This window comes from Pogona vitticeps, chromosome 3, assembly GCF_051106095.1.
Source record: "Pogona vitticeps strain Pit_001003342236 chromosome 3, PviZW2.1, whole genome shotgun sequence".
NCBI classification, from domain to species: Eukaryota; Metazoa; Chordata; class Lepidosauria; order Squamata; family Agamidae; genus Pogona; species Pogona vitticeps.
Genome location: NC_135785.1, coordinates 107,494,545 through 107,600,699, shown reverse-complemented (window position 1 = coordinate 107,600,699; position 106,155 = coordinate 107,494,545). Strand labels below are relative to the sequence as shown.

Sequence of the window (106,155 nt, the reverse complement as noted above, 5' to 3'; positions counted from 1 at the left end):
GTGTATTTAGAATTCAGATACTCAATTTAAAAAAACAAAAAACAAAAAACAAACACCCAAACATTGTGACACCTTAGAGACTCATTGCTACATCTGTATTTCAATGTGAGTTTTCGTAGATAAGTCTGCTCTTACAGACATCAATTTTTTTAAAAAAAATCTAAATGCTAAAAGCTGCCCTTTATTAAGTGAGGAAGCCTCTGTTATATGTGCAGAGAAGTCAATGCAATGGGCAGGCTGGATTTTATGTAAGAAGCTATTATGTTTTGTTACTTAATTTAAAAAAAAATTTACAATGTATGTATTCCCTCCTTCCCTGGGAACAGCTTAATTAAAACACATGTGTAGAGGTGGGCATGAACTGAACCATCAGACAAAACTGACAAATTCTGCTGGTTTGTGGTTTGCAAACTAGTTCAGGGATCCTGTTTTGCCCAAATGAAATAAAGTGTCGAACTTCTTTCCCCTCAGTGCTTCATTTTTTTGGCAAAAGCAGGTGCCCACCCATCTCCTCCCCACTGCCCCGTCCCCTCCCCAACTGAACCTGCCACTGCCACCTCCACCACCACCATCATCATCCTCTGAGGCAGCGGGCTGGACCTCCCTTCCCAGAGCCAGGCCTCTTGCTTCTGCACATGCACCTGCCTTTCAGCTGGGTTAGTCTCAAACCGGCCTAATTTGTCATTTTTATGGTTTGTGCCCATCTCTACACATGTACCATTATTTCAGGTCACATTGTAGTAGGAAATAATCACATGTCCCTTGCATGTTTAATTGACGGCTCCAGAACCAGGGATATTCAAATACCATCTGGTTTAATTTGCATCCATCACATTTGGAGGTGTGGAGGACCTTCAACCTATAAGCAAAACTCCTATCAGCTTGTTTCCTTCCCTCATTCTTCCTTCTCCCTCACCCTGAGGCAAACAAGCCCAGCAAAAACATATTGTGGGTGCACAATTCAGTAGCCTGTCTTCCTGAAGTATTCCCATTCACTGCCTAGCCTCGGCTGCTGCATATCTGGCACTCAACCATCTGGAAGCTACACAGGTACCCACAGCAAGAGAAAAAAGGACCTCCCACCTTTCTATCAGTAACACAGGAGAGGCTGTCCTGTACTGAAGAGAGACACAATAGGCAGGTAAGTTCGGGTACAAGTTTCTTCCGTGGCACTCTTGCAGTGCACCAACCAGTAAAAGTATTGAGAAGAATGAAATAAAGCTTATTGTGGGTGTCCCCAAGTGTCTCCAGGCCATCCCCTGGCTTGACAAGTGTGCCTAGCCAAAAATAAGAGTCCTGTACATTTGGTACCTATAGATTCTGGAATATACACAGAGACACACAGCAGGGGGAGATGATTCTGCAAATAAAGACCAGCAGAAGGCTTTAAAAATCAAACAAACTAGAAAACAGCACAGTAGGGGATAAAGTTGGTCCCTAGTGCAACTTTGAGCTATCTGATTAAATCCTACAATGTGGCTAGTCTGATAAGCAACATACTACTCCCCCCTTGCCATACCTTTGAAGTGAAATGGCTGCTCAGTTAAATGAATGAATGAATAAATAGAGTAAATGGAATAAATAAATCTGACCTCTCCTCAGAGCTCATAATTTAGAGTTTCCAGAAAAGAATTAGTTTTTCCTTGTCCTTTGATTTCACAGAATAATAGAACAGAATAATAGAATAATGAAGTTGGAAGGGGCCTGTAAGGCCATGAAGTCCATTCCCTTAGTCATTGCTCAGGTGCCAGTCTTTCACCTTGGTACTTTCCTCTTTTACTATGGCACCTGATGGTTTCAGGCGAACTTGGGGATTTGTAGAGGTGTATTGACATGAGCACAACTGGAGACTTCTTGGAAACCCCTGTATCTAATGTGGTAAGGAATAATTCTCCCTGCTTCACCTTGTTGGACAGTTTTCTGAAGTCAGTAAACATCCTTATTCATAATCGTGAGGCATTTGGGTCATTTCTTGGCCTCCTTCATCTCTCTCCAGTGCACATTTGCCTTATGGACAAGAGAAAAAGAAAGGGTGAGAATTTTCTACTGTTGGTTTAAAGATCTTTCGGTGAGACTAATTAGCTAATGCCTGTAAATCCAATCTCGAGCAATTATCAGGTGAACCACTTGGCAAAGGAAAACAGTTAAGTCCTTATGAGTAAGAGTTATATTTGGCTCTACAATGAAAGGCAGCAGGCCTTGTTCTGGAGTCATTTCAGGGATTTTTGTTTGTTTTTGGTTTTTTGGTAACAATTTCAGTCTCATGGAAAACCTAAAGGCGAAACCTTTGCACCTGTCAACAAAACTGCCACGTCTACATCTTTATTTCAGAATACAGCCTGTATTTCAGAAAAGAGCAAGCAGAGGCATATATGGGGTGGCGTGTTGTGCTGTGCAGTTCTCCTGTTCACACAGAAGCAGAAGTCTCCATGCTGGGGAGAAGCAGAGTTTGCAATAGCAGTCTATTAGTCTGGGTTTGGAAATAGAATAAGGCAGACATGCTGGGATTGCCTCACAATATGTACACAAATGAGCAATTCTGTGGCTGGTAGCAACAGAGATATGGGCCATTGCCAGGCAGTAACATACTTATGGTTGCAGCAGAAGATCTGCATAACTGGTTGCAAGCAATCCTCTTCCGTCAAAAGAGAAAAGAACGATAGTTCACATCATATGTCACATTTCTATGACATATTTGTTGAAAGCAGCCACTTCAGGTGGAAGCCCAAGAAGGACAGAGATCAAACCACAATGTTAGGATTATGCTCTAGGGCCCAGAGCATCATTCTAGCAATGAACAGCTTCAACACATCCATTTCATTATGTTCACTCATCCATCTTAAAAATAATCTGAAAGTTGAGTCAACTGGACTTCTTTCTTATTAGGCTGAAACGTTTCACTATTCATCCAAGTAGCTTCTTCAGTCTGAGGAGAGTTGGTAGGAGACCCCTGATATATCCTCCATGTTGGTTTCACTTCCCCCTGGTCTGAATAGGTTTGTTAGATGGACAAAGGATGGGGGGGGGGTTAGTGAAAATGCCACTTCTGCAGTCCTTCTCCACCCATTGCCATGGGTTGTTAAGAGTCGTTAACAGTTGTCTTTCTGGTGTATGGTCCTGATCTCTCTGGGGACAGATGAAAGGGCTGCAGGTTTTATTTTTATTGTTCTATAAAGTTCTACTGCAAAATTGACTTTAACTGTGAGTTGGTCTAAAGTGGAATTTGTGCACTTACTTTGGGGGCAGGGGGGCAGAATGCCTCCATTCTTTCTTGACAATTTGTTTGGCTTATTAAAATTGCATCAATCACTTCTTGTAAACATATTTCACTGTGTTTTGCCTCACACAATAAGGTATGATAAAAAAAAGTTTAGCCTACTCTCTGGGCAGGATAGAACACTGGAATAGATAGGATTGAGCTTTGCCCCTAGAGTTCTCATCAGTAAACAAAGTGGGTGGAACACAAAAAAGGAAAGCTTATTCACATTCAGAAGCAGTGAAAGTAGAGAGTCAGGCACATTTGAGTCTTTCCAATAGGGAAGCTAAATCTGTGCTTGAAGGTAAGTGAAATTCTGAATCTATGAAATGTTCATGGGATTGTGGCGTAATACAGGCAAGTAGGAGACAAAATGTTCTTAATTTTAAAAGAACGTCTTATGTAATATTGCTGTTGTGGCCAAATTCTCCCCTGAAAATGAAAGCCTGTTGTATATTAACTAGGGAAACATAGACATGTATATCATAATATATGTAAGTGTGACTGTTCATAGTACAATTATGGACACATGTTTATTCAGGAGTAAATCATATTAATCTCAATAGGCTTTACTCCCACATAAGAGAACAGCCCTGTGTCCCTCTACAGGGCAGAAGGTGGATATTAAATAAATAAATAAATAAATAAATAAATAAATAAATAAATAAATAAATAAATAAATAAATAAATAAATAAATGTAGGTATTGAATTGCAAATTAATGAGTCAGTTGACACAGATTAATCTATTTCAAAATAATGTGGAAAATAACTTGTAACAACAGTGACAGCAAAGCACCATTTTTGAATCTTGATGTTTGTCACAGGAGGGAAGCCACCTCTCCTATGAGAAGTTCCTTTGTATATGGAATGAATTAATTATTTTCCCCTCCATTAAAACTAACCTTTATTTCATTGCATGATGGTCCTGAATAATTTAAAAAAATAAATTCCAGTTTTTCAGTCTGCAGCTTCCTTGTTTTTGGGGAAGGAGGGGGTTAATTCTTCATTAAAAAGGTCCAGATTTTCTTATGCCTGATCTGAAGAAAAATTACACAACCCTAGGTTTGATATTCTGACTTTAGTTATGTAATCATCCTATATCAGAATCCACTTTTGTTAGAGCCTTTATTTATTTATTTTTTATTATTATTTTTATTATTATTATTATTATTATTATTATTATTATTATTATTATTATTATTAGTAGTAGTAGTAGTAGTAGTAGTAGTAGTAGTAGTAGTAGTAGTAGTAGTAGTAGTAGTAGTAGTACCTCTTTGTTTTAAACAAAAATTGCATTGAGTTATGGATACAGGCATAATCTTTTACACACACAGTTACAAGTCAGCTTTAGTTTGTTACTCTAAAGAAAATACACATGGACACAATCCCATTTGGGACCGCTGAGTGTAAGGGAGGCTTAATCTTCCATCCTATAGCCTTTTGTGTCTTCTTATATTCCCTACGTCTTCCTACATGGTGGATTATTGATACCAGTGTAGGAGTCCCAACTACCTCTGCCATTTTCTATTCCCTGCAAGGATAGTTCTCTTCATAGAAATATGCATAAGGCCTGAGCTGTAAATACTACATAGAGGATACACTTATCAAGCAGGAAAACCTGAAACGTCTGTGGGCTGCTCATAATGTCCACCATCTTGTGGTTAAGTAGCCATAGGGATGTGCAGGAAAAAAACCTTTCAGTTTTGAATCATTCTGGGCTCTTTTGTGGGGATGCCTCATTCATTTTTTGTTCTTTCAGGGTAATCTCAAGATTAGACCACTGTAATGTGCTCTATGTGGGGCTGCCTTTGAAGCTGTTGCGGAAATTCCAGGTGGTGCAGAATGCAGCGGCCAGACTACTTAGTGGAGTGAAAAAATACCAACACATTTCACCCACTCTGGCCGCATTGCATTGGCTGCCCATCCGGTTCTGCATCGACTTCAAAGTGTTGATGCTTACGTACAAAGCCCTAAACAGTTTAGGGCTTCGATACTTGGTGGAACACCTACTCCCACCAAGAGCTACCTGTGTCACTCGTGCAAGCCAGGAGGTGAGGCTGAACGCTGAGGGAGGCCCGGAAGGAAAAGACAAGAAATCAGGCCTTCTTGGTGGTGGCTCCTCGCCTCTGGAATAACCTACCTCCTGAGATTCGTGTGACTCCCTCGCTGGGTATCTTTAAAAATCAACTAAAAACATGGATGTTTCAGCAGGCCTTCCCTCCAGTCAATTCCTGATGTCCCCTTTTTCTCCTCCCCCCCATTGTTTGCCCCCATCTTGTTGAAATGTCTTCTATTATGTAAAAACTGTTTTATATATATTAGTGGTCTTAACCAACCAGATAGGCGGGATATAAATAAAACAAAACAAAACAAAACAAACAAACAAACAAACAAACAAATAAATAAAATACCTGTGCTTTCACTGAATACAAAAATCTGTCAGCTCATTCTTGTTCTTTCACTTAGTTTCCCCCCATTCATATTAATATTCTCACACTAGTCCAAAAGAACCCCTAAAATACTATAAAAAAGCAGGGGAAAGTCAAATAATAGAATCAACTTAAAATTTCTAATAAACTCTTTAAAACTACTTCAAACAAGCAAGGGAAAGTAGGCAGTTGATAGTAAACTAGCCAAAATAACATAATTTTTAACAATCAGTCTAATAGGGAAAGAAATCCTGATATTCACACATGTGGGTAAAGAGACAGTATGACATACAGACACACAGTTCCCCCTCCCAAGAAACAAGAAACGCAAGGAAGCAAACAAAGGCAATAATGTTGCCAGCTCTGACTAGAATATGGGTATCGGGCAGATTTTTCTCCCTACTACCATTAGTACACAGTGGCAGGCTGCAAAATAATGCAGGGAAGGAGACAGAGGAGAAGGTGAACATCATTTTTAAAAAATCCAAATAATAATCCCAAGGAGGTGTGTTGGCACCATATGTAGGCTGTTTGGCAGTAGCAGCAAACATAATCTCAAGAAAAGGGGAAGGCCAAAAAAAAAAAAAAAAGGCAAAAAGAATCTGCAGGCTCAGATGGACAGCACAATCAAGATAGATGGCACTATGCAGCTTAGGAGCAGATTGATCCCACCCAGAAGGAACGGGTTGAAGCAAAGAACAATCTTCAATGGGTTCCAACCAATCCAGATCCTTCTGCAACTGAAAATCCCAACTCCCCTCCTCCTGGATATTCTGATTGGCTGCTAACAGCAGGCCTTGTGGAGCTGCTTGACTGAACCTTTTCTGAGCAATTTGACATACAAAAGGTGAAGGAAAGAGCAAATGTAAGGGAAACAAAAGTATTTGAAACTTTCATTAAAATGAAGTATTCAGATTTCAGAGGCTCTCTTTGAGAAACTAACAAAAGAATCTGAAAACAAAAGAGCCTCTTCCATGTTTTTCATCCTATTCATTTTAACCCAGAAGTCTCATCCTGGAAGCCATATCGAAATGGAGAAGTGTGAAATCTCTTGTTCAAGCTGTCAAGCTGCGCTCACTCTTAAAGCCTTCATTAGAACACGCTCATCAGTCTTTATGCCCATTCTCCATTTACCTCACATTTACCCCAAATTGTCTAGTTACTTCATATCACACTGGTTACCCTAATTCAGTAACACAAAGGTGGCTGTATTATACAGGGATTCAAGCCACACTTAAAAAGTCAACATGATTTGCTTGGGTCTACAAATTCAGTCTCTCACACACTGAAGAACCTACCTTTCATCTCAAGTTCTTCATTTCAAATTTATGAGGAAATGTAAGTTATTTGTGGGGTTAAAACAAATCAAACAAAATCTTTACCCATCCCTTATATGTTCATCATTATTTTGTACACATGTTTCAATGGGCTAACTTTAAAATTGCTCATTGAGTGAATGATTACTATCTGTTTCTATCCATTGATCAATCCAATGTTTTTCAGGATACATGAAAAGTCTTCCAAAACCACTTTTCTAGGAATGAATTCTCTTTGGGCTTTGGGTTGTCTTATCTTGGGAGTGACCTGGTCACAAAGCACAAACCCCGATAATAGCTGCAGATGTGAAGATAAAGCAAACAGATGTCCTTTCATTGCTGGGATTCCTGGCAACAGTGGTTTACCAGGCCCTCCTGGCCAGAAGGGCGATCAAGGTATGTTTAGAGAGAAAGTGCTTCTTAAAACTTGGTCAAGTGATTATTATGTGGGTACATTCTTTTCTCAAACCAGGTTTACTGGAAGGTCATTCTGAGCAAGGAGTGAAAAGGTATCATGGGAATTCAGCCATACATTCCGCACCACCACTGGAATCCAGCCATCTTTGTCCAATATCCATCTTTTCAATCCCTCTTCGTTCGTAACTGAACAGCCAGAAGTATTTGTCCCAAGGACCAATGGCTGATTATTACGATAAGATGATGCTAATCATGCTTTGAGGCACAGCATGAAATCAGTTATTGTTCTCCATTTAGAACAACTTGGAATTAATTGGCCTAATTATATGTGAGATGCAACTGGAGTAAACATCTCTCTATCCATTTTATTTATTACTTACGACCCATATTGACATCACTGCCACATAATAAATAATATGAGCAGCATACAAAACCAATGAAGCATCAGAGTGTAATATAAAACAATGAAAGTAACTGAAAAAGCAAAACACAATTAAAAACACAGATTTTCAAACTGTGTACCCACACTGAAATATGATAGAGGCTGACGATGAAAACATTGTTACAATGATAAGTAAACCTTGCTGAGATGTCTGATCCATAAGTAGGGTGCCATACTGAAAAGATCTCACCTTCCATGTTAGTAACTCAGGTAACATGATTAGCTGGGAAGGAGGATTGGAGGGGGTTCGTACAGACAGTTATCCTGGTTCGAAGCTGTTCAGTGTTTTCAGTACTGTATTAAAATCAGCATTTTAAATTGGATCCCAAAATCCAGCCTGGGAAAGCTGGAACTAAGTCCATTAAAAGAATGTTGAAATCTTGGAGCCTTGATCATATGTCTGTAACAGCGTGGGATGGAATGCAAAAAGGGACAACTTTTTTAAAAAGTCACATGGTTCTTCTGTGCAATCTGAAGGCACGAGTGGTGATCCCTTTATCAGACTGCAAAAAAAAAAAGAGTTTCAAAATGGGGGGAGTGGAGGCTCAAATCAGAGATGCATGTTTCAGATTCCACCTCTGCTGGTGTGGACTTAAATGTCTCTCCCAATCTTGTTAGATAAACGGGCGCTGAAGCCAATTCAGATCTTAACAAGAGCCTATGGAAATCTGGCAATGAGCAGTGTGTTTGAGGCATGTAAGTCCTGCCCCTACTTCTGGCTCTAGATGCAAGCAGTTGAACATCTACATAGACAGACAGACAGACAGACAGACAGACAGACAGACAGACAGATAGATAGATAGATAGATAGATAGATAGATAGATAGATAGATAGATAGATAGATAGATAGATAGATAGATAGATAGATAGATAGATAGATAGATAGATAGATAGATAGATAGATAGATAGATAGATAGATAGATAGATAGACAGACAGACAGACAGACAGACAGACAGACAGATAGACAGACAGACAGACAGACAGACAGACAGACAGACAGACAGACATTAAATTAGCTCTTTTAAATCACAAACATCTGATAGTTATGAAGTAAATTTATTTAAAATTACTTTGCCTAGCCCATGCATGCCAATTTGTATTTCTTATTATTTGTTGCATGTTTCTTATTGTCCCTGTGATTTGTTATGATCTCAAGGAACACAGGGACCTCCAGGAAAAGCTGGCCCTCCTGGCCCTAAAGGGGACTGGGGACCTCCAGGTGAAAGAGGACCAAAGGGAGACCATGGGGGAAAAGGTACTGAACTTCTTCAACCAAACCTTCACTAGCAGACAAAATGGTAAACCACTAGGTATCAATGATGCAAAGGTTATGTCCAGATTTCTGGGAAACATCTGTAAGATAGAAGGCAACATTTCAGTGCTCTCTCTCTCTTTCTCTCTCTCTCTCTCTCACACACACACACACACACACAAATCCTGTAATAATTAAGTAAGAGCCATCTGAAATCCAAATATTGGAGAACATTTGGTTCTTTTGATGGTGGACTGCAACTAGTCAGCACAGCCAGTAGCAAAGGACAGTGGGAACCGTCAATCTGAAAATACCAAGAAATCCATGCATTTCACACCCTTGGTCTCTAACTCAACTGACTGGGCATAGACCAAGTGAGACTATACATGGATAACCCTTTAAAGAAAGCTGGAAACTTGCCAATTGACAATTTAGTGGAGAAACGAGAATGGACCAAATGAATCTGGGCTCAAGTTCTCTCTCCAGAACAACCAATAGGCAAGAATACAGCTTTTTAAAAAGTGCTATGCCCATCAAGCCCATAGCTAAATCTGAACAATAGGTTTTTGTTTGAAAATGAGGATCATCAGCCCTTTTTTTAGTCTGTAGTTTTGACTTCTCTGCACATTACAAGGACTGTTAAAGCATTTTGCCATAATTCTGAAATGGGGGCTAGTGTTTTTGAGGTCAGACTGGCAGCATGTTAGGTTTCCAGTTGGTGTGCTTTTTCAGGGATTTTTTAAAAAAATGTTTTGAGGCAGGTTTCTTAATAGTTGACTTGATATTTCACAATTTAGAACTCCAGCGCCTTCAATCTGAGGTGGCCCTTTTGAGAGATCTACTGGAGGAGTTGAGAAGCAGCATCCTCAGAAACCAAAATGGTGAGAAAAATTGCATGAGTTAGCTATGATCCTGTATTGTATATCATTTCTACCAAATTCTATCAGTTTTGTCTCTTGAATATAAAGGTTTGAGGGTTAATTTACCCAGAAGACTTATTTATGACAAAGCTTTTCTCATGGTTATGCTACTTTATACTATCGGCATAGGACAGAATCCATATTTTTTTAAAAAAAATCCTCCCTGCACATAGAAAGCCAACATGTCACAGAAGAAGCTCTGGTAAATCTACCAATTTTATAATTGGTTCTGAACCTTGAGAGCTACTGGAAAAAAAATGTCCCTGGTTCTGAGTGGCCATGTTACCTGGTTAGATGTGCTTCACCTGATTCTGGGCCCTGTTATCCAGATATCTTTCATGGCCCTTCTTGAACACACCTGATCCAGAAGGAGTTTTGAAAGAGTTTTGTCCCCTTTCAGTCTTTACCTGCCCACCCCTGTGACATCCAAAATCTCCAAATCTATCACATTGCAAAGTCCCACCCTCTTTTTCATGTTTTGGCCCAGAAATCTAACGGACTAGGATGCTGCTGACATGCAACCCTAGCTATGTGGCCACTCAAAATTTGTTCTTAACTGCTGGCGTGTTCTGAACTTGTGTTCCTTTCCCTTATTTTAAAGTCAAAAGCCTTGCATGAGGGTCGTTGCTACTGCATGAAAGTATGTTAGTTTTACACAGACTGAAGAAAACAGTACTTTTTAATATAGCAAATAGCTTTATTTTGTTGTCTTTGGGTTTGTGGTAAAGGAATGTCTCTACAGTTTCACTGAAGACAGAAACAGCTTGTTTCTAAATAGCTCTGTGAGTTGGGTACCTGGCTCCAGAAGCAAAGACTGGGGGGTTTAATTCCCCGTTTTGCCTCCTGGTGGAAGAGCCACCTTTGTAGCCTTGAGAAATATAAACAGTCCCAGAGTGCCTCCAGAGGAAGACAATGGCAAACAACTTCTGAGTACTCTATACCACAATTCAGACTCAACTTGATGGTATGCAATTAATTAATGTGGGACAAGCAAGAGAAGCCTGAAGCTTCTAAAACAGTCAAAACACACAACAACAAAGTGTTCTGCTTCCTGAGCTGTCTTTGGAAGGCCCATCCACCCCACACCCACACAATTTTAAGTCTTAAAATTCTCCACTGCATAATATTGCAAAGTTACACAAAATTCAGGCAAATAATTGACTACAGGCTTGGTGAGGAAGAGAAAAGTTTTGAGAGTTGGCAAAGCGATATGAGATTCATTAAGAGTACAACATATGACACATTTGGCATTTCCCTTTAACTTCTGAAATGCAGCAAACCTTCTGTAAACTCATAGCAAACCGTGCAGCTGTTTCAATAGTTGGGATTTCCATTCCTCTTCTTATGGGCCATCAGTTTGTTTCTGACCTAAGGCAAGCCTAATAGGGTTTTCAAAGTATGTGAGATGTGAAAGTCAGGCACAAGAAATTGAAGCAGGAACTCTTGAACTAGTGGGTGGAAATCTGCTACTACTAGTTACCTTCCTCCCTTTTTGCCAGAAAAGCTGTACAACAGGGTTTGGGTTGTTAATTAACCAACTCATCATTAAGTCAATAATAATGAAGTGGACTATGCCATTCACTGAGTATCTAAGTCTTTATCCCAAAGCGTAGACCTTTTGCTGAGTCTAATTATTCTTTGCTCAGGAAGAGTAGACTGAGAGTTGGAACGAGAGAAGGATATGCTTAGTTCTTTTTTCATGGGTAAAGGGGAGGGGCCATAGATCAAAGGTAGACCACATATTTTGCTTGTAGAAAGCCACTGGTTCAATCTCCAGTGTCTCCACTTAAAGGAATTAGGGAAGAAGCAGAGGTAGTGACCCCATATGAGATTGTGGGGCGCCTAGTGGCCTGAGTGAACAGTGGTAAGTTAGATGGCCTGGTTATCTTAGTTACCCAAATAAGCGTTCTGCTTGTATACTTTCCCAGAGCTCTTGAAGCACTCTCTGACTGGTTTTACAATTTAATTAGGGAGGATACACATTGCCCTCCTCCTCCTCGGTGAGCTGAGTACTCTAGTTACCAATCTCAGAAAGGTAGAAGGTTGACTTAATCTTGAGCCAGCTACCTGAGCCTGGGATTGAACTCATGTCATGAGCAAAGTCTTCACTGCAGCACAACAGTTTAACCACTGCACCATGAGGCTCTCTAGACAGTTTCCTATTCTCTCTTTGCCCCATTTAAAGCCACTTTCCTTTGGTTGTTTTGTAACACATTTGGGGGTATAAAGGTCAGAATTTGTGACACTGGCTTTTTGAACTACAACCCTTGGATTTTCTAAGCCAGGAAGTATCCTGGGAATTTTAGTCCAAGAAATAATTTTTCTATATTCTAGGAAACAAATGAAATTTCTAAACCTTCATTCAGACACATCACCTTCCAGGCTGCTTTGGTTTAAAAAAATAGTTACAATAATGGTGTCAGTCAATTGTGAATTCCGTGTGATGGGGCATTTGATGGAGTCAAAACTTAATAGAGTCATTACTGCTGTGATGTTCCTTCAGCTCACTTGTTCCCAAGCGGCAGAAGCGTTGGTGGAAAGCTCTTCAAGACGGACGGCTCCCAAGGCAACTACGAGGCTTCCAAAGCCACCTGCTTCCAGGCTGGTGGACAACTTGCTTCCCCAAGGAGTTCCGCTGAGAATGCAGCTGTCCAGCAAATAGTTGCAAGGCATAACAAGGCGGCATATTTGGGCATGAATGACATGCAATCCGAAGGCATGTTTACATATATAAATGGGAGTGAAGTAAGATACACAAACTGGGCAAATGAAGAACCAAATAATGCTGGTGGGAAAGAGGACTGCATTGAAATTTACCTGGATGGCAAGTGGAATGATAGGTCCTGCACAGAAAGGCGGTTAATTGTATGTGAATTCTAATCTCTCTCCTGGTGGCTCTGATCATCCTTTGCATAGTTACAGTATTTGTAAGATCTCAAAATCAGTCCCATTTAGAAATATTTCTAGGAAATGAAGCCTACGCTTAACTTCTGATGACCAATCGCAAAACAAGCACTCTGGAATTCGGGATACAGAGATGGAAAACATTTGTGTAATGACAGGTGGATATCTTCAACAATTCAAGGGAGCTTCACTTTTAAACTGGAACTGAATATCTCACCTAGTTTCACTCTGAATATCTTCCTGCTTTTATTATTATTATTTTTTTCGTCTTCCTCTCTTATAAGTAGCAGCAGAGTCTTTGACATAGTAGTGTTTCTGAAGTGCCCAGGAAGAAATGTCAGCTGAAAAGTGTTCCTGAAATTAATAATAAATTTGGAAGGAAGAAGATCCTTTTGTCTGCATCTTGTGTAGGTGTGAGTCAATGTGCAAGGTTAATCTTGCTGGCTTATCAATGCTCCATTCAGTGTGGGCCACTATTATAAAGGGGGGAGAGGGGTTGTATAGCACAACAAAATACCATCACCAGTATTTAGGATTTGATCAGCAGCATTAGTTCACCTTGTATGATTGTACACTATTTACCATCTTGCATCCAGTGAACCTTGGCCTAAATCAAATTGCTAGTCTCAACTAGAGTAGATCCACTAGATTAATAGAGCTTCCATAAGAGATGGTTGCCTATTCAGAAACTGCTTCAGTGGGTCTGCTCTAGGTCTGTCAGTACGAGTGTTCTTTCACAGCTCTGTTCATGACACAAAGTTACATGCAGACTTTATCCATATCTAAAGTAAACCTGTAGAAATGGCTGTGACACAACTCATTTAAGTCCCATTGATTTCAGTGGCTCTACCTACTACATGAAAGGAGTGAGGGTTAGCACAGGTACAAAAAGCGCAAGCCTTGTTGCTTCATACCTGTCTGGCGAGCTGGCTATGTGCTTATGAGCCCTGCTTGCTGCTGCTAGAGAAGCCTCTGGCACTCCTTTTGTCAATTTCTTCACCAGCATTGCAGCTGATTGGGGGTAGCCCCCCACCTGATCCACATTGATGAAATTATTCCTGAGGCTTCAGCCATAACTTAGGTGGTGGGGCATACTGGAGTTCATCTAGCGTAGTGGTCCCCAACCTTGGGCCTCCAGATGTTCTTGGACTTCAACTCCCAGAAATCCTGGCCAGCAGAGGTGGTGCTGAAGGCTTCTGGGAATTGTAGTCCAAGAACATCTGGAGGCCCAAGGTTGGGGGCCACTGATCAGGGCATGTGGGACTCAACTAGCACGTGGTCTGGGGATCCTCTCAGTATATGCACTCCCAGCTGTCCTCTAGCTTCAGAGTCTCCTCTATATTGTATGCCTCTGACACCTCCTCCCAAGCATTGCTCCATGCCCCTTCTTTGCCCACATCAGAGAATATTTCCTCTGCTCCATCACCTCCCATCTACCTTCTCTAGGTCCCCTTTTATATTTCCCAAGTCAAAAATCCCTCCCACTTCCCTGCTCTCTTCCAGGGGTCCTTCTTTCCCCTGCTCGTCCCCTTCCTGGTGTTGTACTCCTTTCCCACCTTCCTCTAGAGAGCCTTCCTTCACCTGTCCTCCCCTCTCCTGGGGTTGTGCAACCTGGCCCATACTCTTCTCAATCCCAGTGATGGCTGATGCCTCAGTCACACCTTGCATCTCTGGGAATGGGTTTGGAGCAGACGGTCCACTAGGGGTGCATGCAGCAGTGCCCCCCTCTCACAGTAGCCTTCCCATATTTTCCCAGCACTTTGTCTACCATTTTGTCCTTAACTTAACTACATAAAACATGTTTTAATAGGTGTCACTGTGATCTCTTTTTCTCTGGAAGCACTCTTAAGTTTGTATCCCAACCATTAATAGCAGCGTGTGTGGAGATTTTTTTATACCTGATTATGTCCAACCTAACTTAAGCAAGGGATTGGACTCAATGGCCTTATAGGCTCTTTCCAACTCAATTATTCTATGAATGTCAGCAAAAAACCAAAAGCAAAATAAAACAGTATCTGATTTTCATAACTTGAGATACACATTTTGAAATATATATAGATACAAAGAAAATATTTGAAGGGTTTGACCTCTTAGCTCATCTATTTCTCCCTCAGCACCTTCACATATCTTTCAAACTCACAGAATTCCCTTCATACTTTCCTGTCTGAATTCTTTCTTTCTTTCTTTCTTTCTTTCTTTCTTTCTTTCTTTCTTTCTTTCTTTCTTTCTTTCTTTCTTTCTTTCTTTCTTTCTTTCTTTCTTTCTTCCCTTCCTTTCCTTTCCTTTCCTTTCCTTTCCTTTCCTTTCCTTTCCTTTCCTTTCCTTTCCTTTTCTTTTCTTTTCTTTTCTTTTCTTTTCTTTTCTTTTCTTTTCTTTCCTTTCCTTTCCTTTCCTTTTCTTTTCTTTTCTTTTCTTTTCTTTTCTTTTCTTTTCTTTTCTTTTCTTTTCTTTCCTTTCCTTTCCTTTCCTTTCCTTTCCTTTCCTTTCCTTTCCTTTCCTTTCCTTTCCTTTTCTTTTCTTTTCTTTTCTTTTCTTTTCTTTTCTTTCAAGGGATGCCGCTAAAGTGCTCTGTGTAACCTTGTGATTTAAGACTATTTTGCAATCCATTGAAATAAAAATGTTGGTTTGCTTTAGCAAATAACAGGTTTGTGTTCTTCAGTTCTTGCTTCATCTGACTCATTGCTTCATATCTAAGGAAGGGACTTAGTGTTGGGAGTTGCCTGCCACTGGAATTCAAACTGACAGGGAGTAAAGCTCTCTTTCACAGTTAAGTAAAAGTGAGTGAATCTGATCCAGCTGAATTGTACAGAGAGAGAGAACGTGAAGAAGGTAAGCTGGTAACTTTTCTTTCAGTGCTGCATACATAGTGACTTTTGTGTATATAGTGTGCTTATGTTAGAAGAGACAGCACAGTTGTACCCAGTCAATCCTTCCTGTGTTGCTGCTGTGCCAAATTCTTAAAGATTTTTGACAGAGTTAAATGAGGGGCATTGGAAGAACAAAACATTCATGCAAAACAAGGATTTAAGTCCTGCCGCAACAAAACATGCATGGAACATACCTGCCAAAATGGCAACCCTGAGATCAAGTTTACATTTAGATGCTATAAAGGTTTTGATTGACTGTGCATATGGAATATCGGTGATAAGTGCTCCTAAATGGAATCCATCAGTATCAGTTCCCACATACATGTGACAGCATTCTGGCAACACAGCCAGGAAGAGTTTATATAGCTGCCAAAATCCCATGGTGTTAGTGGAAAGTCTGCATAACTTGTAGCTAATTGATGAGCTAACAAGACACATTTCAGTTGCACAAGCAGGCATATGACCAGTCTTGTAACAAAGGCATGTCCTACCACCTCATCAATTAGCTGTAATTACTCTTGGCTAGTTATGTAAGGGACATGGTGGTGGTGCTGGTTAAACCACAGAAGCCTCTGTGCTTGCAAGGGCGGAAGACCAGCAGTTGTAAGATTGAATCCATGCGACTGAGTAAGCTCCCATCACTTGTCCCAGCTCCTGCCAAACCAGCAGTTTGAAAGCATGTAAAAATGTGAGTAAATAAATAGGTACCACCACAGCGTTCCGTGTCTAGTCACGCTGGCCACGTGACCATGGAAACAGTCTATGGACAAACGCTGACTCAATGGCTTGAAAACGGGGATGAGCACCATGCCCTAGAGTTGGACATGACTGGACTAAATGTCAAGGGGAACCGTTACCTTTACCATTAGTTATGTAAATGTTACACAAATGGCAGTAGGATTCTGCCCATCATTAGCAGCATTTATTGCTTATGTTTGTTACCTGTCTTTTACCTCTCTATTAGAATTGCCTAATAACAACCTATTCTGCTTCTGCATGAAACTAATGGCATGAAAGCATGTAAGCACTGTATTACTACTACTACTACTACTACTACTACTACTACTACTACTACTACTACTAAGAATAAGAATAAGAATAAGAATAAGAATAAAAATAAGAATAAGAATAAGAATGTACTGCCAAGTCAAATCTGATTTATGGTGACCCTTTTTCAGAGTTTTCCAGGTAGAGAATACTCAGAAGTGGTTTAATATTTCCTTCTTCGAGGGCCACCTGGGACTGTGTAGCTTGCCCTTGGCCACACAGGCTGGCTCTTCTGGAATGTTCAGTGGGGAATTTAACTCCCAACCTCTGGCTTCACAACCAGATACCTAAACAACTGAGATAAGCTACAGTCAAATTTTCAAAGCTGACACTAAGACACTGTACCAACATCCAGTATAACCTACACAGTATAATTGGGCATAGCACAACTTAGCAATAAATAAATTGTAAGTCTGAACTAACAGAAAATAATAAAGTTTAAAAATTAAAAGAATGCTGTGCAGCAAGTGAGCATTAGGATGAGAAACTATTTCAATATCTTGGTTTCTGTTCTGCTAACCTCTTAACAACCCCTGAATAGAATAAACAAGGAAGAATTCACTCTGACGTAATTGGACCAGTCCAGTGATCTCTATCTAGAAAAGCAAATTCCCAACATCATGCTACTCTCTAAGATCAGAGGTGATACAAAAAGGTCACCATAAATGGATAAGTGGGGGGGGGGGGCAGATGAGGACAAAAATGGCTCCACAGGTCAGGTTGCAAAGTCTCAGGGCATCTCTTAAAGCCTTAAGAAAATGCTGTGCTTCTCTGGGTCACGAAACAGGGAGACAAATCTCAGGGCAAGCAGCAGTAGAATAAGCAAATTCGTAGTTTTTGTGTGTGTGTGTGTGTGTGTGTGTGCGTGCGTGCGTGCATTTATTTATTTATTTATTTATTTATTTATTTATTTATTTATTTATTTATTTATTATCCAGCCCATCTAGTGGACAAGCTACTACTCTGGGTGGCTTGCAATGAAATGATGTAGACATAAAATAAAATTAAATAATAGCCATCAATTAAATCATCAAACAAAGAAAAAGTGACCCTAAATTAATTATATATAAAATCTGACTAATACAGAAGGTGGTGGCAAAACAGAGATACAGTAGTTAACAGAAAAATAACATCGCATCAGTAATTAAAGAGACAAAATTAGCAAGCGGTAAGACTGCGGAAGGTCTGAGTGAACAGCTAGATCATACTAATGCCACCAAATCACCACCACTGCTACCAATCCCAGTAGGAGAACTGGCAGTGACCATTTTTAGACATTACAATATGGGGGGGGGGACACCATATAAATGTTGGGAGATTGACCACCAAGCATGGTATCATAAGGAAAGGGGGGGGTGGAAATCCCAAAGTCTGGAGCGAAATCCCAGGAGGGCTCAGTTCTGACCCAAGACCTGAAGTTTCCCATAACTGGATTTCATTGACCTTAAAAAGATTCAGCTAGGGATTCCCTATGTCCTTTTGTGTAATTACAAGGCAACTGAGTCAGATAAGCGGGTGACTTTGGCAGGTGCCAGCAGAGCATTTGATTTCCCAGAACATGCCCCACCCAAATTGCTCAATGTCCTTCTGCCAACCACTTCCTTCTGTCAAATGAAGGGACTTCTTTGTGTGCCTTCCATTCCCCTTGTATTTACCAGATTAGCCAGCCTATTCCAAATATATAAATGTCAAATTAAACTTTAGGCAACAGAGACAGTCACTACCTGCCAAACTGTTCTGTCAATCAAGGAATCAAATTCAACCCCACCTGCTTGATTGTGACATAATCTCCAGGAGCCATTCCTTTTGCTGTGGGTAACAAAAACATTCGAAATCAAGTGTCTGCACATTGCTTACCATTAAGGATTCATTTGAAACATGAGCCATCCTCCCCTAAAGGATATTAGCAGTGGATGAGCATAGTTGCCCAATTAGAGGCTTGATTTAAGGTCCTTGCTTTCTCTCTCAATCCTACAACTGCTCACCACATTCCTGTATTTTTACTAGGGGTATACTTCAGACCCCACCAGATCCTGAAATAAATCAGCCAGGCTTGATCAACCTGGAATCCAAACTAAACTTGTAGATCAGGCACACTGATGTTCATGAAGCTGTGTAACAGGCCTTCACTACCCACTCAAAATGTAAGCCCCACATTTCTTATGCCTTCTTGTCAACTTAATTAAAATTAAAAAGAAGGAGGCTGTTTAGGTCGACAATTCCATTGCAGGATTAATGGAGTTGACTCCACAAAATATCCTAGGTAGCTAAGGGTATTTCCTGCAAATAAATTCAGTCTCACACTTTTTTCATTCTTCCCTATGATTCTGAGGTGTGTAGTCAATTCACATTTTATTCAAATGCAAACAGCTTTTTCTAGGGTGTGGTTACACTTTCTTTTCTCAGGAGATTGGCCATCAAAAACATCCCTAAACAGGGTAAATTCTGTCCTTTAAATTCTCTAGACCAGGAAGGGGAAACATGTGACAAATGTTGTTGGGCTCTGATCCCCATCAATGTTTGCCATCCTGGTCAATTGTGAGGATTGATGGGAGTTATAATTCATCAATATCTAGAGGGCCATATGTTCCCCCGCCTTGCTATAAATAGTGAAGATGGCATATGTTAAGCCCCTCAACATAGTCCAATGATCGTTCAGTGACATTTATCTGAAGATGTGCTGCTGTAAAGTTATGGAGTTTTCCTTCCAGTTGTTTGGTGTTAACAAATAGTCATGCTTCTTGTCTTACCATTACAGATGCCTATAGGATTTAAAGGAAAACATGTAGAATGATACTGTGTTATTCTTCCTTCTTACTATTCTTGTTCTTTTCAAATAGAATTAACTGATCGGCTGGATAACATTTTTCCATATTAAACAATTTAGCAAATGCATTAGTGTTCATAAATATTGTTATCAATATTAAAACACATGTCCTAGGCCTGCAGTGATATACAACCTTGCTATTGGAAAGCCATTTCAAAACTATTTCTTAGGATGTAATTGATCATTAATCTGTTTAGCCAATGTTGACTTGGTTTGCTATTTATAAATGCAATTGCCTCTTTCTCTTTCCCTCTCCGTCTCTCCCTCTGTCTGTCTGTCTGTCTGTCTGTCTGTCTGTCTGTCTGTCTGTCTCTCTCTCTCTCTCTCTCTCTCTGTAAAATCTAAACATTTATTAAGAGAAAGGGGGGAGGGAATCCTGTCTTTTGCTAGTAGAAAATGTAAGTCCTCATCAATTTCTGTGCACAGAGAGTGAAGGCATGTTTCTGTGGTGAGTGTCCACACTCCTGACTTCCATGTGTTCAACCAAACTATGGACCAAATCACCTGTTAAGAGAAATGCCTATTTCCTGCTCTTGCAACATTTTCCCTCCAAAGACTCAGATCCTTCAAAGGCTCTTGCCTGCGCAACTGACACTTCCAAACAAAGCCTGTATTTACATTCTGAAGAACAACACTGTGTGCTACACACAGACATTTTTCACCTCTTAAGGGAGCATCACTTAAGTGCGTGCTTGCTGCATCCGGTAATTGAATCTGTGTGTATAACTCTTTTTAAAAAGCACATAGGAAAATGAATTCAACCAGAAGCAGCAGTTTCTGCCCCTGTTTCATATATTCCTCTTGAAAATGTGTATATATACGTACATTGAGTGCATCAGCCTAGAACCTGTTTTATCTCAAGCAGTCTTATAGGAGGAAAGGAAAAATCAGTCTTATAACTCTCAGTATGACAGGATAAAGTCCAGACACTGGCTTACCACCTAACATAATGGATTTTGACATTTGTTTTACCCTCAGATCTCACCCTGGAGATATGCAGTTTTGTTCTTTCTTCATCCTCATGCTGGGAGTGTCATTGGTGAAAACACTGGACCCTGAGCCATGCAGATGTGAAGAAAAAGTCAACACCTGCACTGTTGTTGCTGGGAGTAATGGATTGCCAGGCATTCCTGGGAGTCCTGGATTACCAGGAAGAGATGGGAAGGAAGGTCGTCAGGGTGAAAAGGGGGAGCCAGGTACAAAACGAAGACTTGCCAGTGGAGCAGTTGAAAACTGCAGGAAGTCCCTTTGGGCACAAATTGCCACACAAATTGCTCAGTGGTGAATTGTTATGTCTGGCACACAACGAAGGATGTTTAGGAAGTTGTGATTCAAAAAAGTAACTTTCCTGAGTTCTGAAAAGGTCCCACGTTTAAACCCAAACACCTGCACTCGGAATGGCAGATGGGCTAAGAGAGGGGGGGAACTGTCAATCACATCCCCTGAAGAGATAAGAAATGTGACAATTGGTGGACAACAATTCAGAGAGGTTATTTATTTGCTCAATAGTCTCCAGAGTGTACACTATCCTCCATAAATGTTCACATAAATACAAAAAGGGTCATTGGTTATATTTTCTCACCTGTTTTGCCTTATGTTTTCATCAAACCGTTTGGCAGGATTACGAGGGACACAGGGTCTCCCAGGAAAAGCTGGACCTCCTGGATCTAAAGGAGACGAAGGGAGAAAAGGTGAAAAAGGTGACAGCGGGGCCACAGGTAAAGTATGGTGGTGAATACAGTGAGGGAGGGTGGAACAGAGAGAGGCAGGCACAGAGAGTGAAATTTTGTTGAATTCTGTCTGGTTTTCATGCAATAGCTAAATAGAATATAATGAAATCTTCAGTGTTTCCATGTGGTGAGATAACATTCTTAATCCTAGGGTGGTAGTGATATCTAGCTGTCCCTTCAAGTATAAAAACATTACAAATTGAGTGAGTTATCCATTTTTTCAGCAAGTATGATATCACCTACTTCAGTCTAGACAAACTAGTACTATGTTTGCTAACAATTTGCATTTAATGGTTAAATTATTCCATTAATTTTCACTCCTCCATCTGAATCTACTTCAGCCGTATACAAATTAAACAAAGAGATAAAATGCACCCTTGTCTGACAGTTTGCCAGATATAAAATTTTCTATTTCTCCCTATTCTGTCCTAACACTATTTTGTTGTCCAAAATACTGGGTATACATAAGGACAATAACTTGTTTCTGGAACACTCATGTCTTTCAGAACAACCCATAAATTTATATGAGCTGCACAGACAAGGTCTTTGCTATCATCTATAAAGCACAAACCAACTGCATTCTGAAACTCTTTAGTACACTCCAGTAAGCAATGCATTTCCAGTGTGTCCTCCTGTTCGGAATTGAGCTAAATATCAGGAATTTCTCACTCTAAATATAGCAGAGGTCTTTGGTGCAAAATCTTGAACATCAATGTGCTTGCATGGGAAACTAATGAAATGGACCTATAGTTACTACCCTATCTGGCATCTCATTCCTTGGAAATTAAACATATATAGAATAGAGATGGGCACAAATTAAAAATGAATCACCAAATTCATTCAAAATCACTTAATTCATGATTCATATCATCAATGCCCCTGACGAATCATTAATCAATGAATTCACTGATTCGTTTGGCTGCAAAATATCCCCAGGGCACCTAGAGACACTAAATTGCAGGTAAGCTCCCTCTCCTCTACAATCCACCCACGTTTGCTGAAGACTGGGTTTCCCCAAGCCAGCTGCTAAAGGGCACTTTAGCAGGGGGGTGCACTTTGTTGAAGTATAACTTGGATGCCTGAAACCCAATCTTCACCAAACCTGGAGATAATTATAGAGAACAATCAGTAGAAGCTTTTTTTGTGTGTGATTTTAGTATCTCCAAGTGCCTGGAGGAACTTTTTTGGGAGTGAGCAAACTGTGGTTGTATAATTTGGACATCTGAAACCCAAACTTCACCAACCTTACAAAGTTTATAGAGACAAGTCAGGAGAAGTTTCCCTGAAAATTTGGTGTCGCTTGGTGCTTTGGGGGCTGTTTTATAAGGTTTTAAAGTAAAAGAAAAAATGAATTGACAAATCAATTCATCAGTTTGTCAGAAAAAAATCATAAATTCATAATTCATGATTTAGTGACCTCGACAAATCACAAATCAAAATGAATCACAATTTTTCTGATTTGTGCCCATCTCTAATATAGAACACATCCAGTCTATGTGCCCTCATTTTGTTTTTCATATTTGTTGGCATATTCTTTTCAGGATTCAACGTCTACAGCCTGAAAAGCTCTGTTGGTGATTTAGTTGTCCCTAGCAATTGATCTGTCAGGTTTAGCATTATAGCCCATGATTACTTAAGTCGTATCAGACCTCACTGTTAGATTCACCTTATTTCTTCTGCATTGAAAATTTACAAATGTTGCTGTTGCTGCTGTTTAGTCCTTAAGTCATGTCTGACTCTTCGTGAGCCCATGGACCAGAGCATGCCAGGCCCTCCTGTCTCCCATTGCCTCCCATAGTTGGGTCAAATTCATGTTGGTAGCTTCAATGACACTGTCCTCGTCCTCTCTCGTCCCCTTCTCCTCTTGCCTTCACATTTTCCCAACATCAGGGTCTTTTCCAGGGAGTCTTCTCTTCTCATGAGATGGCCAGAGTATTGGAGCCTCAGCTTCAGGATCTGTCCTTCTAGTGAGCACTCAGGTTTGATTTTCTTCAGAAAGGATAGGTATGTTCTCCTTGCAGTCCAGGGGACTCTCAAGAGTCTCCTCCAGCACCACAATTCAAAAGCATCAATTCTTCAGCAGCCAGCCTTCTTTCTGGTCCAGCTCTCACTTCCATACATCACTACTGGAAAAACCGTTGCTTTGACTATGTGGACCTTTATCAGCAAGATGATATCTCTGCTTTTTAAGATGCTGTCTAGGTGTATCATCACTTTCCTCCCAATAAGCAGGCATCTTTTAATTTCATGGCTGCTGTCACCATCTGCAGTGATCATGGAGCCCAAGAAAGTAAAATCTGCCACTGCCTCCATATCTTCCCCTTCTGTTTGCCACGAGTTGATGGGACCAGTGGCCATGACCTTCATTTAGTGTAGAACTGTGTTTGAAACCAAAACAAAATACCACCTTCATTTCAAGACAAGTGAGGTATAACTTTCACTGGAAAAAAACTCCATGGACAGAATTTACAAATTACTCTGTAATAATTGAACACATCTTATACCAGTGCATTTTAGCTCACTCATACCTAGTATTGTGATGTTTATATGTTCTAATTTTTGCTTTACAGTTTCAAGCTGGTCTCAAGGCCATATTATTCATAAAATTGACTAGGCCATATCATTAATAAGGCTGACTGGGGGGCCTTTTTTTTCCTGGGGCACCCTAGAGTTTTTAGCTGTGGAGTGAAAAATTGAATTGTCAGAGGGAGTCCAAATACCTGAAAGCCTAAGTGCCCATCAGTGGGTTAATACACCCCTAGCTGACCTTGATCCATGCTTCTAACATTTTAGTTTCCACTCTCATATATCATGCAGCTCTGGACTTTCTTTTCAGGTCAGCAGCTGAGTATCTTTTCAAATTTAGTCCAGTTACTTCATTAAAGATAGTTTACTTCTACTTATTGTTAGCTTTTCTCTAGTAGTTGATTGAGTACCCTCTAACATGGGAATATTATTTTTCCAGTATTGTTTCTTATTTATCTCATCATTTGGTTTTCAAGTTATAAATCATTCTGAAATTGATTACTTGCCTCCTGCTATGCAGTACTAACAAGAATTTGCTTGAGTGTCACTGTCAATGTTTGTGAAATGTCTTACAACAGAGTCACTTTGCTTAGTGTTGTTGCTTAGTAGCAGCTCTTCAAGAACTTTTCTGCTCTCATCAGTATTAAAACTAACATTTCTCTTTTACTGATTTGACAATTAAGTCCTCAAAAGTGTGGATGCATGCTAGTCTGATACCTTAGCTTTGACCATTCTGCCTTGAGTGACCCTGCTAGAAGTCTAGTCTCTTAACTGAACTTATCTTCCTGACAATATTGCCCTCAGCTTCCCTGATACATTTAAGCCCTATCACCTCAATGATGTGTGCATTCAAGAGGTTCTGACTTGGAGTTCCAAAATCTGACACCACGTCGCTAAGCTTGGAAACACTTTGTGACACATACTATATGGTTATATCAAATAAAATAGAATAGATTATATGACTGAAATACATATATATCAGTTCATCCACTGTTTACTCAATCTGCTTCATGCATCTGATGAAATGGTCTCTGGCCAAATATTTGATTTGTTTCTCTTTGTTGACTGCACAGGAGAAAGAATGAGAAATGTCATAGTTGAGATCTGTCAAGAACTAAAAAGACGCTTCCTCATACCTGTGGCTTTTTGTTGTTGTTAATACTTTAACGCAAGCAGAACATGACATTGTGTTTTTGCCTTTCAGAACTTGAGCTCCTTAAAACACATATTAGTGCTTTACAAGCAGAAGTTAACTCATTGAAAGTAACTGCAAAGAAAACCCAGCAAGGTAAGATAGAGATGAACTTCTTTGAGAACAAGTGAACCAGCTTCCATTCAGTGGAAAGTTATAGCTCCAGTGCAACAGTGAAGGTGATCTGAGATCAGTCCAAACTTAACATCAAAGGTGAATCCTTTCCCAGTCAAATAGGTTCAGCATTTTGGACAGCTCCTGGGAAGTTCTGACCAAAACCCAGAGCAGATTTGCAGCTGAGTTTATGTTAGATCCCTCAGCCTCCATTGCTTCCATTAATAATCTTTAAAGATGGGCACTTACCATGGTTCAGTGGTTTAGTGCAGTTTACTGGGTCAGGCTTACAGGTCTTGTGGAGGCACCCTGGATTCCACACCCTGCCTCCTCTTGTGGACTCCCCATCAGAAGCAGTGCCATGGGTTTCGCTCCCCTTCCTCCTCCTCTAAGTAGGTACCTGTGGGAGAAGGTGGGATGCAGAATCCAGGGTGCCTGCACAACACTTGTGGGCCTAATCCAGAGAGCCACTCCAATCATCCAAACCACAGTAAGTGCCCTTCTCTAGTAAACTTCTTTGATATCACATGGTACTCCTGTGACTAAAGTAATCCAATGAGCTTATAAATTAATGCCTGGATCAGATCCAGGTCCTTATCTTCAGTTTTTTATGACAAAGCTAAGTTTCAAATAATTAACTCATCTTGTATTGTTTGCCAGGCATCCTACGTTATATTTTCCCAAACATTACAAGAGCTGGAGCAAAAATATATGTATCCAACGGAGCTGAAGGTGATTTTGAGACTTCAAAAGAAATGTGTTACCAGTTTGGTGGCCAGATGGCTTCCCCAAGAAATGAAGAGGAGAACAATGCTGTACTGCAACTTGCTAGAAACTATGGAAAAAGTGTGTTTTTTGGCATGAATGACCAAGAAACTGAAGGAGTTTTTAAGCACCTAAATGGTGACCAAATGGAATACTCAAACTGGGCAAAAGGTGAACCTAATGGGGTTCATGAAGACTGCATAGAGATTTATTTGGATGGCAAATGGAATGACAATAGTTGTAAAAAGTCTCAGCTAATAGTTTGTGAATTTTAATTTGACTTAATTTTTGTCCAATTGTCTTACTTAGGTAGTTGATCTATGAACTTTCTTAAGCTCAAATATCAACTTTGAATACACAATGTAGTTTTGTGAGAAAGATCCCTTCTACACTGAGATCTGAGGAATAACATTTTTCAGTGTCTGCTGACTGAATAGAGTGCAAAGATCTGATCATGTGCTGGACCAAATTCACAGGATTTAATTCCACATGGTTCACTTCAAGTGGTATTTGCAATATCAGCAAGTATATTCTCTCTCTCTCTCTCTCTCTCTCTCTCTCTCTCTCACACACACACACACACACACACACACACACACACACACACACACACACACACGTTTGTGTGCATTTGTCTGCAATATTACTACTGAAATCATGGTGTTATCAATATGCTACATTTTAAAGAATTTATTAAACCACCAATGCTATAAACACATATAGTAGTGCCTCAACTTACGACCATAATCCATTCCAGAAGATGGGCGTAACTTGAAATGGCCGTAAGTCGAAGCACCATTGCCCATAGGAATACAATGAAACCCTATTAATCCGTTCCGGCTGAAAAAAAATGCAATAATTAAATAAAAACAAAACACTGCAAGTCCCATAGGAACGCGCTGGGGCCGAAAAACAAACACACCAAAACAAAACAAAAAAACACAGCCAGCCCCAGCGGAAAGCTATGGGGCTGGGTAAAAACACTCAACCCACACACACACAGCCAGCCCCAGTGGAACGCCATGGGGCTGGGGAAAAAAAACACAACCCCCTCCCACACACAGCCAGCTCCAGCAGAATGCTATGGGGCGGGGGGGAACACAAAAACACCCCGACACATGCACAGCCAAACCCACCCTGCAAAACAAAGTAACTGTACTTACTCAGGAGCAGAAAGCAGTTCCAGGCAGTTCCAAGCCTCCTCTGATGCACTCACTCTAACTGTTGGGGTGAAGGAGCTACAACAAAGCAGCCTCTTCGCTTACCAACAGTTAGCAAGTTTGAATTTCCTGCCTTTTTCCCTTGCCTTTTTCCTGGCGCAAGCTGAAGCTCTGGCCACAAGATGAAGCAAAATTTTGCAGCCGGAGCTGGTCACAACTCAAAATGGTCATAAGTCGGGATATTCGTAAGTCGAGGCACCACTGTAATGCCTGTTCTTGTAAATATTAAAGACCTGTTTTTGATACAACAATAAAGCAACACCTAGTTCATGATGCAAAGTTAATGATATGAAGTCGCCTTTGATAGCTATTGAATCAGTTTATACTCTCAAGATTTAGTAACACTTAATTGCCTATTCACAATCTGGGGATCTTCCTGACCTTCTTTGTTAGCACTGCTTTTTGATATATATATATCACACAATCATTCCTAGAAACTAGTCTTGCTATGACTTGAGGGGTGGGGAGCATTTTTTTAAATTCTAAAGAAGCTTTTTGAAGAGGTTTAATAGCAAAAAATATAACACTCTTGCAGATGCCATTGGCACTGATAAGAAAAGTGGCCATATGGAAAAGGTATCCTGCACTTCTGATCGTTGTGAAGGAGGAGGGGCTGTAACCTGTGGACTTCTTATTCCTACATGTCTCTTGCAGGTGTAGGAGCCCACTCTTACGTGTGGCCAGCCTCAAAACGAGAGGCAAGAAAACAACAGCTGAACTTCCGCGGTCGAGCCTCCTTCTCCAATGTCACATAAAGTTTCTTTTCCTTACGGAAAAGGAACCTATGATGTTCTCCAACCTAAGATAATCAGATGAATCCTACAGGCTCTGCTTGAAAGCTAAGCTTCAAATGGATGAAGCTGGGGGGCTTAGTCTCTCCCAGTTTTGCCCACCTGGGTTCTCTGTGCAGCAGCAACAGACGAGACCTGGAGGGGAGGTGGAGTGGCAGTTGTCTATTGCGATTCCATCCCCCACCTGGTCCCGCAGTTTTCTGGGTCCGAGGGTGTATACTTAAAGGTGGGCGCTCGGGATAGAATAGGGATTCTGTTGGTGTGCCGTCCACCCTGCTGCTCAACAGTCTCCCTTCCTGAGTTGACTCAGTTGGTATCGGAGGTGGTGTTGGAGTCCTCTAGGCTGATAGTCCTGGGTGACTTCTATGTCCACGCTGAGACCAATTTATTAGGAGCATCTCAGGACTTCATGTCCTCCATGACAACCCTGGGTCTGTCTCAAGTGGTTTCTGGCCCCACACATATAGCAGGGCACCCTCTGGACCTTGTTTTTTCATGCTGGGCAGGATGATGGTGATCTGGGTGTGGAGGAGCTCTTTGTAGTTCTGTTGTCATGGGCAGATCACTGCCTGGTGAGGTTTAGATTTAATGGAACTCTTAATCTCTGCAGGGGTGGAGGACCTATTAAGATGGTCTGCCCCAGGAGACTGATGGATCCAAGTGGTTTCCTGACAGCTCTTGGGGAGTTTCCTGTTGCTTTGGCAGATGATTCTGTCAAAGCTCTGGATGATCTCTGGAATGGGGAAATGGCCAGGGTGGTGGACACAATCACTTCAAAGTGTCCTCTCCCATGAAGTAGAGCCAGGCAAGACCCCAGTTCACCAGGGAGCTGGCAGAGACTATATGAGCAGGACAGAAACTAAAGTGATGATGACAGAAAACTCAGAGTGAATCTGACCAAACACAGGTGAGAGCCCATTTGAAGGCTTATTCCGTGGCAGTGGCTTTGTTGCTGCCATTGCATCTGCACAAAGTCATCCAGTGGAGTTGTTTCAAGTGGTCAGGGGTTTAATACTTGCCCCACCAAATGAACAAAATATTGAGCACTACACAACATGCTGTGAGGAATTTGCACCACACTTTGCAGATAAAGTCGCTCGGATCCGCTCTGATTTGGATGCTGTAATTGATACAGACCCAGTGGATGTAACTTTGGCCCCGGCTTGTCCTGTTTTAATGGATACTTTTCAGTTGGTGCAGCCTGATGATGTGGAAATGATTCTTGGAGAGGTGAATGCCACCACATGTGCGCTGGACCCTTGCCCTTCCTGGCTCATAAAAGCAGCCAGAGGAGGAATGGCTGATTGGATACAGGGAGTGGTAAAAGCCTCCTTGCAGCAGGGTAGGATCCCTGCTTGCTTAAAAGAGGCAGTAATAATAATAATAATAATAATAATAATAATAATAATAATAATAATAATAATAATAATAATAATAATAATAATAATAATAATAATAATAATAATAATAATAATATAATTTATTGTCATTGTATGTAAGTATATACACAGTATACCATACAACGAAATTCACAGACACCCAGAGACCAGACACATGCACACACATAACATTCCCCAAACACTCCCCACCCACTAGAAGTCCCCCACTAAAAATACAAACATGTACACCTCAGGCCAAGTAACACAGTCCAACTAATTATTCACTACTGGTGGTCTTTAAGCTCATTATTAATTGCAATTATAGCTCTAGGATAAAAACTATTTAGAAAACGTGTGGTCCGAGTCTTAATTGTTCTATATCTTCTGCCAGACGGTAACAGTTCAAAAAAGTTATAAGCAGGATGGGAAGAGTCTCTCAGGATGCTGTGTGACTTCCTCAGACAGCGGGATGTGAAGATGTCATCCAGGGTTGGTAGCTGGAGCCCGATGATATTCTGGGCAATTTTAATGGTTCTCTGTAGAGCTTTTTTGTCCGCTACAGAGCTACTCCCAAACCATGCCAGAATGCCATAAGTTAGGACACTCTCAATGGTGCTACGGTAGACTGCTACTGAAGAAGCCCTCCCTGAATCCCAGTGTATTTGGATAACTACCGGCCAGTCTGAAACATCCCATTCCTGGGCAAGGTACTGGAACATGTGGTCGTTTCTCAGCTCCAGGGATTCCTGGAGGAAGCGGATTATCTAGAGCCATTTCAATCTGGTTTCAGGGCTGGCTATGGGACAGAGACAGCTTTGGCTGCCTTGTTGGATCACCTACGCTGGGAAATGGACATGCAGAGTGTGTCCCTGTTGGTTCTGCTGGACCTCTCAGCAGCTTTTGATACCATTGACCATGGTATCCTCCTGGGCTGTCTCTCTAGGATGGGACTCAGAGGCAGTGTTTTACAGTGGCTCCAGTCCTTTCTGGAGGGGAGAACTCAGAAGGTGGTGCTGGGTGACTCCTGCTCAGTGCCTTAGCCACTGGCCTGTGGCATTCCTCAGGGTTCTGCTTTGTCACCCATGTTTTTTAACATTTATATGAAACTGCTGGAAGAGGTTGTTCAGAATTTTGATGTTTGGTATCACCAGTATGCGGATGACACCCAATTCTATCTCTCCTTTCCACCTAATTCCAGGGAAGCTGTCTTGACTCTAAACCAGTGCTTGGCATCAGTAATGGGCTGGATGAAGACAAACAAACTCAAACTTAATCCATACAAGACAGAGATGCTCCTGATTATTCAGAAGGCAGATAAGGGAATAGGAATACTACCTGTGCTGGATGGGGATACACTTTCCCTGAAAACCCAGGTCCACAGCTTGGGTGTACTCCTGGATTCATCCCTAAGCTTGGATATCCAGGTCTCCGCAGTGGCCAGGGGTGCATTTGCATCAGTTCCTTGAGATGTTGGATCTGGCTACAGTGACACATGCCTTAGTTACATCCTGTATGGATTACTGTAATGTGCTCTATGTGGGGCTGCCTTTGAAGACAGTTTGGAAACATCAGCTGGAGCAAAATTCTGCAGCCAGACTACTGACTGGAGCCAGCTACAGGGAGCATATAACGCACCTGTTACAAAAACTGCACTGGCTACCAGTCCATTTCCGGGCCCAATTCCAAGTGCTGGTCATTACCTATAAAGCCCTATACAGCTTGGGTCCAAGGCTACCTGAAGGACCGTATCTCCCTATAGGCACCTTTTTTTGTGATTAAGATCAGCAGAGGAGACTCTCCTCTTGGTCCCTGGGCTCTGGCTCATTCTCACTTCTTGATTACATTTTTTCCAGTATAAAGAATGTAATAATCCCTTCTCTGAAATCTTGTGCATAGATCATGATTTGTCTCATCAAACTCAGTGGGTCCTATTTCTTTGAAAACATTTTTAGGATTGGCCATTAGGATAAAATAGGATGTCACTGGAGATGGGCATGACTTGCTTTGTGCAGCAGCAGCATCGTTAAGTCATTGCCTTCCCCCACCCCATCCCAGCCAATTTTCCCCACTCACCAGCCAGCGTGCACTGCTCATCTCCTGCTCTTCACATGAATGTTCAGTTGCAGAAGGAGCAGTGCTGCAGGAATCTCTGCCTCGCCTCATCATCTGAGTGGACAGTTACTGGAGGAGACGGAGAAGGGAAGTCCATGATCCTGCTGCAACTGGATGGTTCTGTGAAGAGCAGGAGATGAATCACATGCACCAGCTGGTGAGTGGGGGAGCCGGGTGGGGATGCAGGTGGGGGAAAGGAACACACAGTTCCTGTGGTACCACACTGATGACCTGTAACAACACAGCACAATGTGAGTTGTGCCCATCTCTAGCCACTAACATTTACATAGTTCATCAATCAAGCTGACCTCTAAAGAGATGAGTTAAACTATTAATTCAGGAGAACATGAATGAGAACATTTTGATTTATATTCCTGCATGGAGCAGAGGGTTGGACTTGATGGCCTTATGGGCCCCTTCCAACTTTATGGTTCTAGTGAGTCTATGGTTCTATGTTAATCTATAACAGGGAGAAAACTGGCTGATCTTATGGGGCCTATCTTCAGTCATCCTCAATCTACCAGTTTTCTTGCCACTGGCTATTTCCAGGACTGCAAATTCCAGGTTCAAGGGCACTTCTTCTGTGAAAACCAACAGTAGAGAAGAACAAACAATGCCCCAACAAATCATTGTTAAGGTTTTAATTTTTAAAAAATGCCAGCAGAAACCTAAAACTTGGTTCAACTTCTTGATTGCTGAACCACAGCCAATACATAATTTGGTTTTCTATATGAAATTCCATTCCAGCCAGTACATAACATTTACAGCCTTTACTCAAACTATAACCAATTCCCTATTAGGATAGTTTTCTATTCAGCATTTTGCAGTTCTGCCATGTATGCATTTGATGATTTTGGCCTATTATAATAAATTCTTCCTGACAGAAGAAACCATATATCCACCTTTAATCATTTAATTGTATAATATTTACTTAGCTTATGTACTCATCATATGTCAATGTTTAATCCTGTTTTAGTTTGCTGCATTTAGTCCTTCAATTTTCTTTTTATAAGTATATTCCAAATATATGAGTGCAAACACAATCCAGGAAGAAGCTGTGGCTGAATTCAGTTGGTAACCTCATCTAGAATAGTGGCACTGAATCAATGGGATTCAGAAATATTGGCTCACCATTCATTCAGCAGGTCTCCTATAGCTGGCACTTAGATTTAGATTAGCCATCCTTCAGTCTCAAGAGACGATGGTAACGTGCTCTGAACAGAGGACTTTGAACAGCGTCTAGTGTGGCTGAGGAGGCCAATTCAAAACTGACAATTCCTTCCACACTGAAGACAAATACAATCTGTCCCCTGTACAGCTCCCTGATTTTGCTGATTTCATGACTGCCTCTTTGCCTCGGCCTGCTGGACAAGTGTCTCTTCAAAATCCGAGAGGCCATGATACGCCATCTGTCTCCAGGTTGAATGCTCAGATGTCAAGGTTTCCCATCTGTTGAGGTCCAATCCTAAGGCCTTCAGATCCTGCTTGCAGATATCCTTGTATCACAGCTGTGGTCTCCCTCTGGGGCAATTTCTCTGAACTAATTCTCCATACAGGAGATCTTTTGGAATCCAACCATCAGCCATTCTCATGACATGCATGAGCCAATGTAGATGTCGCTGTTTCGATAATGTATACATGCTAAATATTCTAGCCTGTTCTAGGACTACTCTATTGGAACTTTGTCCTGCCAGGTGATACCAAAAATGTGTCAGAGGCAACGCATATAGAACGTGTTCAGCTTCCTCTCTTTCCATGCACAAAGGGTCCAGGACTCACTTCAGTACAGGAATGTACTCAGGACACAGGCTCTCTAGATCTGGATCTTGGTATATGCCATCAGCTTCTTATTAAGCCATACTCTTTTTGTGAGTCTAGAGAACATGGTAGCTGCTTTGCCAATGTGTTTATTCAGCTTGACATCTAGGGAGAGAGTGTCAGGGATCGTCGGGCCAAGGTACACAAAGTCATGAACAACCTCCAATTCTTGTGTGGAAATGGTAATAGAGGGGAGTGAGTCCATGCCTGGGCAATGACTTGTGTTTTCTTCAGGCTGACTGTTAATCCAAAGTCTTTGTAGGCCTTGCTAAAATGATTCATGAGTTGTTGGAGGTCTTCAGCAGAATAGGCAATAACAGCCGCATCATCGGTGAAGAGGAAGTCCCATATCCATTTCAGGTGGACGTTGGTCTTTGCTCTCAATCTAAAGAGATTAAATAACTTCTGGTAGTAGCTGCCAGATCATTGTAGAATTTGTCTTTTTCTGTTGCGGATGACAGTGTTGGTGCATATGCACTAATGAGGGTGACTGGTCCCGCTGATGAGTGGAGCTGCAGAGGAAGTATTTTTTCACCCCACAGTAGGTGGAACAATGGATCTCAGCAGAGTATTTCTGATCGCAAAGCTAGCACCATATTCCCTGGTCTCATTCAATGGTTTTCTCTGTCAGAAGAATAAGAATTGTTTTTCTTTGACTGATCCCATGTCTGGCAATCTCATCTTTTGCAGGGCAACAATGTCCATCTGCAGCCTACTCAGTTCCATGTCAATGACAGCTGTCTTGCACACATCGTATAATTCCTGCAGGTTGTCAGAAAAGCTAGGGGTCAATGTCCGAAAATTCCAGGTGCCCAATTTTAGGGCAGAAGTTTTCTTATGATTGTTGCATGGTGCAGGGTTAGCAATCTGCTTGTCAGCTTTCACCCTAAAACCCACACAACCCATGAGGTTAACAGATTGTGGTGAGGTAGCACCTTACTGGCTGGGGACTGCCCAGCTTAAGGCAGGCGGTAGCTACCTAGTGCTCACTGGAAGGACAGAGCCTGAAAATGAGGCTCCAATACTTTGACCTTCTGATGAGAGGACTCCCTGGAAAAGACCCTGATGTTGGGAAAGTGTGAAGGCAAGAGGAGAAGGGGACAACAGAGGACGAGATGGTTGGACAGTGTCACTGAATTTGACCCAACATGAATTTGACCCAATTCCGGGAGGCAATGGAAGACAGGCGTGCTCTGGTCAATGGAATTACAAAGAGTCGGACACAACTTAACAACAAGAAGCTACCTAGTGAGGTGCAATGACCTCTCTCACCGTCAGAAATAGCCTCTGGCGTCATGTTCTATACCAATCGAGCAAAGACATATAACCGGTAACTGCTACTTCCCATGTTATTGCAACACTGTATACAATGCAGGTGTATGCTCTCCAGAGCACAAAGCCTGGGTAAAATAATATGGAGGATAGGCTGTTACCCAAGCATCAGATCCCCCCTCTCCACGTCACTGAAATAGTCCAATGGAAAGGCAAGAGCCAATACAACTGGTTCCAGCGACATCACAGGAGTTGTCAGAATGGCACCAACTGCCTCCAGGACTCTGGCTCCGGATTTTGCCTTGAGGTTAACTCCTGAAGCCTTTTCCATCAGTGGATATACCCACAAGGCAGTGGAGGTTTGAAATCAGAGTTTTCCTTCTCCTAGATGGGCTGCCTTCCAAGGCTAACGATCCCCACTTACCCGGGCTACTCCCTAACCAGTCGTTAGCTGGCACTAACAACTTGATTTAGGCCATAATGTTAATTTTATGAATTCTTAAGTAGATGTCTAAGTTTCCAAGGTTGTGAACTTTAACAGAAAACTTGTAACTTATGCAGTTCCTAAATTCTGAAACTGGGACATCTGATTTTGCATTCTTGTACATCCCTCGTCTCCGGAACTATTTGGAAGTAAGTGGGTCAGAAATCCTATTAGATACAACCTTGGTGCCTGAAATGCTTTTCCCTTGCCCCCCCCTCCCCAAAACTTCCATGTGCTTTTACCTACACTGTATGTGATCAGAAACCATGTGGTTGACCTCCCTACCAACTCTGATGCAATTCCAAACAAGTGGCATACCCAGTAGACTCAGCTGTAGAGGTTTCCCAAACATTCTGCACAGGTACAGGAGAGGCCAGTAGTGTGGGTTCAGAAAGACCACAAAGAAAATATGTTTTTTTTTTCCTGGAACATAGGAGCCAGTGAGTATAGGACCTCTAGGACCTGGATCCAAAACCATGCTTGGCTGTGAGTATTCACAGGAGGTTGGCCATGGTAAAACCACTTCTTAAATACCTCATGTACCTTGAAAACCTTTAACAGTGAGGTGTGACTTAACAGCACATAGCACACACATTTTTGTCCCAAGGTTCCACCATCAGTAACATAATATATGAAGTAATTTCAATTTTAAGTTAGTGCATTTAATATGTTGGGGTAAAGTTAAATATAGTTCCAAGAGCAATCTGTATGTGCACTGCCAAAGACAAGAAGCATGTTTCTTTTCAATCGGAGTTGGAAAAGACTGTGTCTTGAGAACCAAGACAGTGTAATAGTTAAGACTGTTGGAGCAGAAATTGGGAGATGCAGGTTATAGCATCCATTGTGCCAGGAAATGCAGTGGGTAACCTGGGCCAGTCACTGCCTCCCAGTCTAACTGACCTCACAGGGCTCTTGTATGTACAATAGGAATATAAATGGTCCTAATAAATAGTAATATTGAATGCTTGGGAACAATTAACAGCAGTCAACTTGGCAACTGTTTCCTCATGTGGATTTCCGTGTTCTATTGTGAGCGCTGACAACTTTTAAAGGAAGCAAAGGGAAATTACACAGGCAATAATTGCTGACACTTTGAGTAAATATAATCAAGAGAAAGGATTACAGTCTTACTTTACAGTGAATGTTCAAATATTTTAGAGGAGGTCAGAAAGAGAAGGTACAACAATTGTTGACTTTCTATGATAAAAACGTTAACATCTTCCAGTTTGCAAAAGTGCCAAGAGTTAAGGGTTAGTGTAGAAAAAAGATGCATATACCTCGAAAACCATATTACAATCACCTGCACAGAGAACCTTAGAAACTTCTAGAGCTTTTACACTTGTCTATTAGGACCTCCCTCCCATTGGGCTTGGCCCCGCCCACAAAGCACAGCATGCCTCAGTTCCTTTTTTGTCACCACTGCAGCAGTATCTCGATTACAGAGCTCTGTTTGTTTCTGAAAGAAATAAAGAAATAAAAATAGTTAAAATCCCTCAGAACTTTCCTCCATTTTCCCCTTCATTTTTCCTTCTTTTTGTGAGAAAAAAGGGGGGTTGGAGAAGAGAGAAAGAGGCAGAGAGAGACGACTCTCTTTTCCTGCCCTTTTTCCTGCCTAGGCCCTCAGCTGTTTTATGGCCTCTACAGGGTTTTTCAGTCAGTGCGAGTATTGCCTGAACAAAATCACTTTATTTGATGGGCATTCTCAGTGCCTCCTCTGTTTAGGTAAGGCTCACCAAACTGACTCCTGTCAGGCCTTACTTGTTGATCAACTTTGCAGAGATCAAACAAAGAGAGAGATAAATGTCACCCTCTATATTCTGAGAAATCTTTTGATCATCCATTGGTATCGTCCCTGAGGATCCTTTCTCCATCCTCGGAGCAGCCTCCAGTCTTTTTTGATACCGATACAGAGAAATCTGATGTCGAAACCAAACTTGATTCATGGCCTAATATTCCTATCCCAGACTCTAATGTTGTAGAAAGTCACCACTCCATCTCTCTCGGAGGACTACACATCTTATGCTCAACTAATCCTCTGTATCACTAAAGTCATGGACATGTGATTTGACAATACATAGCGCATACATTTTTATTTCAAGGTTACACCATCAGTAACATATGAACCGGTTTCTGAAATACTTAGTTGCATATTGTTGTTATTTGCCATCAAGTGACATCCCGTCTATGGCAACCCTAATACGTTTTTGAGGCATGTGAGATGTTCCAGTAGAGCCACTCCCAGTGAGTTTCCATGGCCAACGAGGGGTTTGAATCTAGGTTTCCTCAGTATTAGTCTGACAGTTTCTCCACTACACCACACAGTCTTCCCTGAAGTAAGATAAGGTGATTGACTTCTGAGGGGATGTGTGTGAAACTACATTGTAAGGCTGTGATCCCAACCATACTCACAAAGGAACAAGGCCCATTAAACTCAGTAGGAGTTTCATCCAAGTAAACAAACATAGGATGGAACTATGAAGTGCTCAGCTCTGCTAGAATTCAAAACTGAAAACAACTTTTACAGATGTACACACTGAACCTTCTGTTGAACTTTCCCGAAATCTTCCATCAAATCCAGGACATGTACAGCCAAACTGCACATTATACTAGAACATCACAATATCATTGGTGACTGCATATCAATCCTCTGTGAGTTCCTACTCAATCCAAAAAGTACAGAGAAACTCTGTTTCTACAAAGAGTTAATAATAGGTAATGAACTGTTTGCTTTCACTAGGAAATGAAAAGGTTGATTGCTCTTTGCTTATATTTTCCCACTACTGGACAATAGTTTCTTTGTGTTTTGAACACACATTGTTATTTTATCATCTGTGAACAAGGCAGGAACCCGGACACCAAAACCTCGTTGGGCAACCTTACTGGAAAGCAACCGATTTGCTAATAGGAAGATAGCTTCATGATCATGACCCACAATTTTTCTTGTTAAAATCAGTAAATAACTATAAAATCCTGTCACATAATCCAGTCTATATATGGAGACCTGAATGATTTTTTAAAAAACGACTCATGTGAAACAGTGGAAACCACGAAGCAAATGAACAGACATTTGGACATTTGGGAAGAATCTTAACAGGTATAAATAATATATATATTTCTTTATTTGGAGAAAGAAATAAAGAGGAATAAAATGGATGAATGAATGAATATGATATGTGGAATGATTGTGATTTCTATGGAACCAAAATTCTTTCAAATCAAGAGTAGCTTTTTTGAGTAATCAGAATGCCTGTCATAATGATTGATGTAGAAAAGAAGACAGAAGGCAATTCTGTGTACTATGGAAACATGAGTGGGGATTTCTTGTTTTTATGTGCTCTTTCATCACTCTCCTAGTGCATAATCCTGTGTATACTGTCATGCATATTTAGTAGGTCTAACTGTATTCAGTGGGCATTACATTCCTGTAAAACTTCATAGGATTGCAAATCAGCCCTGGGAGAGTGGTGGCATTTCCCTGATCAATTGATTGTTTGGAAGAGGTATAGAATATGTACATTTTGCTATGGGACTCAATATCCCCCATTCACTCACATTGCAGGAAGCATACCTATGTACTCTAAGACCTCACAGGGAAAATAATTGAATGCATTCTTTATGCTACATAATCTTAGTTTCTTGCTGGACAGCATGTTTTTCTCTTCTCCTTGTGTTCACTCTTATGCAGGCTGCATTCGAAACTATAGCTTAGTGCAAACCACTGAAGAACAATTTAAAACACAAAATATTGCCATCGCCACTGATTAAAGCAACAATACATGCCAGGCATGAGTGACAACTTTTTTCGGTTTAAGTTTCTTTCCTGTACTTCGAAATTTCCTCGTAATTGTCTTATAAAGATCAATAGAAAGAATTTGAGTTTTGAAAAATTCTGACATGAAGAAAAGTGAAACTGACAAATTTGATCTAGGCATGCTTGCCACCACTTCTCTTTCTAGGTGACTTAAACCACTATCCTGATATCCCAATGTTCATGTTTGTTCTGGGTCTATGTCACAATCCCACTATTTCTGTTCATAAAGTCAGGACTTGCCAAAAAAAGATGGGATATAAGTGGGATTTTTCAACAAGCAACATATGTGCAGGAGAAATCTCCCTAGTCTGACAACCTGCCTAGCAGAGGTTTGTTTGTGCTCTTATCTTTTCTCCAGACTCAAACAATGCTCCTACTTCTAGTACTTTCACCATTGTTCCTGGGTGTATCTATGCAGAGAACCACCACTCTGGCTACAAGAGGTGTCCTACGAGGATGGTTTCCAAATGCGTGTACCCTAGTTATATGTGCACCTCCTGAGACAGAAGAAAGAGATCAAGGTATCAACATTTTCAGGAGAAAATTTTCTCTCTATGCACTATAACAGAGATGGCAAGTGCCTGAAATATCTTGGGCCACTCTATTTTTGCATCAGGTTCTAGAGCCAACAGAACATAACTTCCTTGTGGATCAATGATCTATGAGAACATTGGGACCATTTAGGGCTGGAATAGGCAACTTGTGGCCAATCAGCTGTTGTTAGGCAGCAGTTTTCCTAATCTCTCACCATTGGCCCTGCTGGTTAGGTCTGGTGGAAGTGGTTGCCCTAAAATGTCAAACCTGGAGCCACGGGTTGCCCACCCCTGATCTGAACAAAGGGTTTCACAAATATGGAGCACACAGGATTGAATGGTTTGATCTAGGGGATGTGCATCAACTTCAGAAAAAAGGGTACAAATGGGGAAGATTAGGGATACTTCTGCATTCCTGTTCAGATGCAGGGTGGTTCAAGAAGCTTCCAGTCGCCATGGTTTGCCCCTACAAATCACTCACGTTTGCTCAAACATTTGATGGATTAGAAGTCTCAAACTTTGTTGTGGGGGGAGAGGGGGGCTTTGATGCCACTTGCTATAGGAAAAGGAGGAAGCTCAAAAGCAGGAAGTAATTGCAAACTGAAACCTCCAAGAAAGTGGAAATATGGTTGTTGTGGGTTTTTCGGTCTCTTTGGTCATGTTCTGAAGATTGTTCTTCCTAACATTTCGCCAGTCTATGTAGCCAGCATCTTCAGAGGACAGGAGTAGCACTCTGGTGAGCACCGAGTGGAAATATCTTCTGGCCAATCTAATTACTGTGCCCCTGGGGAATACTCCAACCCAGTAAAGCAGGCATTCTGCATCTGGGAATGACAAAGGGAGGGTGCTGCATTGATTTATAGACTGGATGAATTCTTGAATACACACACAGAGAGAGAGAGAGAGAGAGAGAGAGAGAGAGAGAGAGAGACCTTTTTTTTAAAGATAGCTATGCTGTATCTTGATTACACTTAAGACTGAGTTTGTATGTATGTGTGAATGTCAGATGAATGACCAACTCTCTTTTGTGAGATGTGATTGGCAAGGTCAAAGTAGTGCTAGGGACTATTGTTTCTGTCCGTCATTTTCTATATTCTTTTATTTTCCTAATGCCTGATGCTGGCTGAGGAGGGTGAATTCATGGAATGGTAAAATGTGGGCAAGGAGTAGAGGGCATGGCTTCCTGGGTCTGGCATGGAAGGAGGTGTGGCAGTTGATAGGAGCATTGCCTACACACTGGAGATCACATTTTATTTTAATAGCAGCTATTTATGTACTTCTCTTTGATTGGTACTTTAATGAATTATTTTGATTAGAAAGTATCTTTGATTTGACTCTCTCACTTAGACTGACTTCATTCACCTGCTGGCCCCTTCCTTCCTATCTTTCTGCCAACAGCTGAAGACCTATTTTTTTACACAGGTTTTTAACAATCATGATTGAATCTCTAAATGCCTTCTTAGGGTAAAAACAGTTTTTAATGTTTTCTTGCTTTTAATGGTTTGATTGTATTTTAATTAGCACACAGCTTAATTGGTTTTTTAAAAAATATTTAAGTTAGTATGTTTTTAATTCTATTCTTTTTAATATTGTGAGCCACCTTAGGTCTCCTTATTGGGGGAAAGGAAGCCTATAAGTAAAAGAAAAGAAAAGAAAAGAAAGAAAGCCACTTTTCCAAGAAGTGTATGACCCTGGCTCCTTACATAGGCAAGACATAAGATTTCTTTTTAAAGAAGTGGCAACAGACTATAGTCAAAGGAAAGCATGGCATCCGGTCTCAACTAGTAGAGTTGAAACTGCAGACAAACTTGTCGGACAAGGTGCCAAAGATCTCTTAACTACAATTCCCAGAAAAAGTCAACGATGACGAGAACAATCATTTCATGAAAGAGTTTGAAGTATTCTTGAGTAAGACACCTCAAGTGGCAACTGGGGTATGAAGACACTTTGCTTCTTTGCCGTGTCTGTTCACTAACATGCACTACCATTACAGGATTACCAGCAGTTCAAGAACTACAGGGAGTGAAGGAGGACATTAATAATTCAGGTATGTATGTTATTACTGTTAACACTCCTAGGCATTGCACAAAAATTCAAGTAGCACAGGTGCCGCCACTGCTGTACAGTCTAAAGAAAAGCACCTGCCATGTTTTTCGTGCTCTGCAAACCTTCAAGATCTAAATGATAACTATATGCATATTTATTCTAGGTGTGTGTGTTTTTTCAGTATACCAAGTGCTCTGTAATATTTTGCTCACTTATTTTTGGAACAGCTCCTTGAGGTAGGCGAGGATGTGAGTTGGTGATCTGTAAAACAATGTTCCCTGATGAGCTTCACGGATATAAAGGGAGTTGAACCCATGCCCAATTCCAGCTGCCACTTACTATCCATTGCATTTTTTTCTTAAATATTTATATGGTTAAAGCAAAGAATCACTAGAATTGTCAAATCAAAGCACTGGTACAGATGTTTAAAATTAGTAAAGTTCAGCAGTAATAAATAGATGGGAAGAAAGCAGTATTTTGCTCGATCTAACCCCGTTAAATATAAGATTTTGAAAACAAGTCTCTAACTAAAAACAATACATTAAAGGAAAATTACGTATGGCTGCTGTTCAAAGACCCCTACCCACAAGAGGTCTACCGATTTCCACTTCCCATTACAGTTTCAGTGCCTCTTAATCTGCCAGACTTGATGGGAAAGAGTCTATTGGAGGACCTAAGAGGCACTTCGCAGGAGCAACCTCTGCTGTGGGTGGGCGGAGAGGCTGACACTGAAGTGGTTGGTGCTGGTTGGTATCACCCTACTCGAGCCACAGGTTGCTGGTAGCCCTTTCTCAAGATTTTCATCAATGGGCACTAAATGTGACTTGGGGAATTGAAAATCCAAAGGTATACTCAGTTGTTTGGATTCTGGCTAACTGGTACAGATTGCCTGGAATCCTGCTCCTGACGTAGTTTTCAGCCACCTGGAGAGTTCTGTGGGTTGGTCACCTGGCTGCAGAGCTGAAACTCAGAGATTCAATTCCCAACTGTGAACCCCTGGAGAAGAGCCAGATTGTATACCCTTGGTTAAGTCGTACAGTCCCAGAGTGTCACAAGAAGAAGGGTCTGGAAAACCACTTCTGAGTACTTTATATCTTGAAAACCTTGGAGTGGATTCCCATAACTTAGAATCAGCTTGGCAGCATATAATTCTTATTAAGGGGGGTTGTATAAGGCCTGGTAATTAGTTCCCAAGTGCAATTTTACAAGTGCAACACAAGCCCAGCCCTTGTAGGTAAAAGTTGTTGGAACAAGAGCAAAATTGGTGTGTTCCCTTAGCTACAGAATCACAGAATTATAGAATCATACAAAAGTGGTGTTGGAAGGGGCCTACAAGGCCATCAAGTCCAACTCCCTGCTCAATGAAGGAATACAATCAAAGCATATCTGCAAGGTGATTATCCAAGTTGTTCTTGAATGCCTCCAGTGTTGGAGCACTTACCAACTCCTGAGGTAACTGGTTCCACTGTCGCACTGCTCTAACAGTTAGGAAGCTTTTCCTGAGACTCAACCAAAATCTGGCTTCCTTTAACTTGAGCTCATTGTGTCCTGCACTCTGGCATGATGGAGAACAGATTTTGCCCCTCCTCTGTATGACAGCCTTTTAAATATTTAACAAGTGCTATCATATCACCCCTTAGTCTTATTTTCTCAAGGCTAAACATGCCCAGTTCTTTCAGCCTTTCCTCATAAGGCTTGGTTTCCATCCCACTTGTTCCAGTTTGTTAGCATCCTTTGAAGTGTGGTGTCCAGAATTGGACCCAATACTCAAGGTGGGGCCTAACCAATGCTACACAGAGGGGGAATAGCATCTCATGGGATCTCTGTAGAGATTTATGTTTGTACAGATGTTTTTGTTTTAATGTTTATGGAAGTTAATGTCATTAGGGATGTATAACAAAACTGTTTTCTCTTAGAGTTTGAACGTCTTGAAACACAAATAAGGGACTTACAAACACAGTTGGACATTTTAAAAGCTTCCGTCATCAAAACTCAACAAGGTAAGCATCATAAAATGTGGTTTTGTGGAGGAAATGGTTACACTTCAGCTCAGTTTCATGTTTACTTCTCATCAGCATAATTAGATTTTGTGACATAATAAAAAGAACATTGAGACTAAACAGATTAAATATAAATGCGAAAATTCTGAACTTGAAAAACATGAAACATTTGCATTCCTCATCACAAGGACAAGAAAGGGCATGGATTTGAAGAAATTGGTTTTAATGTTACCAGAAAACCTGCAAACATTGCTCATTATTTGGAGCAGAATACAGTGGTGCCTCGACTTATGAACATCCCAACATACGACCATTTCGAGTTATGACCAGCTCCGGGCACAAAATTATGCTTCGACGTGTGGTCAGAACTTCAAGTTACAACAAGAAAAAGGCAGGGGAAAATGGCAGGGAATTCAAATTGCTAATCATTGATAGGTGAAAAGGCTGCTTCTTTGTAGCTCATTCACCCCAGCAGTTAGTGTTTGATTGGAGGATGCTTCGGACTGCCTGGTAAGATAAGGTGCTGCTTTCTACTTTTTAAAAACTCTTCTGGATGGGTTTTGCAGTGTGGTTTTGGGATGGGTGGTGGGATTATGTTTCTATGCTGTGATGGGTCTTGCAGGGTTTGTTTGATGTTTGGGAGTTTTTCCCCCCATTTCTGATGGGTCTTGCGGGGTTTGTTTGCTTGTTGGGTTTTTTTCCCATTTCCAATGGGTCTTATGGTGTTTGTTTGCTTTTTGGGGGTTTCCCCCCCATTTCCAATGGGTCTTGCGGGGTTTGTTTGCTTTTTGGGTGGTTCCCCCCATTTCCGATGGGTCTTGCAGGGTTTGTGTTCTTTCTGCTTTGCTTTGCTTTGCATTTCTGAAGGGTCTTGCACGGTTTGTTTGCTTTCTGCTTTGTTTTGTTTATATTTCCGATGGGTCTTGCACGGTTTGTTTGCTTTCTGCTTTGCTCTTTTTGCATTTCCGAAGGGTCTTGCATGGTTTGTTTTCTTTTCTTTTTCTTTTTCCCTTTTGGCCGGAACAGATAAATCGCGTTACCGATGGGTCTTGCAATTTTTTAATGATTTTTTTCTTCAGCCGGAATAGATTAATTGCATTTCAATGCATTCCTATGGGAAATGGTGCTTCAACTTATGACCATTTCGAGCTACAACCGGAGTTCCAGAACCAATTAAGTTTGTAAGTCAAGGCACCACTGTAATAAGGTCTTGGAAGGGTTGCTTTTTTTAGATTAAAGTTCCTGGAACCCTCAGTCCTATGGCTATGCTGGCAGGAGGCTCTGGAAGCTACAGTGCAAAAATGTAGGATTTCCAAGAATAATCACTCCCATTAAACAAAAATATAAGTTTCTTCTGAACTGGCCAGACTCTTACTCAAGAAATTATTCCATTAACTCATTTCTGATGCCATTTTTTCTGTAGTGTACTGAAATGTGAAGCACATGACAGTCACATACCCAATGCAGTAAGAATTATATACTCCCAGATGAATTTACCAGCTGTCCTTTAGTATCTGACTACATGGGCATTTATCCTGCTGTGTGGTCTGCTCTGGGGACAGGGTGGTTCACTCTTTTTGCTGGCAACCAGACAATGTAATTGCCAGTGCAAATCAGCTAAAGTGTTCTTATCCACACCTTTCTGGCTCCCTAAAAGAGCTACTGTATGTTAATTGAGGGTAGGATCACTCTGTTTTGGTTGCATTCCAGTGTGTGTGGTTGCAGGGATCAAACCAAAGCAGCTGACTAGTTCTCTCTTTGGAGAAGTCTCTTAACCCTCTTAACAACATTACCTCTTAACAATTTTGAAAAATGGAAAACTTCTGTTCAGCTCTAATTTGAAGGGGAGGGGAGAGACCATTTTGCACTTCTTTTAATTGCTACTAACAAATCAGCAATGCTTTCAAGGGTTTTTTTGAATATGCCATGCCAGTTAGCAAATATTAAAAAAGAAATGGAAAGTTTTAACTCTCTTCCTCTCCAAAGGAGACTTGAGTGGATGTTTTCCCTTTCTTAAAATCATTAAGAAGCAATATTGCTAAGAGGCAAAATCATTATGATAATTAAGAAGCATCTCTAAAGAGCCAGCCAGCCACTTAGCGATCTTGAGAAATCTTTCATTTTAAAGGGAAGGACGATATTGATCATACTAAACAGGGTCCCTTGCAGTGCGGTGTGGTTTCCTGACCTGAAATCAAATGATTCTTGCATGTCGATATAAGAAACCCACCACAGATCTCCATGCAACCTGATCCAACCTTAAGTAACTCTATTTAGCCCCATCCAATACATTCCACATCCACAGTTTGTCCATATAGCCAAACCTTTACGAAGAGAACATGTCTCCTGTTGTGGAAAGCTTCATGGCCACAACAGAAAAGAAGAGAAGAACTTTGTTGTTAATCCCAGACAATAATAGGACAGCAACAGAAAACTATTACCTCCAGTCAAATAAAACTAGGACCTGTAACACTGAGTGATTGAACCATAGCACAGTATTGTAAATATTTATGCATACTTTCACAAATTGTCTCATCCTTTACAAAAAATACGCAAAGGTGTCTCAACAGAAGACATTCCTCTGAAGAAATTATCAATTGCAGTGAGATTTTTCATTCCTAAACAAGGACATATAGAATAGGCTTTTTTTCAGCATCAACATGAGTAGAACTATTTTTAAAATATAAGATTTTGTGTAAACAAATGTTGTGCATAGTGTGAAATACAAGCTGTTTACACAACTATCACCTTTGCATTTTTTCTGAAAAAAGTGCAAAAATGCTTTAAAAAGAAGCACCCAGAAACTTTCAAATCTCACCTAAGGGAAGAAAAATATTTTTAAAAATATTTTATTATTTTTATAGCATACATACCTACAGCAAACAACAACAGAAATACCTACAAAACAATAACACATAAAACTAACAAAACATACAAGACTAACAAGACAAACATATAGATGGGGAGGTATTTCTCATACCAGCTTATCTATTATAGAAGTTCTGACTACAGAAATAATATATCCGTGTGCATCTGCACATGTTATATTCCACATCACTATTTTATATACCTAATTAAGTATCTAAACATCCTAAATTTGTAATAAATGATTTAAATTCTTTCATCTGCATTTCCATCCATCTGTCTCTTGTCATACACATTCCTCATTTCCTCTTTAAAATTTCTTATCCACCATAATGTCCACACAGGCCTGTTCATTCCTTAATGATCTCCATTCTTATATACCATAAACTATGTATCTAATCTTTTCAGCATAATCCTTCTTATAGTTCATACATATTTGATATTTCCATATACATGCCTTAAAACAAAACATCCAATATTATTATTTATCATAATTTCTAAAATTTATAAATCACATACCCATGTCTAACCTTAGGTTTCATGTCTGGCCAAATGTGCTTATAGTATATTAGTCATATTGCTTTATATGTTAATTATATCTATCTTAAACTAATTGACTTCTATTATTCATTCAGCAAGTACCTTCCCCCTCTGATTTTTATTTATCAGCTCCTGTGTCATCAAACTGGGATTGGCCTCTTAATCTTATTAACATTGTCACTATTATGATCATGCATATTTAATATCTCAGTATACATGCCTCACGATCAAAGTATTTTCCAGTTTTAAAATGCCATCTGTAATATTTCTTTAAAACATTTTCTATGTGATTAACTAATTTGATCCCAATGTAGTCAATGTTTGAATTTTGGAGCAACATAGTATACAATCTCTGATCATAAATTCCTTCTCCTTTTCTATAATTTGGGCAAAAATAAAGCAGGAGGAAAGAGAAAGTGAAAAATATTGCAGCAATTTAAAGATGAACAGATTAATTTCAGAGTGAGCTTTCATAATTCACATGTACTTCTTCACAAGGAGTCCCAACAAATATTCCCTATATTTGTCTCCTTGTGGAGGGTGAGAGTTAGATAAAGTGACAATGGTTTGTAATGTGAGAACTGGATTATCATGCTGTTAATTAGCAGATCTACTTAACCCCATAATAGTCCCTTCCTGTGTTGACAAAAATCTGTCTCTTTGTATCTTATCTGCGCCCAATGGAGTGGAGTTGGCAGAACCCATGTGAAACTAAGAAAATGGGAGTGCAGTTTGCAGCAACACAAGCCTTTGTGAGTGTAGTGAAGAGTAAGCAACTTCTCCACCTATGTCAGTGTACTCTATGTCCTTAAATATGTACCATGGAAGACCTGAACTATCTGATAAATGTATTAATTGTATGGCAGCCTTTCCGACACCAACAAAGAAGAAGAAAAGATTTTCTCCATTATCCATGTCCTCAAGTGACCATGATTCTCAATGTCATGGGAATAAATAAAGGGGACCTGTATTGGCATTCCTTGTGTCTGAAGAAGTGCACTGTAATCCACAAAAGCCCATTTTGAAACAAATCTTTTCGTCTACAACTGCTGCAATATTTTGCCTCTCCCACTTTCTTTGTGCTAGTATTCTGAGATGGACTAGCACAACTACTTCTCTGGAAACTGCGAGAATGTAATAAGTGAAGATTTACATTCCTGTCTTAATCAAAGGAGGCATACCCAGAACAATGACTTGTACTGACATAGCAGTAGACAGAGAGTCTTCTATCTAGCTGGGCTGCTTAAGTAAATCATTTATTTATCCCAATCCGCTGATGGCTATACTGTAACACCCATCTATACTTACCCAATTGTTCTCCATGGAATGCCCATCCCAAACATTATTGGGTTGTTACTAGGCCACTGCCGGTAAAGGTAAAGGTAAAGGTTCCCATTGACATTTAGTCCAGTCGTGTCTGATTCTAGGGTGCAGTGCTCATCCCTGTTTCCAAGCCATACAGCCAGCGTTTGTCCATAGACAGTTTCCATGGTCACGTGGCCAGCGCGACTAGACACAGAACACCGTTAACTTCCCATCGAGGTGGTACCTATTTATCTACTCGCATTTACATGCTTTCGAACTGCTAGGGCAACTGCCAAGGTTCCATTAAATAAATGTTTCATAAATGGCCATTTGAATGCATTGATGATCAGTCAGATGGCTTCTTCACTATAGGACAAAATGCAATTTGGAGCAATCCTCAATTTACCAAGTGTTACAAGGAATGGAATCAGACTTAGGGATGGATTTTCACATGCATGCACATAATTTTCCTGTACTTGATGACTGGTAAAGTAATGTGTGTATTCCCTCCACTGAAATGTTATCCTTGAGATGATGCTTCTCGGGATACACCTTCTGACTATAATGTTATATGTCGCTTTCACACTGTCATACCCATCTCAGATTAAAATCTAATCTCAGCTGGGGAAATGTTGTTCCTGCAAAGGCATACTGAGATAAAAGGTGGGCCAGTAATTGTGTTCTGGAGCAAGATAACACAGTTCGATGAGTCAGAGAGAAATGATGTGGTCTAAGACAGTCCATGACCAGGTTCGAAATAAAAGGGAGAAAGCAAAGGTGACTGAGTGGTCATCCAGAAGGTCGAGTTGCTTAATTTGGGAGGGGCATAAATGTTCAGGATTTATAGGACAAAATGTGTTTCAATTGGCCTGTTAGGTCAGCTGAGAATATTCAGAGTGAAGCTGGTACTGAAGGCTAAAGAGCAACTGTGACCCACAGAGTCTAATCTGTCCAGTTAGCTGAAGGACTAAAAAGCTGGTCTCTTTGGGAAGGTGCCAGAGACTTTCCTGTGAAGCAGTTTGTGAACTAAAGGAACAGCACCCCACCTGAAAATAAGGAGGTCTGTTCCACTCACGAACCAGCTATGATTCTGATTATCCACACACCAACACTTACACATGTGTGTAAGTTATTACAGACTGCTTTGCATACAAAACACTCTTTTCATTTGAATACATGGCAGGAGTAGAAGTGTCCTGCTAACATTGCCATAACTGTAAGAAATTACAAAACAAAGATCAAAACAAGTGCTCGTAAAATTAATGATTGACTTATGTCTGCTTGCTTGAAATGTAACTGTGTTTGAGTCCAGCTGTAACTCTTTCAGCCCTAGTTGAGACTTCAGTCCTTAAGAAAACTTCTGGTTTATGAATTTGGGATATTGTGCTTCTGCATTCAGATTCAAAATGGCCCAATATTGCTGCACAATATTGTCCCTGCATTGCCAACAGTAACAAGGATACAGTACCAGACTTTAAATCGCAAAGGGCAGCCTGGATGTTGTCAACACTCATGGCATCTGTCAAGATGGCTCTTGGGCTCACTATCATTCCCAAAGGGAAACCAAGCAAGGGAAAATCCCAGAAGCTGACTTCTTTTTCCCCTCAATTAACCACTTTCCATCCAAACACAAAGTAATTGTCAGGACTGCTTTTTCACATGTGTGAATTATGGAGCCAACCATTTTCTTTTAGGATAACCAAGATTGGTCTTTTCGATTTATATGAGCTACAGTATTTTAAATCTGGCAACATTTAGGCTCACCTTATTTTTTTTCCAATCTGGGGGCTAAAACAGTTTAAATTTTAACTTTTTAAAAAGCAGACACCCCCCCCCCAACAAAACCCTCGCCAAATCTGGCACACAGAAGGAATACACTGTTGGCTACATCTGTGCCATACAGTATTTGGTGCGGATCCAAAGCTGCCTCCATTTTTAGAATTGCCTTGTAGAACGTTGGTTTCCTCTGCTGCACAAGAACATAGCTGCATTACTGAGTATCTATAATCTTTCTGCTTTCACTGAGATTTGCAGTGCCTCCCTTCCCATCAATGTGCATGAGATTGGAAGGCCAAAAGTAAGCCTAAGATCTGAATGCCCTGCAATTCTGTCTCCTCCCAGTTCTCCTTACCCCTCATGGTGTGATTGTCGGGAAAAAGATATTCAAAACAGATGGCACCAGGGGTGACTACGATGCTGGACGTGCCAGCTGCTCGCACATGGGCAGCACGCTTGCTGTGCCAAGGGATGCTGCCGAGAACAGTGCCATCCAACAAATAGTGACATGGCATAATGCAAAAGCTCTTCTTGGAATCACCGACATGGCAGAAGAAGACAAGTTTGTGGATCAGAATGGCAGCGTCATAGAGTACTCAAACTGGGCGCAAGGAGAACCAAATAGTAAAGGCAATGAAGACTGTGTAGAAATGCATCCAGATGGCAAATGGCATGACAGAGATTGCGCACTTGATTGGTTAATCATTTGTGAATTCTAAACTCGTTTCATTTCTGCAAAAACAGGCAGTGCACAGGGGGAAAGTACAGTTTATTCTAATCATATCAAATTTCATTTTGAACATGGAGTCAATCAAATGATTGTAAACATGTTGGTTTCCCATATCTCACTCTATATAACAAATTCTCTGTGCATGTAGAAGTGTGAAATGCTCAGCTATAAACTAATTGCTTTCTCAATAGAATATGTCACTTTTACTTTGATATTTTTATATAAATCTAATGAACAGTTATGACTTTTAGTGCATTTCTCTGAAAGAGCAGCAGCAGCAGCAGCAGCAGCAGCAGCAGCAGCAGTAGTAGTAGTAGTAGTAGTAGTAGTAGATGATGATGATGATGATGATGATGATGATGATGATGATGATGATGATGATGATGATGAGGGGGGGGGGGACCCATACTCTGAGTCCCTGTCTGGACTTTGTGGTGGATTGGATGAAAATTAACAAATAGAGGCTTAATCTAGATAAAACAAACCCTACTGGTCAGAAGAAATGCCTTAATCTTGCTAAATCTAAAGGATTATGCTTGCAGTATGGGGTTACTCCTGGATCCAAAAGCTGTGGCTGCTGGTGACTGGGATTTCATGGAGGTAAATCCACTCCTAGTTTTAGTTTGAACTTTAAAGGAGCAAATCAAGACACTGAACCTATTTGGAGGACAGGATCAAACACCTTGAATAGCTCCTGTAAAATCTGGACAAAAGCCTCAAGCAGGTTCAGTGCCCCCATAAAATCAATCACCAGCTTCCATTGCCCAGCTATGCTAGTGGAGGACCATATGCCAGCTGCAGTCAGGCTCTGCCCAGCTTTGGTTGGTGTGCCGGCTACACCTGTTCCCCAGAAAGATGGGTTTAGTCTCAGTGATTTATGCCCGCATTATTTTCTGGTTATCTAGACTCTAGCTCTGCATGGATCTGCCCTGAAAAGTGTTCAGAAGCTACAGCTAATACAATACACGGTGCCTAGACTAGTGTCTGGTGTGTGTGCTAGAGACCATATGCTGCATATCATGAAACAATCACACTGGCTTCCAGTTTGCTTCTGAACACAATTCATGGTGCTGGTTTTTATCTTCAAAGACCTAAAAGGCTGTGGACCAGGGTATCTATCTGTATCTGAAAAACTGCCTCTTTCTGTATGTGCCTCCACGGAATTTCAGATCTTTCAATGTAGGCCCTGTCTCATGTCTCACAACCTTGTCAAGGTACACAGGTGAGTACCTGAGACAGGACCTCTTTGGTAGCTGCACCTTGGTTGCGGAACTCCTTTCCAAAGGAAGTCAGGCTGCTGGACCCACTCTTTATGAGCTTCTGGAGGCTACAAAATATTTTTGATTCATGTGCTGTTTGGCTTCTAAAAGTGGATTTAAATGTTCTAACATTGGCTTTAAGTGTTGCTGACCTGCTATAAAATAATGTTGACTTTCACAATTAGTTGTTTGTTATCTGGCTTTTAAGGAACGTTTCTATATTTCTTTGATTGTAAATTGCTTTGGAGGCATTCATGGGCTGATGAAAATAATTTTGACAAATAAATATAATGAATAAATATTTCAAAATAAATGAATAACAAGGTCAATCTAATTCTTATTTTAAATATTCCACTGGCCTCAGTTATAAAATGGTAAAGTATGTTATTGTTTCAGAATTTAAAACCTCTAGTAAAATTCACTTTTTGCTACACAATCTAAGTACAGAGATCCACAAAGGAGAATAGCTTCAAATTCCCTGGTGCAGAAAACTCCATCAGTGCTGCACAGCAGCAACCAGGATCAATGCCTGTTTGCTTCCTGGTTTCGGATGAATCCCTGCCCCCCCCCCCACATGCAGACGGGTGAGGTTCCCATGCAGTAGAAATGACAATTAGAGGGAACATTGCTCAGAGTCCACCTCCTTCTCATCAACTAACACTTAAAGTTTCAATGATTCACTCTGAGACACTTGTAAAAATGCGGTACTTCTTTACTTACAGTTATTTGAAATCACCTACTTGTATATACTGCTTTCTTTACTGCACACACATTCTAGCAACCAATTTAACAGATCAACAGCAACAAACCACTGCCACCAAACAATGAGAGATAGGGATAGAACACTCAGCAGAGAGGTGGGACTCTCTGAATTTCAAAAACTGGAAGGAATGTTTAGTTTGTGTTGGGTAGATAAACAATCATCCCAGCTCAGAAAATCCCTCCCAGTCACTCAAACTAAAGACATCATGCAATGCTGTAAATAAACTCCAACAGTTATAGCTGTTATTCTTGTTTTCTGGGGTTTGGATTTTTGTAAACTACCTTCTGAGAGGAACATGTTCTGAAAAATACATTAAAAATCTTTTAAATAAATAACCCTCAAGTAATTGAGCAGGGAAGAGGAGATCTCTTCTGAAGATAAGCAGAGCAGCAACCAAGCCAAGCTGACAGTGCTGAACTTAGCAGACGTATAATATGATCTAGTGTTTGTGAGGCCCCCAGCCAAGAGGCATATGTAGGAGTGCCGTCGCTCCTGTCGCGGGTTCAGTCTAGCCAGACCTCCCCTCCTCCTTCCCCGTCTAGACGAGAAGACAAACAGGTAGATACCGTGGAGTTGGAAGCGGTACCTGAAGGAAAGGGGTGTAACGACAAAGGGGTAGATACCAGTGACCTGGTGGAGGCGCTGAAAGAGTTAACCGGGGCACAGAAGCCCGGGAAGAGTTTGGCGGGAAAGGGGAGGGAGGAGATATAAGAGGAGCAAGGGATATAAGAGGAAAGTGGGAAGAGATCCCGGGCGGTTGGGAATGGTTATGGGTAAAAGACCCATGGACAGGGAAGTGGGAGCAAGTAAAAGTCCCACATGAAGAAGCTGAATGCAGGAGACGTCAAGGCCAATGACCACGACCCTCCTACTGGGGCGAAACGGAGGCGAAAGAGTGGCGAAGACGACTGAGGGAGGAGAGAGAAGTCGTGGTGAGGGAATTGGAAAAGAAAAGAGCATGGCATCTTGCCGAACTACAGAAGATGGGGGTCTACCCGGACCTTGGCTGGCCAGTCCGGGAGGGGACTCCCCCATCTGGTGTTGGAGTGGTGAAGAAGAGACCCTCCCACTATTAGAGTTTGCGGATGAAGAAGTGGAGGCTCCGGATCCAGAGAAGGTATTATCTGGACCCTGGACTTTTGACAATACTAATCCTTTTGTTAACAACGTTTGGACTCTGTTAAAGCCACAGCCTCAAGAGAATATTGAGGCTGTTCCGTTAGATGTTCCTGTTGAGGTTCCAGTTACAATAAATGAAGAGAAGTTTGAGCCTTTGAACGTACCCAGTTCTTTATTTCCCCCGACTGCCCCTACACACATCGAACCCTCACAGTGTTACAGCAAATTAGATTTAAGTTATATGGCACTATGTAAATGTGGAGTGTGTGGCAGTTCCAAACACATGCATTGTGTGCAAGTAAGGGCTTTGGAAGACAATGGTATTGTCGAAGCACCTCTGCAACAATGCTGCTGCCCTGTGTATTATATGAGAATTTCTTTTTCATTCACCAGCCACATTAAATTCTTATTCATTTTCAGCCCCTATCTCTACAACAGGATCTAACAAAGGCTAGTCTAGGCCAGATTTTGTAAGACACGCAGGGAATCAGACCAGTCACTCTAGCAGTAGAAGATCAGCACCTTATTCTCTAAACTTGCCAATACAACTTGGGATAGCTGTGTCCTGCCACCTGCTTTCCTCCAGGATAAAATATCAGCAAAATATATTGAGACAGCCTTGGAAGGAATCATATAAACAATGAGTTGGGTGGAATAAAGAGAATGATTTATCTGCCTCTTACAAGTACCGAACTCTCTCTTGAAGTGGATTTGCAGTAGGCTTTATGGCAACTACAGTGGACCCTTGACTTACAGACGGCTTGACTTACAGACTTTTTGAGTTACAGACTTCTCTGGCCGCAAAATTTAGGTTTGACTTGCAGACTGAGATTTGACTTACAGACCAGAAAAAAACCAAAATGGAACAAAAACGGCCTGTTACAGGATTAATCGGTTTTCAGTGCACTGTAGGTTAATGGAGACCTGACTTACAGACTTTTTGACTTGAGAACCGCCTTCCAATACGGATTAAGTTCTCAAGTCAAGACCCCACTGTACTGGAAGCCTCAGGTCCTGTATCCAAATCTGACTTTCTGGAGTTCCCAAGAAGCTACACATCCTTTGCTGTGACATGCTCCTGTGGTGATCTTGCTTTGGTATAGATGTGTAGTGTGTGTGTGTGTGTGTGTGTGTGTGTGTGTGTGTGTGTGTGTGTGTGTGTGTGTGTGTGTGTGTGTGTGTGTGTGTGTGTTATTTGTCACTGATAAGTGGGCTTCAACATATTCACAGAATTTGAATTCAGCCCTTTGGATGATAATAGTTCCTCACTTTTGTATCTGGCCAGTAGAAAGCAAGTGTTTCCTTTTGTAGGGTACACTTTGCTTGGGCAAGTCACGCTACATGTGATGAGCGCTACTAGAACAGATGGCTGTTTTAAAGGGTCAGATACTCAAACTCTTGGGAATAGCCTAGCCATGTCTGCCAGCCATGACAGTGCAGAACAAGATCTCTCTGTACTCAGAGGTGGTACGCCTCTACGTGCCTCAGAATGGAAACAAGTAGTATGATACTTTCCACCAGGTTCTTCCCAGGAGCCTTCTGGGAACACCTGGCAAACTGTACATGTGCACGGAGCATTGAACCGGATGGCCTTTGTTTTAATACCCCAAAGACAGAAAAAAAATTCAAAATGACCTTGATAGGATGGAGCACTGGACCAAAAGCAAGAGAACAGAGATAAGTGCAAAGTACAGTGGTGCCTCGACTTACGAAATTAATTGGTTCCGGAACTCCAGACGTAACTCGAAATGGTCATAGGTCGAAGCGCCATTTCCCATAGGAATGGGAATTAATCCATTCCAGCTGAAGAAAAAAATCATTTTAAAAATTGCAAGACCTATTGGAAACACGCTTTTTCTGTTCCGGCCGAGGGGGAAAAGAAAAAAAAGCAAACAAACCCTGCAAGACCCATCAGAAAGGGGGGGGCAAAAAGCAAACAAACCCTTCAAGACCCATCGGAAATGGGGGGGGAACCAAAAAACAAACAAAGACCGCAAGACCCATCACAGCACAGAAACATAACTGCCCTCAGCCCAAAACCACACTGCAAACCCCACCCAGAACAGATTTTAAAAAGCAGAAAGCAGCACCTTACCATAACAGGTGGTCCGAAGCCTCCTCTGATCTCACATTCTCTAACTTCTGGGGCAAAAGAGCTACAAAGAAGCAGCCTCTTCACCACCAAGGGTTCGCAATTTGAATTCCACGCCTTTTTTCCCTGCCTTTTTCTGGTTGTAACTCAAAGCTCCAGCCACAAGTCAAAGCAAAATTTTGTGGGCAGAGCTGGTTGTAACTTCAAATGGTTGTATGTTGGGACATTCGCAAGTCAAGGCACCACTGTACTGTACCTTGTAAAAAGAAACCATTTGCAGTTACAAGACGGGGGATACTTGGCTCAGCAAAACCACAAGCGAGAAGGATCTTGGAATTGTCGTAGATCACAAGCTAAATAGGAGCCAAAAGTGCAATGTAGCTACAAAAAAGGTTGATGTGATTATAGGCTGCATTAATAGAAGTATAGTTTCCAAATCCAGTAAGGTGATGGTCCCCCTCTATTCAGCACTAGTTAGGCCTTGCCTTGAGTATTGTGTCCAGTTCTGGACACCACACTTCAAGAAGGTTGCTAACAAACTGGAACAAGTTCAGAGGAGGGCAACAAGGATGATCAGGGGGCTGAAAACCAAGCCTTATGAGGAAAGGCTGAAAGAACTGCGCATGTTTAGCCTTCAGAAAAGAAGACTGAGGGGTGATATGATAGCACTTTTCAAATATTTGAAAGGCTGTCATACAGAGGAGGGGCAAGATCTGTTCTCCATCATGCCAGAGTGCAGGACACAATGAGCTCAAGTTAAAGGAAGCCAGATTTTGGTTGAGTCTCAGGAAAAGCTTCCTAACTGTTAGAGCAGTGCGACAGTGGAACCAGTTACCTCAGGAGTTGGTGAGTGCTCCAACACTGGAGGCATTCAAGAACAACTTGGATAATCACCTGGCAGATATGCTTTGATCGTATTCCTGCATTGAGCAGGGGGTTGGACTTGATGGCTAGGTAGACCCCTTCAAACTTCACTTTTCTATGATTCTATGATTCTGTAATGTTCACAGGCCGAAAAGGAGTGTACATAATCTGGTAAGATCCTCCATTGATTCACTGCCTAACATTTAGGGCCTTATAGTATAGGAAACAAAGCTTTTCCTGAAACAAGACAGTGAGGATTCTTTTTTCCTCTAGTATTCTATTGCACCATAATGTGACGTCCCACTTGGAATTAGGTATAGAAAGGAAGTGATGCTGAAGGCCGTATCACATGTCAGGAAAGTAAATAGCAAGGACTAAGCCGCAAACAGCCAGCCACAGTAAATGTTTTGCCATGTATTTGGTTAAAGTGTGTGACACACAATATAATCACAGATTTCTTTCATCAAATCAAAGAAAAGTGGGTGCCGGTAAGTAATAATCTAGGGTCATGAGTTTGACAAAATATTTACAAAATATAGAACCAATATGTTTGTTTTAGATAAGTTACGGGAAGCGGGGGGGGAGTACTTCTTATTCTATTTATTAACAGAAGAGTTAACACTTATAACTTAACAGATATAATAATGTGACTGCCATTTGTTATTTTCCAGGGATTGTGTAGAGCCCCTGTTTTTCTTTCACTCATTATTTCCTTCTAATGTGCATATAGCAAGTTAGAAAGAAACAATCTCCTAAACTCATCTTGTGTGCTATGTAAAAATGATTCAGACAAAGAGGAACAAGTTCAGCAGAAGGCAACAAGGATTAGCAGAGGACTGGAAATCAAGCCCTACAAGGAAAGGATAGAAGAACTGGGTATGTTTAGCCCAGGGGTGGGGGGGCAGAAGAGTGAAGATAGACTTTTCAAATCCTTGAAAGATTGTCATATAGAGGAGGGGCAGGATACATCCCTGACCATCCCAGAGGGCAGAACATATAATAATAGACTACAGGAAGCCAGATTTAGGCTGAATATCAGGAAAAACTTCCTGACTGTTACAGCACTACAGCAATGGAACCAAGTACCTCGGGGGGGGGGGTGAGTGCTCCAGCACTGGAGGCATTCAAGAGAAAATTATACAACCACCTGTCAAATATACAGTACTTTGATTTGGATTCCTGCACTGAGCAAAGTGTTGGACCTGGTGGCCTTATAGGCCCCTTCCTACTCCTATAATCAACTGAGAAACTGAAGAGTTGAGGAAATGCAACCAGCCGTTAAATATTTAACTGAAGTTAGAAATGAGACTTCAGAGGATTCTCATGCTTAAACTCTGAAGACCAATCACCAAATACAACAAGCTGGTTTGCTTAATCCTGGAAGTGAGAGAAGTTCACTCTTTGACACTTTGATGCTCATATTCATTAAGCATCTCCCTCTTCTGGTCACAGACTATCTCTGATGTTTCCTTCTGGCCTAAGACTATTCTGTAATGGTGAGAGGTTTTCTTAGGTCTAGTGTTTGATACTGGAAGTAGGTGGGGGGGGGGAGAGAATGGGATTATGCAAGAAAGACCAAAGCAAGGGGGAAAGTAACATATTGTAGGGCAGAAGAGAACATGAACAAAATCCTAGGGTATAACTTCTGAAAATCAAACGAAAATGTTTTCTGAAAAATTACTTAAGACTTCTCAAATGAACTCACTTCTTTATTTGGTTGCATTTTTGGACTAGATGAAGGGGTTTCAAGTAAAATTAAGAAGGTAATGTTGAACTTAATTGTACGTATTTTATTTAATACCTTTGAATTTCATTATTATTGTCACCCATGATCCTCTCACACAGCTCTGCCAGTGCAATGGGAAGGATGTGATCGTTAATGGTAGATTGTCACTGATTAGTATTTCAGTTTTCAGTTTTGGGATTTATGCCACTGTGTCTTATTGTGTGCAAGTCCCATGCATCCTAGAATTGAAAAATTAAATAAAAATCTTTTTAATTGGTGGCAATCTGTTGCTGTCGGCAGCATCATCCCTGTTGCATAGGTGGAGCTATGGAACAAGATACTAGCCAATAGAACACTATGTTGGAGTGAATGTTCTTACATTTCAGAACTGAGTGATGAGAAGCATGGGTAGTCTAAGTCTACATATTTCATCCCAAATAAATGTAATAATGCATTCTGATATAGAAGACCTCAGAAGGAGATATATAGTATAGCTATAGACTATACTAATAACTATGAGAATAGTCAGAGCACTGCTATAGAGATACAGTACATGGGTCATACAGTCACTTCCATCCAGTAATAAAATACATGCTTACAAGATTATATTTCAAATATAAGTCTCTAGGGCAGGGTCTTCAAACATCAAGCATCTAACTCTAAGCTTTAGGAGCTTGCTTTATATATAGGAACATGAAGAATATATTTCAAAGAAAATGATTATTCTTGTCTGGACTTTCTTCTTTTATGGGAAATTCAAAGAACTCTCCAAAAAAGAAAGACAACAAATGTTACTCAGAAGGCCTACCACAACTTATTGTTAGTGGAAAAGAATCTAAAACCCAGTCTCCTACCCAACCTGGGAAACCTTGTCTTCAAGATAGTGGATTGTTCGGGACCTTACCTGAAACAAAGAATTCAAAACATCACTTTACACTGCTGCAGCTGACAGTGATGTTATATAAATAATAGCATCAATACATAAATCTGGCCATTAACTACATTATTATATTTACTGAACATCCTTATGAGTGTCTTAGGAACATCTTAGGCTGCCACAGGACATGGTTTGAAAACTTTGGAAAGTTGGGTCTATTACTATCCTTGTTCTTTTCTAGGCAAGAAAGACCACTGAACAATGGATCTGCAAGCTTTCGCCATCATTGTGCTGAGTTTGGTGGTCCTTGTGCGGGCAGCCGACCCTGACCAATGCATATGTGAAGATAAAATGAATACATGTGTTGTCCGAGATGGATCCCCTGGAGTTAATGGATTACCAGGCAGAGATGGATTCCCAGGGCCTAAGGGGGAAAAGGGAGAACAAGGTACCGTCATTCCAAAATAATAGGATGGTGCTTATTGTGATTAGGAGAGGTGCAATATATAAATTTTCCTCTCTTTTTTTCAAAACTGTGAACTCATATTTCTTTTTGCAAAGGAGACACAGTTGAAACAGGGCTGTTAGAAAAGCCACACCGTATTTGCCTTTATTCACATAATAGCACATAATGTAGATAAATATTACCTAATTTTTTCTAGGAAGTAAATCCCATTAAGTGCTTTGAATCTCCCCGTCACTATTTTCCTGTGCATAGAAGGACAATCATACTGCATGATTCTAAAGCATATGGCCTTTATATTTAAGATGTCAGTTGGAGTCATTTACATAAGAGTAAACCTGCCTGAAAGCAGGGTGACCAAGTAAATTTGAATAGAATAGTGATACCAGTTTATTTAAAAAGAAGCTCTGAGCTCAAGAATTATCAGGAACTGAACTGAACTGATCAACTGAAATGATATATATATAAAACAAATCCACAACGATCAAACAAAGGTTTCATAACTATAATTTGGTTGCAGTCTGAGCACATCATGGGGTGATGGGCAAGACTGGATGCCTTATAACAAATATATAAATTTGATGATAACGCAACTGAAGTCAAGAGCAGAAGTCTTCCAAATCAGCTCTTGAAGATTTTGATTTTAATACTAAGAAGGAAACAAATTATATAAAAAGCCACTGTTTCAAAAATGGTCTGCAATTGTATTAAGATACAATATTGTTTTGCCCATTACTAGGATTACCCACACTTTTTCATACTGTCTGTAGATTTCAGGAAGTTCAGTATTCTCTCCAGCTGGCTGGATAGCATTCTGAGGTGGAGCCCCTGGGTCAGGAGTCTAATTCCTTGCTCTGTCTTATAGGAGACAAGGTGGCCTGTATAGCCTTGGGCAAACTACATGATCCCAGAGTACCATCAGAAGAAAGGAATGATAAACAACCGCTGAGTACTTTAATATTCAGAAGATCCTGAGAAGGGTCACCAGAATAAACTGGATGGCACACAATTATTAGTTGAAATATTCCTCCCACCAGGTATCATTATTTGGTACTTAGTGGCACTTCAAGGAATTGAATCAATATCTGATCCAAAGGAAGGAAAACTGACATGATGATTTATAGGGAAAGAATATGTCCTCAGCTTCTAATTGACACATTTATTTTTGGTATGGATGAGAACTAAGAGGTATTGTCAAAAACCTTCTGGAAGTGTTGAGATTTGTGGAGAGATCTGAAGAGAGGAGGAAAGAGAGCCATAATTGTATGCCAGTGCTCAAGGCACTCCAAACATACATGAAAGCAAGGCAGATGGTAGCAAGACAATGTTCAGCAATACAAAGGTTTGGGGGCAAGAATACAAGAACACAAAGGCTATAATCCTATTACGTAAGTCTACTGGTGTAGATCAAATGGCATTAACTGCTGTGTCAAATTTCTGCTAGTGAAGAAGTTGAGGCTAGTATTTCTCATTGTGCACCAAATCACACCATTGCTGTGCAACAAGAAATATAAGACCCATCTTCATAACTAGCAGCAATTTACCACAGCAATTCATGCTATTTTAATTGTAACAGTGGATATAAGCAATAGGATTCTGGCCAATGGGTTTTGAACAGGGTGGATAATCTGCAGCCACTGCATTGTACCCTTAAAACAAAGTGCATCAAGAGGTACAGTGGTGCCTCGCATTACAACGTTAATTCATTCCAGCGAAATCGCTGTAGAACAAAAACGTCGTAATGCGAAAATTAAAAACCCATTGAAATGCATTAAAACCCGTTTAATGCATTCCAATGGGCTAAAAACCCACCGTCCAGCAAAGATCCTCCATAGGGGGGGCATTTTCGGTGGCTGTCTTGTGAGGAATCCTGTTCTATACACATTTATGCATATGGGGGTGGGGTGGGCAGCAAGAGAGAGAGAAATACACCTACATACCATCATTTGTCAGTCTTCATTCGCCAGCTACTGTATCACCTGAACTGTCTCTTCATGATAGAAACATCTGATTTATGGAAAAAATGTGTCCCACTTGACCTATCTGTGCCCATATCTCAGGATCAAAATGGAGTGTGTTTAACACATTATTAGAAGAGGTGTTCCTCAAGCAATTATAGATGCCTGTTTGTCATATCACATAATTTCCCTCAGTGTCTATCTTGCAATCAATAAGCTCTGTTTGATGATTGGCCAGTGGAGGGCAGATACAGGCCAGTCCAATTGCTGACACATGTATTTCTAAGGAAGTTTGTTGTAGGAGAGACAATTTATTACCTGGAGGAAAACCACATTTCTCATCAACTTCCTGTTTGATCTCCAGAAAGGTTACTGTACAGGTTGAAATGCCCCAGAGAGTATTTAAAAAGGGAAATAATAAAGATCATAGATTTTGCCACTACAATGTACCATATGATATGTCTGTGACTATGCTGAATATAATATTCAAAAACTGTCATGATGTCAGGAAATCTTGATCTATCACCATGTTTGTCTCTTGCTTTTACCCATCCTGTTAATGGATGGTCAGGATTAAGAGGAATTCAGGGTCCCCCAGGGAAAGTCGGGCCTCCTGGCCAGAAAGGAGATCAGGGTCCCACAGGACAGACAGGATCACCTGGAAAATGTGATGATTCAGGTAAGTGTTGCAGGTTTGTTAATCTCCATCCACCCTTTAAGTCAAGGTAGAAGACTAGCATGTAAAGGAGGGAACGATTCCCTCTGCTAGACAAATCTTGCAACATGGGCCTAAAGTTGGCAATCTGAAGGGCTGAGGTGAGGACCTTCTTCACCAGCAGTCATAGAAAGCAGGACAAGGTCTGAGGCAAGGGAGGGAGAAGGGGTAGAAGTGGAAGTAGCATGGTGGAGGGGGAAGGAGTTTATGGTTTACACTAGATACCAGATTTCCTTCCAGGATAAACAGACGTTGGGAAAGCGGGGGGGGTGATGCGGAGATAATTTTAAACAGACTCAAAGTAAGGGGATGGCGAGATAAAATCTCTCAAGTCATCTCTGCATAAAGAGGGCACAGAGCAATGTGCTCTCTGGTGTCCCCATTTCAGTGCAGAGAATGTGTGTATTGAGCCACCATCTAAATTTCCCACAGTGATCCAGGGAAATCTGGGGCAGAGTAAGAAATCAAAATACAGTGGTGCCCCGCAAGACGATGTTAATCCGTTCCATTGAAATCGCTGTTTAGTGAAAACATTGTCTTGCGAAAAGCATTTCCCCATTGGAATGCATTGAAATCAGTTTAAAGCGTTCCAATGGGGAAAATAGTTGTCGTTTTGCGAAAATCGCCCATACAGAAGCCATTTTGTGAAGCGCCGATCAGCTGTAAAAATTGCTGTCTTGCGATGCATAGGTCCCGAAAACACCTGTTTTGTGAAGATCACCCATAGGGAAGCCATTTTGCGAAGCCGCCAATCAGCTGTAAAAATTGTCTTGCGAAGCATAGGTTCCGAAAACACCTGTTTTGCGAAGATTGCCCATAGGGAAGCCATTTTGCGAATCCACTGATCAGCTATAAAAATCATCGTCTTCCGAAGCATCAGTACAGGGGGAAAAAACGTCTTGTGAAGCATGGACTGAAACATCGTCCAACGAAAATCGGCCATAGGAAAGACTGTTTTGCGAAGCGATTGCAAAAAGTCATCATCATGCAGATTTGTCATTTTGTGGGGTCATCATCTAGCGGGGCACCACTGTAGTATTTAGACCTACTGTAGTTCCCTGGTGCTGCTGGGAATTGGGGAGGGTGTGTGTGTGTGTAATGAAACCCAAGGTGGCACTTGTGGCATATCTTACCACGATGTCTGGGCCTCTGTAGTGGCTCAGCAATAGTAGGCCACTAACAACAGGATTGCCCTTCTTCATATATACGAAGATTAGTTGAGACACAAGGATCTGCTTTTTCAACACATGCCTGTGAGCATGCTTCTAACGCAAGATATTGTGTCGCCTTGGCAAATATTGTAAGACTAACAAAAACACTTTCTCATTCAGAGCTCAGGGTACTTAAAACTCAGATGCAGGATTTGCACACTCAGCTGCATGCTTTGAGAGAGGAAGTCACCAAACATGTGAAAGGTAAACTGCTGCATGTCCTGCATGTAGTGAAATGGAGAAAACTGTATCATTTGCCTGTTGCTTAGTTTCAACCCATTTTGCCAGAAACCTGTTAGTGAAACCTACTACTGCTACTACAATGTAGACTTTCTTTCTCTTGAAAGATATGTTGAAAGGTAATGCTGAACAGTACAGGCTGTAACTCTGATAGTCACTAAAATGACAGCAGTTTTGAAAGGGTATTAGTATTCTGAAAGTGCTTGCCAGATAATTCTATATCATAATAAAAATGAAATTACATTTTGCAGTCATCTGAATCTGGAAGCTTAGGAGCACAGTTCTGTATATACTACGTTCATTGCATTCAAGTAGTTACACAATTACAGCTTATACTAAGAAGCTGCTTGGAAAAGCAGTGAAAGTAACTCAGAAGATAGCACAAATATATTTACCATATACTTTGATTTAGCAAAGTCTGGGAGTTTTAAAGTCTGGCTAAAAACTTACTTTTGAGATGGGTGACTGAATTTAATTATTGACATGCCTGCGCTGTCATCAAGCATTCATGCCAAGCTTCAAAATAAATCTTTGGAACTTTGAAGGTTTCCCCTCAAAATCCTTTCTGGTTGTATTGTTTAGATCAGTGGTTCCTAACCTTGGTTCCCCAGATGTTCTTTGACTACAACACCCAAAAATTCTAGCCACCACAGATTTTTGGTGAAGGCTTCTTGGAGTTTTAGTCCAAGGACCTCTGTGGAACCAAAGTTGGGAATCACTAGGGATGCAAAACTGACTATATGCTCAAAATTGCTCTGCACTTCTCCTTGCTAATTTCTGGTCTGCTTCTATTGTGACTTGGGTTTTTTGGACTATAAAATCCATAATTCTCCATTTCTGTAGGTTTGGGTCTGTCAAGTGGAATTCCCAGAATGGAATTTTTATCTAAAATGATATGTTTCATAATGTGGCTTCAGAGAAGCTGTTTTAGATAGAACATTTATATAATTTTTAGTGTACCTTTAAAACAATAACAAAAAATGTTATGTCATTTGTTAGCATTCAGCGTTTACTTGAAGTTTGTATCTCAGTGTGATTTCTGATGCAATTGCAAAACAGATGTTGCTGCAGTTAATGTTGAAAGAAGCTGATATTAAATCTCTTACTTTGACAAATATTTTTGCAGTTGAGACTTGTGTAGTTGTAGAGTGGGACATTTTATTACAACTTGCATTAATGCGACATGAACTATTCATTTTTTTTTTAACTTGTGGTTATATTTGAATGGTGTTCAGGGAAATTGAGAAATGTTGGTCAGGGGAAGTCAGGGAAATGAAAATAAAATTTCAGTGGCAATCCTGTGTAGGCTATTTTTGAGATAACAAGTACATGGACCAGCATTGTGAGGGATTTTCTGTCGAGATAGAGGTAGAGGTGTGCAATTCATCTCAGCTGGTAAAAGGCAGACTTGGTCATGGCCAAGATCTGATGCTTCGTTGTGAGGGCTGGGTCCAGCAGCACCCCAATATGAGCCCCCTTTCCCATAGCCATCATTATGTGGACCATGATGATTTTCCTTCCTTCCTTCCTTCCTTCCTTCCTTCCTTCCTTCCTTCCTTCCTTCCTTCCTTCCTTCCTTCCTTCCTTCCTTCCTTCCTTCCTTCCTTCCTTCCTTCCTTCCTTCTTTCTTTCTTTCTTTCTTTCGGTAAATAAAATAAATGGGATATCAAAACAGCAATGCATCGGCCTAGCATGGTATCAGAATTTTACTGCATCAGTTAGGTAATTTTTTTAAAGAAGACAAAATAGAGGATTTCTCCATCCTCCCGTTTAATCTCATAACCCACCTATTACATCACAGGGTTGTCACCTCTGATAACACTGAACACTACTCCATTTGATGTAAACTAAACATCCATAAGGGCTACACAACCTGGATAATTAGCACCACTGTGAATTTTACCAAGAAAAACCCAGAAGCACTGTGCCAGAAAGGAGCTGGAACAGCTTTTAAAAGGGCAGGACGGATCGATCTAAGTAGAAATGGGTGTAGACAGCATAATTGGGTTCACAGCAAGCCTCACCAAGAATGATCTACTGTATATACCTATCAGGACAGGTCCTGAATGATATCCTTACCACATTTTAAAAGTGCCATCTCAAGTGGTGAATGCAGTCCATTCATCAAAGCTCACAATTTACCTCACAAACCCATCTTGAATGTAGTGTGCTCTGCTTTTCAACTGGCCATTGGAAAGTAAATGCAGACACTTTTGGCAAGCTTTGTTGCTGAGGAGATCTCTGCATCTTTAAAGACATTTTTTTTTGTTGGAGGGAAAACAGGTTGCTTGCAGGGAATGCATGTTCTCCTTAACAGCTAGTTTAAAATTCATTTTGCCTCTTTCAGGAAGGCCCAGCTAGCCATATCCTTAAGGGAAGTACATGCAAATTTGAGGGTGAATATAAACTGAAGCCAAAGAGTCCTGGTTATTGAATTCCATATTTTTACAAAAAAAAAAAAAACCCAAAAGACACATGTACGCACATGCACACACCCTGCTTGAACCCTTGACAACATTAAAAGTACAGTTAATAAAAGTGCCAACAGATCTAGTCCAAATCAAATGGGCCATGTGTAATGTCAGCAAGGCAGGTGGGTCTTGGTGGGTCTTGGTTGGAGGATATTTGTGATTTTTCAACACGATAATAAAAATAATTGACACAATTCTGTACAGGTTTCACAAAGCCCTGTAGTTAACTGTGTGGGAGCCAGTATGTGATGAAAAATAAGTAAAATAAATTCATGGTATTTCTGTGTTTTGTTTTGTTTTAACTTTAGTCCTACGTCTTCCTAATGGCATAAGAGTTGGTGAAAAAGTATTCCACACCAGTGGCCTGAGGGGCGCATATGAGACTGCAGAAGCCAAATGTGTACAAGCTGGTGGTGTGCTCGCTTCTCCCAGGAACGCTGATGAGAATCGTGCTCTGCTAGAAATAAGGAAGTCCCATAATGTGAATATAATCCTTGGAATCAATGATATACAAACAGAAGGCACGTTTAGATATCCAGGTGGAGAAACAATTGGATTTACAAACTGGTCAAAAAATGAACCAAATGATGCAGGTGGAGAGGACTGTGTAGAGATGGTTGAAAATGGATTGTGGAATGACTTCCCCTGTAATGGAGAAAAGCTCATAGTATGTGAATATTAATTTAGAGGAAACAGTATCCATTTTAACCATGACTTTTAACTGATTAAATATTTTTTAGCTGATCAAACATCTACTTAACTGTTATATTTTTACAATTAATTTGCCTATATTCAAACACCAGTAAAATACTTTCTTGAGAAAATAAATACATTCTGAGGTAACCGGAAGCAGACACTTTTCCTTCTGCATTGCACTAAAGTCAGAATAGTATTGCTAGAGAGATTGTGTCAATTTGTAAACCCAAACAGGCCTGGCCCTACCCTTCAGTACAGTGAGGCAATTGTCATAGGTAGCAGGTGCGGGAAGGGTACCAATGACAACCTCCCAGCTGTTCTTCCTGGGACCCCTGGTAGCGTTCACCCTTTGTGAGGTGTAAGTCATGTATTATTCATGTTGTATGCTAATGTTGTTGAGAGGCGGAGCCGAGAGAGAGGTTAAAAAGCAGTGCCTGAGAGGAGGAGTTAGTCAAGAGCCAGACAGGAGAGAGAGTGAGAGTGAGTTAGTCAGAGGCAGAGGCAGAAGAGATAGAAATAGTGCTAAGCTGGTTAAGATAAATAGATAGAGAAGGTGGTAATTAATTATATGGCAAGAAGAAAGTATGTATAGAGAGACCTGTGAATGATTTACTTGTGTACAATGAACAACTGAAGAACAACTGTGATTATTATTAACGTTGCTACACTTCAATAAATAAGTTCTGTTTACATTTACCAGACAAGTATTTAGACAAACGTCTTTTATATTGTGGATAGAGCTAATCTATTGGTGACAGTGAGGGGAACAAAGACTGGAACCTTTGTGAGGGCATAAAAAGTAGGTGCTTCATAGAGGAGAATGTCACACCCTCTCCCCAGCTGTTCCCTCTTACTGGAAGACAATGCTGAATATGTCATATAGACTTTCCTGAGTAAGTTGCTAGGTCAACAGCATCCCTTTGCCTCAGATTTCAAGGGCAAAACTTGAGACGAGGAGGCAACTTTTGTCCTGTCCTTGGTCAGGCAAAGATTGGAAATAGTAGTTTTTTCTGAGGTTTTGCAACACAGCTGTCAGTGTTTGCACAACAGAAATCCAGTGAGTTACCCTCCTTTGCTCTCCCCCTTAGCCCAATTAGCCCAATACTGGCATACAAAAAGACTAGCAATGGGAGGGGACAGGAGAGAGAAAAGTTAACTACATGCAATTGTGTCCATTGTGCTCTTTAAAACAACATAGCCAGTGAGTCCTAGTTCCATCTAGGAAAGAGTGGAGATGGGAAATCTAGAGTTCATCCATAGATTTCTAAACAACACAGACATAACCAAATATCCCATGGTTTCCCATTCAAAAGAAACAACATGCTGTAGCACTAGGCTTGTACTTCTTGTCCTATCTGAGAAACTAAGGAAAGTTTGCTGGCATATACTTCCCTAGAATGGGCTCTTCAGTCAGGCTGCACTGTACACAAAAGGGTTTTTCTAGTGCTCACAGATGTGCTCTTGGCCTGAGAGAAAACAAGATCCAAAGTGGGTGCTATGGCTACTGCTGTGTAGACTTCTAGAGCACCTTCGAATGCTGGTAAGAATAACCAGAGGGAACCATATGATTGTATCTTATCTAAATGTCTAACATAGACTTCATCCTGGACATTGGTGTATCACAGGAGTGGGGAACATTTGACACTACAGATATTTTGATCTCTGACATCCTCAAACTCTGGCCTTTGGCCAAGTTGGGTGAAGTTTGTTGGAGCTGTAAGGCTAAACTATTTGGGGATGTGTCTCCTGTCATCCATCATGGTGTTTCACAGTCACTCTGGAAAGAGGCATTAGTCCAAAAAAGTCAACATTACAGAAACTGCATGGTGAAGACCCAGGAACAGAGCACAAAATATTTTGCATTACTCACCATGCTGAGGCAGTCTGGTCACTATTATCACTATTCCACAGCCATTGACTAGCTTGCCAGAAAAATAAAGGAAAATACTTACCAGTCCTCTCTAGCTACCAATGCTAATACTGAACCTTGAAAATACAAAAGTCCAAAAGATGAAATAGAACAATACTTCCGTTGTCACTTAGGACTGGTAAGAGAATGATATATACACATGCATTTTATATGTTTTTTTAACTTGTTTTAACTGATGTAAGCTGCCCCGAGTAGACGTTGTCTAGAGGGGCGGGGTAAAAATTGAATAAGTAAATAAATAAATAAATAAATAAATAAATAAATAAATAAATAAATAAATAAATAAATAAATAAATAAATAAATAAATAAATAAATAAATAAATAAATAAATAAATAAATAAATAAATTTTAAAAAACATGTCAAAATGGCTCTGAAAGTACACCTAATTGGCCTTAGAAGTGTTAGAACAGACAGAGTTCTAACTCCTGTCCTCTGAAGATGCCGGCCCCAGAGACTGGCAAAACATCAGGAAGAAAAACCTCCAGAACATAGCCAAACAGCCCGAAAAACCTACAACAACCATCAGATCCTGGTCGTTAAAGCCTTTGAGAATACAATATTCAAAGATTTTGAGAATACCTATAAAGTTTTTGCCAACTATTTCCCATTTTGAATGGAATTCCATATTCAGTGGAAATGTATGTAGAGACACAAAGGGTCAATCACAAGAAATAAAACTTTCCGTGTAAATTTATTTATGTATTTATTTATTTATTTAATTTATATGCCGCCCACACTACCCATGTCAACGTCCTTAATCTTTGTGATTTAAAATAATACAGGAAGGAGGGGTGGACTTTATCAGCTCCCTCCTGCTAATCTGGTTATGGATTTCTCTCCTGTAAACTGTCCTCCTCAACTGTCACCTGACTCCCAGACCACATTATTCCAATCATGCCAACCAATCAGCTACTCAACTGCCAACCTCATGAGCACTCCACACAGGACCATCCACAACCCAGGCACTGTTTATATACAAACCTGATATAGGCAGTCAAACATAAATGTATACACACAGACTCAAAATGGGTGGAATCACTACGTATACTTCCCCAACCTGGTGTCCCTCCACCTTGGTCCATGCTGGCTGGGATATTGAAAAGTTTAGTCCAACGCAAATGTGAAAGGCACCAGTCTGAGGAAAGCTGCATTGCAGTGAAAGAGACAGATTCATGTGTGTGGTGAATCTGCTTTAGTGTTTAGTCTGAATTTTTAAAGAGCTATCCAAGCTTCAGAACCTAGTTGAGGGACAGGTTTCAGCACCTTGGATACTCCTAAATTCCAAACTAAAATCTGGAGTGGATTCACTGTCCTCATGAGATTGGAGTCAGACCAGCTTCCGCAGTTTCAGCTGATGATTTGGACTGTGGAAGAAAATCCTTCAGAGCACATACATCTCCAGCTGAAGAAAAGTGTCAAACTGACTTTTTATTAGAAAAGTGGGAGCTATTTAGGAAAAGAAATAAGTTCTTTGGGGCAGTGAAAAATAAAATATGGTTTGAGACTGAGAGGTAAGAAGAGAACTGAGATGGTAGCTCTAAGCCGAAAGTGCCAGGGATATAGGTTTAATGAGTCTGCCCATCTACAGAGTTGCTTTCATCTCTGCTATACAGCATACATTTGTAAATAAATAAGCCACTACAGAAACACTACCAGTCACCAATAGCCTCAAGCCAAGTACTCGCAGCTGTTGGAACTTCTCATCTCTCTTAAACCACTTTAAATACTCTTAAACTATTGTTCACCTTCTGGAAAAGAATTTGAGGCCTCTCAGGACATTAAAGAATGTTGTTTAACTGCACTGACAGATCAGATGTGGATCTAAACCTTGCTCTTTTTGGAAATCGTATTGTTTGAACAACCGTGCACACAGATGGTTTCCCCAAGAATAAGTTTCAGTTTCACATACCTTGAGAGATTAAAAGAAAGTTGATCCAAAATTACACATCAGAATGTTAAGCAACAGTAATCAGAACATTCATGTGTGGCTATAATTTATCGTAGGCCAACAAATCTATGTACTCAAAGAAGCCATTCTGGAAAAGTGGTGGCCTGTTGTCCATATTTTCCAGTAAATTAGTTGGGAAAGAAGTTGTTCTAAAAGAGTACACACAAATGATGCAGTAAAAAGACCAGTGCTGAAATCTCCAACCTTGTGCAAGAACAGAGATAAGATAAACAAACTTACCTCAGTGTGTGTTTTCATGCAATTTTTCCTGTTAATCTCTAAAAAGAACAGAAATATACTCCTTTCTAGGTCAGTCTCCATCTTTCTTCAAACCAATTGAATCCCTGCAGTTGATAAAGGAAAGGGATTGGGACTGGTAAGTAATTCTGCTTTACATTAATGGTGGATGAAAACTATTATTTTGCTTTCTAATCACCCTCATTTTAATAGGGTTCTTTATCCAACTGCCTGTCTTCATGTACTTAGAACAACGGAATGAAGGATAACTGAATGCTTCTGTGGGGTTTCAGATTACACAAGCAATTAAATCTAAGGCTGAACAATTTAATCAATTACTAGGTCAATTAAATAATAAGCTAACAGTAATGTAAGCCCCATTAATTCAATGAATCTACCCTAATTGTGTGTGGGAGGGAGTGCACCATCCAGAATTCCATTGTTATGCAGTCTGCAAGTTGCTTATGGAAATGCACCCACACTTTCCTATCTGCATAGCAATGCAGCTGGAGATATCTGCATGTAGGCATGAGAGGTCATAGTAAACACCTCCCTAGTCTCAACTAAGTACACAGGTTTGCCTGTATAACACTTTTCAAAGAAATATAAGCCCAATTTGGTTGTTCTCCTTAGGGACATGCACTATACACAAGGAGGAGGTTAGTAAGGGGCATGTGCTAGCTCCTGTCTTCTTTAGCACCCTCTTTGCCCACTCTTTCTGAAAGGTGGCTATTTCTAGACAAGAGTCTTTTCTCCCTTGTATTTTTGACACACATTTTTCCAGGGTTCAAATATCGCAAGGAGAGCTCCCATGGACAAAGGAGGCTGTTCTCCAGAAGTTGTTCCCTCATCTCCTCCCCCCCATGCAGAGGGGTGAGCACAATGAATGAAGGGGCAGAGCTAGATACATATTTCTGGTTTCATCCTCATGGACAGCGCTTCCACATGAGGGCAGTGCCTGAACCTGTCACACATATCTCTGAAATAGTGGGAGGACTGCACTGCTGGAGCAGCAGATGTTCAGAATCCGTCAACATAGTACAGTCACAACATCACTTGTAGGTGAGCAATACAATAAATGATTCCATTTGTTTCATGGCTTAATGCACTAAATATTCTGAGCCAACAATTAAAAGCATTGAGATATCCCTGCTTCTAAAAAGTACTTATGTGTTACAGTATACTTTTTATCTTGCATTTTTGTGTCTTTTCATCATCAGGTTACACAGAAGCCTTCCAGAAGCTACTCCCTACAACTCATTTTTGTCTTGCACGTGTGGGGGATGGGCACAAATTAAGTGGTGCATTTTGTATGAAGTCCTCTGTGTGGTACCACAGGTGCTGTGTGTTTCTCTCTCCCAGCCAGCTAGCCCACTCATAATCCAGTATGTGACGGATTGTGAGTGGGCCAGTTGGCTGGGAGTTGGGAATATGTGGCACCTACTCTACACCTAGAGTATTTTGTACAACTTAATTTGTGCCCATCTCTAATGTGTGTTTTTTTAATCTGTAAAATGGCGTACAAAAGTGAGCAAACTGATCGAAACACAATGATGGAAATCACTTGCTGGTCCCATGTAGAATAATGCTGAGTTAATGGGATTTGCACACATGCTAATTAATCATTTAGCAATTGATTCAATCAGTCTACTCTAATTAGAAGTAGCAACTGTATGTAGGCCATTGCCTTATCATATATGTAGCACATGTCTGTAAATCCACCTCTCTCTATACAGAGGTAAATCTGATTTATTCTACAACACTGTGCATGGAAAGAAATGCTCAAATGCTTAACCATAAGTAATGCTGCTGGCTACATGGGATCTGCATTCAGATATGCATTTGGATGCACATTTGATTTACATTCATGGTTCCTCGTCTAACAAGTGATTTACTGCAGAAGCCTGTTTCTCCAAATGTTGCCCCTTTTTCTGGAAGTGATGCATATGTTTAAGTTAATTTGCTAATTATTTCATTGTCGTGTCTCTGAGCCAAAGGATTCTCAGATCTGTAAAGACAGTAAAGATCTTTAACAGAATTTGTAGTAACCTCAAAACCACAGCCCATTTGAGTGATGTCATAACCACTCAAAATGGACCTCGCAACATTTAATGTAGATCTGCCTGTAGTTTTGTGACCAAAACACAGTTGTTTCCCATTAGTTTTTTGTTTTAGCTCTATGCAGGCATTCAAAAATTGACCTGAAACAATGAGTAGAGAGAGAGAGAGACTTCTAGCTCCACCCCACATCTGTCATGAAGGACAGTTTGAAAAGGTGAATGTCCACCACACATGGAATGCCTCCATGTAAGAAAGAACCCCGATTTTTCAGGATTCACAGTCACATGGAGAAACTACATGTAGAGGAATCCTTCATCTCTAGAGTTTCCCTTTCAGTGTGGAAACAGTGACAGATGGGGATAAGGCTAAAACACTCTTCCTGCTGATACTTCCTCATTATCCTTTTTTTTCCACTTCAGAAGAGGCTTTTATGTCATGGACAACAACAAAGTGATGATAAGCAATCTTGTAAAGCATATGCTCCAAGCAATCTCTTCTTAACTTGTCCTCTGTCTCAGGAATCAGCAATGCATCTTCTGCGACTTTATGCAGCCCTTCTGCTGGGAACATCACTGTCATTAGCAGCAGTGTCTGAAACAAGCAGATTCGACTCCAACACTTGCACAGTGGTGGCCTGCAGCACCCCAGGACTCAATGGTTTACCTGGAAGAGATGGGAAAGATGGTACCAAAGGAGAGAAAGGGGACCCAGGTAGCATGATTGTGGTTCTTGGCATAACTATATAACAGGAAGGGAATTAACAGTGGTATGGTTTGCAATGATATCAACAAAAGCACATGTCTACCCATGTGTTGTCCCTGAAAAAGACGCTGATGTTAGGAAAGTGTGAAGGCAGGAGGAGAAGGGGACGACAGAGGATGAGATGGTTAGACAGTGTCATCGAAGCAAACAACATGAATTTGACCCAACTCTGGGAAGCAGTGGAAGACAGGAGGGCCTGGCATGCTCTGGTCCATGGGGTCACGAAGAGTCGGACACGACTAAACGACTAAACAGCAACACCCATGTGTTGAATACATGATGTGGAACACATGGTGCTTCAGTCTAGAAGATGAGCTTTTCATAGGAAGGACTGCTTTTTGTGGGGAGGAATATAGTCAATAAGTTTTTATTTTGGTCAAACACCAGGAGTCGCAGTGAGGGGCCAACAGGGTCCCCCTGGGAAAGCTGGGCCTCCAGGACCACATGGAATCCAAGGACCTACAGGCCAAAAGGGGCAAAAGGGAGACACCACAGGTAAGAACCTAATTCATTCAGGCTAAGTTCAGCCTGCATTAGTCCCAAAGGACTCTGGGTAACTACAGCTCCCAGAGTTCCACAGCCAATATGGCCAGAGGGAGTAGCAAGTTGGAAAATGTTACTTTTCTAAGCTCTGCATTTGGATCTAACTATATAACACCTACAATCATGTACTACAGTCTACCAGCAGGCAAAGAATGGATTGAACACACACCTCTCCTTTACTCTATTTATTTGTGTAAATAGAGTCCTTTATTCTATTTATTTGTGGACTTGAAAAAAAAATCTAATCAAAAACCTTAACTTTTACCATGTTGCATAGAAAAGCTTTGAGCATCAGATCCTGCCCCTCCATTGTGGCTGTTGAAACTTGGTTGGCAAATCCGAATCTTTCTTCTTCTAAAGTTCCACTTAAAAAGCTATGTGGTCAACTAATCCATCCTGTTTTAATGTCATCAACAAATCATGTAATTACAGGATTTCAATTTCATTTAATCATGGGATTACATGATGTTTTAAACCAGCCCACAGGACTTATTGGCCTTGTAGAGAAAGGCTGAGCAATGTCAATTGGCTTGTGTACTAAATTCTTCTCCTCTGACTTGTATAAGGCAGGAAATGACCATTAAAAAGCAAAACATGCAGGAAACCATACCCATCTAGTTTATGTTTTGGGACTCCAAAGTTAAAAGGCTTGTAGGGTGGTGGGGTGGGATAGCATGGCCCCTAAAGTGAAAACCACCACTCCAGGAAGCCTACAGGAAGAGAAGCAGGACTGTTTGGGTAAAAAAAATGGAAGTTCCCTGGTGGGTTCTGTGTGGCCTTTTGTGTTCTGTGTGTATAATGTCGGATGGACTATAATAGGGCTTTCAAGGTAAGAGAGATATTCAAGGAAATATTTTATTAGTTCCATGCCCCCAGTGAGTTTCCACAGCTGAGTAGGGATTCAAATTCAGGTTTCCTCAGCCCTAGTGTGTCACTCTGCCCACTACATCACACTGGGTATTGGGGAGCTGTCCACAGCCTGCAGGCCGCAATGCCTACCTCTGCTGTAGAGGGTCAAAGTCTAGTCTATGGACTCTCCCTCACCAAGCCCAGTCTTGTGTAGCCTTCCTGGTATTTACAGGCACTAACTGAGTCCAGAAGTTTGGTTGAGAGTACTTCCTCCTTTCTCCCGTTTCCCAAATGGAGAAGAAAAAGGAGGATGGAATCCAGTGACTTTTAGCTGGCAGTTGTGGGTGCCAGTTGAGTACCCTTCACTCCCACTCTTCCTTTCCTAGACAGAGGAGGGAGATGCTGAGTCTGCACCCCAAACACCTACTTGGAGATTTGACTGGGAACCAAATAACCTTAAAAGTATGACTGTTCCACCAATGTCATCTGGCCTATATTAGGCTGCAGGAAGGAATCTGCCCATCCCCATCATGCCTCCCCATCTCACCACTGGGCTTGTGGCATATGTATTAGGTTCTTAGCCAAAACGTGGAACATATTTAGCCACAGAATCTGAAAGTACACCACAGATCATTTGCCCCCTGTTGGCATCTCCTCTACTGTACGTTCACATGGCAGAAGCATAAAGGAAGCCCCTTCAAGAAATGGAATGCTGCAAACCAGCCTAAGCAGCTTAAGTCACTCCTCAATTGCTCCTATAATTCATAGAATCATAAAATCACCATAAGGTTGGAAAGAACCTTGGAGGTCTTCTCGTCCAACCCTCTGCCCAAGGCAGGAGACCTCATACCATCCCGGACAGATGGCTATCCAATCTTTTCTTGAAAACCTCCAGTGATGGGGCACCCACAACATCAGGAGGCAATTGAGTTTAACTTTATTCTATTCTTTCCCTCATTTATTGAAGCAAGCTGCTACTTCCTCCACCTCCACCCCATGAATAAAGTGGTCCCTCCTTCCTCCTTCTTTAACTACATTTCCCATCTCTTTTAAGCTGAGGGGTTTCCGACTCTGTATTTGTACATGGAATTAGGGATTCCACAAAAGCCAAAAGATGCAGAAATTCTTCTGAAGTTCAGCAAAGCTGGGTGTTGTGCTGAGATAGCAGATGAACTACAGAGGGCCGACAGAAATAGCCTTGAATTCTATCATGAGAAGAAAAGGCTGTAACAGTCATCTAAAGATCAATATTAATGTAACAGACTAATTTATAGCATCTTGGTGCTAGGGACTGAAATCAGTCTAGATGATAAATCTCTGTTTAAACAAAATGAAATGTTTGTATTCCTTTTGTCACTGTTTTTTTCCCTCTTAGCTGTTGACACCATTCAAAGAAAAGTTACGGCTTTGGAAAATACTATCCAAACTCTTCAGGCTGATCTCAGCAAAAACAAAAAGAGTAAGATCAAACAGAATATTCCACTGCTTTGCTTTTAACATTATTTTGAAGTGCTTTCTCAAGTTTGTGTGTGTGAGACAAAGACCGAGACACTAAAAGAAGACAGGGAGAGTATGGGGGAAAGAGGTTGCTAACAAGGATATTCCGGAGACAGTTTCTCCAACATTAGGTCCTTAGCCAAAGCTTGGAAAATCATTGTGGACCACAGCTCCCAGACGTCTCTAGCCAGCATCATCACTGAAAGCTGTAGTATTTAAAAGATAATTTTTCCAACTACTGTTCTTTGATTCATTCCAATTCTACACCCCTTAGACAACTAGCAGCATGAAAGCCACTTCCAGAGTTGCATGTTAGATTTAAGCTTGAAGCATTACTTTTTAATGGAAACTTGCTGTGTTACTCATTACGTTCTAAGAGGAAAGCTGGCATTATTATTATCTGGACCTCAAAAAGGTACAGTATGTGCCTACCTTGATGTTGGGGCACTCACCACCTTGGTGCATGCACTCGTAATCTCAAGATTGTACTACTGTAATGCGCTCTACGTGGGGCTACCTTTGAGGCTGCTGTGGAAACTACAGGTGGTGCAGAATGCGGCGGCCAGACTACTTGGTGGAGTGAAAAAATTCCAACATATCTCACCCACTGTGGCCGCACTGCACTGGCTGCCCATCCATTTCCGTATCGACTTCAAAGTGATGATGCTCACGTACAAAGCCCTAAACGGTTTAGGGCCTCAATACTTGGCGGAACGCCTACTCCCACCAAGATCTACCCGTGTCACTCGTGTGAGCCAGGAGGTGAGGCTGAGGAGCCTAACGCCGAGGGAGGCCCGGAAGGAAAAGACAAGAAACCGGGCCTTCTCGGCGGTGGCTCCTCCCCTCTGGAACAACTTACCTCCTGAGATTCGCGTGGCCCCCTCGCTGGGTATCTTTAAGAATCAATTAAAAACATGGCTGTTTCAGCAGGCCTTCCCATCAGATAATCCCTGACGCCCCTTGACACCTTTTTCCTCTCTTATTGTTCCTCCCACCTTGTGTAATGTCTTACTATTTAATAATTGCTTTGTATATCAATTTTATTGTATTATTTATGTTGTTAGCTGCCTAGAGTGGTCCTGACCTGACCAGATAGGCGGGATATAAATTAAATTAAATTAAATTAAATTAAATTAAATTAAATTAAATTAAATTAATTAATTAATTAATTAATTAATTAATTAAATTTCATATCGTTAATGTGTTGCACTGTAGTGACCAGTACACCAGAAAAATGCTAGGGAATATTGTCTGGTTCCCTGTAGAGCCATTTACACTTTGAGAATACTTTTTAAAAAAATCAAAGCAGTGCTTCTCCTTTGCTTAGGTCTAATCAGAGATTGCATTGAACCGTGAAAAAATCCTGTCCAATACCTTAGAAATATCTTTAAAAATAATCTGGGGAAGTAATGAGAACACATTGCTTTTGCCAAAAAAGTAATGTTCCTGAGTACTCATTACATTGCTGTAGAAAGGTATCTTAGTTCCTTGTTACACAAAAGGTAACTAATTACAACTAACTAGAGGGACGTGGTGGCACTGCGGGCTAAACCACAGAAACCTCTGTGCTGTAAGGTCTGTAGATCTTCAGCTGTAAGATCTAATCCTCGTGACGGAGTGAGCACCCGTCGCTTGTCCCAGCTCCCGCCAACCTAACAGCGTGAAAGCATGCAAATGCAAGTAGATAAATAGGGACCATCTCGGTGGGAAGGTAACAGCGTTCCGTGTCTAAGTCGCACTGGCCATGTGACCACAGAAGATTGTCTTCCGACAAACGCTGGCTCTATGGCTTGGAAACGGGGATGAGCACCGCCTCCTAGAGCCGAGGACGACTGGACAAAAATTGTCAAGGGGAACCTTTACCTTTACCTATGTGATTTGTAATTGCTTGCTTCCAAGCTCTGTATTAAATGAATGCAAAATCTTGAATGGGCTCTTCCTCACACAGATCAGAAATCCACCAACTCTGGAGGAATGGTCCCAGTCCCTAAAGAAATGGTACAAGTCAGGGAAATTGCCCCTGTTCCCAGACAGCCACAGGATTCATGCACACACCACAGAATACACAGCATAAAGGCAAAAGAACAGCTCTTTAGCTACAGGATGTACAAGTAAAAGGCGCATTCCTCAGGACATTTTCGGGCCGAGATTTTTCCAAACCATGACCAGTATCTAGAGCATCTTCTCTTTTTTGTTTTTATACTGTATATCTGCTGGATGACTTCTTAGTAGGGGACCATCAGAACAGTGGCACTTGTATTTGGACAAATTTGATATATATTTCTGTAATGGTGATCACAATTTCATGGTCACTGACTGGAGGGTTCCAAAATCTGTAGTCCAAAAAAAAAAAAAAGGAACTTTTTCAAGTTCTGCAGAGTGGTGGTCATTCATGAGAAGTGCTTAACTTTGGGTCATGTACATGGTTTGTGCAGACAGATTATGATATTTACTTCAAGCTGTTCCTACAGATTCTCACAGGGATATGCCTTTCTCTCTGTTTCTAGTTCTGATGTTGCAGGGAGCCATCAGTGTTGGGCAGAAAACCTTTGTTTCAACTGGCAAACATGACACATTCGCAAATGGAAAAACTCTGTGTGCCAGCGCGGGGGCAGCCCTTGCCACCCCAAGGAATGTAGCTGAGAACACAGCTCTGACAGAGGTTATGAAGAGGAAATCAGAGCATGCTTTCCTTGATATCAACGATAGACAGACAGAGGGCAAATTTGTATATTCAAATGGAGAAACTGTAGGTTACACAAACTGGGCAGGAGGAGAGCCTAACAATGACAATAATGAGGACTGTGTTATACTAAATGAGAGTTCGCGATGGATTGATGTTCCTTGTCACTATAAATACCTGATTATTTGTGAGATTTAATTGGTGTACCAAGAACCCTAATTTTGTAGACACAATCTGCCAGCGGCTGGTAACATAAGCAAATGGATTCAGCTCTTCAGGCCTGTATGGATAGGTAAGAATTCTGTCATTCAGTTTGTTCTTTCTTGGAATTTATCAAAACCGACAAAACTCACATGTGGAAGAGAGTGAAAATAACAGATTTGCTCAGCCCTACTAAGGATGAATGAAAACTTCATTTCTGGTTTGTTTATTATTATTTTTAACTGAGTTTGCTGGCCTATTACTGAGTGGGGCCTCTGGGCTATCTAGACTGCACAAAAGGAATCCAATACACACCATTCTTTGGGAAGGGGAAGAGGTCACAATTTTATTGGTTAAAGCAGCAGTCCCTGGCCAGCATTAGGGGATTGGATCCAGTCCATCAGGAAGCCCAAATGCCCCCTCATGCTTACCTCTGTTTGCTTCAGCAGCCACTGAATGTTCCACCAGAAGTAGCCATTTTCTAGGGACCACCCAAGCATACACCACTCCATGATGGGCATGTGAGGGCAGGGATTGAGCCACTAGGCCTCCAAGCTAGGCCAGACTATGACTCTGCTCCAATCTCCCAATTTTGGGTGGTTCATTTACCATTCTGGGGATTTGTCTCCTGTCTTCACCCTTAAACTGTCTGGTTTCTACCTGGATGCCCTGAACTGCCAACAAAGATGGGACAAAATCAATATACAGCAAAAGAGCATTGTAGTGATACACTCAACCCTTCACTCTTGCAACCAATAAAATAAGCTCAATATTCTGCCACCATAAAAGAGGGAGGGAGGAAAAGGGACAGTGAGCAGCAGACTGGACAGGGAGTGGCTATGCCCTCCTGTTTTAAAGCTGGACAGGTGGAACTGAGTGGAAACTCCCCTTTCCTGGTCAACCAGTCCAGCAGACTCCACCAATATAAGGCCGGCCAGGGAACCCAACTACCTGCTGGCCAATCAGGAGCTGAGAGGGGGATCCCTGGCAGTCACCCCCAGCCTGTCTTGCCAAACTGCCACTATGCCTGCCCGGACATCCCAAACCTGGGGAATCCTTCTTGGCAGCAACAAGCTACACTCATGTAAGTCTGGGACCTTAGTTTACCAGCATCTCTAAAATCTGAATATGAGGAAAAGTGAAATGGAGAGATTTGTCCATCTGTAATAGAGCTGGATTATTTTTAAGAGAGTAGGAAATCAAAGGAATTATTGCAGTTGTTTGCATGCATAGTTTTTGCTTCTTAATTATTTTGGTTAAGAAATCTTTTCAACATCTTGCAATAGAAAGTGACAAAACGTGATTTCCAGTATGACAGAGATGAGCAATCACACGCTGTGGATGTGCTACTGTCAGCTGGGAGGCAGAGAGTAGACCAGCTGATTGTCAGTCTCCAGCCTCAGTTCATAAAATATCGGCTCTGTGTTGCTCAGATCAAGGATTTACACATGCAAGCGGAGATTTAAGCATACACAAGAGTTGCTCAGATTTCCGGTTGGTCTATGAGGTTAAGTTGAAAAGTCTTTGAACTTGTCTTTCATTCCAACATACAGGCAGTAACACATTGTTACTGCATCTCGTGTGTGTGTGTGTGTGTGTGTGTGTGTGTGTGTGTGTGTGTGTGTGTGTGTGTGTGTGTGTGTGTGTGTGTGTGTGTGTGTGTGTGTGTGTGTTTCAGAGAGAGGGAGCTGTCCAAAGTACTAAACCCATTTGGGGAGCCCAGAATAAATCCAGTTTGTGAATACAGTGGTGCCACACACCACAACGATAATCCGTTCCCCTGAAATCGATGTTAAGCGAAAACATCATCCAGCAAAAACAGTTTCCCCATTGGAATGCATTGAAACCCATTTAATGCATTCCAATAGGGAAATTATCTCGTCGAAGATCGTCCATAGGGGAAGCCATTTCGGAGTGCCGATCAGCTGTTAAAATGGCTGCCCTGCGAAGCATGGGTCCTGAAAACACAGGGCAGCCATTTTGCAGAGCCAGAAAACATCGTCATCTTGTGAACAAATGGTTCGCAAAACACGGACTTAATCGACGTCAAGTGAAAATCCCCCATAGGAAACATAGTTTTGCAATCGCTATAGCGATTGCAAAAAAGTCACCGTCCTGCAGATTCATCATACAGCGGGGTCATCGTCTAGCGAGGTACCACTGTACGGGATATTGTGCTTCTCTGTCTACAATTCAAAATGCCAGAAAATTGCCCAATATTGCTGTACAATATTGTGCCCATGTGGGCAGCAGGAAAAAGGATCCCACGGATTACATAACAAAAGTCAGCCTGTATGTTGACTGACATCAATGTCAACAGTCTAGATAGCCTAGAGCAGTGGTCCCCAACCTTGGTCCTCCGGATGTTCTTGGACTACAACTCCCAGAAGCCTTCACTACCACTTCTGCTGGCCAGGATTTCTGGGAGTTGAAGTCCAAGAACATCTGGAGGCCCAAGGTTGGGGACCACTGGCCTACAGGATACCTTCTTGCACTCACTATCATTCACCAAGCAGGGGGAAATCCCAGGACCTGGCTCTTCCCCCCTCCCATCATTTAACCACTTCTCACCCAAACAAAAAACAATTGTCAGAGTTATTCTTCAACAAGTTCTATAGGTATGTATCACTTGGATTTTCAGATCTTGGATTTTGCAGATTCAGAGGATGGTGGTCTTCTTTCTTCTCATCTGCATTAGGAACCTTCTTTTTCTTTGCTGAAGCATGTTGTCAGCAGAGCATGATCTTTGCTGCTGCTCTCAGTTTTGAGTCTGGATGCCAATGTTTCAAACACAAAGTGATGATTCATAAGTTGTAGTATTAAGGAGGAGGCTGAGAGAATAATTTACAATATTTGTTGCTCCATTCATCTTGATATAGAACAACAAATCAGGAAATACGGAACTGAATTTAGCATACATTTTTCAATGCAAAAAACAAAGCCTACCAGATACCCTAATTTGAACAATTTCCCAACTTTCCTAAAGGTTCAAGTATACTGTATTCCCAAGAAGCATCATTTTGCAAAGAGCCCTGAATGTGATTTAAAATGAGGTTTTGCAATGTATCCATACCTTTCCTTTACAAGGAAGTAGTCTTCTCAAATTCTGGCTACACTGTGCACCATTGTTGAGCATGAAAGAATGCCAACCCCGAGGGAACATTCTTTCCCAATACATATTGGCTGGGAGTGCTATGCACCAGATTGTATGAGGTAGAAATCATTCCAAATTCATGTAAAGTCTTTGGGGATAAACAATCCAGTACCTTTCAGCTGCAGAGTCATGTACTTGAATGCACACAGTTAATCTGAAAGATATATTTCTCCTAGGCATTTTGATTACTTCGTGCCTCTGAGTACAAACTAATGTTGTGGTAAACTAATGTTGCCATGCCTGCTTCATAGAATGCAGCCCAGAAAGCTATCTTCTAATTTCAAAACCTTTGCTCTACAAACATGTTGTTTGCATGTTTTCCAAAATATGTCCTCCCATCTTGTGAAATTAATAAAGGGAGGGGCTGGGAATTAGCAGAGCTTGTCACTGGAAATCAAGGTCAAAATCATCCATATTAGGTGAAAAAAAGATAGCGAAGAAAGATAGGGGAGAATCAACTCATTTGAAATGCAGTATTGGAGGAGGGCCTTGCAGATACCATAGATAGTTGAAAACGCAAGTTAAGTGGGTGCTCAATCAAGTCAAACCTGAACTCTCACTAGGGCAAAAATGAATAAACTGAGGCTATCCTGCCTTGCACATATAATGAGAATACAGAACTGACTAGAAAAGACAATATTACTGAGAAAAATGGGGGAGCAGTAAGAAGACCTAACATGAGATGGATTTGTTAGTGCGTGAACACGCGAAAAAGTTTCAGCAGAGTAACTTCAAGGTCCTTGTGGCAAAATGACTCACACAGACATGATCAGCTTCTTCCACCACCAGACGTATATTTACAGGATATTTACAGATATACAGAGCGACAGCACGACACCATGAATTCATCCGAAGAGCAGGAATACATCTTCTCTGTACAGTCCACATATATACAGTTATGCCTCTGGCCGTGTCCAATCAGCACAATGTTGCATCATCTTTGAGCCAGCCCTCCTGAGTCACAGTGACTCAGCATTTTGACACACCTGAACATCATGGCTGCTCATTAGGACATTTGTTCTGCTCAGGCCTGTAAATTTTATACTCTGACAGGATTGACTCAATAAAATAATCCACAGCTGTTGGTTTGCAAGAGCTGTGCAGAACTTCCTGAACAAGCCAACATCCCTATGCCAGTTTTGGCCCAGAACTGATTAACATGGTTTTCACACACATGGTTTGAATAGCATTTAAGTTTCTCTCATGCTGTTAATGTGCATGTATGAAAGACCATTTTAAAGTGTGCTTGCATCAAGTTTTCAGTAAGCTGATAACCATGCAGAAAGATTCACAACCAAATTTCAGTCTTTAGAGAAGAGCTGTGCCTTCGTAGCTTTGCAAATGCTTTGCTCACAGCTTATCATGTGTTAAATACCTCAGGTAATTCCCTATAAGGTGAAGTATTTTTACAACCATACACAGAATCTCCTTGCAAGCACGAATGCCAAGAAGCCTGTTTGGCCATGAAGGGGTTTCAAAAGTTCTCCTCCTGAGAGTCAGATAAGTTGGTCCTTACTGACAGGGTCAAACATTCAGACTGTCCAGGACTGGAGCTGATTTTCCCTTTGAAAACCTCATATTAAGGTGCTGTTTTGTTTGAAAAATCCTGATCCTCTTTTGGATTTTTTAACATATGAGAAAATACTTTGAATATGCTTCGCAAAATTCCCAGAAGATATATGACAAAATGTCCCCCTTTCTGGAACCCTGACACTTCATTACTCTACGTAAGGTAAAGCCATTTTTAGACTCCATTTCATAATGGCTGTGAACTTTAGTTGACCTGCAGATCTTAGCAACAATATATCCATTCCTAAAACTGTTCCTGACAAGCTTTAGCATGCATGCTCATTGTTAAAAAAAGTCTATACTGTATTACTGTTTCTCACACTTGGAAGTCCTTTTTTTTTTTTTTTTTTTTTTTAAGACCAGTATTACACCCCCTACAGCCTAGATTCTCTCCAAATAAAGCAGGTGATGCCAAGAATTTGCTTTCAAGAGAAGCAAGATTGGTCCTTTCAATTTATGCAAGTTATTTTAAATCAGGGGTAGCTGAACAAGGGAAACAGTTTTACTTTTAATCATCATAACTTGAAAACTCTTTGTCCAAACTTTTCTAGATTAGGCGCACAGCAAGAGTTGACTGCTACAACTGTGCCCAATTTAGTGCTGGTCTGAAGCCCTCTTTTAAAACGTATACATTTTGTTCAGGCTGCCTCAGTTTTTAAAATTGCCTTATAGAATGCTGTTTTGCTTTGATAGACATCAGAGCTGCACTTTTCTCGGCTATAATAAGTTTCTAAGTCTCTTTTGAAAGCCTATAATAAAGGGGCCTAAACTGTTGAGCACCCTTTCTTACTTCATGAAGAGGTGAAGTGTGTTTTTCTGCTTACAAGGATTTATTTTTATTACTTGAGAGAAATAAAAACTGTATGGTTTCTCTACAGTACTTTTGCATCTACAAATATATAAGCAGAATATTTTATGCACAACTTCCTAAAAACATTTGTAAAAGGCTTCATACACACTAACACTGCAGTGAATTGCCAAGGACAGAAAATGTATTGCAAAGATGCCCCCTTGTTCTTTACCTCAGACAGCAACCTGTCATTAGTCAGCCGTATAAGAAATTCAACTTCCAAGACTTCCCACAGTTCTTCAGAGGTTCCATCTAAAAATCAGCATTCCATTTTCTGCCCTGCACAATAAGATCATGATCTGTTTCTACATTTAATGTTTTTACTGGTTTATTGCATCTCACATTGCATCTAGTTTCTGATAATGAAATTCTTTTCACATTGCTCAGGACAACAAGAGCCATAAATAGGAAGAGATGTAATTTCTGGTACTGGAAAATAACATAAATTCAATGAATGCACATAGTACATTTTCTGAGACACATTGTATTTTTCTTGCCTTTCTAGGCAACCTCTCTGTATGGTTCTTATGAGAAAATATGTCTCTATATTCAGTAATTGGTGTTTTTGAAGTACAAAACAGGGCTTTTAAACGTTTGGTTGAGTATTTTGGTTGAACATTTACATGGAGATGCACAAAAAAAACTCCCATATATCTATGATTGTCCTATACTGTATATTCAACTGAAATATAATATTTTTGAATTTATTTCACATTGGTTGTGTTTCTATACTCTATAGATATAGGAAGACAATTTCAACCTATGCAAAGTCAATGTGATGATCACCCATGTCACTCATGCCATTCATATTCATGAGCTGATTTGCATGAACCTATGGGAAGACTGAAGAGGCGGAGTCAGCAGCTACATGAGGTTTGGCAGGAGAAGGAGGAGTCAGATAAAGGCTAGTTAGTCAGAGAGAGAGGGAACAGATACTCAGAGAGATAAAGCTGGTTAAGAAAATAGGTAGAGAAGATGGTAATGATATAGCAAGAGAAAAGAAGTATGTACTGAGAGAACTGTTGATGAATTGCTTAGGTATAATGTGTATCTGAAGAACTGTTATTTTTCAGTCTGCTTCGCTTCAATAAATAAGTTCTGTTTCTGTTCACAAGTCAAGTGTTCAGACAAATGTCATTTATATTGTGGATTGAGGCAATCCACTGGTGGCAGCAAGATGAAAACGTGACGTGAGCCTTTGTGAGGGAAAGACAAGCAGGGGCCACAAGGGCGAACACCACAGTCTGAAGTGAACTTAAGAGAATTCTTGGGTGGAACATCTCTACCAGCATTTTAAAGGACTCTGAAAAATTCCAACAGTCAAGGCCTCTATTCTGGTTCCATGGAGAAGGTCCTTCCTGTCCCCATTAACCTGACACAGCAGGAGGCTCTTACAGCTCAACCCAGCAATACTCCTCTCAACTGGCCATAAGACCATGTGAGATGGCATGTAGAGCTTTCCTAGACATTTAAGGCTTGCTTGGATGAATTTGGGGGATCCCTGTGCATGTTTCCATTTATGCAGGGGTGTTTCAGAACAGCTGAACAACATATGATCATATGTGTTCATATGTCTGTTTTAAAGTACCATGCTAAAAATCTTTGTCATAGATTGGAAAATGTTCCTTTTTTGGATGCACAGCAAAAACAAAAGCAACCCCCCCCCCCAAAAAAATCACACCCACTTGTATTTGTTTCATTTTGAGCTTTTTCAACGCTTACTTTCATTTTCAGATTTTTCATGCACTGGTCCTTTTATTTTTAATGAAAGAGAAAGCTTCTCCTGGTTTCTTTGGTTTGGGGTTTCCCATTCATGAAATAAAATTTCTAGCACTCAAAAGCCCCACAGAACCTTTAAAAACTGCTCCAAATAATCGGGGAGGCAAGGCAACAGAAACCCGACCTACTTCAATAGCAAGCAACAGGATATGAGAAAGAAAAAATCACCAGGTCTATACAAAAAAAAAAGTCACTCACCTACCAACCAAGTCAAAAAGCAATAAAGCAATGAAAAATCAGAAACAGAAAACAACACTATGAGTTCAGTGGCACCTATCCAACACGATAGAAACCTTCTGGGTCTGGACATCACAACAGAGAAAAAGCAAGGAAGCAGACAGCCTGCCTGGCACACAGCAAACCGAACAACAACACAAAACAGCCCCTGCCCACAAAAACCGAAATATACATATTTAACAGAATAAACACACAGTAAAATAAGGAAATAATTTTTCAAAATCAATAAAACAGAAAAAAGGGCACATCCCCAACACACAAACTTACTGGGGGGCAAAATAAAAACACACAGCTACTCCCCCCCCCAAAAAAAACAAAGCAAGGAAGCAAATAAAGGCAAAAAATAAAATCAATACTCCCCCCCCATAACCCAAACTATTAGAAGATGGAGAGATTTCTCTCTCCCCACACCCCCAGTCAGCTGATGTCTTCTGCTTTGACTCCAGTGGACAGAGGCAGTCAAATCTGCAAAATCCAAAATGGAGAGCACCAGGATGGAGCTCACTAGGCACAGTAATCCCCTCCACAAAAAAGTACTGTGAGGCAAAGATTAAAATCACTCCTCAGCAGTTTCCAACCTATCCAGGCCCTTTTACAAATTCAAAATTCTTACACCCACCCACTCCTGGACATACTGATTGGCTGATGACAGCCGACCTGGCAAAGTGAATGGAAGGGGGGAAAATCCTTGCTGAATTCTGGCAAAGGGTGAAAGAAAGGTTAAAACAAAAGAAGGAAACATGACAGAACATGAAACTTTGGTGTGCCCTCTTTCACTGATAGGAATCATTCATGTTTTAGAGGCTCTGTTACATTAAAATATAAGACACTCAGCCCTAATGACAACTATGGTATTAACACGGGCCACTCACAAAACCACTGTTGAAACACAAACCTCCTGGCAATAAGTAAGGAAGTTTACACAGTTGTGGGACAAGCTTCTGTTTTCCAATACAACTCTCTGGCCATGACCAGTGTCCTATTGTGCTCCAGCTGAGCAGAAAGTCTTGCCACCTTTGTACAGTGGGGTCTCGACTTACAAACTTAATCCGTATTGGAAGGCAGTTTGTAAGTCGAAAAGTTCGTAGGTCGAATCTGCATTTCCCATAGGAATGCATTGAAAACCATTTAATCCGTATCTGCTTGTTTCCGTCCATAGAAACTAATGGGAAGCTGCTATTCCGCTTTCTGCCACTAGAGGGGGATATATTTTTTGTTTTTTTCTTAGGTCAAGAAAAGTTCAGGAAAGGAGGGGGGAGGCAGGGAACAGTTTTAAAAGCACTTTTGAAATCTTTTTTTTTCAACGAAGCCAATTTTAAAGCATGTTTTAAAGCATGTTCTGTTAATTGACCCAGGCTTTGCAAGCCAGAATGCCTCTCTCACTTTTTCCCCCCCTTTTTGATTTGCCCCGTGTGTTTTTTTCTGTTTGTAACTCGAATCTAAGTGTGCAAGTCGAGTCAATATATTTCTTTCAGAGTGGTTTGTAAGTCGAAATGTTTGTAACTAAAGCCGTTTGTAAGTCGAGGGTTGACTGTAATGTGGGCTCATGCTTTTTGAATCAAGCACTGTTTTTGCACAAACACAAGATAATTTCTTCATAGCAATTACCATAATCTTTGCACAAGTGATGCAGTTGTGCAATGTTACACAGGTGGGACCTTCCACTATGCTGAAACTCAATAGGATGCTGGCTCCCATTTTTGCAATTTTCTGTTTCTTTCGAGATTGTCTAATTCTCTGCACTTCACATCCTGATGAAGAGTGCAGATCAACTCAATGGCTCACATAGTTTTGCTGCATTTTATTTGGGCATTATAAAGGTATACCTTAATTGCCGATTTTGTTTTTACCCAGTAGTGTCTTTCTGGTTCTTCACATCCGTAGCAATGAAGACTCTGGTTTCCAAAGAAGAGGTTGTGTTGTTCTGTTGTATCTGAAACCATGGAGATCAAAGACTTATCAACAGCCATTATACAGAAAGCTGGCTTGCAGCTAAATGTCTGCTGCCAAAAGTATATGTTGCCTCTGTGTTTGTTTAAACCACTGTTGAGTGTCATGTTTAAGCTTTAAGGATTTGTGAGCAGGAAAAAGCCTGTGAAAAAAAGGAAAATAAGTATAATAGTATACCCAAATATATGACTAAAATGATCACATATGTATCATAAAATGATCTGTATGTGAAATGTGAGAATCAAGTATTAAGAATGTCAGACTTCATGTGGTATCATGTATACTCATGGTTTCAAGCTACCTGCTTTGCTCCTGTCCTTGTGTTTTTAAAAAATAATGGGCATCTTGGGGCATCAGAGACCGTTTGAAATTGGCATGGTTCAGACCATACAAGTCACCAGTGCAAGGTGGCTTGTGATAATATTCTCACAACTGAAATAAACAATGGCTAGTATCCCATGTGTGCAACAGGCATGGTATCAGCAGCAGTGGCAAATAGCTGCCAACTGAAGGCTTCCTTTGGTGATTTTGGGGTGCACTCAATGTAATTGCCTTGTGTACAATCCATCTGTGCCCTGAAATGAGCTTTGGTCCATGGACATCAGTGGCAATCTGTAGTTGCTGATGACATCATTCTTGTTGTACCCATGGAGCTTAGCAACAGGATCTCAGCTATCATATTATTATTCAAAAATACAAGACACAGTTGGTATTATAAACAAATACAAGGTTTAATCAAAAACCAAGGTATCAATTAAATTTTGATATAATATGTATCATCATCATCATCTTGTAATTTACACATCTACTTATTTTACCAAAATAAATACCATGGAAGTACAGTTTTATATTCTTGCCTTGGGATGGCAATAGTTCTGCCCAGCCCCTTGAGTGCCACCCAATCCATTACAGAGCATTATTCCCCTCTGAAGAACTGTGCTCAGGATACACAGGACACTTACTTGAATGTCGTTTGACCTGCTGACAGCACACACATTACCCACTCTTGTCAGACTCGTATTGTCTTTCGACAAAGCTACCAAGAGAGCACCTTCTTTACAACTGAAACTTGTCGTGCCTGGCCTTTTCACAATGATTTATAAGAAGGAAGGCAATTCTTTGACATAAAAGAAAGCATTGTTAGTTTGTTAGTCACACAGGAACAGACTGTATAGTTTTATCCGTCCTTGTGAATTTCAGAAGAAAAGTCCAAAATACAGGACAAAAGCAGCAGCATGAACGTTTTACTATGTACTATAAAAGGAGGTCAAATATTGAACGCCAAGGGTCTTGCAATAACATTTCGCTGACGCTGTTACTCTGTGAAGAGCAATATACTGAAAACTGGTGAAACTGCTAATTTTTGATTGCTCATAGGCTATTCTTTTCAAAAGGTGCCAAAAGACTCTTAGGGAAAGAATAATAGAGAGCACCTGATTCACTTAATCACGTGTTATTTTTCAGAAAATGCTATCAGCATGACTCACGTGTGTACTGAGCACTTTGCTGTCTGACCACGCAGTGCTTTTCTTCTTCATTTTTTCCCCACATGGATCTTAAATAACACAAATGGTGGATATTGCTTTCTTTTCCCAGCCATTAGTCTTCATGGGGAATCTCTGCTGGCCATTTCATTTTGTACTAATTATACATTTGCTGTATTAGCATGAACTAAAGCCTGCATATACCGTCCTAAAATAATTTTTGCATGCATTCTGACTGACTAGTTTGGAAAAGGAAGTTTTTTTTTTTTAAATAAAAAGCTGCTGCGTATGTGTCTTGGATAAAACACAGTTCTAGAGCTGACTGAGGTCAAGCTTGAAGAGTTACTATTTCTTATGTGATTATGGAAATTTTTAAAAACCATTTTCTCTGTGTCGTCAGTTACACATAGGAAATGCAAAACCATCAGAAGCCTTCACATTTTAAAAAATCCACTAACCGATATCTATATTGGTGCTCTCTCTTTAAATCCATGATTTTAGAAATGCAGTCAGTTGGGCTAAAGGACATATATATGAATAGGACCTAGAAAGCTGCTCTTAATGCTCAGGCGGGTTCATGTGGGTGTGGATGGCCCTTTAAGTACCTTGGTCCCAAAATGCTTACGGTTTCGAAGGTTAATACCAACACTTTAAATTGTGCTCAGAAGTGAACAAGCTGCCATCAGAGATGAAGGAGGTGGTGCAATATGGTCCAGAGGTTGAAAATGGATCACTGACTGTGCTGGCTGGAAAATTTGGATGTTGTAATTTTTTAAAAAAAGGATCTTTTCCATGCTGCCTTCCAAATGCTTAAACTTCCGATGGTATATGAGTTTCTGCATAGTGCACTAATTGTACATACTGCAAGGCAGCATGTGGGAAAAGTTCTCTACTAAATTTGGGTCTGTTTTTTATCACCACTAAACAGCAAGCAAACTGCCTTGCCCAAATGATTCCTTGTAGATTTAAGGAGGCCTTTGTGTAGGGAGTTTCACTGTACAATATTTCTCTCCTGCCCTGAGTAGACTTTGTCTAGGGGGGCGGGATAGAAATCTAATAAATAAATAAATAAATAAATAAATAAATAAATAAATAAATAAATAAATAAATAAATAAATAAATAAATAAATAAATAAATACAGAGATAGAAAGTTGATTTCTGGGTACTTTGTACCATTTATTCCCAAAACTGGGACCCCAGATATTCTTGAACTACTGCTAACAGAAGGCTTGAACACTGGCCATGCCAGGTAAAGATTATGGGACTTCAAATTACAGGAAAGAAGATTCTAACTATATGCTAGAAAGAACCCACCCCTACCCCACACCTTCACCCTCAACCCTCATTAAGAAGAGAGTAGGACAATGAGATGGACTGCCTTAGAAGGGGATGGATTGTTGCTTGCTCAAGGTTTTTAAATAGATTCAAATAGCTATACGTCAGGATTGCTTCATCCCATCCAGCTCAACAGTTCTTTGAGAATATGACAAAGCATGGAACCTTGCTATATCTTTATAAACGATAACTTTGAAGTGCTTCATAAGCCAAAAATAATGACTGAAATCCAGTAGCAAGTCACAAGTAAGGTAGGCCAATTGAATCAGTGGGAATTTGGTCAGTCAACACCTATGCAAAGTTCCATAAATTCAATGGATATACTCTTGTTGCAACATATTACTGCTGTAAAGATTTCTATGTTAAAATGAGCGTACAAACTTTTTTAAAAAATCTGAAACATACATTACTAATACAATATGTTCCCTAAAACATCATCTGTTTACCAACAGCAACTTTTGCTTGAGGGTCTCTCTTTTCTATGCTCTGAAAAACCTCATTTATTTACATGAATGGTCAGTATTTTTACACAACAGATATAAAGATACACATCTAAATTACTGAAAGAGGTTTCTTTCTTTCTCCAGATGATTATGTCAAGTCTTGAACTGTTTCTTTGCACTCTGGATTTCTCTTGCACAAAGGGTGCAGTCAGACAAGGATTGGTCCCATGGTTTGTTCTGTTTTGGGGATGGGCTGGTTCATGTATGAGCCATTGTGAACTAGCCAATCCCTGATCAGGACTACCCACACCTTTTAGGGTCTTTGTCAGCAGCTACTCTTTTTGTGGTGCAGATAGAATCATTCCATTTTGGTTCGTTTCCCGCATGTGTAATTGCCAGGGTCAAGCCAAAGCAAATGGCTTGATCTGTTTCTCCTCTTATTTGCTTGTTCGTTTTCCTTTACCTTTAAAGGGAGGAAAGCCCAATAAGTAGCTTGGAGGTGTGATGTGGTTTCCTGCCCTCAAACCACCTGATTCCCCAAGTGATGGACATACACCTCGGAGTGGCCAAGATAAACCAGTCATCTAGTCTCACCCAAAGAAAATCTAACTTTCTGTCATTTCTTTGAGTGAGTTTGTGTCTGTTTGTCCTCAAAGGCCTCTTTCTTGCTGTTTCCAAGAGTGCTGAACGTGTCATTCAATTTCCGTCTCAACCAGTCTGTAAAAACCTTACCACCATCTGTACTGAACTAAAATCATGTTACATGAAACACATCCAACTACACTAGCCTTGCTCATTTGGATTGCAGTGGGCTTATTAAGAAAATATAAAAAATTAAGTTCCTTCCCAGAATCCAAAGAAGTTCCAGTGGATTTCTGGAAAGGTGGCTTCCAGCAGCTAAAGGTCAGTCAGAGGTTCTCTTTGTATCTGAATCACCAGGAAGGAACAAGACGCAACCCTTTGTACAGGTGAACACTGTGTACCTTGCATTCATAACAGAGCTGAGGGTACTGTTTCCCTGAGATACTTGAACTTTATATCTGCCCACAGTGCAAGATGTTTTCAATTCTTAATTGTCCTTCTTAGCAAAAGGTTAAATGAACTGCCTTTAGAAAATATGTCCATGTAAAGGAGTACCAAGTTCAAAACTGATTCCTCCAAATACCCACATTCATGAACATGAGGTTGAATCAGACTATTTGTCCACCTAGACCATTCTTGCTCACTCCGGCAGACAACAACTGCCCCGTATTTCCAGCAAGATTCCTTCCTATCCATTCCTAGCTTTACCTGGAGTTTTCTTGGTGGGCTCCCATCCAGACGCTAACCAGGTCTGGCCCTGCTTATCTTCAAAATCAGGTAAGATCAATTGAGCATGTTCAGTGTAATGCTCTCTCTAATCATGTTACCCCCTTGTTTTGGGGTTCAAAATTAGCCCGCTTCATGTAGTATTATGGAGTCTTATGAGACTTGTTCTCCCATGGGCCAGTTCCACGTCGACATGGTCAGATTTGTTGAGAAGAATCTTCACCCACCAAGCCTTCTCTATACATTCTGCACAATAACGCAGTGTGATGTCCACCCTCGTGCCCCTTGCTTGACCTTCAAGCCCCAGAGTACACAAAGGCAAACACTCTCTTCTTTTACACTTGCTACCACCAGGTGATCTCTAAATCACCATTTACTTCAGAAAGATTCAGGTCCACACTTCAAGTTCTTTTAAATAAAACTTTGGTTTATTGATTACAGAGATTCATAAATATCTTCAGTAGCTAATCACCTTAAATTTCCCAAACTACACACTCTATTACTCTGTCTGGCTTTTTTCTCCTGCCTGATTCTTACATTTTTCTTACTGACTCCATCTCACTTAATCTGCTCTGACTCTCTGACTCCGCCTCTTATAGCATCTCTCTAGGCTCTGCCTCACAGCAATATGAATATTCATAAACCATTACATAATACAACAAGAACCATAGATCTAATAAATGGAGAACGCTACAGGCAGTAATGAGGAAGCATATACAGTGGTGCCTCACATTACGATGTTAATTCATTCCAGCGAAATTGCTGTAGAACGAAAACATCGTAAAGCGAAATTAAAAAGCCCATAGAAACGCATTAAACCTGTTTATTGTGTTCCGATGGGCTTAAAACGCACAGTCCAGCGAAGATCCTCCATAGGGTGGCCATTTTCGCTGCCTGTCTTGCGAGGAATCCATCCCTAAACACAGCGGGGAGCCATTTTATTTACCCGGCGGCCATTTTGAAACCACCGATCAGCTGTTGGAAAATCGTCGTTTTTGCGAAGAATCGGTTCCCGAAGCAAGGAACCAGTCATTGCAAAGCGAAATTCCCCAATGGGAAACATCGTTTTGCGATTGCAAAAGCGATCACAAAAAGCTCATCGTAATGCGATTTTGTCATTAAACGAAGAGATCGTAATGCGAGGCACCACTGTACATGAGGTAGTAGGAGAAGGGATTGTGTCCTTTCGCATCATGGCTGGCTACGTAACATACCCAAATCCTTCCATATACACAAATATCTCTGCAGAACTGCTACAGCAATGAAGGGTTGCCACTGCCATATCTCACGCTTTACCCTGAGGTTTGTACATTGGGGTCTATTCTCCAAGTCTCAGGCTGGAGTCTCTACAGCAGTGGTCCCCAACCTTTTCAGAGTCATGGACCAGTAAGGGGGTGGGGTCTGTGTGCAGGGGGCCCCCGTGCACGTGGGTGGGCAGGGCATGCTCACACACATTTGCCAAGGGGCGGGGTGCACTTGCAGAGGGATGGGGACTCTCACATGCATGCGCAGAGGGGCAGGGCATGCTTGTGGAGGGGTGTGCTCGTGCGCATGTGTGGAGAGGAGGGGTGTGCTCGTGGGTGGGAGGGGGCACCCGTGCATGCAGGTGGGGTGGGTAGGGGAGTGTGTGTGGGGGGAGGATGGAAAATCTGTCTCTACGGCCTGGTCCTGCCATGACCACGGACCGTCACCAGGCCGCGGACCGGGGATTGGGGACCCCTGCTCTACAGTGAGTTCTGCAACACAGAACACCAATTTACAATGGATCCTGACAACCACTCACCTCCATGATGATGGCACAAAGGCTTGCTCCTAGGTCTCAAGGGGTATAAAATGGCATCCATCCCATCTGTAGCCTAAAATAGTTCAGTTCATCCTATCAACTCAAAACTAAGAAATACTATTGTTACTTCATTGACAGTTTATCTAAACTATGTAGGTTCCGTTGGGAGACAGACTTAGGCTAAAGTCACCATGAGAAAAGTTTTCTCAAGGAATTTGGTGGGGTGGATGAAGGCCACATGAGCCCTCAGAGGAGACCCTTGTACAGTCAAAGACTGGACACAAAATGTGGCAGGAAATCCATCCAGAGCCCAAGGACAGAGTGAAGTTACATTCCACACCTGTATCCACTGGGTACCACTTTAAATGTCATTTCATCTTCCTATGGAATTGTAGGCTTTGTAGTTTGCTGAGTGCCTTAGAATTCAGCATTAAACTGTAGCAGTTTGAGTCAACTGTAAATCCCTCGATTCCTTAGCATGGATCCCTGGCTGTTAGTGGCCATAAAAGATTTATTCAAACCCACCCTTATCAAACTTTCATCTCCATTCAGGAGATCATATCAAATTCCCACTCAATTATGAAACTGCCTATCTTTAACACTCTATAAATTAGATTATTTGAACCCCTTCATTCCTGTCATAGAGGAACAGAAGGGTAAGCTGAATTCAGAAATTACAGCATGACTTCAATTAGCACTTAGATACACCCCAGGGTGACATGCTGATAAGAAAGGCTCAGAGTTCTGCATCCATCATCATCTTCTTTATTCATACAAACTCCCTTCCACATTTTGTGCAGGAACCCTTTTACTGTTAGAAATGTTCCCCCACCCTCCACCATTACAAAAAATTGCATCATCAAAGGGTCCTTCACACAATTTGAAGTATTTGCTGAGTAAATGACATTCAGGAGTAAAACAAAGATTCGTTCAAACACACCCTTATCAAGCATCCATCTATGTTCAGGAGATATCGAATTTCCATTCAATTATGAAACTGCCTGTCTTTAACACTCTATAAATTAGATTATTTGAACCCCTTCATTCCTGTCATAGAAGAGCAGAAGGGTAAGATGAATTCAGAAATTACAGCATGACTTCAATTAGCACTTGGCTATCAAGCCTTATCAGCTGAAAACGTTACTCTGGTGATATCTCGTAGTTAGATATTTCTTTGCAACATTGTATATTGCCAATATTCCATTTTGTACCGCTTAGATTGAGAGATTATTATGTCTTTTCCTTTTGGTTGCTATAACTGTTCCAGATGAACATCTTCAGAACATCTTTGAATAGATGAATTTCAATTCCTTAGACTTCGAATTTGAATTCCTCAAGCATTAGGAACCAGCCATTTTCATTATATTTTAGTGGGTAGCATGATTAGTTTTATTGCAAAACTAATGCTGTGCATTTTCCTTTTACAGCTGATCAGAAATGAAGCTGTTGCCCCAGTTACTATATGTGGCAGTAGCAGTAGCCTTTTTTCCTCAGCCCTGCCTTGGACAGGAGAAATGTGGAGGAATTCCAGGACTCCCAGGAACCCCAGGGGCTAATGGGTTACCTGGGAGAGATGGACGTGATGGCATGAAAGGTGATCCAGGACCACCAGGTATACATTTCATATACAGCATCTTGTTTTCTTAGGCTTTGGAGCTCTGATTGCCTTCTGAATGAGTCTAGGCTGGTTCCCTAATGGTCGCCTTTCCACCAGTATGTAAAGTTTTTCCTCCGACAGGTTGTAGACATCTAGCTGTGATTTAATAAAAGGAGTCCATGTTTCTTTTTAGAGATGCTTTGATTTGCACCATTACCTATTTTAATTCAATTGCATTTTTTTTATTTGTATGTTATTGTCACCTAATCTGGATATTATTTTGGGCAGAAAAGTAGAATACATGTTTATTCTGTATATTTAATCCATGTATACGCATATATACATAAAGATAGCTGATTGAGGGCCAATATTTACCAATGCCTGAATTACAGAGCATTCTAAGGGGGTCTCCAGTGTGGTGTAGTGAACAAAGTAATGGACTAGGACTCTGGAAAACAGAGTTCGAATCCCCACTTGGCCATGGAAACTCATTAGGGGACTGAAATTGGTAAATAGACTCTTTAAATATCATACTTACCTTGAAACCCCGGTTAGGGTCTCTCTAACTTGGTTCTGACTTTACAGCAAAGAATACACACATACAAATAAGGGGTTTGAATACCCAGTCTGGGGTAGTGGATAGAGTGATGGACTAGGACTCAGAAAGCCTAGCTTCAAATCTTCACTCACCTATGGAAACTCACTGGGGTTCAGTTCCTTCACCTTGTTTTTTTTCCCCTTCACCAACTGGCTAAATTTAAATAAAGCTTTAGGGCTGTGATTTGGCTAAATTTGGTTAAAGTTGTTGGTTTGTTTAAGGACACTTCTGCCCACACTCACACCCCACTTTAGCACAGACTTTTATATAACTGTGGGAGCAAGGAGATGGTTTCTACGTGGTGCTACCTATGCCTTTGTGATCTGAGATTGCCTGGTTAAACAGCTCTGGTGCTGGACATCATTCTCACTCTGGACATCATTAGTACATACAATTGCTGATAATGACTATGTTCCTTGATAGTACAATACGGTTGAATGAGTTGAAGCACAACATTACTTTGTTTGTTAAAGCTGGCTTTAGGTTAAAATTGTTTCATCACCACCTTGTGAACAGGGAACATTTTCTCATCCCAGAACAAAAGTGGTTTTAATAATTACAGGAAGAGAGAGAGCAGGAGACAGAGAAGAAAATTACATTTTGTAAGAGCTTTTTTTCTTCTTTTTAAGGAGGTTAATACTCTGTTCTTAGCATCCATTTTTGTAGTGGAAAAATGGATTCAAGAGCCCTTTTTATTATTAAAGAAAGGAGTAAACTGACTTTGACAGGCAGGAACAGATGATACTTTTTAAAATATGGGCCGAGCAGTTGAAGAGGTATGCAACAGCATACTGACCTGTGTCCACATGCTAGCTAAATGAGTTGGCTGTTATGTAATCATATTTTCAGGATCAGGTGATTTCTAGATTCCTATCACTTCAGGAATGCACCCAATGTTTCATTTCTATCTCACCATTCCAAGGAGACCTATGTATAGGATTTGAATTGCTCGGACCTGTAAAAATTCCAGGCACCTTAGATGCTACCTGCATCATTGAAGTGGTTGTTTATTCCATGTGTTTCATGCTGAGTATTGTGATGAAGACAGAAGAGTATTTTGTAATTCTTCCTCCTTTTGTTTCAGGTCCTATGGGCCCCCCTAATGGTCTGCCAGGTGCTCCTGGAAGAGATGGACTTCCTGGTCCAGAAGGGCCTAGAGGTGAACAAGGAGAAAAGGGGGAAAGGGGGGCTCCTGGACCAGAAGGTAAGAAGGAAATGGGTAGCCCCACATAATTTAAAGACAACCAAAATAGCAGCTTCTTTGCATTATATATACATTACCACATGAGGAAAATAGGCACACAGAAAGAGTGAAATTCCATTATATTTCACCCTTGTTTCATTAGGGAGACAAAATCATGGATGTTTCGTTTTTCTGTCTGTGCATTCTGACTGTTCTTCCAGTTTTCAGAAAAACCCAGAGGCTGTGGGGGCTGGAGCATGGAGGAGAAACATGGGATGTCCTGCTGTATGAATATTCTTCTTCACATTTCATTTCTGGCACATAAATTAGAGAAAGTTCTTGCTTCAGATCCAGTAAAATATGTGACAACATCCCCTCACTTTCAGATTCCTTTAAGAAGATGTTTGACTTCATAGAGGATATACACACTGCACATCTTAAACCACTGGACAGAAGAACTGAGGTGGCTGCCTTAAGTAACAGATGAGAGGTTTTGTCAGGGCTGAGGCATACTCTCCTGTTGCCTGAAGCAGGAAGCAAAACACTGTCCCACCACACTGCATGGAGGTTGCCACAAATTCACCACTTCCTAACCATTATGGCTAGTGTTCTGTGATTTTTCAGTTGCAAGTGGAGCGAGGGGTAATAAGGATTTACATAGTGAAAGGAAACCTTCCAATAAGCAAATAGAAATCCAAAGATTTCTCAAATCCCACACATTATCTCAGCTCTCATTTCCCAATCCAGTTTCTGCTTTTTGTGTCCCTTTGCGAGCCTTGGACCGAGTACTCCTCATTGTAGGAAACAGTGAGAACATTCATGATAGAATCTTGGTCTAGTAGAATTTGTTTTGCTGCCAGCTCTTTGTGTCACAGATTTCTACACCATGGGGGTGGTAGCAACCACCATTTCTGTATCACTGTAGTTTTCGGTGCCCAGCTGATTTAACGTTTCGTATTGTAAATTGTGTTTCTGGTGTATTTTCTTTAGTAAATTTTCAAAATAATAATGATAATAATAATAAAAATAATGCTATGCTCATTCTCTCCCGTGGACTACCAAGGGCTGCTAGCAGGAAGCTGACAATGAGAAAGGAAAGCCACTAGTAGGGGAGCCTTTGCTGCTCTGCCCACCCACCCCACCTTGGCTGTTTCATAAAAGCCAGCACTGTTGTTGTTTGACTTTTCAAAATGACTAGGTGGCCTAGAGAGCGAGAAGGTTGCTCCTGTTGCTGATTCTTCTGTTCTTTCATGATGTATTTTGCTTCCACTGCTGGCATCATGGATGCTGTGGCAATGGCAGCTGAGCCCACCCTACTCTACTTTTTCCAGGCTGTTTTGGCCATGGTAGTAGCAATGTGACACATGTGCCACCAGAAGGCCGTGAGGAGGTGATGGGACAACAACCATGAGGGCCTTCCGTGCTCTGGTCCATCTGCCTGCTTCTAAAAGCCAGCTGGCAGTAATGTTGGCTTTTAGAAGCAACCAGGAGGTGCAAAGCAGGACAGCAAAGGTTCTCCTGATGGTGGTGGCAGCAGTAAGTACCACAGCAGCAGCAACAAAAACAAATTGCTACGGCAGGGGCGGCACACCTTGGATGCCATTTGAAGAAGGGAAAGACAGGGAGCAGGAATGCCTTTCTACCTTGTCATTCTGCCTGGCTGCTTCTAAATGTGCTGGCTTTTAAAAGAGTATATGAAGTGAAGCAGCGATGGCCACGTTGGTGTCAGCTACATGGGGTGGAGGCAAACGGGCAGCAAATATTTTGACATTCTATTTGTCATTGTCCTATTTTACTTCATTTGAATGGAAGCAAAATAGTTTTTTTACTATTTTAGCCTGTTAAGTTTTCTGCTTTATGTGCCAGAACACTTACTCCAGCTGATTTTGTCTGTTACGCACCTTGATTTTTTTTTGGGGGGGGGAGAATTTGCTTTTGTGCTTCTGGCAGCAAAACTGGCCCAGTTGATGGAACTCATGCTTCATACACCGATATAAATATTAGGTAAAAGAAGGAAATTATGAACAATTTTATAAATGTTTTCTTCCAGCTTGAAACAACAAGAAAAAAGAGGTGTTTTTTTTAAAAAAATGCTTTGGGAATAGCATCTGGGATGTGTCCTTAAAAATAGCCCTGGGGAATCCAAAAGTGATTTTTTTTTCTTTTATTAATACATTCAAGATGAACAGATGTGTAACGTAAGGAGGGACAATGCTGAGTGTCTGGCAGGTTTGGGACATTTCAATCAACTTTGCCAGAGGTGGAATTTAAAACCAGCACTCCTGCTTCTACTTTGCAGCCCACATTTTGGAAATGGCATAAACATCTATCCATGATTTTTTTTAATTCTTGAATTTTTAATGCACCGTCTACACTTAAGTGGTGCATAGCCTGATGAAGGCTAGTATAGGATGAAAGCTAGCATTTGTTTCTGATTTTTTTTAGTGGTCTAATATTTGTATCACCTTCTCCTTGCCTCTGGATTGTGTATAAGGACCACATGGCTTCTCCTCCCCACTTTTTTGATGATTAAAACATTACCCATGATACATGAAAATGCTACTTACTCTTTTTTTTCCTTAAAAGGGATTGAATTTGCTATGGCATGGGGAGTACAGCTCAGCTCATCTGTTTTCTTATTAATATGTGCAGGTCGTCCAGCTTTTCTTGATCCTGAAGTGCAGGAAATCCTGAGAAGTTTGCAGCAAAGAATTGCGAAACTTGAAAGGGGTAAACTCTTTACTTTTAATCTTCATGAATATGCCTGAACTGAGTAACATGTAAAATCCTATGCTTTCCTCTTGACTGATTCTGGCTGGAAACAAATAATAGGGTTTAAGATAGTTGATGGTAGTCTGAGAAAGGCTTCCCTTCCTAATGCATCCACATAGCTCTTTGCTCCTTTGGTTTTGATCTCTATGCTGCCTCTGGTCAAACAGGCTTAAAGAAACACAAGGACAAAGCAACATAAAAACCTGTTTACCAAATGGGAAAGTGAGAGGAATAAGAAAAAACAGCCTGGATCTGACCAACATTTGTTTCTCATAGGTGCTGGCAACCAGCTGCCTAGAGTAATCTCACAAGTACAGCCATGAGCATTTCAGCTCTCAAAATATGTAGCATTTTGTTTTGTCTGTCCTGTATCTCCCAATTTTTAAAAATTCCTTTCTTATTGATCCTCAACATGGAACACTAGGACACCACATAAGTGGCTTGAGACTTGGGCAGAGGCTGAAATTCTGGGACAAGCCTCCACTTTATCTCCCCCTCTCCCGCCCCCTCTGCTCCTGGGTTACAATTGATTAATCATGATGATTAATCATACATACCCACATGTTCAACTCAGATTCCATTGGCATATATGTGAAGTCGTGGCTCGTTTTTGGTTTTATTGGTTGCTCACATTGAATGAAATTTGTCTTTTCAATATGCTTTCCCTCAGATTCTTTAAAACACTTAATTCCTGTTTTCACCACTGAAATCAGCTGCAAGCTTGGCCACCTCCTTTCTTACCTTGATCATTTATGAACAGGCTAAGTCATGGGCCCTAATACAAAATTTCAGGGGTATTCTGCAAGTTTCCATCCCTCCATTTTCAAAACCTTCCTTTTATTCCTGCTCTCTGCTTTCTTTTCTTCAACAAATTCGTATTGCAGCAAGCGACCATAAATGAATGCCTTAGGTTTGGAAATATCAATGTATTAAGATAAAGAGGCAGATCAAATTGCATAGAATTTTTAATTCCCAGGTGAATTGGGGAGCATTTCCACCTAACATCCTCTTGAAGGGCATTCCAGTCTTGTTTACTTCTTTTTTCTGTAAATAACCTGGTTTCTTTTCAGATCATATAAATATTTCACTTTTTACTACATATTTACTTAGATTTTAAGTTAACTATCATGGATGCCTTTTTATAAAAATTGGCATTGCACTGGTCTGTTTCCAGTTGTTTGGTATACAGACCAAACTTATGGATAACTTACATATATTTGTTTAGCAAACTAGCAACTTCATATCTAAATTCTTTAAGAACTCTTAAATGGAAACCATATGGATCGGGTGATGATTTCTTTGTTTTCACAATGATTTGCCCATGCCAAGTTTATACAAGTATGTTCATCAGTTGATGGCTGCAAAATCAAATGCTTATATTTGCATATATGAATTTTAATTATAACAGTATAGAAATGGTAACTGTGATTTGTCTTCTCTTTTGCAGTCCTTGCTTTAAAAGGAATGATTAATAAAGTGGGGAACAAAATATTTGCTACCAACGAAATGGTCGTCAATTTTGAAACCACGCTCCAAACATGTCAGGATTTGGGAGGTTCTGTTGCACAGCCTATGAATGAAGAGGAGAACGATGCTGTTTTGAGTATTGTGAAAAGGATAAATCAGTATGCATACCTTGGAATTAAGGAGAGTTCTGTTCCAGGAGAATTTGAGTATCTAGATGGAACAGCTCTGAATTATACAAATTGGCGTCGAAATGAGCCAAATGGCAAGGGATACGAAAGCTGTGTTGAGATGTACACCGACGGAGGCTGGAATGACAAAAAATGTAACCAGTACCGTCTCATTGTTTGTGAATTTTAAACATATCCCCCTAACTATTTGACAGACCCTAAACCAGAATGGCTTCTGTGGTTTTCTGGGGGCTGTAGTTCTATGAATTCACTCAACCTACATTTCAGAAAAGCCCTCACTTGACTGCAGTTGTCAGAGCTCCTAATGAGAAACACAGTAGTTAAGCTTGCAAAAGGTAGTAATGTAAGCATTATAAAGTCTGTTGGGTGTTTCTTTTAATGCAATCGATGGGTTTCTGACAAAGATTTGAAATATCAAATGAAGAACATCAGAATTTCAAGATTTGTAAAGAATTTAAATAAAAAAACAGATTATGAGTGCTACACGCTGGTTTAAAATGAGCTATGCTGATGTACTACTAAATCCATTCAGAATTAGTACAGTACTAAACACCATGATGTTCGAATCACATTCACATATTTCAAAACCGAGGGTAAAATTACAGGGGACGTTTTCTAATTTCTATTTGGATTTTGGCTTTCAGTGGAATGGGTATTTGACAGTATTCCAAAATCCAAATTCCCAAATTCAGAAGTCGGCACAACATTTATTAGAATCAACTATAAGTGGCCAAATACACATTGTGTAGAACTCTATCTCAAGCTGGATGGTTTAAAAAAAGAGAGGGGGGAAGAAAACAGGAAGACAAGGGAAGAGATTTTAAGCCAACGAGAACTTTCCGAGGCTGGAAAGTGTGACTTGATAGGTAAGATACTTATGCAGGTGTCACATGACCTCTGCCAAAGGCTACTGTGCAAGAACAAAGATGACCAGAGCCCCCCTTACCACCTCCTCCTCCCCCTGTGGAGGAATTCGCTCCTGAAAAGGAGGAATACTATAAGACTTTGCTGGCTGCGATCCAGGATCTCAAGGAAGGACAAGAAGCAGTCATCAAAAAGGTACAAACCAAGAGACTACTAGAAGACGCCTCCGGTGAGTATACCCCGCCCCCTGTCTATCCCACGGCCTCTCCGGTACTCCCAGAAAACCCCCTGCCCGGGAATCAGGAGGAAAGGGAAGAACTACAGGAACAACCACAGGCACAGGCAGCAGTTGCTTCGCCGCCTGCGCCAGCAGTTGTTTTCCAATACCCGCAACCACAGTTTGTAGTCCCACAATTCCCTCTAGGGACACCTCAACCCCACCTTCAGGTCATAGTCCAGCAACCTCAGGCATCCCCGCGAAGGGACCCAGAAAGGGTGTCCCCAGACTCTAGTGACGTAGAAGGGGATGGTGCGTCGGGCTCCCGCCCAGATGCAAGACAGACTTCACGACACACGGAACCCACACGCTCCCCGGTCATCACGAGGGCTCGGGCAGGACAAGTAGATAGTAGCAATCAGAAGGCTGATGGCATCTTCCCCCTACGGGAACAAATTGTCGTACAGCCAGACGGAGGGATTCGAAGGGCCTGTGTTTACGTGCCATTCTCCACTGCCGATCTGTTTAATTGGAAGAGTAACTATCCCAAATATTCAGAAGACCCAGAAAAATTGGCTGAGCTTATTAGAGGAATAGTGTTATCACATAACCCGACGTGGGGAGATATGATGCACTTGCTTAACGTATTACTGACAGAAGCAGAACGTAAGCTGGTGTGGGAATCGGCACGTAAATACGCCACAGAAAAATGGAGGGATAACACCAATCAGACCTACTTGTCCCCTACGGACGTAGTGCCTGAAGCCCGCCCCGCGTGGGACCAGGGCCAGACCGATGAACACATGACAAGCCTTGAACGGTTCCGGGAATCAATTGTAGCTGGACTCATGAAGGGCTTTCCCAAGCAAATTGCAAGTCATAAGGTTCATGAGGTATTCCAAAAGAAAGAGGAGAACCCAGCAGAGTATCTGGAGAGGTTAGTCAGAGCCTTCCGGCAGTACACTGAGCTGGATCCAGAGGCTGAGAGTGCTCGCACATTCCTGAATTCGGTTTACATTAACAACGCTTACGAAGACATAAAGCGGAAGCTGAACAAAGTGGACGGGCACCTATCGGTCCCTGTTCAACAGCTGGTAGAAATAGCATTTAAAGTTTTTAATAATCGAGCGGCTGAAGAAGCCAAGGAAGCCCAAAAGGAAGCCCAGAAGATACTTCTAGCCTCGGCCCAAGGGACAGGGTTCCCCAGAAGGGGGCAACATGGGCACAGACCTACACGTAGGGGAATGCCAGGCAGAGGGAGGGGAGCCAGGGGGGGGACTGGTTCCCAACCTCAGTTCCCAATCGTAGGACCCCAGCCCCCACATGCAGGGCCTTATCCGGGGGGGGAGGGATGCCGCATTTGCGGGGACCACACGCACTGGGCTCGATCTTGCCCCCAAAATCCAAACCGATCCACCTGCCACATTTGCGGGGACCCCAACCACTGGGCGGATGCCTGCCCCTACAGGTCTAGCCAACAGGGACAGGGACAATTCCCGCACCCCCCTCCCCAGGGGAC

General features: G+C 41.0%; 4 protein-coding genes across 15 annotated transcripts; all 4 read left to right on the top strand.

Annotated features, from left to right (window-relative positions):
* The first annotated feature begins 1,833 nt into the window (after window positions 1-1,833).
* On the top strand, window positions 1,834-27,501 carry LOC110083663 (uncharacterized). Its single transcript, XM_078389000.1, has 7 exons — window positions 1,834-2,032; window positions 3,420-3,560; window positions 9,021-9,119; window positions 9,914-9,997; window positions 21,301-21,399; window positions 25,142-25,225; window positions 25,904-27,501. Exons 1-7 carry the CDS (start codon window positions 1,834-1,836, stop codon window positions 26,281-26,283), a joined length of 1,086 nt encoding a protein of 361 aa, XP_078245126.1. The 3' UTR covers window positions 26,284-27,501.
* A 2,580-nt stretch (window positions 27,502-30,081) lies between these two features.
* On the top strand, window positions 30,082-69,145 carry LOC110083686 (pulmonary surfactant-associated protein D). Of its 8 annotated transcripts, none has more exons than XM_078391024.1 (7): window positions 30,082-38,178; window positions 41,422-41,475; window positions 43,391-43,474; window positions 59,632-59,838; window positions 62,383-62,490; window positions 63,858-63,941; window positions 66,757-69,145. In XM_078391024.1, exons 4-7 carry the CDS (start codon window positions 59,652-59,654, stop codon window positions 67,128-67,130), a joined length of 753 nt encoding a protein of 250 aa, XP_078247150.1. In that variant the 5' UTR covers window positions 30,082-38,178; window positions 41,422-41,475; window positions 43,391-43,474; window positions 59,632-59,651; the 3' UTR covers window positions 67,131-69,145. The 8 variants fall into 8 exon arrangements, with proteins under 8 accessions (XP_078247150.1, XP_078247149.1, XP_020657962.2 ...); XM_078391023.1 differs by lacking the exon at window positions 59,632-59,838 and adding an exon at window positions 39,254-39,416; XM_078391025.1 differs by lacking the exon at window positions 30,082-38,178 and adding an exon at window positions 40,739-40,892.
* An 854-nt stretch (window positions 69,146-69,999) lies between these two features.
* MBL2 (mannose binding lectin 2) lies at window positions 70,000-80,056 on the top strand. 4 transcript variants are annotated; one of them, XM_072995049.2, is made up of 6 exons: window positions 71,285-71,400; window positions 72,198-72,319; window positions 73,841-74,033; window positions 74,472-74,579; window positions 76,852-76,935; window positions 79,481-80,056. In XM_072995049.2, the coding sequence occupies exons 2-6, from the start codon at window positions 72,278-72,280 to the stop codon at window positions 79,852-79,854; spliced, it is 801 nt and encodes a 266-aa protein (XP_072851150.2). In that variant the 5' UTR covers window positions 71,285-71,400; window positions 72,198-72,277; the 3' UTR covers window positions 79,855-80,056. The 4 variants fall into 4 exon arrangements, with proteins under 4 accessions (XP_020657965.3, XP_072851150.2, XP_072851152.2 ...); XM_020802306.3 differs by lacking the exon at window positions 72,198-72,319 and having other exon boundaries at window positions 70,000-71,400; XM_072995051.2 differs by lacking the exon at window positions 72,198-72,319 and having other exon boundaries at window positions 71,292-71,400; window positions 73,742-74,033.
* Window positions 80,057-96,724: 16,668 nt separating this feature from the next.
* LOC110083681 (pulmonary surfactant-associated protein A) lies at window positions 96,725-104,038 on the top strand. Of its 2 annotated transcripts, none has more exons than XM_020802298.3 (5): window positions 96,725-96,818; window positions 97,178-97,362; window positions 99,030-99,149; window positions 101,781-101,858; window positions 103,348-104,038. In XM_020802298.3, exons 2-5 carry the CDS (start codon window positions 97,188-97,190, stop codon window positions 103,722-103,724), a joined length of 750 nt encoding a protein of 249 aa, XP_020657957.3. In that variant the 5' UTR covers window positions 96,725-96,818; window positions 97,178-97,187; the 3' UTR covers window positions 103,725-104,038. The 2 variants fall into 2 exon arrangements, with proteins under 2 accessions (XP_020657957.3, XP_020657959.3); XM_020802300.3 differs by lacking the exon at window positions 96,725-96,818 and adding an exon at window positions 96,874-96,898.
* Window positions 104,039-106,155: the final 2,117 nt, after the last annotated feature.

Bases quoted from the DNA above. Each gene is read 5' to 3' on its own strand.
- LOC110083663 (XM_078389000.1), top strand. From the start codon at position 1,834: ATGAGCACAACTGGAGACTTCTTGGAAACCCCTGTATCTAATGTGGTA. The intron at 3,561-9,020 runs GTAAGTGAAATT...TATGATCTCAAG, and splicing joins AGCTAAATCTGTGCTTGAAG to GAACACAGGGACCTCCAGGA. The intron at 25,226-25,903 runs GTAAGATAGAGA...ATTGTTTGCCAG, and splicing joins TGCAAAGAAAACCCAGCAAG to GCATCCTACGTTATATTTTC.
- LOC110083686 (XM_078391023.1), top strand. From the start codon at position 39,263: ATGCTCCTACTTCTAGTACTTTCACCATTGTTCCTGGGTGTATCTATG. The intron at 39,417-41,421 runs GTATCAACATTT...CTACCATTACAG, and splicing joins GACAGAAGAAAGAGATCAAG to GATTACCAGCAGTTCAAGAA. The intron at 62,491-63,857 runs GTAAGTGTTGCA...TTTCTCATTCAG, and splicing joins TGGAAAATGTGATGATTCAG to AGCTCAGGGTACTTAAAACT.
- MBL2 (XM_072995049.2), top strand. From the start codon at position 72,278: ATGTTCAGAATCCGTCAACATAGTACAGTCACAACATCACTT. The intron at 72,320-73,840 runs GTAGGTGAGCAA...CCTCTGTCTCAG, and splicing joins GTACAGTCACAACATCACTT to GAATCAGCAATGCATCTTCT. The intron at 76,936-79,480 runs GTAAGATCAAAC...CTCTGTTTCTAG, and splicing joins TCTCAGCAAAAACAAAAAGA to TTCTGATGTTGCAGGGAGCC.
- LOC110083681 (XM_020802298.3), top strand. From the start codon at position 97,188: ATGAAGCTGTTGCCCCAGTTACTATATGTGGCAGTAGCAGTAGCCTTT. The intron at 99,150-101,780 runs GTAAGAAGGAAA...TAATATGTGCAG, and splicing joins GGGGGCTCCTGGACCAGAAG to GTCGTCCAGCTTTTCTTGAT. The intron at 101,859-103,347 runs GTAAACTCTTTA...TCTCTTTTGCAG, and splicing joins AATTGCGAAACTTGAAAGGG to TCCTTGCTTTAAAAGGAATG.